Source organism: Microtus pennsylvanicus, chromosome 7, assembly GCF_037038515.1.
Source record: "Microtus pennsylvanicus isolate mMicPen1 chromosome 7, mMicPen1.hap1, whole genome shotgun sequence".
NCBI classification, from domain to species: Eukaryota; Metazoa; Chordata; class Mammalia; order Rodentia; family Cricetidae; genus Microtus; species Microtus pennsylvanicus.
This window is the reverse complement of record NC_134585.1, coordinates 50,333,097-50,440,435: the sequence shown is the minus strand read 5'-3', so window position 1 is coordinate 50,440,435 and position 107,339 is coordinate 50,333,097. Positions and strand designations below refer to the sequence as shown.

The 107,339-nt window shown below is 44.3% G+C and overlaps 1 long non-coding RNA gene across 2 annotated transcripts; it reads right to left on the bottom strand.

The window, feature by feature from the left end:
* Positions 1 to 36,294: 36,294 nt before the first annotated feature.
* On the bottom strand, positions 36,295 to 103,056 carry LOC142853738 (uncharacterized). Of its 2 annotated transcripts, XR_012911244.1 has the most exons (4): positions 102,963 to 103,056; positions 49,043 to 49,219; positions 39,389 to 39,599; positions 36,295 to 37,135 (listed from the first exon to the last, which is right to left on the bottom strand). It is a non-coding gene; the product is annotated as an uncharacterized LOC142853738 (long non-coding RNA). The 2 variants fall into 2 exon arrangements; XR_012911245.1 differs by lacking the exon at positions 49,043 to 49,219.
* Positions 103,057 to 107,339: the final 4,283 nt, after the last annotated feature.

The following is a 107,339-nucleotide window of genomic DNA, read 5'->3' as shown; positions in this document are numbered from 1 at the left end:
GGGAGGGTTTCAGCTGAGTGACTTGTTCTTTGCACTGCTTTCGCATCCCCTGGGGTCTTTACAGGACATTAATCACCTGGACTCAACTTTTAACACACCTTTCCGGTTGGGTTTGGTTTGGTTGGTTGATTGCTTGGTTCTTATCTGTTTTAAACCAGGTCTTGCTGTGTAGCTCAGGTTAGCCTTCAAGGCATAGCCACCCCGCTTCAGCCCCCCACCTGAGCACCGACCATTATGCCTCTTGTTGAAAAGCTTCAGTTCTTGCCTATTGCTAAGTAAATGCTCCTTGGTATCAGTGATAAACCAATAAAGAATAGATCAAATCTCTTGAACCTAGGTAGAATATAAAATGTCATTTCTCCGTTGTATGTTAAAAAAAAGAACTGTCTTTCATTTCAGATTGGAAAATGCTTTTATCACCGACTACTTCACATATTCAATATGGCCATGCAGATGTCTTTATTTACTCATAAGTGGTGAATATTCAACCATAAATAATGGATTTTCTGCCTAAGCTCCGAAGAAAGAGAAGATAAGTATTATTAATAAAGCATGACTATAGCAAAAACTGAAAGGTACAAATGAGGCCAAAATGGATTAGCCCAATCCTGTCTTTGCCATAAAACAACAGCCTCTGACCTCCAGCCAGATTTGAACTTTTTGTACTTCTTCCAATACCATACAGATCTCCTGTTTTCCCAGCCTCAAACTCCTCATCACTAGAATTTCCCATTTCCTTGGTATATTTCTGTTAATATACCAAGAGTTAAAGAGTTAATAAGAAGCCTGAGCTAATAAGTCAACCAGTTTATAATTAATGTAGGCCTCTGTGTGTTTCCTTGTGACTGAACAGCTGCGGGACAGAAAACTTCTGTCAACAAATGGCGCCAATGTGGCTAACTACATCCACATAATGCCTGAGAGAGATTGGGAAGTAATTCTAGACACAAAAGAACAGAGTTAAGCACGACTTCTTGATAGCAGCATTTTTTCAGGTGGGCTCTGTTTGGTAGAGGCAAGTGCATGTCATTTAAGAGAGATTTCCTGACTCAGCTTTAGCTGCATAAACCTTGCAGCTCTTTTAAGAGGCCCCACCACCAAACACTTAAGTGGTGTTGATGAATAGTCAGTAACCTGCTTCTTGGTGGTGGCAGGAACCCTGAAATTCCATAGAGTTGTGGCAATAAACATGGCTCTGGCCAGTACCTCCACCAGGAGGCTAGACTCTCAGAAAGCCTAGGAATGGGGTGGATCCAGCCATCAAAGCCACGGCTTTAATCCTAGCCATATCACTTAGCAAATTAAAGACTCATGTGGTCAGAAAAAGAGAGATATACAGTCAAGATAGATTCAGATGAAGAAAACCTCTAAATGGTTTACAATGTGTTTAAAAAATATATAGGCTTATAGAAAAAAGATAAAGTTCTTAAAATAAAAAAAAGAAAGAAAGAACATAGTTGGGTGTGGTGGCACACACCTTTAATCCCAACACTTGGGAGTCAGAGGCAGACAGATCTCTGTGAGTTCAAGGGGTGGTAGCACACACCTTCAATCCTAACACTTAAGAGGTAGAGGCAGGCAGATCTCTGAGTTCAAGAGCAACCTGGTCTATAGAGGAGTGCCAGGACAGCCAAAGATACACAAAGTAACCTAGTCTCAAAAACCAAAAACTAAAACTAAAAATAAAAGAAATAGAATTTAAAATAAAGCCACATAAAGATGGAAAATACACAGAGAGTCTAGATACTGTATGTTATTGTTTTGTCTTTGAATGGTTTGATGGCTGAGAAAGGAGCAAAAGCTGCTAAAAGATATTGATTACAAATGCTGCTGGATGGATACAATGTATATATTTTGAAGATGCCTTGACTTCAAAATTTAAGCCAAAAGATATATTACTTTGGAGATAAGGTTTTGTTTTTGTTTCCACAGGAAATGAGAGGCTGTGAATTCATTCTGGGTTAAGAAAAAAAAATCAGGTTTGATTAAGGAAGAACTCCTGAAGAATCTCCGATAGGAGTGAATGGTCCAGATGATCCAGCATTTCAGAGGGCTGTTGTTGGAGTTTCCTGAGTTCTACATCCAGAGCAGATTCAAGACTGCTGGCTGAGAGGCGATCAAGTCAGGACTTGATCATAATTCTAAATCTTCTTTAGGTCCCCATAAGATTATCAGCACCCTAACCCAGCAGGAAGTAGCCTGGAAAACTGTGAGTTGTGTTTTTACTTTTTTTATTTTTTATTTATTCATTTATTTATTTTTGGTTTTTTTGAGACAGGGTTTCTCTGTAGCTTTAGAGCCTGTCCTGGAACTAGCTCTTGTAGTTCCAGGCTGGCCTCAAACTCAAAGAGATCTGCCTGCATCTGCCTCTAAAAGTGCTGGTATTAAAGACATATGCTACCACTGCCTGGCAAGTTGTGTTTTTATTCCCACACCTCCACTCTGCTCTGGTATGAGAAATAATTTCAGTCCAGGCTGGTCTGGGACCCTGATAGAAAACTATGCTCACATCTCCCCCAACAAAAAAAAATAGATTATGGATATTTATTTTTGTTTATAGAGTGTTGATTACAAGTTGTTGTGGATAATGGTCTGGAAAAAAGTAAATAAGGGAGATTAGATTCAGAGTTCTTGTTTTGAAAACAATGGGGGGATTGTTGTGGGACAACGTATTGTTTTAATAAAATGCAGATTGGCCAGTAGCTAGGTAGTGAGTAAAGGCAAGGTGATGAGAACAGGAGAATTCTGAGAAGAGGAAAGGGTCAGTTTACAGTCCTCATAGAGGAAGCCAGACACAGAGGAAGCAAGATGGGAATGCCTTGCTGATAAAAGGTACCAAGCCACATAGCTAAAACAGACAAGAATTATGGGCTAATGTAGGATGTAAGAGTTAATACGAAGCCTGAGCTAATAGGTCAACCAGTTTATAATTAATATAGGCCTCTGTGTGTTTCTTTGGGACTTAACAACTGCAGGACCAGGCAGAACAGAAACCTTTGTCAACATATTTCTAATTAATGTATTTTTCTATGTTTCCATTTTTTCTTTTCCAACTAAAGATTCCTGCCCACTGAAGCACCAGGATTACCACCTTCTCCTTTGTTTCCCTTCAGAAGCTGTAGTAAATTCTTAATTCTAAAGAGTTTAAGTGTGTGTAGGCTGGAGAGACGGTGCCTCAGTTAAGAGCACTTGCTGTGGTGTTGCAGAGGGGAAGATGAGGAAAAGAGGGCCAGACTTTTAATGGGGGAGGGGAAGTGAGGATAAAATAATAGAGGGAGAGCAGAGAGAGGGATAAATAGGGGGAGAACAGAGAGAGGGGTAAATAGGGGGAGAGCAGAGAGAGGGGCAAATAGAGGGAGAGCAGAGAGGGGGGCAAATAGGGGGAGAGCAGAAAGAGGGGCAAATAGGGGGAGAGCAGAGAGAGGGGCAAATAGGGGGAGAGCAGAGAGAGGGGCAAATAGGGGGAGAGCAGAGAGAGGGGCAAATAGGGGGAGAGCAGAGAGAGGGGCAAATAGGGGGAGAGCAGAGAGAGGGGCAAATAGGGGGAGAACAGAGAGAGGGGCAAATAGGGGGAGAACAGAGAGAGGGGCAAAAGGGGGGAGAGCAGAGAGGGGTAAATAGGAATAAGTGTGTTTCGAAAAGCCATAGGGGGATGTTATTTCATGTTTACTTAAAATACATACATAAACTAGGCAGTGGGGGCCCAAGCCTTTAATCTCAGCACCCAGGAGGCAGAGACAGGTGGATCTCTGTTAGTTCAAGGCCAGTCTTGTCTATAAAGCTAGTCCCAGAACAGCCAGGGCTGTTACACAGAAAAACCTTGTCTCAAAAAACAAACAAACAAAAAACAACAACAAAAGAAAGAAAGAAAGAAAGAAAGAAAGAAAGAAAAGAAAAGAAAAGAAAAGAAAAGAAAAGAAAAGAAAAGAAAAAGAGAAAGTATACATAATGGGGCACTGGAGAACTGGAGACATGGCTAGGCTAAATTGTTAAGAGCACTGACTGCTCTTGTAGAAGACCCAGGTTCAATCCCCAACACCCACGTAGACGCTCACAACTGTCTGTAACTCCAGTTCCAGGGAATGTGTGCCCTCTTCTAACTTCCTCAGGAGCAGACACACATGTACTACACATGCAGGCAAAACATTCAAACACATATAATAAATCTTTAAAAAGAACACATGCATATTATATATAAATATAACTGTATGTATATACATATAATACATGTGTGTGGTTTAAAAAGAGTTGAACCATTTTGGGTGATAACACTCCCCACAAGAGCCATAGACTATCTAACAAAATATCTAGTACCAGGCATGAGAAACTTCTAAGTTGTTGGTCAGAGAGTCCAGCAGTCTTCCAAAGCCTCCTTCTGAGTGTTGGTCAGAATCCAGGCGAATTCTGCTGCGGCTCTTCGTTGCCTCCCATCCTTGAAGGTAACATGGCTGAAGGCCCCACACACTTTGCACACAGGGCTTGAAGGAATCTGAAACAGACCTTGAAGCCTTCTCTCTAAAAAGTGAGAAGAGCCACAGTTCCATCCAGGGGATCTGATGCCCTCTGCTGGCCTTGCTGTGTGTGTGTGTGTGTGTGTGTGTGTGTGTGTGTGTGTGTGTGTGTGTGTGTGTGTGTGCACAAGTCAAGGAGCGTAGCCACAACATAAGTATGGATGATAGGAGCAGCCACTGTACCTACAATAAATAATGCACACACCTATTTTCAGCTGACAATGTGGCTGCCCAAAACAAAAGGGTACAATTTCTACTGCCCATCCACTGCATGTGGCTAAAGATCTGTCCAATCGGAGTTGCTTTGTGTCCCTTCTAGGAAACTTCCCATTGACTAAGGCTGAGTTATCATTACCCTCCCTGTTCATATAGTATCTAGGAGACAGGCTAATTCTATCTTAATTCTAATTGACTTCTATCCCCTGTGACCTCTAACCCTTCCACTCAGTCAAGCCTTTTTCCTCGTTGGTTCTTATCCCTCCTGCTAGTTTTTTTTGTGATCTCTCAGCCCTTCAATAAGTCTTTCCTTCATGGGCTAAGTAAAATGAGCTTTGGGGCTATCAAGAGTCATGTCAAATGGCACTTTACCTGAAAAATGTTCTCTACGTCTGAAGAAGACATGAACCTTTTTCTAGTTTTCCCCCACATGGCTCAATGGTGGCACTTGTGACATTATCCTGTGACCAGCTTACCTCTGTGTGCCTGTCCCAGTCTTGGAGGTCCTTGAGGACAAAGCACATATCTTAATCTTCAAGTTTCCATAGCCAAAATTGGAGGTAATGACCTTGCTCAATAAATATTTGTTAAACAGATTTGGAAAATTCGGCAGCAGTGGAGTAGCTAACACTGAGGCACACCTTGCTTTTCCTTTAACTCAAACATTTTGAGTTGTGTACAAACGATAAAGCTGTACTCTAGGGTATTTCCAGTGTTCTGCTCAGTCCTGGACTCAGATTAAACAATTTCTATATAGCTTCGTTCCCTTACAAGAGCTCAGTTAGGAACCTCCTGTTCTTTGATCTCAGAAAGAATATCCACCATTCAGAGACAGATTGCAAGATCAAGTTCTTGAGTGTGATCGGGTCTCCATGGTGACCGTGACAAGTGAGGACAGGGGAGCAGAGCAGGCACTGTTCCAGGGCCTCCCTGCTTTCTTAGATGATAAGGGATGGGTAGTTTGAAAAGTAAGATGACCAGTCTAATCAGAAGGGGTGACACCGCTATTTCACTCTTAAGGTCAGTGGGGTGATTAAATGCCCACCGTTTTCTGAACGAATCCTGATCATAACAGGTGTAACACCATGCACAAGGATGCTTGCCTGGAAACATTCATCCCATGTGAACCTACCTCTAACTTTTCATGTTTTGTGGTTTTGTTGTTTGTTTGTTTGTTTTGTTTTGCTGAGATGGGGGTCTCAAAATGCAGCCCTTGCTGACCTAGAATTCAGTTTGTAAACCAGGTTGGCCTCGAACCCACAGAGCTCTGTCTGCCTCTCTAGTGCTGAGATTAAAGGTGTGCACCAACAGGCCAGGAAGATTCATTTTTATTTATGTGTGTGTTTGTGTGTGTGTGTGTTTGTTTGTCTGTCTGTATCTGTGTCCATGTGTGTCTGTGTCTTCTGCATGCTGGTACCCTCAGAGGCCATTAAAAAAAAGCATCCAATTCCCTACAGCTTGTTGCGAGATGTCCCCTGGCCCCCTGGGAACCTCCAGAAGAGCAGCAGGCATTCGAAACAGCTGAGCCACCTCTCCAACCCTCTTTGGTCTTCTTATTTCTTGGCTTCCTCATTCACCAGAAGTGTGTGATTTGGAATAAATCTCTGCACTTCCCCCTATCTATTTGACATGTTTTTTTTTGGAAATTTAATTATTTTTGTTTTGTGTTTGGCCTGCATGTATGTATGTGTCCTATGTATGTGCCTGGTACTTGTGGAGACCAGGGAAGGGTGTCAGATACCCTGGACTAGAGTTATCAATGGCTGTGCGTTCCCTTGTAGGTGCTGGAAACTGAGTCCTCTGCAAGAGCAACAAGTGCTTTTAACCAATGAGCATCTCTCCAGCCCTCTGGTATTTAAAACTTCTTTAAAAACAAAATGATAACTATAGACTAAGTGTGGTGTGTATCTGTGTGTGCTTGTGGTCTATGTGCGTATGTGCACATGTGGTGTGTGTGTGTGTGTGTGTGGTGTGTATATGGTGTATGTGGTATGTGTGTGTGTGGTGTTTGTGTGTAGTGTGTATATATGGTGTGTGTGTGTATTGTTGTTGGAGATCAACCCAAGGCTTCATACACGCCAGGCAAGCACTCTACCACTGAGTACTCCCTACCCTGTCGTTTTTATAACCTTTCTACTCCTGAAGTTCTAGAACACTAATTGGAAAACATCATATGGACACTTTGCTTTCTCCTGGTTGTGAATGGTGTAGGCTGGAGAGAGCCAAGAGTAACGAAGGAACTGACTGTACAGAGGATGTATCAGCTGTTGAGTTCCCCACCCTTTTCCCCTTCTCTGACTGCTCACCTTCCATCTGTCAATCATCAAGAAGTCCCCGAAGACTTGCTCTGACTCAGGATGGTGTTAAAAGTCAGGGCTACTGGCAGAATTTTCAGCAAGGCGGACAGGAAGCTTAATCAACATCCAACAACAGAGGTAACTCTCCTGAAAGCGGTTTCTTCCCCGTACAGTCTCTGCCATGTGAAGTCCTAAGACAACTGACTCATGGGTGGGAGGCAAACCAGAGCATGGCTGTGCTTGGGCAAGGCTAAGTGAGTTATTCCTTTAATCGGGTGGTTTGGACTGAAATAAACTGGCTGGGTTTCTTAGCTTCAGAACTCAAGACAGATGCGAGACAGCATCCGAAACTTCAAATTTCCCCTTTTCAAACCAGAGCCCTTTTCTTTCCTCCATCCTTCAGGCCTGGATGCTCACTCGAGTCTACGTGTCTCTCCCAGCTCTCCTGGACTATCGTTTCTCATCCTGGTGTCCCAGGACGTGCCCTAAGGTCACACCCTGTGGTCCAGCACTCCCACCTTCTGATACATGTCCTCCTCCTTTGAGTCTGCAGACTTCACCTGCTGATGCTGCTCCACAGGCAATCCCTGTCCCTGTCAAGGCTCCTTCTGAGGGTCTTGACTTTACAGCTCCCTTCTCCGACTTCCTAACTGCTTTTCTCCCAGCACCGTAAAACCCCTCTCTTTTCTGGTTGTCATCAGACATAGGATACCCAGGTGTTATCATCTTTGTGTACGTCAATAAATGCTTAAACGATGAAACCAAACCCAGATGCATCAGCCTGCTACGCCTTCACATTGATTTACAATTGCTACTTGATCCTTTTTTTTAAAAATCAACTTTATTTTTTTTACATATCCACATTCTTACCTCTTCAGTTTGGCTTTTCCTTCTATCATCTGCCGTCTTCACCATCTGCTGTTCTGTGCAGCAGCTCCCCAGACCCCACTGTTATCACCATTAGCACTGTTTCCTGCCCTAGGTGTCTCTGTCCTTGTTAGACTTTTGCCATCTCAGCTCCGCTTTCTGTCCTTTAGTCCTCAGATCTTCACCTCTGGCCTAAGCCTTCCCTCAAATGGCTTTTGGTCAGAATCAAACAAAATTAGAGCAATGACAAACACTGGTGAAAACAACAAAAAATGAACTCAAAATTTACCAAATTATGTAAACATAAGGAAATTCATAGACTTTCAAGTGACCTTGTTTTCATTTGTAGCATGTGTTCTTTCAAAATCTTTGGAAAAAACCTAAAACCCAAGAAATTTGACATGCTCCTCAATAACCAATAGAAGAAGTTAAAAGAGAAATTAAAACTTGCCTTGAGCAAATGGAACTGGAAGCACAACATGCCAAGGCCTGGGGATGCTCAGAGATGCTTCCCAGAAGCAAGCCTGGATCAATAAAGGCTTACATCACGAGAGAAGCAGAGGTGAAGAAGTAGATGCTTCAGTGGAAACTCAGGGGCTAATTTTGAAATCTGAAATATTCTCATCTATCTTAAATATAAGAGAATATAGTTCTTGTTTTGTTAAGCCAAAAAAGTATTATTAATTTTAATTTAAAGAAATTGGGATGGGCAGCAAAATTGTTCAATGGGTAAAAGACACTGACTTTCAAAAGTTGTCTTCTGACCAAGACACATGGTTCATGGTGCAAGAAAACCTACAACACACACACTCATAACAAATTAGTATAGTATAGTACAGTATAGTATAGTATATATAGTATGACAAAAAGTAATTCAGGAACTCAACAGTTAAGAATACTTGCTACGCCAGGCAGTAGTGGCGCATGCCTTCAGTCCTAGCACTTGGGAGCAGAGTCAGGTGGATCTCTGTGAGTCCGAGGCCAGCCTGGTCTATAGAGTGAGTACCACTAGTACCAGGACAGGCTCCAAAGCTACAGAGAAATCTTGTCTTAAAAAAAAGGATAAAAATAAAAGAACACTTGCTGTGTGACCATGAGAACCGGGGGTTCAGATCCCAGTGCCCACCTAAGAAGCCAGGGATGGTTCTGCACACATCTGTATAACTTCAGAGATGAGTGAGGGAGTAAAAGACAGGACCACCCCTAGGGCTTGCTGGCTGCCCAGGTTCAGGGAGATAACCTGCCTCAAAGAAACAATGCAGGAAGTCATAGAGGAGGACACCTAATTCCCTCTGACACATAATCATATAACCACATACATGCATGAGCACACCTTCGTACATGTGCATGCCTTCACACAGCACACTCATACACATACATACACAATTTTTTAAATAAAAGTACAGACTTAAGTCTTAGTGCTGTATATGAGTCATCTGTTGCTACCTGACCTCTGAATTTAACTTAAAAAGTTATCTCCCTTGATTTAGCAGCAGCTATTCCAGGATCAGTAATGCTGCTACCACAAAGACCACTGACACCAATAAGACTCATTATCTATACCTCTCTCTATCCTGCAAGACCTGGAGAACATCAGCGAAAACTGGAGAGGAAGATGATAAGAATTACTTTAAGAACTGAGACCTACTGGGCATGCGAACACTCAAGCTGGGGCTGTCTGCACACGACCTGCATAAGATCAAGACAATCAGGTTCCAGCATGGGGAGAGGAGGGCTCACAAGACCCCGCCCCCTAGCTGAGCATGGAATGGTAGCTGATGTCTGCTGGAGGATGGAGGATCGCTTTCCTTCAGGGGTGTGGCCCATGGTAGGTGGCCCATGCTCAGTGGAGGGACATCTATCTGTGTGTGTACAAACAACACTAACTAGGTTCAGTAGGGAAAGGGGGGCAGGGAGAAGACAACATGAAATTGGGAGGAAGACATGGTCTGGGAAGAGTTTGGGGTTCAGAATGGAGGGCAGATATATATATAGGAACTTCCTAAAGAGTAAATGCAAAATACTTTAAATATTACAAGCTTGTATTCATAACCATGAAAGTGCTATTGTTCCCCCAATGTCAGAGATGAGGAACATGGGCTTGAAAAGAAACAGAGGCTTTATAAGTTTTCTACAGTTAGGGAAATAGACATTTTTCCCACTTTGCCATTTGATGCCTGTACCAAAGAGAGTTTGAAAGCAAGAGCCAGAGACGGGCATGGATCTGAGCCCTAGGTGACAATCTTCTGACATCTGCCTTTGTCTTGGGGGCTGGAGCAGGACACAGATGGAGCAGGGGACAGATGCTCCAGCTGGAGTTGCAGCCTTGGTCCCTGGCCAAGGCTCTATATAGCATTCCCTCAGAGAAACCTCAGGGGAAATAATCAACACTTTTTACCTAGCACACCACATGTGGAATTTCTAGTCTCCAGAACTCAGCAGTTGACTTCTGAACACACACACACACACACACACACACACACACACCCCACACACACACTCATGAACTGTGGAGCATGTACCCATGCACATGAACAATAACAATTTAAAATTCTAAATGAACATATCAGATGGGGAAAGAGTGAGGCTGTAGGCAAAGCCTTTACTTTTCAAGCACAGGGACTGAGTTCCATGCCCAGCTTCACACAAAAATTGATGGGGAATCTTTGTCAACCAACTATCTTTAAGAGGTGGGACCAAGTTAGGGTGTGGCTTTCTGGGACCCGGAGAAAAACAGTGCACAGCCCAGGTGCCCTCTCTCTGTGTGGTTCCCTTGTGGCATAGCTGAGCTTGGACTTCTCATTCCTGTTTCATGAGTTTTCCCATATAATATATATATATATATATATATATATATATATATATATATATATATATATATATATGTATATATATATATATTTATCTTTTAGCTAGCCTGGTTATTTCCCAAATCGAGCTAACTTCTACAAAACATGACAAACATCACCATGTGCTTGTAATGTCAGTGTTGGAGCAAGTCCAGAGGTTTTCTGGGCAGCCCAGGGTAGCCTAATTGGCAAGCTCCAGGCCAAACCTCACTCAGGTTGTGCTCGACAAGTGCACAAACATCTACACCCTCCCCCCCCATACACACATAAAAACGCAAATGCCCCAGAAAGCAGAATAAGTAATTCTCATTTATAATTCAGTCAAGTACGTCTGAATAATATCAACCTCTGAGAGACAATTGATCCAATTCGTGGGATGCTGTGCAGGTCCTGAGAAGCAGCTAATTGACAGGAAGAAAATGAAAAAGAAAAATGCAGAGCCCCTGAGGACTTAGTCACAGTAGAAACACTGAACTAAGAGCCAATGAGAAAGTCCAGCTGGTAAAGGTGCTAGCTCCGCAAGCCTGGTGACCCGAGCTCCAACCCTGAAACCCATGAAAAGAAGGAGAAAAATGACCCCACAAAGTTAGCCTCTGGCCTATACATATGCAATCTCTCTCTCTCTCTCTCTCTCTCTCTCTCTCTCTCTCTCTCTCTCTGTCTCTCAGACACACACACACACACACACACACACACACACACACACACCCTAAAATAAAATATTTTTAAGCAAAAAACATTGAACTAGGAATATGAGCATCTAAGTCCACCTTCGTCTCCCAGCTATGGGAGAGTCTGCTGAAGTGAAACAAAACTTAATGACTTCCACGCTCCAGGGTCCCTTATAAGAACGAAGATGACTGCCATGCTGGCCACAGGAGATGGAGCCATGCAGAATTGACCCGGGTCAGTGTCTTGGTTAGGGTTTTTATTGCTGTGAAGAGACACCATGACCATGGTAGCTCTTGTAAGGAAAACATTTGATTGGGGCGGCTCATTTGCAGTCTAAGAGGTTCAGTCCATTATCATCATGGTGAGGAGCATGGCAGCGTGCAGGCAGATGTGGTCCTGGAGCCAAGAGTCCTACATCTTGACTCAGAGGCAACAGGAAATTGCCTGACTGTCACACTGAGTGAGGCTTGAGAAAAGGGCCTCAAAGACCATCTCCACAGTGACACACTTCCTCCAACAGGCCACACCTCTTATTAGTGCCACTCCCTTTGGGGCCCTTTTCATTCAAACCCCCACAGTCAGCCTGCAGAAAAGTCTAGCACAAAAAAATATATTCCCAGGCTGGAGAGATGGTCAGTCATTAGAAGCATTTGTTCTTATAGAGGACCTGGGATTGATTCCCAGCAAGCAAGCACATAGCAACTCGTAGAGGTCTATTTTCAGGGTCTAGTTTCGGTGTCTCTGATACCCTCTCCTAACTTTTGTGGGTACCAGCTCACATGGTACAGAGAAATATATGCAGGTAAAAACATACATGCACATAAAAAAAGAAAAAAATTTTCTCCTGAAGAACGAATTATAAAACTGACTAAATCAATCAGTCCCTCTATCTCAGAGGACTTGGAGGCTAGAGAGCATGAGAGGGAGTGTGCCCACAGTGGGTGCAAGCTGAACTGAGCATGTCTCTGTGTGTGTGTGTGTGTGTGGTATGTACATGTGGGGTGTGTGTGTGTGTGCATTCAGAGAAAAGTGTATCCTCGGTGCTAAGGATACACCCAGGAGCGCCCAGGATACACTTTTCTCTGAATGCACACACACACACCACATGTACATACCACACACACATACACACACACACACACAGAGAGAGAGAGAGAGAGAGAGAGAGAGAGAGAGAGAGAGAGAGAGAGAGAGACCAGAATAAGCCCCAATTGCTTTCAACTCCACAGTCTTTTTCAAATAAGTTTCTCTGAGACTGGTATTTTTCTAAAATGAGAGTTGAATTTCATAAGACAGGATCTAGGGTCTCTGTCCTTTAGGATTCCAGGAATCTAATAGTGATAGGAAGTGATTAGGATTGGCTCCAATTTCACATAATAGTAACCCCACCCCACCCCCCTGCATCAGGGATGTGAAGGTCTAAGAATTTATCTCTTCTACAAGGAAACCCCATAGATATTGTACCAAGTTACAGAACAACAAAGGAAAGGCAGATGGGCAAACACACCCACACTCACGCGCACATGCGCACACACACACACGCGTACACACATACACATGCACACACACATACTGTTCTCCCCACTCTGTGTGGGTGTAGGGTGTGCACATGGCATGTGTGTGTGTGTGTGTGTGTGTGTGTGTGTGTGTGTGTTAGGGAAGGGGTGAGGGTGGGAGGGAGAGACAGGGAAGGAAAACTTGGCTAAGAAGACAGTCTAGAGTCCTGACTGAGTCAGGACCTAATTAGGGAGCCAGAGAATTGCTGCTCTCAAACTGGTCCTAATTGTGTTAGCTGTGTGTTTGTTATGAGTCTCCAGCCTTTTCCCCAAGTGATGTTGACACATGTCTGCTCAGATAAATTAATGGTCCCATCTCCACAGATGCTGACAGTGTGGGAGAGGACACAGCTGAAGAAAAGAGGAAGCAGAGAGGAAGAAAAGGCAATAGAGGATGCTGGCAACTAAGGACTCTTTTTTTGAGACACTCTTTCTGGTAGCCCTGGCTGGCTTAGAACTCACTATATGGACCAGGTTGGCCTGAAACTCATGGAGATCTACCTTGCCTCTGCCTCTTGAGCAATGGAATTAAAGAATTACTGTATTTTTGTAAAGCAGTAGATTGGAGGGGCTGGGGAGGAGGGTGCCACCAATATGAGCTAATGAAAAAAGAACTGGGAATGCCAATCACCCTGCCTTAATCTTTGCATGCTGTATTTGTGTATCAAACGATCTCAATGCACCTATATATACCATAATATATGTACCATTCTTATGCCAATTAACTTTTAAACTTTTTAACTTTTACAGCAATATGCAGAGGCTAGAAGAGTAGATTATTGGGTTGAGTGCTTGTCTAGCATGTATAAGCACCCCGGGTTCATTCCCAGGACTATACAGAACTAGGTATGGTGGTGTATGACTGTAATGCCAGCACTGGGAAAGTAGTGTGGGAAGGCCAGAAGTTCAAGTCATCTGTAGTTGAATGGCAAGGTTGAGGCCAGCCGGGACTACATGAGACCCTGTCTCAAAACAAACAAAAAACCAAAACAAAAACAAGAAAGAAAGAAAAAGAAAAACAGCTGGAAGACAGCTCAGCTGGTAAGAGCCCTTGTTCTTGCAGAGGTTTGGTTCCCAGCATCCTCTTTGACCCACCCATGGGCACTGCACTACCATGCACAAAGACACAAACAAACGTACATAATTAAAAACAAAATCTAAAACAATCAGATAAATAACAACGCGACTAAAGATAAGGGTACTGTGGGAGAAACTGTCAGCCAGCCTACCTGAGCCTCAGCTGCCCTGCCCAAACCAGCCCTCGTGAGCATGCGCGGCAGGAACTTCCTCCCAGAGCCAACCAAAAGCCTGCCGCTGCACCCAGAGACTGATGACGCAGAGACACAGGACCCAAGATGCCAATGAAGAAAGGACAACACAGCCTAGCGGGCTACCTGAGGCAATGGGACCTTAGGAGGGGGTATAAGAGACCTGCCCATACCCTCAATAAAGAGACGTCGCACGACCTGTCTGTCAATCATTGCCTCTTCCCAGCTGTGTACAGTTTTATACATTTCCCTAACTTTGCTGGGGTGGCTGCAATGAGCGCACCCCTCATAGGCAATGTATTTATTTGAACTCTTGGTTTCTAGGTGGTGGAGCTGTTTGGAGAGCTGGTGTGGCCTTGCTGAGGGAAGCACGTCACGGATGGTGGGATATGAGAGGTCTTTTCTTAGCCTGACCCCACTTTCCGTTTGTGTCGCTGCTTCCTGCTCGGCCCATCAGGCCTGACTGTTACCTTGTCTTCCCACCATGATAGACCCTTATCCCTCTGGAACTGTAAGCCCAGACGAACCCTTTCTCCTGTAAGCTGCCTTCGTTGAGGTGTCTATCACAGCAATAGAAAAGTAAGTAACACAACAGTCAAACCAAAAATGGCTGTTGCTCTAAGGAACCTGATTGCGTTATTGGCAGGAAGAATGTGGCGGAAGACATTGAAACTGCACTAGAAAAGCCAGTTGAATGCTGGAATACGGTAGTGCTCAGAGAAATGCGCACTTTGCAGGCCTGGCCCAACAGGTTTCAGAGGAAAACAATAGTATCCACCAGGCCAAGGGCCATTTACCTGATATTTTAGTGAAAATGTCTTGAGAGCTTGCCTGGAGTTAAATTAAAAAGTAAAAGACACTTAAAGAAATGTTCACCATCCTTAGCCATCAGGGAAATGCACATCAAAACAACTCTGAGATTCCATCCTTCGCCTGTCAGAATGGCTAAGGTCAAAAACACTGATGACAGCTTATGTTGGAGAGAATGTGGAGTCAGGGGAACACTCTTCCATTGCTGGTGGGAATGCAAACTTTGTACAGCTGCTTTGGAAATCAGTATGGCGGTTTCTCAGAAGATTTGGAATCAATCTACTTCAAGACCCAGAAATATCGCTCTTAGCATATACCCAAAGGATGCACACTCATACCACAAGGACACTTGCTCAACTATGTTCATAGCAGCATTATTCATGATAGCAAGAACTGGAAACAACCTAGATGCCCCTCAACCGAAGAATGGACAAAGAAAATGTGATACATTTATACAATGGAGTATTGTTCAGTGGTTAAAAAAAAAACAAACAGTGACATCTTGAAATTTGCAGGCAAATGGGCAAACTAGAAAAAAAAAAACATCTTGGGTAAGGTAACCCACACCCAGAAAGATGAGCATGGTATGTACTCACTCATAAGTGGATATTAGACATAAAGCAAAGGAGAACCAGCCTATAGTCCATGACCTCAGAGAAGCTAGGTAGCAAGAAGAACCCTAAGAGAACCATACATGGATGCCCCTGGGAAGGAGAACTAAATAAGACCTCCTGAGTAAATTGTGACACAGAAGGGAGAGGGAGGGGAAGGGGAAAGAGAGAAGAACATGAGGGAACGGGGTGGGGTGGTTGAGTTAGGGAAGGGGCAGAGAGGGAGAGCAAGGAAAGAGATATCTTGATAGAGGGGTCTGTTAAGTTGGGAGCATAACCCCCAGCCCCCAGGCCTGAGAGCTGTATTGGTCTGGACTCCAAATCCCAGAATGCCCACTTCCACAGAGTATTTAAGTGAATGCCCAAAAGAGAAACACCTGGTCCCTTTTCCTTCCTCCAGGTGGTCTCTTTTTCGGCCTCCCAGTTCCCCCTCAGGGCCACCTGAGAGCGCAGGAATCCATTAAATCTGGATATTTTTTAATTTGGCTTGTTTTGTTTTGGCTTGATTGGGAATTTCCATCAGCAGAGAGCTCATGTTAGGAAAAATTCCTAACAGGATCCATTATGTGGTTAGGAAGAAACCTGCACTATGGAAGTTCCCAGGAAACCACAAGGAAGACCCCAGCAATAGTGTGGAGGGTATCTGAACTGGCCTTCTCCTGTAATCAGATTGAAGACCGCCCTAATTGTCATCATAGAACCTTCATCCAGTAACTGATGGAAGCAGATGCAGAGATCCACAGCTAAGCACTGGACTGAGCTCTCAAAGTCCAAAGAGAGGGAGGAGTGAGAATATGAGCGAAGGGGTCAAGATCATGATGGAGAACCCCACAGAGACAACTGATCCAAGGCAGTGGGAGCTCACTGACTCTGGACTGACAGCATAGGACTGAACTAGGCCCTCTGAATGTGGACAACAGTTGTGTAGCTTGGCAATTTGTGGGGCCACTGGCAGTGGGACCAGGATTTATCCCTAGTGCATGAACAGGCTTTTTGGAGCCCATTCCCTATGGAGTGAATACCTTGCTCAGTCTAGATACAGGAGGGTCTTGGTTCTGCCTCAACTTGATATGCCAGACTTTGTTGACTCCCCATGAGAGGTCTTACTCTCTCTGAGTAGGGGGGAGCAGGAGGATGAGAGGGAGGGGAAATTGGGATTGGTATGTAAAATGAAAAACGATTGTTTTTAAATAAAAAAACAAAAAGTAATAGATGAATTTTGGGCAGAGGAAATGTCAGGATAACATTGAGTCTAGTTTGATGCGAGTCTATAATAAAAATGAGCAAGTGAGGCAGAAAGAAATACAAAATGTACAATCTGGAGAGAAAAAGAGCCCAGCAATGCTGTAGGTGCTTGTTCTGACAGAGAGGCTGTAATTGTTAAGGAAATTAGCGCTCTTAAGCAGAGGCCTCCTGCTCTCTGTGGGGAGCAAACGGTAAGGTTCCCCAGAGAAAACCCATCCAGATAGGTTTCTGCCTGAACCGGACAGTTTCAGCTCCTAGAAGCAATCTCTTCAACACACTGATGATGTGACGCTGATGTGGCAAAGGGGGTGGAGGTTCCCCCAGCTGACAAATACCCAAATCTGGCAGTGTTGTCCACAGAAAAATAGCTTTGGGGGCATGAAGAGTGCCAGAGGGGACAATGGTGGCACACACTTTAATTCCAGCACTGGGAGGCAGAGGCAGCGGATCTCTGTGAGTTCCAGCCTAGCCTGGTCTACAGAGCTAGTTCCAGGATAGCCATGGCTACACAGAGAAACCCTATCTCAAACAAACAAACGAAAACAAAAAAGAAAAGAAAAGAAATTTTAAAGGGGGCAGTGGCGAGGGGGTGGGACGATTGGAGAGATGATTCTGCAATTAAGAGCACTGACTGTTCTTCCAGAGGACACGAGTTCAATTCCCAGTACCCACATGACAGTTCATAGCTGCCTGTGGCTCCAGTTTCAGGGGATCTGACACCTTCGCATAGACACATAGGTAAAACATGAATGCACATGAAATAAAAATAAATAAATTACTTTTTTTTTTTAAAAAAAAGAGTGCGCCAGAGAGAAGAGGCCTTACTTCTTTTCTTGCCCCTCTGTTTCAGAGGGCAGTTGGAGTCATCAACTGTTGCAGGAAGTCTGTGTGAGGTCTATCTGACGCTGTCAAAGTGAAGCCTGGGCTGCAGTGGAGAGCCTACCATGATGATGATGGAGATACCAGAGCCAGGAAGAGCTGCACACAGAGAAGAATCAGCTCACGAAAGATGTTCACTGCGGTCTCCAAATCTGGAAGGGCAGAGCCATCGAAGGCCTTCCATTTCAGACCTGGAGATCTAAGACTGATGTTTGCACTGCTGGAATCCGGTCTTGCTTTGGCCCAGTATTTCCTCTCTCTGGCCCCTCCCCAACTTTTAGTACGGGAATATATATTCTGTGCCATTATACTTCAGAAGTGTGCCGTGTTTTTTTTTTTTTTTTTTTTTTTTTTTTTTTTTTTTTTTTGCAGGCAGGCAGAATCAAGAAATTACCCTGAGTCTCAAAAGAGACTTTGGACTTTTAGTTAATGTTGAGACTGTGATGAAATATGGAGACTTTTGATGTTGAACTAATGCATTTTGCATTATGATGTGGCCCCAAGTCTGTGGGAGCCAGGTATTGGGAAGTGGTGGTTTGAGTAAAAATGACCCCCAAAAGCTCATGTGTTTGAATGCTTGATCATCCCCAGTGGTGGCCCCAGCCGGGCATGTGGTGCCGTTTTGATGGACAAACTTTGAGTTTGTAGCTCCGCCCACTTCCAGTTTGCTCTTTCTGCTTCCTGCACTGGCACTATGCCTGCCTGCTGCCATGACGCCATGCCATGGCAGGCTCTTATCCTCCTGGAATTATAAGCCCAAATAAATCTCCCATCTGCTCTTGCCTTGGTCACAATAGTTTAGCAGAACAACAGAAGAATAACTAATATACTTCCAAACCAGAACTTTTAGCCATTTTATTTTTAGCTAACTTATTTTTTATTTAGTCTTTAGTCAACATTGATAAGAAAGCACGAAGCAAGCATCTCCAAAATTGGCTAATCATAAAGGTCATCCGTGGGGTTGTAGGCAATGCTGATCCATGCCTATCCCAGAATTCCTCAACACTGAGAGCTTTTTAATGATGACCACACTTCACGGGCATTGTCATTGGGCAGAGCTGTCAAACACGCCAGTTTTCAAGTCTACTCTTAAACCCTACATTTACCAAGCTCTGATCTGGGTAAGTCACTTAATGTATTCTCAAACTGGGGCTAATAATTTTTACCATTTGGCAGGATTGCCATGAGGAAGGAATAAGAAATCATACATTTATCACAGCCCTTGGCACAGGGTAAATATCCAATCAATGCAATTGACAGTATTGGAGAGACAAAAATCTTCCCTTGGCAAGGGTGCACTGAGAGATACCATCTTCATTTTGTAGATAGCACTGTTGTTACATAGTCAACAGTTACTGAAAAAACAGACTCACCAAGCCTGACTGTGGTGTTCAAGTTCATAAAACCAAACCAGACAAAGATCCAGGACCACAGCGTATCTCTCCTTAACACAAAGCCCAGCATCTCACCACTACAGAGCTTTAAAATAAATGTGGTATCTTCCTCATCCTTTCGCTTTAATTTCTAAAATCAAGGATGTAACTCAGTTGATAGAGTGCTTGCCTCAAATGCAGGAAGCCTTTGGCTTGGTCCCAGCACCACAAAAACTGAGTGTCATGGCTCCTCATAATCCCAATACTTATAAGGTAGAAGTAGGAGAATCAGATGTTCAACATCATCCTTGGCTATATAGCGAGTTCAAGGCCAGCCTGGGTTTCAAAGAAAATATTATCATGTTGTTTTCTGAATTTCTTGTAGTATTAATGTTTGTCAAGTTTTCAATTTGTTTGCAGTCATAATAGAAAGAATGCAGATTAATAACTCTCAGTTCAGGGCTATCTCCTCCCCAGAGGACATTTGTGCATGTCTACATGTTTCTGGAAACCAGAGGGAAGAGGCCAAGGGTGCCCAGAAACATCCCACAGTACACATAGCAACTCTCCATGACATCCTCAAATTAGCTAATGTCACCAAAGCTGAGAACTCTTACTTACAGATAACAGGTCCCCGAGGAGCAGGGGCTAGACAGTCTTTATGCTGCACCCTCTATAGAGATCCTTCCTCGTACAGTCTGCAAGGCTGAATCTCTCCAGAAGCTGCTGAAGTCACCCACCACCACCAAATAACTAAAACCAACTCTGACTTATCTAAGTGTAGTGACCCTCACCTTTAACTCAGCAGTCAAGAAGTGGAGGCAGAAGAAGGACCAGAGGTTAAAGGCCATCCTCCATTCCATGGTGAACTTGACACAAGACTGGAATACATAAAGCCCTCTCTTAAAACAAAAATATATACCTCTGACATAATTTGTCTGAAGTGAAACGGTATCTATTTGTCTATCTGTCTGTCTGTCTGTCTGCCTGCCATCCATCTATCCATCCATCATGTATCTACTTACCTATCTACCTAACTCTGTACCTATCTACCTACCTACCTGTGTCTGTCTATCTATCTATCTATCTATCTATCTATCTATCTATCTATCTATCTATCTATCATCTGTCTATCTATCAATCATCTATCTATCTATCTATCTATCTATCTATCTATCTATCTATCTATCATCTATCTATCTCTTTTCCTTCCCTTTCCTTCTCTCTCCTCCTTCACCTTTTGTGGTAATGGGAATGTTGTAAAATTGGATTTTGAGTGTTTTACACAGTTTGTAAAGTTATTGAAAATGATTAAATTATTTATTGAAATTTCCTAGTTCATTTTAGGGAAATTGTCAGGTGCTGTGGCCAGTGATCACTTTGCATGAGTAAGTTAAGTGGCATGTATGTGGAACTTCAGTGTGGCTGTTTAAAAGAGGAAAAGAAAGCCTCTGACATTTTCTGGTCCTCTACCTCTCAGAATGCAGTACAGCTGTCCTCAGGGGTTTCTGAGTGCTTGGGTCACAGCAGCTGTTCAGCACATACCAGCTGCACAAACTGGACTGTAACTAGATTGGAACAGGAGCCCTCTACATAGTAGAAAAGCCAGAATACAGTGGCTTTTCTTTCCTTTGAAGACCATAAGGCCTACCGAGATATGTGTGTTCCCTTTGGACATTCTAGAGCTGCTCGGTGATGCTCTTGGTTATGATGCAGAAACTGAAACACCTTCTGTGTGCCTCACCCCAGCAGGTCCCATAGCTTCCCCATCCTGGAAAAGCAGAAGCCTCTCTTTTCCTAGTACATTTGGGGGAAACTGTCAAGAGATGTGACCATAAATTCATCCGCATGGCTTAAGGGGTTGATACTAAGTGTAATTGTCACTTCTCCACCATCAAACTGAACATTTCCAGATGGAGAACAGTGGAACAAACCAGTCCATTTGTAAACGTAGAGGTGAAGTCATGTAGAAAAAGAGTATCCCTTCTGAAAGTGGGGACCACCCCACCATTAGGACAAGAGAAAGATTGCCTTCCCTTTGCTGAAGACTGCCTTCTCCTCTTGGTATTTTTCTGTCTGCGAGGTACTTTCTTTTTTCTTTTTTTATAAAATATTTATTTATTTATGATGTATACAATATTCTATCTGTGTGCATGTCCGCAGGCCAGAAGAGGGCGCCAGACATCATCACAGATGGCTGTGAGCCACCATGTGGTTGCTGGGAATTGAACTCAGGACCTTTGGAAGAGCAGGCAATGCTCTTAACCACTGAGCTATCTCTCCAGCCCTGCGAGGTACTTTCTGTGATGAGAGGGGCTTCCCCAGGCCTTATCTGTTGGCAGTCCTTTGGCAGTAGAGAGCCAGGCAGTTGCTTTCCATGCCAAGACTACAAGCACTCTTCACATCTGGATTTTATGTGGGTTCTGGAGCTCCAAACTCAGGGTTTCATGTTCGTAAGATAGCACATTACCAACCTCAGCCCCGAAATACTTTTCTTTTTTAACGCTCTCTCCCTGTCTCTCTCTGTCTCTCTCCCTGTCTCTCGTGTGTGTGTGTGCTTCTCACTTTGTATGTGAATGCAGTAATGCTCATGTCCTGGCACAAGTACTAAGATCAGAGGACAGCCTTAGAGGCCTGCCCTGCCACCCTGTTTGAGACCAGTGTCTCTTGTTTCTCTACTTCACATGCCAATTAGCTCGCCGGGCAGCTTCTGGGCACTCTCTCTCCACCTCCTCTCTTCCCAGGAGCACCAGAAATGTAGATGGTGTATACACCCCTGTGTCCAGCCAGCTCTATGGTCGGGGACCAGCTTCAACAAGTATGCCTCTTGCCAGGGTAGGGGCATGGAGATTAGAAACATGTTAAGTAGGAGGACACAGGTAAGAAAGAATCGCTAAGACAGAGGATAATACCGAGAGGGTAACTCAACGAATACTGCATCTGCCCACATTATTTTCCATACACTTTTATACCCCGATACACCAGGGGGAAGAAGACAAAGACCGCTCTAATAGGATGCAAAGGACAATTAGAACAGTTACTTGCTTCATTACTTTAAGACATCAAGTCATTAGCACTCTGCTGCATAGGTAGTGAGCCCACACTAGACCAAGTATCCTGAGGGCAGTCACTCCCAAGGTCAAACCTCCTATTTCAAAAGAAGGAGCAGAAGTGTGCGTGGATATCCTGACCATTGGTGGTGGGGAGTGGATCTAGCTGTATGGGTCATCTTAATGTCAAAAGGACCAAGTAACCACACCCTAGGTCAGGATGTGCAGCCCTGTTGTCGACAATTTTGAGCAACCTCAAACCTCTCTGACCTTCAGACAAGGTGAAAATTGGATCATTTTGGGGCTTCCACACTCTATGAGGGCTCTGGGGATCCACACTCTATGAGGGCTCTGGGCCTCCACACTCTATGAGGGCTCTGAGGATCCACACCCTATGAGGGCTCTGGGGATCCACACTCTATGAGGGCTCTGAGGATCCACACTCTATGAGGGCTCTGGGCCTCCACACTCTATGAGGGCTCTGAGGATCCACACCCTATGAGGGCTCTGGGGATCCACACTCTATGAGGGCTCTGAGGATCCACACTCTATGAGGGCTCTGAGGATCCACACGCTATGAGGGCTCTGAGGATCCACACTCTATGAGGGCTCTGAGGATCCACACTCTATAAGCGCTCAGATTCTCATTATTGCTCAGCAAGCACTTTACCACTGACCAGTCTTCCAGGCTTTTCTTCATGCATCTTGTCATACGGCCTTTTTCTCTTAGCTTGGTAATAGCCAGATCACCTGGTTACGAAGCCTCCTAAAGACATCCTTATAGAAAAGCCTAAGAGTTTTCTACTCTCCACTGATCATATAAGGGTAATGATAAAAATAAAACACTTCAGTTACCCTAGGGGCCCGTGGGTCATGAGGGGCAGCAGGTCCCAGGCAGGGAGCCACATGGAGCGTGAGAGACAGACGTGGATAAACACGCCATGCAGAGTGAGGGTAGATATTTATTTAGTAGGTTATGAAAGGCAAGGAGAAAGGGGAGAGGGAGGGAGAAGGGGAATGAGGAGAGTAAAGCAGAAAAAGAGGAGTTTGCAAGCTGGAAGCAAAAGGAAGATCCACTTGCCTCTGCCGATGGGGGAGGAGGGAGTATGCGGGGCTTGTTTCTGAAAGGGACAGGACAGACCATCACAATAAGAAGACATGTTCTTGCTGAGACCTAATCCCATCCTATCTTCTGTAGGGAACCAAAAAACAAGACTACTATGCCATCCACTTCTTCACTGAAAAATCTGGGGGACCCTTGGGGGGGCATTTCCACATATTTTATGAGATGGGGGAATGGGTATCCCTTTTCCTCAGTTTTTACTTAGCTATGGGTTGGTAGCTAAGTATGAGTAATAAATGATGATAGGCATGCCTCATTGGTCTAGGTGTGAGGTTAATAAGTGGAAGGCCATTGCTGGTATCCTTCAGCATAGAAGCAAGACCACAACAGCCGAGCAGGATTCTCTATTGGCAAAGGAGACATTGTGTTTAACTCACCTGCTTCCTTCAGAAGAGTGTGGAAGAGTTAAAGCCATTTTCAGCTATACACAGGGAAGCTCTGGGGCACTGCAAATTCCAGAAAGTGCTGTTCAAGTGCCCTCGGAGGAAACAATCATGAGGGAAGGATAAAGGAAAGACCCTGTCTGAAAATGTCCCATTCCTGTGTGAGGTGTCCGGACACAAGAGGAACTCTGGGAGTGCTGACATCCTTGCCCACATCCTCTGCAGTCAGCCGGTTCAGCCAGAACACTTGGCTTCACTTTCTGGCAATGACTTTTTCAGTGCAGACATCCTCTACTTAATTGAGACTTTCCTAGAGCCCAGAACCTCTTTCCCTGGACAGTGTAGAGAAAGAAATGGAGAGAAGAGACAGAGGAAGGGGACTCAGAAGAAAGAAGGAAGCATCCCTGCTGCGAACTTCCTGGTAAGATAAGACTTAATTCCAGTTGTGAAGTGAGGCTGCAATCAGGACAGTAAATTGTGGGGCTGCACCTACAAGGGATAGGCAAGTTCCAAGAGAGGACAGGTGGTCAGGGACAGGGAAGTCAAGGCCCATAAAGCCTAAAAATGTGCAAATATTGACAGAGAGCTTAGTTTACTTAACTCTTTCAGTGACTCAAAAACCAGATCTCCTCTCTGTTTTACTCAGGAAATTGCTGTACAGTGGGATTGAAGACACGCACAAACTCATGCAACTGATTGTCTTCCTACCTGGTGTGTCTCTGTCTTGTACCCTCACTCAGTCCACCCTCTCTTGGACTTAAGATGAGGACTAGAGAATTGTTAGGCATTGCGTGCATGGTAGTCATAGAGTGAAGGCATCCCAGATGGCAGCTGGAGAAGAGAATGTATAGGTGGACTATTGGCTTAGCAGGGTAAGCTCTCTTGTCTTGTGACCTGGGAGCAGGCGAGAAGGGGTGCTGTAGAGAAACCCTGAGGTGAAGAGGAAGTACGTTAGTGTCTTCTTCCCTTATAGACATTCCTCTGATGACCCAGTGCCATGGGGTCGTGCCCAGGCAGCTTTGTGGCCACAACCCAACCCTGTGCTGGAAAGTTCCAGAAGCCTCTTCCTGCTTTCATGAGCAGATGGTACCATTTGGACCGTATTTCAGAACTTAGAGATTTTGCTCCCATATGTTTTATTTTATTTTTCACTTTCAGTGTATAATTCACACAAGCTGTGACAGTTTGCTTTGTTGAAACATTTTCTGTTTAAGCTCTGCCCTCCTATTGGATGTCTTTTTACCTGACCGAGCTACTGGCCAGTGCAAACAAGTAAATAATATCTTTCAAAATAGCAACTCAGACCTGGTTTTTATAAAAAGCAATTCAAACTGTAGTGTGTGTGTGTGTGTGTGTGTGTGTGTGTGTGTGTGTGTGTGTGAATTTTCAAAGTCTGTCAAATATTTATTTCCCTGGTTCTAGTGTGACTCAATAATCCAAAATGAAAGGAGACACAGCCCAGCTGGCTGCACTGCCCAGCACTGATGTGAACGTTTCACTGCTAAGACTCAGATTGGAAGGAACAGTCACACTCCTTGTGTATGGTACTTTATTGACAAAGCCACCTGTATAATCTCTTCCTCTGTGTGTGTATTGTACATCCGTGTTAAAGGTGTGCAGATGCACATACTCATGTATGTGCTGAGAGGTTTTGTCGTTTAAAAGGACAACCTCACCAAACAAATTTCAGTAAAATACAAAGACATGTTATTAAGGCCTGTACCTGCAAATTATAAAGGTGTGAGGGCAAGTGCATGCCATCAAATTTCTCTCTCACGCTGCCTTTCATAGTCTTAAAGGTACTTTTCATTATGCAAAAATATCTGGCACAGTCATTCTGCTATAAATATGTTGTTGTTTAAAACTTATGTTTTCACAAACCCCAAAAATTCTTGTGAGTTACAGGGAGCTGAATTGAAGGAGCCATCTTAAACAGGTCAGATACACGCCTCTTGATTCCCTATTTTTTTTTTCTAAGCTTAACTTTGTCCTCTGTTCTGCCAATACCTTAAACAGGTCTAAGAGACACGGGACATTTCTATGCCACAAACCCTGGACAGGAGTAAAGAGACCAGCTACCCCAGAACGTGACCAGCACCCAGATTTCTCATGTCCCCACCCCTGCAAGATGATGCCCACAAATAAGCAGGAAGCAATCTTGAGAATCCGCCATCCCAATTCCTTTAATCTGTTGTGCCTAATCTCCCGCCTTTTTTAAAAAAATATTTGTTTATTTATTATGTATACAATATTCTGTCTGTGTGTATGCCTGCAAGCCAGAAGAGGGCACCAGACCTCATTACAGATGGTTGTGAACCACCATGTGGTTGCTGGGAATTGAACTCAGGACCTCTGGAAGAGCAGTCAGTGCTCTTAACCTCTGAGCCATCTCTCCAGCCCCCCCGCCTTTTTATTATAAAAAAAAGAGATGGGAATGTAATGATCTGTCCTGTCCCTTTAAGAAACAAGCCCTATCCACCCCCCTTTCTGCAGAGGCAAGTGGATGGGTCTTCCTTCCTCTTTCAGCCTGCTCTCTCTCTCCCTGCCCCGCCCCCCTTCGGAAGAGGTGGCTGCTACCATAGCTCCTCTCCTCTCCTCCTCTTGCTCCCCCCTCTCTCTTTCTCCCCCCTCTCTCTCTTTCTCCCCCTTCCCTTTCCTCCTATAACCCACTGAATAAACTATGCCCAAACTATCTGCATGCTTGCCACCATCTCCCACCCACTGCAGCTCCTCATGGAAGTAGCTGCCCCTCGTGGCCCACTGCCCACTGCACTGTTTTATCTAAACCATTACACCAGTCATACTCCTTGTGTGTGGTACATTCCTGACCACCTGTATAATCTCTTCCTCTCTGTGTGTGTTGTACATACATATTAACTGTGTGCAGATGCACATACACATGCGTGTATGCATGTAAAGGCCAGAAAGTCAACATGGAGTGGTTTTTTCTCCTTATTTTTTGTTGTGCATGGGTATGTATACATGCAAGCGGGGTGTATGTAAGTACTGTATTAGCATGTGGGACAGATGCCCATGCCTGCATGCAAACACCAGGGGGAGAGTTCCATGCACCAATCCTCTCCATCTTATTTCCTTGAGACAGGGTCTCTTATTGAACATGAAACTAGGCTAGAGGCCAGGTCAATCTGCCCCATGATCATCATGCCCAAAGTGAGGTCACGGTCATAGGTATGGCTATGCCCAGATTTTTATGCAGATGTTGGAATGTGGGTGCAGGTTCTCCTGCTTGCACAACACCTGCTCTTATCACCAGGACTATCTCTCTAGCCCCCTGTCTACATGGGGAGCAGAGGGTTTACTTCAACAGCCTACAACCCTTGGGTCACACTCCATCACTGGGGGAAGTCAGGGCATGAACCTGGAGGCAGGAATGGAAGCAGAGGCCACTGAGGAGTGCGGCTTACTGGCTGGCACCCCACAGCATGCTCAGCCTGCTTTCTTACAGCTCCCAGGACCACCTGCCCGACCGTGGTGCCACTCGCCATGTGCTGGGCCATCCCACATCAACCCATATCAATCCCACAGGAAATGCATCCCAGACTAGCCCACTGGGCAGTCTGGTGGGGGCATTTTCACAATTGGGGTTTCCTCTTCTCACATGACTCTCTAGCTTGTGTTAACTAAAACTAGCCAACATGCTCACCACTTTGCATGCGTGTGTATGTATGTGTGTGTGTGTGTGTGTGTGTGTGTGTGTGTGTGTGTGTGTGACAAAGTCTCTCACTGAACCTGGAACCCACAGGTTCAGCTAAGTTGGCTGGCCAATGAGCTCCAGCCATCTGCCTGTCTCTGCCTCCCCAGCTCTGAGATTACAGACGGGTGTTGCTGAGCCCAACGTTTTGCAAGGGTGCTGGGCCTTTGAACTCAAATCCTCATGCTTGCATGGGAAGTGCTTTACCCACTGAGCCATCTCCGCAGGCTCTCGACTCCCTGCTGCATTGAAGTGTGCCTACAGATGTCACCTTTGCCTCCCATTCCCACTTGCATCTCTTCTCCCTCCATGGACCCACGATTATGAGTCTAATGCATGCCACCCCACCTACCACAGCTTGATTCATAAATTTGTGTCACAACGAACTACATAAAGCATTATTTCACATTCTACATAAATTTTAAGATGCTATTGTTTCATTTTACTTTTTATGATCCATTTTGCATCTACGAACTGTCCTTGCTGGTATGTGTAGATCAGTTCTTTCTTTGTGATTCCTACACATACTTCATAGCAGACACACAGCACACTATATCAGCATTCATTCCTGTGGGTGTTTGAGATCATGCTAATAGCTTGTTTTTCTTTGAGTTACCTTCCTCTAGTTTGTTCATGAAAGATGTTCTAAGATAGTGACTCCAGGATGTGATTGCCTTAGATATGCACTAAACCTACTTAGTTCCACTTAAAACCACCAAGTTGTTCCTTAAAGCTCATATTATTACCAACAGTTGACGAAGCTTTCTGTTTTTCCAATTTTTTCACCAGGATTTGATGAACTGTGCTGGTTCGGTGGAGAAAACCGCCAACAGTTGGCATGTGGGCATGTTCGTGCAGCCTTTTCTTGATTGTCAGTTGATGCAAGAGGACCCATGTAGTGCTGTCCCTGAGCAGGTTGACCTGGGAAGTATAAGTAGCAGAATGTGAGCCTGGGGGCAAGCCCGTCACCAGCGTTCCTTCACGGTCTTGACTTCAGTTCTGACCTCCAGGTTCCTGCCCTTGGCGGTGGAGTGTGACCTGTAAATTAAATGAACCTTTTCATCCCAAAGTTGTTCTTGGTTCATGTCTTATGAACAACATACAACATAGGACAATCACGTATGACTTTTTCCTAAAGGAAGGAGTAGAGCGTGATCTTATTTTAATTTCATTTTATTCATTTTTTTAAAAGTGTGCTTCCATGTATTCTGCGTATGTTTGTTTGTATGTGTATGCACATTTGTGTGGACATGAGTGTCCCACAGCTTGTACGTGAAGGACAGAGGACAATATTCAGGAGCTAATTCTCTCCTTCCCCCATCTGAATTCTGGAGATTGAACTCAGGTCTTCAGGCTTGACAACAAGCATTTCTAACCACAGAGCCATCTCACGGGCTCTTAATTTTTTTAAAAATTGCTTAATGATGTTAAGCCTCTCTTCATGAATTTACTTACTTATTTTGTTTTGTATGTCTGTGTGTTATTGTATGTGAACACTTGTTTTCAAATACGTGGCCACACATGTGTGGTTGCATTGCATGCATGTGTTCACATCCATGTAGAGACCTGAGGTTGACAGGAGGAGTCTCTTTCTGCCGCTCTTCTTCTTATTTCCTGATTCAGACTCTATTGCTTGAACACAGAGCTTCCCAATATGGCTGATCTCACAAGCCAGTTTGTTCTGGAGATCCCCTGCCTTTAACGCTAGAATTAGAGGCAGGCTGCCATATCCATCTGGCATGTCCCTGGGTCCTAGGGATCCAAACTCCAATCCTCCTGGTCACTCAGCAAGCTCTTTTTTCCCCCTCTTCTTATTTATTTATTTATTAAAGATGTCTGCCTCCTCCCCACCACCGCCTCCCATTTTCCTCCCTCTCCCCTAATCAACTCCCCCTCCCTCATCAGCCTGAAGAGCAGTCAGGGTTCCCTGCCTAGGGAACTCAGCAAGCTCTTGAACTGCTGAGCCTTCTCCTCAGCATTTAAATGCATTTGAAAGGCTTTAATAGCATCAAGTATCTATTCATGAATTTGTTTCTTTGAAGAGTTTTGCCTTCTGTGAATTGCCTGTTTATACCTATTGCCCATTTTACCATTGTTTTGTGTGTGTGTGTGTGTGTGTTTACCAGAATTGGGATGCATTCTAGATTGGGATCCCAACATCTTATTGTTAACAAAGGCAACTTACTATAATTCACGTATTTGTAAACATCTCACTTTAATCTGCTGCCTCGTGTGCACTGGTTGGTTCTTGTCTCCTTGCTGACCAAATGCTTTTCTGCACAAGCACGAAGATTTCCTCCTTTATGGTTTGCAACTTTGTCTATAAAACTCACGACTATTTCCGCTTCCAGACTGGCAGCATCAGGAACTTGAGAGCTCACTCCAAGGAAACCGTGATGATTCGTAAAAACTGTGTAACAATCATTATTTAGAGTCTGTGAAAATTGTTCTCGGGACAGACAATGAGCAAAGAAATGTTTGTTCAAGAAGCTTCCTAAGTCTCAGAGAGAGCACCAGGGCTTCCACCACTGCTCTCTTTCTGCATCTCAGTGATGGAGCGGAGGCTATGACGGCGGTGGTGTGTGACTGAGAAAGCAAGCTTCCTTCCCTCTCAGTCTCCAGCCAAACAACAGGCTGGCCCTCCAACCAGGGAAGCCCAGCTAAGTTTATGTCCCTCCATCTCCAAGCTCTGAGGCTGAATTCTTAGCGGATGTAGCTGAAAAGTATAAGACATCTTCATTCATTCATCTGCCACTGTTAGGGGCCAAGATTTGTCCCTGATGTGACAAGCCTCAAATAATTATTATTATTAAATGACTGTCAGCCCAGATTCCATGCCAGGAGAAGCAAGCAGAGAAGATTGGAGGTTATCATCCTGGTCCAGCTTGTTAAGGGCGTGTTGTCCCACTGCGCCCTCAGATACACTACACAGACAGACAGGCGTCTGGAGTCTGGAGTCCGGAGCTCTCTTCCCAAAGGAATTGGTTTGATGGGAAAGAGAGTTTTGGGGAAGTTCAAGTCTAAGGTCGCTTTGAAAAACAATGAGGCTTTGGTGGAAAGCCTAGAGGAAGAGGCTAGGTGCTGCCTGGCAGCGGCGAAGTTAAACCGGTTGCCATCTGGTTTACCAAAAGCACCTAGGAAGAAGGCAGTTATGGAGAGCCCTTCAGAGAACAGATCAAGCCCCAAAGACTTGCCTCTAAAACCACCTTCTGGAAGGCCTGGATTTAGTTGTTGTTGTTGCTAATTCTTCTTGTCTTTTACACCGTGCATCTCGATTCTGTTCATTTCCCTGTCCCTTTGTATCTGCTCTCTGCCCTCGCAATCTCCCTGCCCCCAAAATAAAATTGAAGAGAAAAGAAAAGGGGAAATAAGAAGAGAAGAAAAAAAGAAATATCTCGTCATGGAAGCTGCAGTGTGACCCAGTGAGTCACCCAGTAAACCCCTTCAGTTCATACATCTTTACTTGCAAGTGTTCATTGCAGAATCATTGGTCTGGTTTGAGGCCTCTGGCTGCTACTACACTTTCAATGCTGGACCCTCACTGGGGCTCCTCTTGGATATGCTGTTGTTGTCCCATGTTGTGGAGGTCCTGCAGCTTTGGGTCTGCAGAACCAGCCTCTTCCCGTGTTCCAACAGATCATAAACAAAATGGATGGTGGTGTGGGCCAACTCATAGCCCTGCCTGATTCTGGGCTTGAGTAATTGTAGGGATGGTCAGCCCAAGAACCACTGCCACTACCACCAGGGTGAGCTCTCCAGTGTTGCCCCTATTAGTTTACTCTATGCATCAAGAAGCAAGGGGCAGGACCAATTCTCCCACTTTCATGCCCTCAGGGTCAGCCCACCCACACCTACAGCTGGTGTAGGTTCTACTGAGCTGCCCAAGTGCAGGGGCAACTCTCCCCAGTGCTGCAGCTGCTGAGGAGCAGGGACAATGCTCTTACAACCAGCTATCCCAACTGCCACAGGCGGTGAACGGGGAGTGGGATTGCATTGCCATTTGCCCATACCACCATACAGGAGGTGAGGGGCCGAGCCAGATCTCTCATTCTCGTGTTCTCAGGACTGGCTCACTTGTTCCCCCACTTCAACAGGGTTAGTTAGCGCTACTGAGTTACCCAGACGAAGTGCAGTGTCTGCTCTCCCGAGTGCTGCCACTGGAAGTGGGGAGGTCAGCTGGTGGGGGCATCTATTCCTCACCCTCACCACCACATGGCAGATGGGGTGGGCAGTTATCTGGCTTTCACACCCCAGGGCCAGCTTACCCCTGCCCCCCACAACAGGGTCAGCTCTACTCTGCTGCCTGCGCAAGATGCATGGCTTGTTCTCCCGAGTGTGGCAGTTGGTGAGGGCCAGGGACTTTTTTCATGACCTCAGGGCCAGAAGAGCCTGGATTTAATTGGATCAGACCACAGAGCAGGACTCTGAACCAATGGAAGCACCAGCCAAGTAGTGGAGAATTAGACCCTGGCACCAGCAGAGCAGACGGCTTCATAGAGATGGGAAAAATGAACAATCATAATAAAATCTCCATCACTCCAGTATGGCAATTCCATTTACAGTATTTTTTTAATTTTTAAATATTTATTTAGTTTTTATTTTATGTGTATGGTGCATGCACATTTGTGTATCAAATTTATGCAATGCCAATGTAGGCAAAAGGGTATTGGATCCCCTGGAACTGAAGTTTCAGATGGTTGTTACCTGCGTGTGCAGAGACCCATACCCGGGTCCTCTACAAGAGCAACAAGTATCTGAAAACACGGAGCCATCTCTCCAGCCCATACACTAGTGCTTATAAAATCATTAGGAAAAGATTTAACCAAGCAAGTACACTAAAATTACCACACATTGCAGGAGGAAATTAGAGAAGAGCTACATAAACATGTATGGTTTGGATGACTTAATACTTTTCAATGTCAACCTTATTTACAGATTCAATGAAGGTTTTTATCAGTATTTCAACTATGTATTTTGTAGAGATAGATTAACTGATTCTGAGATTTATGTGGAAAGACAAGAGACCCTGAGTATAAAGTAATCTGGGAAAACTGGCCCTGTTAAGGAAGTGAGGCTGGGGCTTGGAGAGGTGGCTCAGCAGTTCTTCCAGAGGACCCAAACTCAGGTCCCAGCACCCGTGTCGGACAGCTCACAACCACCTGTAAGATCAGCTCAAGGAGCAGAGCACACTCTTCTGGCCTCCAAGGGAACCTGCATACATGGAGCAACCACAAACACATTCACAGAAAGAGGAAAATAAAACTTTTAAAAAGAAAGGAAGGCAGTGTGTGGTGGCACATGCCTATGATTCTAGCACTGGAGGTGGGGAAAGAGCACAGACTTCCACGATCGTCCTTTGCTACCTGCAAGTTTGAGGCCAGCCTAGGTCATGTGAGACTTTGTCTCAAAAAGAAAAAAAAAGTGAACCCATTCACTGGGAACAACTTTTTCAAATCATTTTCCTGCTAAGACTATATTACTTGAAATGGGAAAAAAAAATACAATAAAAGCAAGCAATCCAATTTAAGAATAGGGAAAAGATTTGAATACATATTTTCCAAAAGAAGATAAGCAAATGTCCAACAGAAGTTATATAATCCATCTTAAATTACCCAGTAGCTCCATTTTAAAAGGTGAAATAAAATTAATTTTAATTAATTTATTAATGAACTTACATGTTTGTGGAAACCAGAGGTTCACATCTGGATGTCTTCCTCAATTGTTTCTTCACCTTCTGAAATTGGCTTTAACATTTTATTGAACGTGATGTGCTCACGTTAATAGTTCAACATATAATTTGCATGGCAAAACTGTTGGTTGTCTATTTTCTTAGCACTAAATTTTCAAAATCTAGTGTGTGTTTAACTTACTATGCACAAAGCAAAACTTCAAGTTCTCAACAGTCAAATGTGTTGCTCTTCCAGAGCAAGTGAGATGTCTCAGTGAGCAAAGGCACCTTCCAAGCAGCCCGAGAGCCTGAGTTTGATCCCCAGGATCCACATGGTGGAAGGACAAAGCTGACTCCCAAAAGTTATCATCTGACCTCCACATGTGTGCCCACACATGTGCACACCCATCCATGTGCACACCCACACATGTGCACACCCATCCATGTGCACACCCACACACGTGCACGCCCACACAATGTACACCCACACACGTGCACGCCCACACACGTGCACGCCCACACATGTGCACACCCATCCATGTGCACACCCACACACGTGCACGCCCACACAATGTACACCCACACACGTGCACGCCCACACACGTGCACGCCCACACATGTGCACACCCATCCATGTGCACACCCACACACGTGCACGCCCACACACGTGCACGCCCACACACGTGCACGCCCACACACGTGCACGCCCACACACGTGCACACCCACCCATGTGCACACCCACACACGTGCACGCCCACACACGTGCACACCCACACACGTGCACACCCACACACGTGCATGCCCACACACATGCACACCCACACACGTGCATGCCCACACACGTGCATGCCCACACACGTGCACGCCCACACACGTGCATGCCCACACATGTACACACACACGTGCATGCCCACACACGTGCATGCCCACACACGTGCATGCCCACACACGTGCATGCCCACACACGTGCATGCCCACACACGTGCACACCCACACACGTGCACACCCATCCATGTGCACACCCACACACGTGCATGCCCACACACATGCATGCCCACACACATGCACGCCCACACACGTGCACGCCCACACACGTGCACACCCATCCATGTGCACACCCATCCATGTGCACACCCACACACGTGCATGCCCACACACATGCATGCCCACACACATGCACGCCCACACACGTGCATGCCCACACACGTGCACACCCATCCATGTGCACACCCACACACGTGCATGCCCACACACATGCATGCCCACACACATGCACGCCCACACACGTGCATGCCCATACACGTGCACACCCATCCATGTGCACACCCACACACGTGCACACCCATCCATGTGCACACCCACACACGTGCATGTCCACACACGTGCACACCCATCCATGTGCACACCCACACACGTGCACGCCCACACACATGCATGCCCACAAACGTGCATGCCCACACACGTGCATGCCCACACACATGCACACCCACACACGTGCATGCCCACACACGTGCATGCCCACACACGTGCATGCCCACGCACGTGCATGCCCACACACGTGCATGCCCACACACGTGCACGCCCACACACGTGCACGCCCACACACGTGCACACCCATCCATGTGCACACCCACACACGTGCATGCCCACACACATGCATGCCCACACACGTGCATGCCCACACACGTGCATGCCCACACACGTGCACGCCCACACACGTGCATGCAAACACACGTGCACACCCATCCATGTGCACACCCACACACGTGCATGCCCACACACATGCATGCCCACAAACGTGCACGCCCACACACGTGCATGCCCACACACATGCACACCCACACACGTGCATGCCCACACACGTGCATGCCCACACACGTGCACGCCCACACACGTGCATGCAAACACACGTGCACACCCATCCATGTGCACACCCACACACGTGCATGCCCACACACATGCATGCCCACACACGTGCATGCCCACACACGTGCATGCCACACACGTGCATGCCCACACACATGCATGCCCACACACGTGCACGCCCACACACGTGCACACCCATCCATGTGCACACCCACACACGTGCACACCCACACACGTGCATGCCCACACACGTGCATGCCCACACACATGCACACCCACACACGTGCACGCCCACACACGTGCACACCCATCCATGTGCACACCCACACACATGCACACCCACACTCGTGCATGCCCACACACGTGCATGCCCACACACATGCACACCCACACATGTGCACGCCCACACACGTGCACGCCCACCCATGTGCACACCCACCCAGTGCACACCCACACACGTGCACGCCCACCCATGTGCACACCCACCCAGTGCACACCCACACACGTGCACACCCACCCAGTGCACACCTACACACGTGCACACCCACCCAGTGCACACCCACCCAATGCACGCCCATCCAGTGCACACCCATATATGTGCATACCCACACCTGTGCACACCCACAAAAACCACACAATGCACACACACACAATACACACCCACCCACATGCACACCTACCCACGTGCACACCCACCCAATGCACGCCCACCCAGTGCACACCTACCCACGTGCACACCCACCCAATGCACGCCCACCCAGTGCACACCCATATATGTGTATACCCACACATGTGCACACCCACACACACCACACAATGCACATGCACACAATACACACCCACCCACATGCACACTCGCACACGTACACACCCACCAGAGAACTCAATACCCATATATGGTTAAAAACACCTATACCTACAGTACTTTCTTCCGGGGTGTTGTTTTGATTTGACAGCCTGCTCCCATTTACCAACAAGACCCCTAAAGACAAAGACGGGATAGAGTATCACTGATGTGTTCCAAACATCTGGCATTCTAGAATTTCGGTCTGTCAGCTTATTGACCATGGTTTGATTAGAAGGTAAACTTGTTGGCCTTATTTTCTACTTTGCAATGTTGGTCTTGTGATTTCTGCTTGCCCAGGGTACTCGGAAAAATGTCTTGAGTATCCTTCTCAAGAGGGCGTGTCACTGGGAGCATCTGGAGCATTGGTCATTGCTATTCTCAATCATTTTCATTTCTTTTCAAAAGCTTTTGTGGGGCCAGAGAGATGGCTCATTTAAGGGCACATACTGTCAATGTTTAAAAATATATTTTTATTTTTTTTCTGATCAGAGAGTACAATAATGAGAAAAGCCTGGCTTGTCTCATTCACCAGTTTCCGTGGTTTGAGTTTCCATCATCATTATTGCAGATGTCAAGCTCCCAGCAGGATGCCTGCTCCTGGAGTGGAGAAGGGACTTGCCCAGCTGAGCGTAGCTCTGGCACGAGTGCCCCAGCACATGACTATGTGGCGGAAGACTTGCCAGAGCAGATGGTATCTGATAGGTAGTCTAGGTAACTCTGATGTTTCAACACCACTATCTTAATTAATCATGATGATAGGTGGTTGGAGTAGGTATTATCAGCATTTTACAGCTGTGGAAAATAAGGCTGAGGGCAGATAGCGTAGCTGAAGTTACTTGGCATTCTACCTTGGCAAAATTCATGGCCAGCTCTCTCTCCTTCGCTTTTTAATTCTCTCTTTCTGTATTGGGTTGTCCACACAGGGTCTTAAGAAGAGGCTTATATTTTATTTGGAGTGGGACTCCGTGCTATCTCCCCCTCAACAAGCTGCCCTGAAGAAGCAACCACACAAGGTGTGGCTCCTCACCCAAGGTTCCTACCCCTTCATTTCCTGCTCCTGGGCACTGTGTGCCTTCTTCTGATTTCAGAGACCAGAAGTCTGCTGGGTACCGTGATGGGAAACTATCCGTGGGACATCAAGTGTTTCCAGCTGCTGTGTTTCTGAGGCGCCTTCTTGCCTACTGGGTTCGTGGCGCATAAGATATGAGAAAAGACAATAAAACACTGTGCCAGGATTGGGGGAGCATCCGCTCAGCAGAATTTACATGCCGCTCTCATTTCCTTTCCTGTAGCGTCTGCTGCAGCCAAGGGCGAGTCCCATCCAGAGGATGCTTCCGGAGAAAAGGAAAGAAAGCAGAGTCAGTGGGTAAGGAAGGATAAGGACAGTTTTTCTGAAGCAGAGTTCAGTCTTCAAAACCCACAATTAGCCTGCTTTCTTTTAGCTTGTAAAGTCATATTTAGCTGCTCCCTGCCACCTGCACACACAGTACCAGTCATTACGCTTCCCTCCTTCCTCTGCAGAGTCGGAAACAGTCGCTCCTGCCAATTATCCCGCAGTACAACGAGACGTGATTTATACACGCGTCTCTCCTCTTCCCAGAATTTTTCTATCACCATCCCAGTTTTAATCCTGGAAACGGGGCTAAAGTAAGTAATTAGACCCTCGGCTACCATGCAGCGGAGCACAGACGTGAACCTGACTTGGCCTCGCGTCCATGCACAAGTGTCTCTGCCACACTCTCCTGGAAGAGGTTGGAGAGTCTCACTCCCTCGGCAGCCTCTCTTGGGCCCTTTCTCGGTCTTCCAGTTCCACGGTTCCTTATTTGCCTAGTCAGCTGATGCAATCTCAGTGCGCACATGGGACAAGTGGCACCTGGCGTGTGGGAAGACATAATTAAGAGACTTTCCACCCCCTGTTCTCTGTACTTAGACAAACAGCAGCTAATGAAGCGTGCTGACGTCTGTTGCCATCCTGCAGGAAGGAACACTGTGCACACACCCATTTCACAGACCAGCTGGGCGAGCAGAGGATTAAGGAGCAGAACTCCTCAAAACAAATAGGAAGGAAAATCCAACACCCTGCTCCCCTGAGCTGTAAGCGCCTGCTCATCTAGATCACCCTGAGATGTTAGCATTCTACTCCTTTATGGGAAAGGAGCCACTGCAGTATTTTCTAGAAGGCCAAATTATCTGAAATTACTGCATGTCTCCAGACATGTTCTCTTACAAAGCAAATAATGCATACCCTTTAAAAAGTTTCCCTTATTTAGTGTGTGTGTACATGAGCACACACACCTGTGTGTTCGAGTGGAGATCAAGATGACAACTTGTGGGAGCCGGCTCTTCCCTTCCACCATGTGGGTTCCAAGGATTGAGCTCAGGTCATCAGACTTGGCAGCAAACACCTTAAACTGCTGTGCCATCTTACCCACCCTATAATAATGAATTCTTCACCCCGAAGGGAAGACTTTGCTATTGTATATTTTTCAAAGAAATATAGTAGCGCTGAAAAACTTTTAAAAGGCAGGTGAAAATCTCCCAGGGATCTTCAGGACCAGATGCACAGTGGCATTTGGAAAATGGAATAAATAATAATAATAATAATACAGCTAATGGTGTCAAGTCAGCATGAGCTGTCCTCTGGCTTCTATGTCAAGGGAAGCCCCCCCCTTTCTTGGTTGAGAAAGTCAAAGAGACATGTTTCCTTTTGTCATTTGGAGTTCAGCTTCCTTAATAATATGGGGTACGGGTATGAGTGATGACCGGGTGGTTAAAAACACTGGCTGCTCTTCCAGAGGAGTTCTGTTCAGTTCGCAGCACAAAACCATCTCTACCTCCACTTCCAGGAGATCTGATGCCCTCTACTGGCCTCCTCAGGCACCTGCATGCAAGCTGTGCATAGACATGTGCAGGCAAAACACCCATACATATTCTAATAATGCACACATGAAGCAATGCATGTGTCATGTGTTGATTGGTTCCACATGTTTTTATTGAGCCTCTGTGGGATAACCACATGTACCCACATGCCCTGTGCTAAGCCGAGGACTCAGCAGACGTGCAGGGGGACAATCCTTCCCTTTGCGAACACTTGGGTCCAAGTGCAAAGGAAGATGTTATCCAAGTACAGGAGTGATGAGTTTGCTACAAATAACCGTACCCAAGGTGTCTGGGGGAGAGGTGGGTGTCACCACTTTAGAGATAGAAAAACAAGACACCAGAAAAATCTAGACTCACAAATCTGGAAAAGGTGGCTGCCCTTGACTTGATTTAGGATTCAGATTCCTGCATGCAGAGCTGTGTCCAAACATGGGACTTTCTGTTCAGTTTGCACTGACGGGCTAGAGGTAAACAAGACCAAGAAGGTAAACAGTAAGATGAAAACTAGGCCAGCTCACAGTGGCAGAGCACAGCCAATACCAGGAGGCGGAGGGCACAGTGCTTGCCCCTTAGATGCTGCGGATCAAAACCGTGTTTCTGTCTCTCTCACTTCCTATCTGATGAGGTAAACAAGTGGCTCCCATCCATCACCCTCCAGGCACCCTAAATGACACAGGTAAACACAGTGGGGTGAGGGGTACTACCTCCGCCTGGGCTTGCTTCCTCCGGTTTCAATTCCATCTTCGTAGTGTGCTGCTGAGGCTGGCTCATCACAGCCTGGTTGAGGGAGCTTTAGATCAGGGGACCCCGAGAAACCAGTGAAGAAAGAGTCTCAGACCGTACACTGCCTCTGGCCTGGGTGTCTGTTCTGTTTTCGTGCTCTTTCCTCACGTGCTAAAGAGCACCAGAATCATTCTAGAAGTGACAAATTTAAGAAAGACCAGAACACACATGAGAATTTTCATCTGACTCCATTCCTAGAGTCCTCTCTTGCCATATCTTAAAAGTATCTTTTGACAAAACAACAACAAACAACAAAATCAACCGCCCCCTCAAAAAAAAAAAAAAAAAACCAGCTTCTGAGCCTCAGGTTGCTTACTGAGCACTTTCTAAGTCTTGGAGGTCTCCAGCTCCTGGGGCCTGAAGAGATGGCTCAGCGGTTACGAGCATCTACTGCTCTTCCAGGGAAACTGGGATTCACTTCCAGCACCCATATGTCACCCATAACTGTCTGTAACTCCAGTTCCAAAGCACTAAGTGACCTCTCTCTGGCCTCCCTAGTCCCTGCATGCATGTGGTACACATACAGAGAAGCAGATATACACATGAACATATGAACAAAATAAATAAATAAAAATTTAAGAGACAAACACGATCGTGTTCAACTGGTAGTTTATACAGTAATAACCAGCACTGGCATTATGACACAAGGAGGTAGGCTTCTTTAGTTTGCTCTGCTGCTGTTGTTGCTGTTTCTATCTTCCAGGGTCTCCAGCTAAGGCTGACAAACTGGGCTGGCCAAATGCAGAGTGAGAGAAAAGACAACAGTTTCTGAGCAGGGTTCACACAAAGAGTCACATCCGTGTCAAGGGGCTGGTTATGACATGGACTTACCTAGCAGAAGAACAACAAACCATCAGGGGACAAGAAAAAGGATGCTGTGCTCAGCGACCCAGCGTCTAATGGAACTAACGGTCCAATTAGTGTGCCTGACATCCCAAGGACCAGAAGGAAAGCAGTGAGGACAGAGAGGGGTGATGGGACATAGAGGCCAGGTTCTGCTGGGGGTGGGGTGTTGAATTATTACTAGCATGCCTATTATTTGTGTGCGTTGGGGAGAGGGGTCCATATGTGCCATTGTGTACATGTGAAGTCAGAGGACAACTTGCACAAGTCAGGTCTCTCCTTCAACCATGTGGGTTCTGGGGATTGAACTCAGGTCATCAGGCCAGGCAGATGCTTTGCCTGCTAAGCCAACTTGCTGGCCCTGTGGTGAGCGTTAGGTGGAAACTCATCCATAAGGCTATCACACACCCAAAGCTTCAGAGTTCCAGTTTTCATTCCCTCCCAGATCTCTCTTTGCTTTGTGCATATATGTACATACACACACAGACAGACAGACAAACAGATTAAGCTTGAGAAGAGAAGTCATGGGAGGACTACCTATCATAAATGAGTCAATTACAAGAGTATTGTCAGAGATTGGATTAAAAAAACATTTTATTTTTGTTTTTATTCATGTATATGTGTTTCTGTGTGTGTTGGCCTCATGTGTACTGGTGCTTCAGAGGACCAGAAGAGGGCACTGGATCTCCTGGACCTGTAGTTACAGAAAGTTATGCTGTGAGCCCCCTGATGTGAGTGCTAGGAACCAACCTAAGCCATTTCTATAGCCCTAATAAAATATGTGTTTTAAGTTGGCACAACTGAATTTCTTCAACATGAGCCTCTTAAAAGTACTTGTCTTAGCAAATAAAATATCGTTTAAAAGTGTTTAAATGTTTATCTATATTTTTGAAATATAATGGACAATATTCTGCTGTTTAAACAAAGCGCAGACTATGCTTTAAGTCATCTCTATAAAAATGAAAAGCCCAATGTATCTCTACTTCAAAAGTGGATATATAAGGCTGGAAAGACAGCTTTGTGGTTAAGAGTACTGGCTGCTCTTCCAGAAAACCTGGGTCAGATTCCCATCACTTAAACAGTGGCTCACAACCATCTGCAACTTCAGTCTCTGGGGGATCCTACACCCTCTCTGGTTTCTTTGGGCACTGTATGCAAATGGTACATATTTACATGCAGACAAAATATTTATATACAAAATACATATATCTAAAGAATAAGTGGATATATAAAGACTAAGAACATCTTACGTTAGCTTGTGTGTGGGTTTTTCTGATATCTGTTTCCACCTTTGTATATACCATGCTGCTAAAGAAGACTTTTCTATTTTTTTCAAATTGGACAAAATGTTGGCTTTTCATGTTTTTATATTTTAAATATTTAATGTGTTTTGATGTAAGTCACTTTGTGATTTATGTTACCCAGTATATTTGTGCGTTCTGTGCTGGTGTGTATTAGATATCTGGCCATCTAAAATAATAAAAATGAATTATATAATAACCAGAGGTATTTTTTTCTCTTTAAAAAATTACATTTATTTACTGCCACGTGTTCATGACGGTGTTCACGTGTAGGTCAGAGGACAACTTTCAGGAGCTGGTTCTCTCCTTCCACCTTGTGCATTCCAGTGACCAAACTCAGGTCACTAGGCAGCAAGCACCCTTCCTCACTGAGCCGTCTTGCTGACCCAGAGGTATATGCGTAAACACATCATCCATTTCCTGTTTTCTCCATCAAAGTTCCTTATGAGTAACTGCTCAGGCTGGTGTTCTCAGGCATGGTGGCCCAGAGAATGTATTGGTCACAGAAGGATAGCTCTGATGAGGTTAGTTTGCTCTCTGACGAGTCAAGCATAGGAACTTTGTGTTGGAGGGCCCTCTGTTCATGAGGTTTTCAATGGATTTGGTCATTCATCATCTCTAGTGTTCATTGTATATCTACACTAACCCCTCTGTAATGTAGGCTCCATGAGGACTGGACATAGTTCAGGAAGCAGAAATGTGCAACAAATATTTGCTGAATTAAAGAAAGATGGAGTAAAAGGAGGAAGGAAGGAAGAAAGGAAAGGAGTTTTGTTAATGGGTGAGTAAGATTTTGTAGTTAAACAATGAATACAGCAGGGTCAAGAAATTGAACATAATATATAGTTGGTAAAACACTAAAGGAGTAAATCATTAAACTTTAATAAGAAGTTTTATATAGGTAGTACTGGGGAAATGTTTGATAAGACCATAAGGATTCTGTTAGCTTTGGTATCTCAGACAAACACTCAGATCTGTCTTCAGATTGATCAGGAAAATGGTTTTCATTTAAAATGTGAAATCTCTGGGGAAGAGGAGGAAATAGATGAGTGAGAGACTGGACCAGCAGCCTTGTAGTGTAGTGAACTGCCTTGTTAACAGCCCTGAGGCCTGAGATGGAGTCCCGCCAGCCGGCACCACTCCCATCCACACCCCTGTTCCCTGCCACAGGAGGTAGGGCAGCTGAGTCAAGAATAGTAGAGAATACTTACCTTTAAAAGGAGATAGCAAAAAGGTACTGAGAAAGAAAGGAGGAATAAAGAAAGAAAAGGTAAGCACTGGAGAGATGGCTCAGGATTTAGGAGCACTGACTGCTCTTGCAAAGGAGCAGGTTGGATTCCTAGCACCTGGCCACAGTTCACAACCATCTGTAACTCCAGTTCCTGGGGGATATGATGCCCTCTTCTGGTCCTTGCAGGCACTGCATGCACATGGGGCTCAGATGTGAATACAGGCAAAACTTCCAAACACATTAAAAAAAATAAAGAAAGAAAAATTGAGAGAAATGAAAAACCGGTCAGGGTGACCTAATTGTTTTCCACCTGACTCACGCTGTTTAGGCTAGGCTAAAACATTTCATACCTGACAAGGGCCAGGAACCGTTAACAACAGGGAGAGCACTGTTTCAAGGATAGCTAAAAACTGACCAGTTAAAAATATGACCATAGTATGCTTCATCTACATACCCCAAAGACAGACAGGATCAGGCCAACTGAGAACATACCATGTCCATACTTCATTTGCACAATGATATCATGTTTATTGAATTTCATGTCCTTTGGTAACCCTTTGCTGTCCTCAATTAGGTCAGGGTATGCAAATTAGGTGAGAACTGGTGGTCCTGCAAGATTGTCTATGAAACGGCCTGTAATCTCTGGAAGGTAGCTCCTCCCGTTGTGTGTGCTGGACAAGTTCCTTGCCTAGGCCCGTACTGCTCTTAGGAGTAAACCTTGCTTTCTGCATCCAAGTCCTGGATCCCTGGTGGTCTCTTTGGGGGGCAAGAGTCTGGGCAACATTTGGCGCATTGGCTGGGAACCCTAGAGACCCTCAGGGACCTTCAAGGTCTTGGTGGTTTATTGAATCTGATCGGTAAGAGAGCTCTTGTCTGTCTTTTCTCTTTCATGTTCGTGTGTGTCAGTTTTGTTTTCTTTGTGTTTTTCTTAAAGTGACGGGCTCTCACTGTGGCAGACACACAGGGCAGTGATTCTGGAGGAATCGGGAGACGTCTCGACCCCTAGACCAGGTGGAGGGGTCCGAGAGGAACCCCCCCCCCCCAAAGATTCTACCCAAGGTCTGGCTGTTCACTTTCAGAAACTTCCATACGGAACTGGGAAGAGAGAATAGGGAGGCACTTGTGGAATTTATACCTTTGACTTGGAGTGTCTTTGGGTATCTCCCACCGCAGAGGGCAGATAGTCATCCCCTGGAATTCCGGGAAGCTCTTGTCCCTTTGTTTATTGTGTTTGAGACTGGATTGACAACAGGACTGAAAAAAATGGGACAGAGCTTAAGTGTCTGTGTGTGGGGGGGGATACACAACAGGAACAACAGCACCTCGGATGCCGATGACTAGGCAGCAGCCCATCTCGGGTCTGCACCCCTAGCTCTGAGCCAGGTCTGACATATTAGGTTAATTCTGGTTTTAAAAAGTCTTATTTGTCTTGTTAAAGAGTCATGTTTATTTCTTGAGAAAATTGTATATGCTTGTTTTGTTGAAATGTTAGCCTATGGTAACTGTAAATTTTACTTGTAATTTTTCTCTGAGCTCTGGTCACTAGATTTGGGTTAGCAGGAATTTGGATGTCTTTTTGATGTAGATAATGTTAAAACTGTTTTATGCCATTCTTTATTGAAACGCTGCACCCCAATGCTTTTATACACAAGAATGTACCTTCCTCTGTCAGTTAAACCTTGTAACTCCAGAGTCACAGAGAAAAAAGACTAAATGGATCACAGGGAACAGCTGAGACTAGAGTCCCAAAGAAAGGGCAAGGATGGACCTTAAGTGTTTAGAAGGACCAGTGCCAGGTTTAGTCACCAGAAGTGTCAGCTACAATAAAATAAAATAGGTTATGGAACATGTGTGCTTATAAAATGTTTTATATTGTTAGTGTTTGGATTTAAGAAAGCTAAAAACCAATGGTTTAAAAAATGTCTCTCATTACTTAAGGTCTAATCAGGCTAAAAAATGTATGTCTAGCCTCGTTGTCTTTGCTAACTTTGTTAAACTTAAGCTATTTGGATAAACTGAGTCATATACACTAAAGGAACTAGTGGTTCTTCCATTAATATATGGCAATATAATACAAATTTGTTCTGTTTTTTTTAACCTCAGAATGGTTAATTTGGTTTCTTTATTAGCTTCAATCCAAAATCATTAATTTAAAGGTTAAATATGATTTAAAAATATGATATAAAGTCCTGGTCTTATTAAAGATGCAAATTTATTGTAGACTCTTAGAAATACAAGTTAATAATCAGCCAAATTTAAAACAAGTAACTAAAAACAAAGTTTGTCTAATCAGATATATTTAGGCAGCCCTCATACTTCAGAGATCTACAAAATATGGTATTTATGACAATTAAAAAGTTTATATCAGACAGATTCTCAAATCCTAGCAGTGACCCAAGGTCTCCAAAGAAGATTAGGGGACACCACGATGTCTCCACCTGGATAGTGATGACGCTGACCACTGGGCAAGATGTCCCAACGCATCACCTGCTGCCAGGATTCAGCTCAAATTATGGTCAAACAATAGGACACTGGAGAATTGATTGCATCACTTTTGCCTAGAAAAATAAGGTCAGTCTTTTCCATGTCCCTCTTCCACAGGAACCTCTCACCTTATGGGCCTGGTAAAGCCTGTTGTTCTGATACTTCTGCCCCCAGTGCTATGGAGATCAGGGTGTGACTGTTCATGGGCTGGTCCCTGTCATTTTTAATAGTTCCGAAAGCTGTTTAGTCTGTACTTAAATATAATTTATTTATGCTTCTGAGATCTCTGAGAGTGTTGATGGTTAGGCTAGCCATAGCTTTGTTAACTTGACAGCATCAAAATATTTATGATATAAATATAGGTTACAAGGGTATAAATAATTAAAATACAAAAATGTTTCAGATTTCTTTACCCTTCTGTGTTATAGTTCTGATAAGCTGATAGAGCAATGACTGCTTACTGTTTGAGGCGCAAGCTCAAGATTTTCTAATTATAAGTTTACACACTTTTAACCCAAATCTGTGTTGTTGTTTTTCCTAGGACTCAAAGGTGAGTCTATTTTTGCTGTTTTATAGGTATCTCTTATGTGATTTTTCTATAATACAGATTTTTATATGGGCCTGAAATTTTCAAATGTATTATCTTCCTTTAAATATATAAATTTTAACTTCTGTTCCCAGTTTGAATTTGTCTCAACAGGTTTCCCCTTGGTTGGCAGACACATCCAAGCATTAGTTGCTGACTACAATCTACTCCAAATGACTGTGGACCCTGGACTTGCTGAAAATTGATGTGGACCAGTCTAGCCGATGTTTATAAATGCTCCCTTGCTCTTCAACAGAGTCCACGAACCAGATGCCCCTGATCAATACCCCATTGCCTGAATTTTCTCTTTGTTTTTAACAAGAATTTCACCTTTGTTAGCTCTTGACAACGATGTCCCAAAGTCATCTGGAAGCAGTTAAAAGAATACGTCATCTCGTAATCCCTGGTTGAGATGCGAAATCAAAAGAAAACTTCCTTACATAGAAAGACTCTGTGCAGTTTTAGGAGAGAAATTCTGTTTTCACACTAACCATTCAGGAATTATAAGAGACAATTTGGCCAAAGTTAGGGAAAGACTGACCAAGCAGAAAGAAGAATTAGACTCTTCTCAAGGAAGGTTTGAATCCTGGTTTAATCATTTCCCCCGTTAATAGTCATGGCAATTACTGGACCTTTGCTTATATTACTTTTATTGCTAACTTTTGGCCCTCGTCTTTTAAATAAGCTTCTGCAATTTATAAAACACAGACTGGGGGGGGCTACACTCACATCAGTGTCACAGACCCTGACCAATTCAGAAACCCAGGACTGGATTCTAATTAGTTACATAGGAAAGGGGGGAATGAAAGAAATGAAAAACGGGTCAGAGTGACCTAATTGTTTTCTACCTGACTCACGCTGTTTAGGCTAGGCTAAAACATTTCATACCTGACAAGGGCCAGGAGCTGATAACAACTAGGAGGGCATTGCCTCAAAAAATAGCCAAGAACTGACCAATTAAAAATATGACCATAGTATGCTTCATCTACACACCCCAAGGACAGATAGGAATGGGCCAACTGAGAACACACTTCTATCCATACTTCATTTACATAATGATGTAATGCTTATTGAATTTCGTGCCCTTTTGTAATTATTTGCTGTCCTCAATTAGGTCAGGGTATGCAAATCGGGTGAGAACTGGTGGTCCTGCAAGATTGTCTGTAAAACGTCCTGTAATCTCTGAAAGGCAGCTCCTCCCACCCTTACTGCGTTGAGTGTGCTGGATGAGTTCCTTGCCTAGGCTTGTACTGTGTTTTGAAACAAACCTTGCTTTTGCACCCAAGTCCTAGATCCCTGGTGGTCTCTTGCTCAGGGCCAAGAGTCTGGGCACAACAAAACAAAGAAATCCTTTTTGAAAATCAGTTTCATAGACTCTGAGGGCAGAAAGGATTTTGAAGGAGGAAACAAATGGCCAGCACATGAAATTCAACCTCTTCAGGAATCTAGAAGTCATAGGTGGCATTGTCAGGGATAGGAAAAGAATGGTGACCATCAGATTCGCTGAGTTTCCAGGAGAGAGGGTGAGCTAGCAGTAGGCTGGAAACATCGCTGAAGAAGAACAAAATTAAGGCAGCTTTTCTAGATCCAGAGATTTGGGGAAAAGAATGAAGATGATCATAAGATTTGAGAAATAAGGTTCCAAACGCCATGCTCAAAGGACAAAGGCTCTACCACGGGTGAAATGAGCTATAAAAGGAACGTGTGGATGACGTCACGGCAGAAGTAGCGATCCCGTTGTAATGTGCTTTTCACTCAACAAATTATGAGTCAAAGTCAACTTCACTGTATTGTATGTTGCCAATTAATAGACACTGCCAGAGAACATTTATCACACACATTAAGTTTGTTTATCTTCCTACTGTCAAGGTTAACTGAATGCTTTGAAATCATCTTTTATTGCTACATTCCTCCCCAAAGTTCTCCCCTTTGCCATTTTGGTCATAGTTAGTGACTTAGGCTGTTTTTCCAAGAAGGAGATCCTGAAAGAAGTCTTGGGATGTGAATAATTCATGTAAAAGGTAATTCTAGGAAGGTCTGGGGATGTCGGGGTTCCATGTTGGGGTGACATCTGTCAGGGTCCAGCCTTGACGGGTTTGTACGTTCCCGGGTAGGGGTGTGTGGATTAGGCATTTTAGGCAGACGAAACAGAGATACAAAAGAAATAGACAGAGATACAGAATAGAGTTGGGAGGGCAACCCAGTGAATATTCAATTCGCCTGCATTTATTTTCCATATGCCTTCTATACCCCAATCCAAAAGGGAGTAAGAAGGCAAGACTTTTAACAAACAAAGAAGTTACCTCTTCAATACCCAAGACATCAAGTAACTATATCCTGAGTTAAGCAATCTGTTGTTTTGGCAGGACGTGCAGCAACCACACCTCAGGCCAAGCATCCTGTAGGCAGCCGCTTTTTGGGTAACCTCTTGTCATAACCTTGAAGGAGCTCACTCAAGATGAACTCTCACAGACGCATACCCCGTCAGTGTGGAGTAGGAAATCACTTAGCTGAAATTCCATCAGGTGACTCTGTGACAAGCTGGCAGCTGAAGCTAATAGAACTACATGCACAGGAGGCTGTGTGCCGTCATTACCCCACCAAAGACAAGCTCTTAACAAAGAAAGAAGTTTACGGTTATTTGTACCCAAGACTGAAGCAAGCTGGGCAGGGGTGGTGCACACCTTTAATCCCAGCACCCAAGAGGCAGAGGCAGGAGGATCTCTGAATTCAAGGCCAGCCTGGTCTACAGAGTGAGTTCCAGGAAGGCCAAAGAAAGAAACCCTGTCTCAAAAAAAAACCTACGACAACAACAAATGTAAATCTTACATCAATAGAACAAGTAGAGTTAAAAGACAAAAGCAAAAATAAAATGGAATGCTAGACAAATGCTGTACCACTGGCTGAGGGCCGAGGGTAGTTCTGCTAATAGATTGTTTGCTTAGTGTGCTCGAGACCTTGTATTACATAAACAGGGTGTGGCTGTGCAGGCTGTGATCCCAGCACTTAAGGGGTAGAAGCAGGAAGATCAGAGAAGCACAGGGCCCTTACAACCTTCCTCTCCACTGGCTAGTTTTCATGGTGTTAGAAAGTGCTACCCACGCCACTGGGGGAAAAAAGATGGACTTACCAGGCTGGAGAGATGGCTCAGAGGTTAAGAGCACTGGCTGCTCTTCCAGAGGTCATGAGTTCAATTCCCAGCAACCACATGGTGGCCCACAACCATCTATAGTGAGATCTGGTGTCCTCTTCTGGTGTGCAGGGACACATGCAGGCAGAATATTGTATGCATAATAAATAAATAAATCTAAAAAAAAGGAAAAAGAATGGATTGATCGATCCATCTGAGGACCCCTGCATGCTATAGGAAACGCTGGTTGATATGATAGTGATGTAGCAATTATTGGGTAACCAACCAATTTCTAATTGAATTTGACTTTGAGGGCTGCTCCAGCATCTGGTGCTATAAATCTGGTCAAGGACCAGGCTGGGAAAGCTATGCTCTAGGGCACTGATTCTCAACCTCCCTAGGCAGAGGCAGGCAGATCTCTGTGAGTTCGAGGCCAGCCTGGTCTACAAGAGCTAGTTCCAGGACAGGCTCCAAAGCTACAGAGAAACCCTGTCTCTAAATAAAAAAATAAGTAAAGATCATCATGTGGTGGCCCTCAACCATAAAATTATTTTGGTTGCTCCTTCATATGTGTAATTTGCTACTGTTATGACCGTATGTCCGATGGTCTTAGTGGACTCCTGTGACAAGGCCATTTGACATCCTTCAGTGGGCTGAGCCCACACATTGAGAACCACCGCTGCTACTCCTACTGTTTGTGTTTTATGTACACAGGTAAGTGTATAGAGAAGGCTTTGCAGTGGGGCAGCAGGCAAGGCAGAGATGCATAACTGGCCAAAGTACTGAGACTATGTGACTGTTGGAGTACTCACCCTTAAATGGGACATCTATATCAATTCTACTGCAAGGCTCAGGGTACATCTTAGAAGAGGGGACAAAAGGAAAGAGCCAGCAGATGGGAGGAGTGTGCTGTGAGGTGTGGGCATGGCGTGGGTGTCTCACTCCTGAGTTCACATTTGCTACAGCGGGTTGCAGCGAACATAGCGTGGCTGTCTCACTCATGAGTTCACAGTCGCTACAGTGGGTTGCGTGAGATCAAGCCAGCCCACATCCAGTCTGAATGGGAGAGGGGCTCATGAGACTCCATTTCTACTTGAGAAGTTGTTGGCATTTGATGGTAGTTAGTGGAAGGAAGATAATTTTTCTTGAGGGGTGTGGTGAGTGATGGACCAGCCTGACTCCATCTTAAGGGTGGAAACTATTTTGTTATAAGATCAGAACGAGTGTATTTCTGTTTCCTGCAAAACCATGCTTTAGCCTGCTTCTGGAATTTGATATGTTCCCCACCCTACCCCTCCTATGGAGTCTGACTCATACCTTGAATTTACCTTGATAAGATAGTATGTTCTGCCAAATAATTCTGAAATGTTCAGCCAAGTTCCAATGTAACCAAAATTCCTCTGGAAATCCCCCAACCCTTGAAAACCTCCTATTCTTGTAGTTTTTTAGGCTATATAAGCCCCATTTTTTTCTGTGTTCAATGCTGTATTTCCAAACCCCAATGTAGGGAGATAGCCCTGCATGACAGAAAATAAAGCTTGCTTAATGTAACCAAAGAATTTGGGTAATGGTCTTTGTTCTTGTTTAGTAGAGTTAGCAGCCACAAGCAGACAGCCCGTACTTCAGCCCATGCTCCTACATCCGTGCACATGCAGACAGCTCTAACTGAACTTGGTGGGTTACTAAAACAAAAAGAAGAGGAGGAAGAAGAGGGAGAGGAAATGATGGTAGAAAGGTATGTGTTAGCGGCTTGGTGAAATGGAAAGAGGGATTTGTGTTAGATGTAATCAAACCGTATTGTAAACGCATAAATTTTTTGAAAAATGAATTAAAAATACTTTTGTGGCACATGTCTTTAATCTCAGGACTTGGGAGGCAGAGGCAAGTGGATCTTTGTGAGTTCAAGGTCAGCCTGGTCTACAGAGTGAGTTCCAGGACAGCCATAGCTACATAGTAAAAAATAAAAAAATAACAAATAAATGTCTAAAAACTAAAAAACAATAAATAAAAAGGATAAGGCTATCCTCAGCTATACAGGGAAATGTGAAGTCAGCCTCTTTCCAATAAATAAATAAAAGAAAAAAAGAGGGGGAGGGGAGGGAGGAAGGAAGGAAAACATAGTATGCCAAAATTTGTGGGATACAGTTAAAATGGCTTTTTGGGGAAACTTTCTATCATTAAAAATTTGTATTTGGAATGGATAAAAGAGGAGAGAAAGAAAAGAGTCTGAAAAAGTAGTTCAGTCAGTAAAATATGTGCCTGGCAAGTCCAAGGCCCCAAGCTCCTATGTAATCCCCAGAACCTATGCAAACCTACTGAGTATGGCGGGGCATGCTCATAATCCCAGCACTGCAGAGGTAGACAAGCTCCCAGGGACTGCTGGCCACCAGCTTGATCAACTGATGAGACATGGGCTAATGAGAGACCCTATCCCCAAAGAGGGGCAGTGTTTGCAAGGATAAAAACCTCAGGCGTATGCACGCGTACACAAACACACTAAAAAAAAAATAGATTTAAAAAAAAGTAAATACGGGCAGGAGAGACGGCTCTGCAGTCAACAGTACTTGCTGCTTTTGCTGAGGTCCTGGGTTCAGTGTCGAGCATGCATGTCAGGTGGCTCACCTGTCAGTCGAGCTCCCTGTGACCTGTTGACCTCTTCTGGCCTCCGCACACAGTTTATGGACACACACACATACACAAAAACAAAAATGAAATGAATCTTTGTTTTGAGACAGTGTTTCTTTGTGTAACAGCCCTAGCTGTCCAAGAACTTGATTTGGAGGTCAGGCTGACCTCAAACTTCCTGCCTCTGCCCTCCCCCCCAAGTGCTGAGATTAAAGGTGTGTGCCACCATGCCTGACCAAAATAAATATTTTTAAATATATATATATATATATATATATATACATATATATATATTCTGGCTAAGAGACTACAAATAGCCCCTCAAAAAAAAAAAAGAAGTAAGAAGGAAGAACACAAAGGAGATAAGATTCAAGATTCAAATCAGTGAAACAGAGTAAAAGACAAATGAGTAACTCAAAAAAGTGGCTATTTAAGAAGTACAATAAAATTGACAAACTTCAACCTTGACTAACGGGAAATAAAAGAAAACATATGGATTGTCAATGTCAAGAAGTTTACAGATAGCCAGGCAGTGGTGGCAGATGACTTAATTCCCAGCCCTCGTGAGGCAGAGGTAGGTGGGTCTGTGAGTTTGAGGTCAGCCTCTTCTAGAGAGAGATTCAGAATAGCCAGGACTACACAGAGAAACCCTGTCTCCAAACAACAAAAAGGTTACAGACAAAAACGGTAGTGGAAGCCCATGCCTGATCAGGAGTTCAAGGCCAACCTGGACTCTGTAAGACACTGTCACCCAAAACACGGAACCAGAAGGGAAGAAATCTCAGCAGATTAAGGGCACTTGGCACCAAGCCTAATGGCCTGCATTTCGTCCTCAGGACACACTTCCATAACTTCAAAAACAGAAAGAAAAGATTACGGTGAATCTGGGGGTGCCACTTAATTGGAGTGACTGCCTTTCATTCATGAAGCCCTGGGTTTAATACCAAGTACCCATAAAACAGGCATAGTGTTACATGCCTGTAATTCCAGCACTCCAGAGGTAAGAGCAAAAGGATCAGAAGTTCAAGGTCCAACTAGCAGATCTTCCTTCGGCTTCTCTCTTTTCCATCTTTCTCCTGAAGAGGTAGCTTCTCTTCTTCCCCCACCCTGTTTCTTTTTCTCTCTCTATCTCTCTTTCTGACTTTCTCTCTGCTCTTTCTCCTTCACCCCTTCCCTCCTTTCCCTTTCCCCCAAATAACCCACTAAATAAATACCCACTTTCTTTGCATAGCATGCCTGTTCATCTCTGTCTCTCACCTGTTGCAGCTCCTTGTGGGACTAGTCTCTCACCCACCACCTCCCACCCACCTGGGACCCACAGAGGTCTTGGGTGGTGGGATTGGCTGCCCATCATGGCCCGCAGTGGTCTTCCACTGCCCTAAATCACTGGCAGTGGCCGGCTGAGCCCCCCCTGGGAGGGGGGATAACTGCGCTGGAGCCGCAGTATTTTACCATTACAGGAGTCTCTTGTGTGCACAGATCTATGGATGGCTCAAGCTGACAATGCCTGTCCAACATCCTTGCTCTGATTGGAGAATTTGCTCCCCAGGGCCTATCCACTCTATTTGGTGAATTCCCTCTGCTAAAGAGAACTGTATCATGCCAGGTCATGCCATGGTTTTAAGCCGTTTATGCCAGTGAGTGATTGGTGAAGAGAACGAAGGTCTATTCCCTTGCCCCAACTTGGGACAACTCCTAAGGAACACGTGGGGCCTTTACTGAATCTGTATTACAGATCAATTTATGCCTCTGTTTAATATTTCTTCTTTCTTTTCCCTTTCACAGGTGTTGACCCCCAAGCACTCTCTGATGAATTCCTTGCATACTAATATCTTCCTCAGAGCTTTGCAATACAGCCTGAGACATAAACATAAACATCTTTGCACAGACATTTATTGGTGGGACCAGCATGGAGAAGGAGGAGCACAAAGTCCCATGTGTAATCTAGAAACTATCTGCAATTGATACCTGCTGGGGAAGGGAAATCAGTGCTTTCCAGGGGAGTGTCCTCGGTTATCTCAACCCCTCTCCAGACAGGGAAGGCCTCAGGCCCAGGAGTAGTTGGCCAACACCAAACAGACTTCATGCTTTGTTTCTGTGTGCTTTTTATGTGTTTGGTTTTTTGTTTTAATGATTTTCTTTCTTTGTATTTTCTTATCTATTTTCTTTTAAGTTCTTCAATTTGATCTTTGTTATTTGTTTTTCCAGCTCTTTTTTTTTTTTGCTTTTGTTTTTGAAAGAGAGAGGAAGAGCATGAAGTTGGGAGGGTACAGAGATAGGGGAGATCTGGGAGGAGTTGGGGGAAGGGAAAGAATATGATCAAAACATAACGTATAAAAATTTAGGCAATGTTTCTTCAAAAAGAAAGAAAAATGAGAGATGGAGAGATGGCTCAGCAGTTAGCTGTGACTGCTATGGCAGCACCAAGGTCTGCGTTTATATCTGAGCATAGACATAAAGACCCGATGTGGTCTCATACAAGCCTGTAACTCCAGCACTGAGGCGGATGGAGATAGGAGAATTACTGGGGCTTGCTGGCTGCCACCCTCGAAAGTGTGTGTGTGTGTTTGTGTGTTTGTGTGTGTGTGTGTGAACTCCTGCCTCAAAGGAACAAGGCAGAGTGAGAGAAAGACACCTGACACCCTTCTCTGGCCTCCATACACCTACCGACCCACCCACACAGGCATGTATCACACACACACAATTTAAAAAAAAGAAAAAGTGAGTGCCACGGGACATCTTGGAAGAAGGCACCAGAAAGAATCTAGAGGCAGAAGATGGTAGGTGTGCTGTGAAACACTGTCTTCCAGATGTGGTATGGCCATTGAACTCACGAACCTATAGCATCTAACCAAGACCAAGCCATTCAACATGGCACCATGATTGGGGGATGGGCTCATGTATCCCCACCCTCCCTAAAGGGCTACCAGCAGTAACTGGTTGCCCGGGTTGTCATGGTTTGTTTGAGCTGGGAGTATTGGCACAAATAAATTTTAGTTGGTCAAATACACAAGAAAGACATGTAAGGGGTGGTGGGGCTTGTTGGAAAAAAGAGGAGGCTCAGCGGGAGTGGGAGGGGTAATAGAGGCTGAAATGACCAAAGGGCAATGTATACATATAAACAATTGTCAAAGGATAATAGATTAAACACACATTTAAAAAATAAAGAAACAAAAGACAAAATTGAGCTGGGAGCAAATCAGGAAAAGAGCACAGGGCTGTGATGGCGCATAGCTTTAATCCCAGCACTTGGGAGGCAGAGGCAGGTGGATCTCTGTGAGTTCAAGGCCAGCCTGGTCTAGAAGAGCTATTTCCAGGGCAGGCTTCAAAGCTACAGAGAAATCCTGTCTTGAAAACCAACCAAACAAAACAAAAACAACAAAACAGGCAAAGATAGAAGACCTCTGGCAGAGGGAGGAGGCACACCACCGTTGACATAATTTTAGGTTGCTGAGGTAAGGCCAGGAAAACCTCTCCTTCTAAGCAACATTGCTTACATTGAAGGTCCCTTGACATAAGGGAAACAGTCACGGTTTAGTTTCTGCTCTTGGAGAAACAGTAATCTTTTGCTATGAATGTAGTTTGTTTGAGCTGGGAATCTTGGCACAAATCAAATAAAAACAGAGCCTGTGTACACAAGTAGCTAACTTGACTGAGTATCACAAATCTATACTAAATCTAGGCTCAGGAATAGAAAATAATGGCTCTTTTCATCATTCATTCTTACGAAATTCGTAACCTAAATTATCTTACCTGGTTACTCTCCTTACATTACAAAGAGAAACACTGAACCCGGTCTCACTGGCTTCAGTTTTCAGGATCTTGTCTGTCCATCATTTAGCATTGTAGAACAGGGTTTTGTGTTATGTTGTTTGTTTTTCGCTTCTGCTTTTGTTTATTGACCCAACACTAAATATGAACCAGGCCTTGATTTTTTTTTTTAAAAAAAAAGTCTTTATGGGCTGAAGAGATGGCTCAGAGGTTAAGAGCACTGACTGCTCTTCCAGAGGTCCTGAGTTCAATTTCCAGCAACCACATGGTGGCTCACAACCATCTATAATGAGATCTGGTGCCCTCTTCTGGCCTGCAAGCATACATGAAAGGAATGTTGTATACATAATGAATAAATAAATCTTTATTAAAAAATCTCTCATTCAAAGACTTTATTTGACACCTTTGATGCTACACAGCATGTTACACACACTGTACTCATAACTTCCCAACAAGACAACACAAAGACCACACATTAATCTATTAAATGTAAGACATACCATCGTGGTCTTCAAACATTATTGTACTTTAACTACTAGAGTTCCACAAAGCATACATGAAATAAACTCTTGACCAGATTTTGGGTTGTTTGGTTTTTTTAAGATTTTTTTTTATGTGTGTGAGTATTTTGACTGCCTGTATGTCTGTGCACCATGTGTGTGCAGTGCCCTGGCAGGTCAGGAAAGGGCACGGGATCCTCTGCAACTAGAGTTACAGAAGATTGTACCATCATGTGGGTGGTGGGAACTGAACCAGGTCCTCTGGAAGTACAGCCAGCACTCTTAACCACTGAGTTGTCTCCCCAGCCCCTGCAGACTAGTTTGGGCAGGCAGCTAACACCTTAAGCAGACATGACTGTCCTAAGTTGCCTGTTGGGTAGGAATTTTACACACATCGCCTCTGCTTTCAGTAACTGCAGAACTGAAGAATACTGTCCCTCCCCAAGCTTCATGATGACAACCATCAATAAGGAGGTGAAACTTGTGACCCACAGGAGTCAGCCCATGAACTTCCTGTGTTTGTGGACTTCAGAGATCCCTTGGGTGTCAGGTGTCTTCTGATAGCTTTATGGGATAGGTCACTGAGTATAACATCAAAGCATGCATTTATGGATTCTACCAACACAGTAAGGATTCAGTAGTAGCATCCACCTCCCTGCTTACTAACAGGCTGCAGGCTTCAGCAAACTCCAGATGGTTAATACCATTGTCCCCAGGTTTGCCATAAGATGGGCCCTGAGGGAATGGGCATTTGAGGCCATCACAGCAAACATGAATCCTGATGATGACATACTCTTACTTGGCCTTGCATGCAGTCAGGTGGGGCCTGGAGCCCCGTGGCACCCCTATTGCTGGTAGCACTCTGACGCTGCCAATTCTGCATCTTTCATAGTTCCAATCTATACTCATGTTCACCCATCTCCTGTCACCTGATGGCTGCTGCCAGGCAGGGAGGAGGCAGAGCTTGGTCTGTCTGCTCAGCAGATTTATTGAGACACAGTGCCTTTCTCCCACGCCTCCCTCCCAGCCTTTGCTTGGTTTTGTTTACACGACAGATATTAAAAGGCCATAGTGTAGTCTTCCAATAGAACAGCAGGAAATATAATGGCTTTTCTTCCTTTCTGGTGACTCCCATGGTAGAATGCCAACTTGAAAGGCTTCTCTTGCCTTAGATTCTTAGATGTTGCCAATAGTTTATTGGTCTTGGTCTGGGAAGACAGGTCAGTAAAAATAGCACTGGTCCCATAAGTGTGAGAACTCCTATCTGGATCCCCCAAGCCCCTGTAAATGCCAAACAAGCATGCCTGCCACCTGTAATTCCAGCCTGAGAAAGTAATGGAGACAGAGGATCCCCAGGACAGGCTGGCTAGATTATCCATATCTCCAAGTTCTGGGTGCAACTAAGAGACCATGCCTCAGTGAATAAGGTGGGAAGTTACTGAGGAAGACTCTTTATGTCTCCCTCAGAAACCTACACTCACACACACACATGTGAGCATATGCACCTATACAAATCCAAACATATATACACACGTGTACAACACACACATGTGAGCATATGTACCTACACAAATCCAAACACTTATACACACATGTACAACACACACGTGAGCACATGCACCTACACAAGTCTAAACATTTATACATACGTATAAAGCACACACACACGTGAGCACACGCACCTATACAAATCCAAACATATATACACACACGTAAAACACACACGTGTGTACCTACACAGATCCAAACATTTATACACACATGTAAAACACGCACACACATGCACTTACACAAATACAAACATTTATACACACGCATAAAACACATACACACATGAGCACATGAACTACACAAATCCAAACGTTTATACACACACACATAAATCACATGCATGTAAGCACATGCAGCAACACAAATTCAAACATTTATATTCAGATATACAACACACACATGGCATATGTAGCTCCACAAATTCAAACATTTATACACACATATATAACACACACACATGTGAGCACATGCAACTACACAAATTCAAACATTTATATACACATGTACGACACACACATGTGAGCACATGCACATGGAGCTATACAAATTTGAACATGTATATACGTATGTATAACACACAATGCACACACACGCTTTCATTTGTCCTCAACCAATCATGATAGTGTATGTCTGTAATCCCATAAACCAAGAGGTGGAGGAAGGAAGATCAAGAGCTCAGGGTTCTCCTTGGCTGTATAGCGTGTTCAAGTCCAGGTCAGGTTACATGAGACCCTGCCTCCAAAAGAAAGGCTCATCGGTGCTATCTTGAAGATTAGTTGGAATGTGGAATCTGAAGAGAGAGCCAAGCCATGCGCTTTCCATACCTTATCCCATTTAACCCTGCCCGTCTACTGGTAGCCCTGTAATCATTCCCTTGCTTGTCTGAGAAGATCCTCCCCTAGCAACTTGCTCTACCTAGCAACAGATGCATTTATTACTGTAGAGAACTTGCCCCCCAAAGTAAAATTCAAGCTAACAAGATATAAGACCATTCAAGTAAAATTTGGCAAGACGTCTCATAAAATAAAAGTAAAATATCAAAATTTTCTCACACTTGCTGCCAAGTAATCATTGACACAAATTCTTTGAATCTTACATTTGCATACATAGACAAGCACTGCCCAATATTTTTGCAGATAGCACAAGTGAATTCTCTCTACCGCCATGCACCTGTCTATGGTGCTTAGTTGCAGAGAGCCTGGCCCCATTAGCAGTTTCCTCTCAAATGCTGGCAGTTCCGTGTCTCTTCCCTGACATTTCACAGGCCACACCTTACTGCTGCTTCTACCCCTCAGTTTGTCCTCTTCCACCTCTTCACAACAGCCTGGAAAATGGGTCTGAGATTACAAGAATGGTACTCCACCTTGAAGAGTACCGTAGGATTAGGGTGGGGCCTTGAGGCTCCTTTGTAATTCAGTGATAGGAGGGAAAAAAAAGCAAAAGGATGAAATGCTAACAGCAAGCAAATGCATGCCAAGGGGTCATCTCTGGAGGGTAGGCTCTTTTAGAACTAAGCAATAGAATTGGTCATCGCTAGGATGAACTGGGAAGCTGGCTCTGCAGTTAAGAGCACAATCTGCTCTTGCAAAGGACTTTAGCTCCAGCCTACATCAGACGGCTCCCAGAGCCTGCAGCTCCAGCTCCCGGGGATCCAGTGCTCTCTTCTGGCCTCCCAAGGCATCTACACTCAGTTATGAACATACCTCCACACAGGCACACACAGATACATATAAATTCTTTAATTAAAAATTAATTTAAGAAAACAATCCTTGGGGCTGGAGAGATGGCTCAGTGGTTAAGAGCACTGCCTGCTCTTCCAAAGGTCCTGAGTTCAATTCCCAGCAACCACATGGTGGCTCACAACCATCTGTAAAGAGGTCTGGTGCCCTCTTCTGGCCTTCAGGCATACACACAGAATATTGTATACATAATAAATAAATAATTATTAAAAAAAAAAGAAAACAATCCTTGATTTGAATCTTGGGGTTTGGAGGTTTTAACAAAGAGTAGGAGAGGGCAGTTGTGGTGGCGCACACCTTTAGATCCCGGCACTCAGGAAGCAGAGGCAGTTGGATCTTTGCAAGTTCAAGGCCAGTCTGGTCTACAGAGCGAGTTCCAGGGTCCCCAGGGCTACACAGTGATACCCTGTCTCAGAAAAGCAACAACAACGATAAAGGAGTAGGACTTAGTCATTTATCATTATTTAACACTTATTCAGTTTTTCTTTGATTGTAGAAAAATCAATCAAAAATCTGAGCCAGTTTAGAAAACACAAGAATGGGAAAAGGAGAAGCAAGGCTGAAGGAAGCCATGTGGCTGCTGTCATTCTTCCTTTCACCCAGGCTGCAGACACGCTATCAAAGCTGGGTGTCTCCGTGGCCACATAATATTATGTCATGAACACTTTCCACGTCTGAAGGAGTATTGAAAACACAATTGTAAGTCAGATGTGGTGACACATACCTATAATTTCCACCCTTGGGAAGCTGAAACAGGGGATCACTGTGGGTTCAAAGCCAACCTATGCTATACAACAAATTGTAGGAAAGCCTTAGCTACGAGGAAGACTCTGTCTCCAAAATTATTTAATCCAGTTTAAAGACTGGAGATGACTCGGTAGAAGAGCCTAGCATGTGTGAGTTCTATTCCTTCTCTCTCTCTCTCTCTCTCTCTCTCTCTCTCTCTCACACACACACACACACACACACACACACACACACACACACACCACACACACATCACATACACACACAGTGAGGGGCACAGTTTTTGTGGCTACCTAGCTCTTAGATCACATGGCAATAACTGGACCAAAAAGAAACTCTTCATCTCCAAGGAGCCTGGGGGTTTCCAGCCTCAGGCTGCTCAAATAGACATCTCCAAAGAGTCTAACACAAACATTTTTCAGGCTTTTTTCTGAGTTCTCACAGATTGTGTGCAAGAATATAAAGTGTTTGAAAGCCAGTTGGAAACTATTTCATACAACTAAATATGCTCATTTGCTGATCTAGCAATTCCAGTTTTAGGCATATGTGCTTAAAGAAAAATTTTTGCATGTGCACACAAGAAGAAGAAATTCAAAGATGCTCATTCCAGCTCTGCTTAAAATAGCAATAAAGTAACCGTGAGTGCCGCCAGCAGGGGGTGCTTAATACATATGACAGCGTTCACATGATGAGATACTGGAGTCACTAAAAGAAATGAAAGTAACTATTTGGGTGATTGCTTTTGAGACAGGGCTCCTCTTGTAGCCCTGGCTAGCTTAGAACTTTCTATGTAGACTAGGCTGGCCTTGAGCTATCGTGATCCTCCTGCCTCTGCTCTCCACGTGCTGGCATAGCAAGTATGTGCCACCAAACTTGGTGAACCTGTTTATTCACATGCCCAAGGCAAAGAATACAAACGACACGAATCAATAAATGCCATCAGAGCTACTCCTCAGGTGAGAATGGATGAAATGCAGGCTAAAGCTTGCTCAAAACACTTTTGTGACGGCCATTGTCTCTGAGGAAGGAGATCATAGGAGGAAGAGATTGTCCATGTGCCATGTGCTGCATTGTGTTTTAAAGGAGAGGCAAACACATCATATCAAGTAAGGAAGTAAATAAACGAGTGAGAGATCAGCAAATAAAGCAAATTCTTGTGCACTGAGATCATATGCAGCAGCTACGTGAATCCTTCCCCACTATGGTCAGTACTTTTAACCTGTTTATTTCCTCATAAAAAGGATAAAAATAATTAACACACATTTTCTCAAATTCATACCACTATTTCTGCATGTTTAAGAACATTTGTTTTTAAAAATAAATGATTGAGGGGCTGGAGGGATGGCTCAGCAATTAAGAGCATGGACTGCTCCTCCAGAGGACCTGGGGTTCAATTCCCTGAACCTGCATGGCAGATAACAACTGTCTGTACTCCAAGATCTAACACTCTCACACAAGCAAACGTGCAGGCAAACACCAATGCACATAAAAATAAATTAAATTTTAAAAATAAGTAATTTATTTATTTATGAGACAGGTTCTCACTGCCAAGCTCTGGTTGACCTGGAACTCATTATATAGATCAGATTGGCCTCAAATTCACAGAAATTCACATAACTCTGTCTCCCAAGTGCTAGGATTAAATGTGTACACTTACCATACCCAACTAAAAATATTTATTTTTAATTATGTTATGACTGTATGCATACATGTTCATATGTATGGGTATGTGTACATGAGTGCACTGCCCTCAGAGGCCAGAAGAGGGCATCAGATCCCCTGGAGTTGAAGTTAAGGGGGTGCTTGTAAGCTGTCCTACGTAAAGTGCTGAACATAGGCCCTGTCTTCTAGAAGATCAACAAGCATTCCTATCTATTTCTTGAGGGTCTGCTAGGAACATCCTAAAGGGCAAATCTACCAATAAAAATGGGGGAAAATCTCTTTAAAAAATGCGATAGTTTGGATGCTCACCTTACTAGACCTGGATGGAGGTGGGTGGTCCTTGGACTTCCCACTGGGCAGGGAACCCTGATTGCTCTATGGGCTGACAAGGGAGGGGAACTTGATTGGGGGAGGGGGAGGGAAATGGGAGGAGGTGGCGGGGAAGAGACAGAAATCTTTAATAAATAAATAAAAGGAAAAATGCGATAGTAAACAGATCAGGAAAGGATTTTCCGTTTCTAGCATACTAGTTAGAAGAAGGCAAGCACACTCTGCTCATCCTCAGGTAGGGAGTACTGTGGCAATTCGGTCAGGCTTCACAGCAGGCAGAGATAACAGACACGGGTGAGGCAAGAATGGAACTCAGCCCTGCTTGTTCTCTGAGATTGCTAATAAATTTTTAAAATTGCATGAGTTTGGGAGCTGCAGGAATGACTCATTGATTAAGAGCTGCTCTTGCAGAGGACCAGGGTTTAGTACCCAGCACCCACATGGCAGCTCACGGGCATCTGTAACTGTAGTTCTAGGGGATCCGATGTCTTTTTCTGTTCGCCCAGGACACTAACCATGCCAGCACTACACATGCGTACCTACATGCTGGCAGACACACTTGATATGTGAATCTAAAAATAAATAAATCATAGAAATTTTATGAATGTCCTATTGTTAAGCCTGCATACCTAATTTTTAATGGTTTCAAATCACAGTATAGATGAGTACCTCTCTTTTCTTTAAAAATCTTGTGCGGTGCATGTGTGTGTGTGCACGTATGTACACCCACTTGCAGTGGCCACAGAAGGACTCTTCTTGTCTTCCTCTATCACAGCCTACCTTATTTTTGTGACAAGGTCTTGTCTAGCAGAGCTCCTGGGATCGGCCTGTGTCCATCTATCCCCCAGTGTCAGGGTTACAGGCAAACAAGGTGACACACACTCAGCTTCCATGTGAGAATGGGGATTTGCAATCAGATGAGCTCAGTTCTTTGCTTCCACAATGATTATTCTTACCCATGGTGCCACCGTGCCAACCCCTCTACTACTGTCTCCTTTTTTAAAATCAAGTCCTACATCATTCCAAGATGAGATGCCAGGAAGGTGTGGTGACTCAGAGAGCGCAGTGGACTGTCTGTCTCCTGGAAACTGCTGAGGAGACAGCAGAGAGTGAACGCAGGGAAAATGACTGGCGTGGTGGAGTCCCGGAAGGTTTTCGGCGCATCAGTGTTAGCCTCGTGGTGTTGGGAAAACACAGTCAGTATGAATAAATCATAAGGAAGAGAGACTTGAAAACTACAGAGGGAGATAGGAAAGTGGAAGAAACTTCTGGTACTGAAATGTTAATGACTGTGAAACTGAGGACAGAAACAACAGACTGAATGATCTCAAGATGCCTTAGCAGCAGCCCAAGCCTTGTGTGCTATTTCTAGATGTTTGCTACAGATTTTTATATAGATCTATTTGCTTGGAATTCAGATTAAAACATGTTTTCCAAGGTAGATTTAAAAAAAGAAATCATTCTCTCTCTCTCTCTCTCTCTCTCTCTCTCTCTCTCTCTCTCTCTCTCTCTCTCTCTCTCCCCACCCCCCCTCCAAATGTTCAAGTCAGGGCCCTGCTATGTCGTCCTTGGATGGCTCAGAATCTGGTATTGAACTTGTCACTCTGCTTCCCACGTGCTGGGACCCCAAGCATGAAGCACTCACTGTGTTAGCTAGTGTTATGTCAATTTGGCACAAGCTGAAGTCATCTGGGAAAAGGGACTCTCACCTGGGAAAATGCCTTCATAAGATTAGCCATTGGCAAACCTGTAGGGTGTTTTCTTGGTTAGTGATTGATGTGGGTGGGCTCAGCCTCCAGTGGGTGACCACGCCCTGGGCAAGCAGTCCTGGGATCTATAAGAAAGCAGGCTGAGCAAGCCAGGAGCAGCATCCCTCCCTCCAGGACTTCTGCTGCACTTCTTACGTCCAGGCTGCTGCCTCTAGGCACCTACCCAGATGTTCCACTCATAGACTATAAAATAGAAGCAGAAATAAACCCTTTCTTCCTCAAATCTCTTTCAGTCAAGGTGTTTTATCAGCCACAGAAACACTGAGAGAGCCACCGTGCCCATCTTTTTAAAAATCTCTTGAAAAAACTTGTATAATATAAAACAGCATTAACCATTTGTGGATTTTTTTTTAATTTATTTTTAACTTCAGCATCAGGGACCAAGGAAACCACTAACCTTTTGGGTGTAGTTGTATTTCTGGGGTTGCACATCCATCTGTGGGCTTAGTAACATTAATACAGCTATGGGCAAAAAAAAAAAAATTACCTCAAGTGAAACTTAGAAGTTTAGGTGGTGTAATCAAATGAACTGACTGCCCTTGAGAACATTAGTAACCAAACCAAACAAACAAAAACAAAACAGCATGGTCTTAACATGCAGGCTTGGAGTGTGTGTGTGTGTGTGTGTGTGTATGTATGTGTTTGTGGGGGGGGCGCGTGTGTTCCTGCAGGCACTAGGGTTCAACCTGGGGTACAATCTCCCCAGCACGCGTGTTTGGAGGCCAGGGAATATCTGCCATCCCTACTCTCTCACTCTCTGCCTTCCCTTGAGACAGGAACTAAGATGATGGCTAAAAACCTCAGAAATCCTCCTGCCTCTACTCTTCCAACACTGAGGTTACAGGCACCCAGGGTCCTGGACATGCCTGGCTTTTTACATGCTTAGGATTTGAACTCAGGTCCTCATGCTGGCATAGAAACTACCCTTATCACTGAGCCATCTCCATCTTCACTTGTTTCTATTTTTCATTCACTTTTTTGCAGTAATTTTATATATGTGTATATATATATATATATATATATATAGAGAGAGAGAGAGAGAGAAGAGAGAGAGAGAGAGAGAGAGAGAGAGAGAGAGAGAGAGAAGAGAGAGAGAGAGAGAGATGAGATTCGTGTCTTCCAGACTGACCTTGAACTCACTACATAGTCAAGAAAAACCTTGAATTTCTGGTCTTCCTACCTCCCTTATTGAGTGCTAGGATTAAAGACTTGTAGTTATAGACTATGCCCCATTTAGATAGTGCTAAATATCAACCCCAGACCTGTGCGTGGTGGGCAAGCACTCTAGCAATTGCACTGCATGTCTAGCCCTGTGTTTATATTTACACAAAAGCATATATATGTAGGGATAAGTCCTGCCCCTTGGGGGGTGTGTTCGCCTCAGGCTAATGTTTGCCTATAAATTTGGCGAGCATGCTCCCAGCCGTCCCTTCTGCTTTCCTGGTCTCCGAGGGAACGGTGGTTCTGTAAGTCTATTTCGCCATTAAAGCTGTATATATATTTTTACAATCTGTCTGCATTCGTTTATGCCATTACATATATATTTAGATGTAGGGAAATGGTTCAGTCGGTAAAGAACTTAACTGTGCTAGCGTGTTGGCCCGAAATCAGGTGCCCAGCCCCCACAAAACTGGAGCATATACAGCACCAGCACTGGAGAGGTAGAGAAAGGAAGATCCCTGGGGCTTGGTGTCCCCAAGATAAAGCCACACCCAATGGAGATGTTTTATAATCCCAGCTTCTATATGGGGAGTCGAAGGATGGGGGTGGTAGAGCTAGGCAAATAACCCTTGTAAAAACAAGAGCTAGTTTGTCTCACCAAGGTGGAAGGAGAAAAATCAACTCTTGAAAGTTGTTCTCTGGCTACACACACACACACACACACACACGTACGCATGAGTGTTTGTGCTACTGCCACAACACACATTAACGCATACATACACGTGGACACGTGAGCAAACATGCACTTATGTACTACACCCAGACATATTCCTTCACAAAGGTGAAGAATTATCTGAAAGCAATGGTGTCACTGCTTGGCTTTGTTTTTTTTTGTTAGATGTTTTCCTTTAAAACAAAAGAAAACAAAAAGCCTTAAACTAGACAAATGGCTCAGCAGTTAGGCACACTGGGTGCTCTTCCAGAGGACCTGGTTTCCATCCAGTGCCCACATGGCAACTAACAACTATCTGTAACTCTACAATTATACTTCTGAGGGATCCGATACCCTCTTCTGGCCTCTGTGGATATTGTACATACATGTTACACACACCTCAGCACTCAGTAAGCAGAGGCAGGCAGATCTCTGTGAGTTTGAGGCTAGCCTGATCTACATAACAAGTTTCTGCCAGTTCACTGCCCAGAGCTAAAGAGTGAGACACAGAAAGATCCTGTTTCAAATGTGCAAATCATTTTGTAAATTTTTTAAAGACAAAAAATAAAATAAAATGAGGTCTCACTACATAGCCCAGGCTAGCCTCTAACCATGACTCTCCTACTTCAGCCTCCTGTAAGCTGTGATTATATTCATAAACCACTATGCCTAGTTTGCATCACATATGCAATATTTAAAAGGTATGTGGAAATATAAATAAATAAAAGGTACATGGATACTTCCACGTAAAGATGGTGGACGAGAAGCTTCTCATTTGACTTGATGGAGAAGTGTGGAAAAGAAGAAGCCACACCAATGCCTGCTAGCTTTGCTCATAGAAGCTTCTTTTTGCAATGGCTGCCAGACTCAACACTGGTCCAAGTACCAAGACTGTATGACTGTTGAATGAGCGGCTATAAACTGGAAGTCCACATCATCCCTCCAAGACTCAGGATGTACTGTGGAATGCTGACTCCTGGGTACCACACGGCCACTGTGCTCTTGAACGCACATCATCTGCATTATCTGAACAGGGTGTTTACAAGGTTGGACTTGCAACACCCTGTCACAGAACAAGGAGGGACTCACCGGGCCCAGCTGATTGGGGCAGGGAGAGACATTTTCTTCAGTGGCAAAACCAATGTAGAAAGGTGCCCAAACTCCTGTAAACAATCCCCACCCAAGCTCCTATAGACAGCTCTAATGCCACACAATAGATAATTTTGAAAAAGAAGAAGAAGAACAACAACAACAAGAAAAACAAGAACAAGAGCAAGAAGAACAAGAACAAGAAGTACAAGAACAAGAAGAAGGGAAAAAAGGCATGAAAATAGGCAGGAGGTTCATCAGGAAAAAAAGTGGGATTACCAGGAGTGAGGATGGGTAGGGATAAGAGGGGGAATACATGTGTATGAAAATGCCATGATGAAACCCATTACCATGCATAATCAACATACGCTAATAAAAAAAAACCTTTAAGGAATAAATAGTCTACTCTAAAGAGAGGGAGCTTCAGAAACTGGACAGCTGACAGTGAAGAGTGAAGAAAAGAATGACCAGGAGGAGGAGGTGGGGGCCAAACAAGCTGTGTACCTCTCTGGCAACCCATTCCCCAGTGCAGGAGGGGAAGCAGAAGGTGGCCAAGCGGCTCTGCGAAAGAGACTGTGCCTAAAGCTCACAGTGGTTCCATGGGAGAATGGGGTCCCCGTAGAGAGGATCCCATGTTGTCACTCTATATGATTCAGAACGCAGTGGCTAGGCACCATCGTGAGAGGAACACTATTGTTTAAAGTTGAGAGAAAATACCCTATAATCCAGAACTTGAACGGTAGAGGCAGGTAAATCTTTGGGAGTTTCTGGCCAGCCTGGGCTATATAGTGAGACCTGCAGGGAACCAAGGAGTTGGCCTGGCCAAGCTGCCTTGAGAGGCAGGCATCATAGGTTTTTCAGGTTAGAGTCCATGGCTCCTGGGGCACATGCCTTCCAGCTCCTGAGAGATCCATACACTCCCCCAGTGAACAGTGAATTGTTCTGGCTGCTTTGTGTTTCTCTGCATGTTCCCTTAGAAGTCAAGGAAACACAGAAGCTTGACAGGACAATTGGTCTGAGACATTAATCTTGTATACCCTGCAGATTTCCATTGTATCCTGGCAGCTACAACTGTATTGATCCTGGAAATTACCATTCTAGTCTGTTTCTGATAAAGGTATAAAGGTCTGATTGCTCTCAATAAAATTGTCACAGCCTTGGTTGTGCTATGGCCCCTCCAACCTGGCCTGATTTAATTCCTCGTAGCCACATCAGGTGACCTTGGCCTGGTAAGTAAGTTTAGGTGCTTACAACACCCTATATCAATCAATCATCAATAAATCAAATTATGAAGAAAATATAATAAAAGTAAACTTTTTCTTTTGAGACAGGGTTTCCCTGGCTGTTCTAGAACTGGCACTATAGATCAGGCTGACCTCAAACTCAGAGATCTGCCTGCCTCTGCCAAGTGCTGGGAGTAAAGGTGTGTGCCACCCCTGCCCCAGCAATAGTAAACATTTATAAAAAGGGGTGGGGTGGGTGGAGAGATGGCTCTTACAAAGGGCCTGAGTTCTATTCCCAGCAGCCCCCTCCTCAAGTGGTTCACAACCCTCTGTAACTCTAGCTCCAAGGGATTTATTGCCTCTGGCCTCCACAAGCAACTGTATTAAAGTTCACGCACAAAAATAAATAAATAAACACACATACATAATTAAAATTAAAGTTGAAAGTGGGGAGTGGCTGAAGTGATGGCTCAGCAGTTAAGCGAGACTGCTTGCTGCTCTTCCAGAGGACTGGAGTTCAGTTCCCAGTGCTCACATCAGCTCACAATTGCCTGAAACTACAGCTCCAGGGACCCAATGCCCTCTTCCTGGCTCAATGGGCACCTTCACTGACTTCTCTTATCTATCTATCTGTCTGTCTGTCTGTCTGTCTATCTATCTTTCTCTCCTTCCCTCTCTCCCTCCCTCTCTCACACACACAGAGACAAATAAATAATATCTTATGCAGAAGAAGGCAAATAGGTCCATATCTATCGCCATGCACGAAACTCAAGTCCAAGAGGACAAAAGACCTCAACATAAATCCATTTACACTGAACCTGATAAAAGAGACAGTAGGAAGTAGCCTTGAACACATTGACACAGGAGACCACTTCCTAAATGTAGCACCAGTAGCAACACAATAAATGGAACCTCCTAAAAAAGAAAAGGGGAGGTGATGTGTGATTTCCCTCTGTATGCGTGAATACCAATGGCTAATAAAGAAACTGTCTTGGGCCTGCACAGAGCAGAACTTAGCTAGGCAGGGAAAACTAAACTGAATGCTGGGGGAAAGAAGGCAGGGTCAAGGATAAGCCATGCAGTCCTGCCGGAGATAGATGCTGGACGTTTACTTGGTAAGCCACAGCCTTGTGGTGATACACAGATTAATGGAGATGGGTTAAATTAATATGTAAGAGCTAGCCAAAAAGAAACTAGAGTTAATAGGCCATGCAGTAATTTAATTAATACAGTCTCTGTGTGGTTATTTTGGGTCTGAGCTGCTGGAAGGCCGGGAAACAAGCAGTCTCCTGCAACAGCCTAGGCCTACACTTACCTATAATTGTCACAACACACAGTGGGATGGGCCTTGTTACGTCAATTGCCAATTATGAAATGCCCCACAGACATGCCCACAGGCCAGTCTGATTGAGACAGTTCTTCAGTTGCGGGTCTCAAGTTACTCTAGGTTTGTGTCAAGTATGACAACTATACTCAACAAAAGATCAGTAGTTAATATTACAGTGAGTCATACCAGGGTCATGAAGGCCCCAGGCTTACAGGTGTTGTGATTGTTGTTGTTGCTCCGCCAGTGACATGTGTTATCCCCAGGCCCAGTCTAGGATAGTGGGCACCCACTGCATTTCCTGTATCAGGGACAGCCAGGATCCAGAAAGGTCCCAATGCTGAATTCCAAAGAGGAACAACAAGGCGAGGACAAATGAGACCCTCATCCTGAGTGGTATCCAGGTGAAAAGCAAAATCCTTATTAGATGGAAATTGCCTCTTTTACGTCTCTGCAAGGATCAATGTTGTCACTGAGTTGTTCCCTAGTTCCCAGCAGGAATGTGAGGTCAGCACTTCTCCCATGTGAGTTTTCAGTATGGGTGAGTCATACCTGCTGTTTTCTTCTCCATGTCTATAACCAACGTCCTCTCAGCTCTATTATGCTGGGGGAGTTTGTTCTACCTCTCTGCTATGAGTTTGGGTGGGCCCTTTTTCTACTGGTTGGAATACAAGCAGGGCAGACCCTGGTAATCCTTAGAGTTTGGGGTGGTTTGAATGGAAATGCCCCCATTCTAGGCTCACAGGGAGTGGCACTGCTGGGAGGTATCACCTTTTGGAGGAAGTGTGTCATTGAAGATTGGCTTTGGGGGTTCATAAACCTAAGCCGGGCCCAGTGTTACTCTCTGTTCCTGCTGCCTGCTGATCCAGATATAGAACTCTCAGCTCCTTCTCCAGCACCACATCTGCCTGCGTGCCACCATGCTTCTCTCTGTCATGATAATGAACTAAACCTCTGCACCTGTAAGCCAGCACCAATTAAATGTTTTCCTTTAAAACATTTCCATGGCCATGCATCTATTCACAGCAATAAAACCCTAACAAAGACAGAGTTTAACACAGCTGGAATAGAATCAGGCCCCACTGGGTCAGTGGAGGAGTTCTTTGATACCTTCAACTCTTTGTTGTCATTCTGTGGCATACCAAACCTTCCAATATTCAGAAAATGCCGTTAAGAGCTAGCTGTCAATCACTAAGACCCTGGTCAGCATTGTTCTTTTTTTTGCAGGGCACTCTGAGAGTCTGTAGGTGCTGTTCTTATCTAGACTAAGCCCTAGGGGTCTCTAGATGAGCATAGGCCTGGCTCAAGTGTCATGTTTCAGAATCCTAATTGTAAAAATCCATAATTGGCTGCTTCCTTAAGTGCAGCAAGAATGATGGCTTGCCCTTCCCCAAGAAATGTTCACTATGCAAGAGCAATACAGACCAAGATTTATTGCTGTAGAGAAGGGGGATTTTAGAGGACCCTGCATCGCCTGTTAGTTACAGGACATGGAGTAAATCCTGTGCACAGAAGCCAAGAGGGAAGGAGCAGATCAAAGCCAACACGAAGGGAAACACATGCCCATGCTTGCCCCCCACCCCCATCATACTTCCTAGGGTACTTTGAGGATAATCACTGGTGACACCCGGGCTTTCCTTGGGACACAATTTGAAATACCTGACCTTATTTCTGAGCTGGGCGGAGGCCAGCATTGCATTTCTGCTTGGCTGGAGTCAAATCCTTTCCTAGCTATTTCTCTCGCATGAGTTGGCAAGGTGTGCTTTGAATTCTCTGTCCCACTTCTGCAGAATTAGCCCAGATTCATCTGGACTTGCCTCCCTTTGGGGATGGAAGCGTCAGGGGAAGCAGTATGCACCCCTTAGGTCCCGGTCTTTCCCTGCTGCTTGCTTGCATGCTTGCCGTGTGCTCAGCTCCTTTGCAGGTTTGTTCCCTCCATCTGGTGGACGAGCCTAGCTTGGGGTGTGTCTCAATTCCACACGTGTTTTTTGAGTAATCACTGAGGGTGAGTTCCCTGTAAATGCTCAGATTGGTGCTGAGACTAAAGGGTGTGTGTAGCAGGGATGGGAGGAAGGAATGCTGCCTGTGCAGGAGACCTGACTTCAGGTTCTGGGTCAGTATAGATCAGCAGGCAGGTCTGAGAAGGTGACCTCAGGGGCCTGTAAGGCTCAACCCCAGCTCCTCCCCACTGTAAAATGGAGCAGTTAAAGACTCCTCCCATCAGACTAGGAAGGTAAAAGGTGTTCACCGTGCAAGCAAGAGGCCTCTTATCCATCCCCAGGACCCAGGTACAAAAGAAAAATAAGCAGGTCATGGTTGCAGGCATTGTAACCCCCATGACTGAGGAGCAGAAACAGGCAGATTCCTGGAGTCTACTTGCCAGTCAGCCTACAGCCTAGCCTACAGGGTGAGCTCCAGGCCAGAAAAAAAAAGTCAAGGTATGGAGGAGGATGAGATGGTTCCTACCATGCCAGCTAAAGACCCGGGGCCAATCCCTAAAAGCCATGTAGAGGTAAAAGAAGAGAAGCAGTTCCCAGAGCTGCCCTCTGGGTTCCACATGCACCCCTCACACCATGCCCGATGCATAGACACAGTCTCACATAACAATGATGGAGTCCGAACAACAAAAATGGCCAGCGCCTGGGAACAGCACCTGAGGCTGCATCTTCCTGCTCTGAGATTCCCAAATGCTGGAGTTACAGATATGAAACTATGTATGTATTAAGCCGGGCAATGGTGGGTGGTGCTTTTAATCCCAGCACTTGGGAGGCAGAGGCAGATGGATCTCTGAGTTTGAGGCCAGCCTGGTCTGTAGAGTGAATTCCAGAGCAGCCAAGATCACAGAGAAGCCCTGTCTTGAAACAACAACAACAGAAACAAAATGTACGTTTAATATTGTGTGGGTCTGTGTGGGGTGTGTGTGTGTACTTGTGGGGTGTGTGTAAAAAGCACGTGTGTGGGGCTCAGAAGATAACTCTGTGGAGTCGGGTCTCTCCTTTTCCCTTTCCATCAGTTCCGGAGATCGCAGAGCAAATCCCACTACTCGCTGTGCTAACTTGAATGTCAGAATTCTAGCCTTCTTGTTGCCCAGGTTGGTCTTGAACTCCTGATCCTCCTGCCTCCACCTCCCAAGACCTGGGATTACAGCCATGCACCACCCCTGGCTCTGACTCAATCTCAATAATACCACTGCAAGAAACCACTGACAAAAGAAGTTTCTGGCCAGTGGAATATTTGAGTTGGAGGACTGTACAATCACATTCCTTCTATATCGCTTGATGATTTTAATTACTGACCATTTCAAGACATTTGTGCAGCCATGTTTTTTTTCGTTTCCTAAAACATTATGACAGTCAGGTGGTGGTGGTGCATGCCTTTAATCCCAGCACTCGGGAGGCAGAAGCAGGCAGAGATCTGTGATTTGGAGGCCTACAGAGTGAGTTGTAGGGCAGCCAGGGCTACATAGTAAAACCCTGTTCGGGAAAAAAAAATAAAATATGATAGCAAGATTTTGCAGAGAAAATTTTCTTTCCTAGAGAACAGATTTTTTTTTTCTTCCTGAGCGGAGGGTGAATCAGCTGTGATCTCGGTGTTGTGAATTGAATGTTCCTTTGTTTGTTTTTTTTTTAAAGAAAGAAATGAATTGAAGGTGAGTTAAGTGTGGGTATGTAAAGTAAAAATGCTTTTTGCACAACTGTCAAGTCATTTGGGAGGCTCTCCTGGGTAAGGGAAGGAGGCTGGGTTGAGTCTCTGGATTTCCAGCCTCTCAATACTGTAGATGTGCCACCTACTCTGTTCAAAATCTCTGCAAAGACCAGGCTTTGTTCACCTGACTTCCAAAGCCTCTCACAAAGCCTGGCACACTGTGGGGCCTCGCCGCTTACTTCTCGTGACTGAACCTGCCATTTCCCCTCTCTGTGCCTAGTCCCATTCTTTCTGATTATAGCAAGAACCAAACGTTGACATTACTGTCTCAAAATCACATTCGTAAAGCATGGCCATCTCAGTCATCTCTGTGGCTGCAGGGCACACGCTTCTGCTCTGCCCCTCTGTGTTGATGGTTTCACTGAGGCGGACCAGTTCATTGACCCTCTTGGCATTATTTCCATCTACGTTCTGAGTGGGTCCGCCCTCCTTGTAGCTTTGGCACTGAATTCTAAATACAAGTATTTATCATTCATCTAGCTTTTGGCACATTAGCTCCCCCATGTCTCGGTTTCCCCTCTTAACAGTAGGGCTAATGATAGGTAATGCCTGCTTTACTGCATTGTCTTGAGAGCTGGATGCTAAGTGGGGTGCGCCGGAGGTGTTATCAACACCCAGCCAGCAGTGATGGCAAGACAACAGAGCCCCATTGAAGTTAGAACCTCTCCCCACAAAGGCCATGTAAAATGATGAATCTGTGCTTATGTTAGGAACCACTTACAACATTGTCTTAGGCTAATACATAATATTCAGAATCATAATAATCAGCTAAAGCTGTGGGTTCAGGCCAGGAAGATGGCCCTGCGGGTAAGGGCACTTATTGCCCAGCCTGATGACCTGAGTTCAATCCCTGGACCCCACGTGGTATGCAGAGAGAAAAGACTCCTGAAGTTGTCCTCTAGTTCCCCGTGTGGCTAAGGCACATATGTTACACCCACATCCACACACACCCACACAAATGAATAACTAAATATAGTATGTTTTATTAAGTTCAAAGAGTTCAAGTCCGGCGTGGTAGAACAGACATTTAAAACCAGTACTCAAGAAGCAGAGGCTGTCAGATCTCTGAGTTTTAGGCCAGCCTGGTCTACATAGCAAGTCCCAGGCTAGCCTCGGCTGTATAGTGGAACCCTATCCTCTTTGCCCAAGAAGAGCTCAAAACCTTGAGAAATTTTAAATCAGGATGTGTGAGTCTGTACTGAGGGCCCAGTTATTGGTTGCTAATCCATGGGTCTATTTTTACGAAGATGCCAGATTTTGAGGACTCTCTGTGCCCTCAGAACTGAAGGGCCAGCAGAAAGTTGCCTTTTTAAAGTATACAGTTTGTGTCAGGGGCATGCCTAAGAAAATAGATACATTTTTGCGATAATTTTGGATGTTCCTACATCCCCAGATTTTCTTATCTGATTTAAGCTCTTTGGTAAGTCAAAATATTTGTTTTAAGGCTGAGAACAAGCTTGCGGGGTTTTGTCAGGTGGGATCTTTAACAGATGAGATTCTTCAGATTATGTGAAATGAGACAAATTGAAAAATAACAGCACAGTCCCTAGGGCTTTGAACGTATCAAATGGGCTGTTGCTTGTGTGTGGGATGCTGCTGAATTTGGTACTAACCCTTTCTGCTGTAACAAAGCACCTGCCAAAGACCACTCAGGGAAGGGTTTGTTTAATTCCATTGTGTGTGTGTGTGTGTGTGTGTGTGTGTGTGTGTGTGTGTGTGTGTATGAGAGAGAGAGAGAGAGACAGACAGACAGACACAGACACAGACACAGACAGAGAGACAGACACACAAAGATAGAGACAGATCCATGTAACTGTTGGGATGGAAGTTCCACCCTAAGCCCCCTCCCCTGGAGCTGCCTCAGTCCAGACTTGGCCCCTGAGAAAACAGCCAAACTCTCCCTGTTTTCTCCTGGTCACTCTTACAGAAATTGAACTTTGGCGTTTATCACCTCCTTTTGGAAACTGACCCACAATTCCTCAGCCTGAGGTACTCTTCTGTTCCCATAGCTCCATGGACCTGCCCTCCCCAGCATTCACTTGGCTTTGCCATCCCTTCTCTGTCTTCTCCATTCACTGCAGGGATCTGACTCTACTTCAGCATCTCATCATGAATCTCTAGTACATGTTCTGAAAAGGAAAAGAAAGAGCATCCAGTCATGGTGGGCTGGCACACGCCTTAGATTCCAGCACTCCAGCGCTGTGGAATAATCCTTTTGAACACTGTGAAGATTTGTCTCTCGAATTGGTTTAATAAAGGGCTAAAAGACAAATGGCTAGGCAGGTAGAGGCTGGGCATGACTTGTGGACAAAAAGAGAGAACAGGGGAGAAGGAAGGTAGAGTCACCAGCCAGATGCTGAGGAAGCAGGAGATGAACATACCGTGCTGAAACTAGGTACTGATAAGTGGCAGGAGCAGATAAGAAATATAGCTTAATACAAGTTGTAAGAGCTAGTTAGTAATAAGCCTAAGCTATCAGCTGAGATTTTATAATTAATAATAAGTCTCTGTGTGGTTGTTTTAGAGCTGGCTGGAGGGAAGGAAAACCAGCCTATACTCAGGCAGAGGCAGTCAGACTTCTGTGACTTCAAGGCCAGTCTGGTCTACATGGCAAGTTCCAGGCCAGCAGAGAACTACATAGTGAGGCCTTGCCTCAAGAGAAAAAAGGGGAGAGAGAAAGAGAGAGAGAGAGAGAGAGAGAGAGAGAGAGAGAGAGAGAAGGAGAGAAGACAGGAGGGAGGGAGAGTGGGGTGAGAGATCAAGAGGCTGGAGAGATGGTTCAGCATTTGAGTGCTTGCTGCTCTTCCAGAGGACTCAAGATAGTTCCCAGCCCCCCAGAACCTACATCAAGCAGCTCTCAACTGCCTGTAATTCTAGCTCCAGAGTATCTGACACCATCTTTGTCTTCCATGGGCACCCACACACAAGGAAGACTTTCATATGGACACAGTCTCATACACATGCATAAAAATAAATCTTAAAAAAATAAAAAATAAATCTTAGCCAGTGTGGTAACACACACCTTTAGCTGGGCATGGTAGCACACACCTTTAATCTTGGCGCTCAGAGAAGAAGGAGCAGGCAGATCTCTGTTGCATTCAAGACTAGTTTGGTCTATAAGAGTTTCAGGACAGCCAGGGCTACACAATGAAACCCTGTCTCAAAATATTAAAAAAAAAAAAATCCTAAAGAAAGAAAGAAAAGCAAGCTGAACATCAGCATTCCCTTCTTTCTGTTTCCTGCCTGCAGATGTAACATGGACAGCTGCCTCTGCTCCCACCACACAGATAAAAGCATTTCTGGCACCATGCCTTCCCTTCTTGGTGAACTGTATTCCTAGACTGTGGGACACAATAATCCCTTCTTTTTTGTTTGCTTGTTTGTTGAGACTGGGTTTCTCTGTGTAGCCTTGGTTGTCCTGGAACTAGTTCTGTAGATACCAGGCTGACCTCCAGCTCAAGGATCCACCTGCCTCTGCCTCCTGAGTGCTGGGGTTAAAAGATGGGTGCCATCATTGCCCAGCTAAAGGTGTGTGTTACCACACCGGCTAAGATTTATTTATTTTTTATTAACACTTGGGTCTCCATATGTAGCCTTGGCTGGACCTACTATGTAGATCAGGCTGTCCTCAAACTCAGAGATGCCCCTGCTTCTGCCTCCCCAGCAGAGGGATTAAAGGTGTGCACCAATATGTAAGGTCATCTTTTGTGGTTTTAGTCTTCATTTTTACCATTTCTTATGGTCTCCATTTCGTGTAAGAGTTCAAATGTCTCTTCTAGAATTACACTCCTATCTGAAGAACTCCCTTTAATATTTCTATAACACAGGGCAGCAATCCAGTCTCCCAGCCTCTGTCTGCCCGGGAAGACCTTATTTTCCCAGGATTTTCAGTTTCTGGCTATGCCATTCTCTTCAAGTGTCCTTAGTTTCTGATGAAATGGCAGTGGAAAACTTGCCACTGCCCTTTGTGTGGTGAGTTTCATCTTCGCACTCTCTTCAAGAGTCTCTCAAGGGGGGCTGCTGAGACGGCTCAATGGTTAAGAGCACTGACTGCTCTTCCAGTTAACCTGGGATCTGGCACCCTCTCACCAATACCCATAAAGTAAAAATAAATAAATTATTTCGTAAAAGAAAAAAGGTTCTCTCACTGCTGTGTGTGGTGGTCTTGACCTGTAATCTCAGCACTCAGAGACAGGGGGACTCACAGCAAGGTCAAAGCTAGCCTGGTCCTCACAGTGACTACCCGGCTTATACAATGAGACCCTGCCTCAAGAGGAAGAAGAAGCGCGGGAGGAGATCTCAGTATCCCTGGAGTTCAGTATCTTAACTGGACGTTAGTGAGATGTGAGTCTGACATAGGTAATTTTTTATTTTTCTTTGTGTTCCAATATGAGGAGTCTTCCATCCCTGCCTCAAAAGTATGCTTTCTCATCCAATCAGATTATTTGTATTCATTTTTTTCCAGTTCACCTCAACCAGGAGTTTTCCTTTAGAATGTAGAAGCAAATACATGCATATCAAATAATGTCATTAAAATTAAATCACTTTAATTTTCTTTAAATGTTGGTGGTTGAGTGATGATGAATGTCCTTCTGTGCACTGTCAATATGTGTTGCTTTTATTGGTTGATGAATAAAGTTGCTTTGGCCTATGGCAGGGCAGAATATAGGCAGGAAGGGCAACCTGAATACAGGGAGAAAGAATGCAGAATGAAGAAAGATGTTAACAGTCTCCAGAGAAGCATGATATGAGATGACAACACAGTCACATGGCAAGACATAGATTAATGGAAATGGATTAAGATATAAAAGCTAGATACTACCAATAATAAGCTTGAGCCATCAGTCACACAATTATAATGAATATTGAGCCTCTGAGTGTTTATTTTAAAAGCAGTTATGGACCAGGTGGGACAAGAAACCTCCAGTTACAGCTGAGGGAAAGCAGTTGCGCTTGGGAGGCTAGAAACCCCATTTAGCCCGTATCAGAATTCTGAAAAGATGCTCTTGATGGCCCAGGGCCATGTCTATAACTCCACATTCAGTAGAGGCCATGGGATGGCAAGTTCCAGGCCAGTCATGGCTACATGTGAGACCCTGTCTCAGAAATAATGTCTAACACTGGCTTTACTGTGCCCAGTTTCTCCTAAAGTTATATCCTTCACTAGTTTTAGTGAGAGCATTTACAAATGATGAATAAGGAGAAACAAAATTGCCTTGTGGTGAACCAGACAATCAACAGTAGAAAAGAGGAGTGTGTGTGAGTGTGTGTGTGTGTGTGTGTATGTGTGTATGTGTGGCCAGCATCTGCCTCTGTGTTGATCATTAGTGGCTTTTTAAAAGGTAATTTCAACCTATGATGTTTTCTATTTTATCATTTTAAGTTTTAATAATAAAGCATTAAAATATTACTACCTTTTCGAAGTCTTTGAGTATTTCATACGTTGTATTTATCGCCTTCTTCATTTCCTTCCAGATCCACACAATTCCATACTCACCCAACTCTGAGTGTTCGTTTATTTATTTAAATGTTTGTTTTTATGCGTGGGGTATTTTGACTTCATGCATGTCTGTGCCCAGTGTGTGCCTGGTGCCTATGAAGGCTAAAGAGGCTGTCGGATCGCTGGGACTGGGCTGGGAATTGCAGCCAGATCCTCTGCAACAGTAGCCACTGCTCTTAATAGCTTAACTAGCTCACTAGCCTCTTCATTTTTTTTTTTTGAGGGGCGGGGAGTGGGAGTTCAAGACAGGGTTTCTCTGTGTAACAACCCTAGCTGTCCTGTTCATTCATTTTTTTCAGTTTCATTTATCCAGTGAGTGCTGGCTATATATGCTTAGATGTGTGCTCATTCAGTGCGCCTGTTAGAACTACCAGAGGTCACATGTTTAAAGAAAACTAACTCTACCTGCACTTATAAACACTTCAGTTAGGGGTGGGACTTCCATGCCGTGTGCATTGTAAATACACCTTGCAGTTTCCTTATTGACCACTAGATGGCAACGCTGGTTCAAGAGGCGTCTGTTCCTTGACTGACAAGAAGAGCGCTGGCAGGAATGAAATCCACGATTGCTGCTTGACAAGGCACTACACTTTCAAGTCAAGCACTCTTGCCCACTGTGGCTACAAATTCAGACACGTGTAAATGTCTAAGTATTTTAAAAGGATACAAGCCAGGTCAGTAAACGGAAAGGCAAAAGCCTCTCAGTGTATGGCGGTCCAAGCCTGAAATCCCAGTACAGGGGAGACAGAGTTCAGGGACAGCCTGGACACAGCAATCTCCGGTGTAGCCGTGGCTGCATAGCGATGCTCGACATATGAGGGGCGAGGGGAGGGGGAAGGGAAGAAAGGGAGAGGAGAGGTGGGCATTAGACAGGGAGACTCTTCCCTGATAGGTTAACATTAACTTTTGTTCGTGTGTATGTGTGTGTGTGTGTGTATGTGTTTAGTGCTGGCTGTCCTGGAACTCGCTCTGTAGACCAGTCTGGCCTGGAAATCACAGAGGTCTATCTTCCTCTGCCTCCCACATTCTGGGACTAAAGGTGTACACCCCCATCACCACACGACTTAACTTTCGTGAGAGGAGTTCTCTGGTATCTGTATATCAGTAGTAGGAAGGTTTGGGCTGGAGAAACAGCTCAACAGTTCAACAGTTGAACCGCTACTGTTGCTCCTGTAGAGGACCCATGCTCCTTTCCAGCACCCACACAGCAGCTCACGGATCTGTTACTAGAGTTCCAGGAGATCCAGGACTCTCCTCTGGCCTCTGAGGGCACCGTGGATACACCGTATGTGAGTAAACATTCATACACATAAATTGAAAATAAACAAAGCTTTAAACAAATTAGTACGCTTCAGCGGCTGAAGCGACTCAGTGGGCAAGGATGATTGCTCGCTTAGTCCTACACCCTAAACTACTTCCATCCCCTGGCCCACACGGTGGAAAGAGAGGACCAAGCCTTGGAAGCTGTTCTTTGATCACCACAGACACACCATCGGATATGTGCGCATGTGTATTGCGCAATAAATAAGTAACATGTAATTTAAAAATTAATTAGTTTGAACCACAAAGTGACAAACGGTAACACTTAATTGCGATTTTGCTTCAATACTTAGCCACCATCTTTTTTTTTAAGTATTGTGTTATATGAGAAATGATCTTTCTGTGTAACCCAGGCTGGCCCTGAACTCACTGTGTAAAGGGGTTAAATCAGCTCCCTTTAGAGGGCGGGGTTTGCCTCAGGCGAATCCATGCCAATAAAGGGTGCGAGGCGGCTCGGCCCTTTTGTTCCTCGCTACCTGTGCTACGCTGGAACTTTGGTTCAATAAGTTTAACAATAAACTGGTAAATATTCTTTGATATCTGCATTGCCTTTATTTTGTGCCGGTACAACTGTGTAGTATAGCTCAGGCTGGCTTCACTCCCAGTGATCTTCCTAACTTGACCTCAGTAGTATTGGCAAGCATGAGCCAGCATGTCCACTTAACCATCACATTTTTCAAATGTTTCCATAAGGCAGGTTTGCTTTCACCTTAACGTGCCATGTCTACCGTCGCAACCTCCTACTTTTTCAGGTGAAGAAAAGGTCTTCCTCTCTAAGCCAGAGTAACAGTGTGTAGACCAAAGTGTGGCAAGGACAGAAGACACGTGTGTCATCTCCCATCACTGAGTCAGAAACCCCAGCCTCCATTTTCTTTTTATTTTCTTAGAGGTATTATTAATTTTTAAAATTCTGAATATGGGGGGACAGCCTGTGCACGAGAGTGCAGGTGTATGTGGGAATCAGGGCAATGGACCCCCTGGAGCTGGAGTTATAGACGGTTGTAGGCTGCCCAACATGGGTGCTGGGAACTGAACTCTGGTCCTCTGCAAGAACAGAATGTGCTCTCAACCACTGACCCATCTCTCCGGCCTCAACACTAGCTTCCGGTTTTTAGCGGTGTTCCCAGAAGGGCTTCTGTCCTCTTTAACACTCCTTACGTTAGAAGAGTTTATAACTCCGTGACAGCCTTGAAACCTTTGTAAGATTGGCATTTAGTTAGTTTTGGGGGTACTGTTAATTACAAGGAAGTAAACAAGAGACGGGAGAAGGACGAAAACATCAAAGAGAAAGTCGAAAGTCTCAGATGACGGCAGTTTCACTCTGACAGCTGTTACTGGCCCACGCTAGCATGTAAATGAAAGCTTTGAGAGAAGGTCACGTGTAGCCCAGGCTAAATATGAACTCACTACCTAGTGGAGGATAGCCCTGAATGTCTGTCCCTCCGACTTCTCCCTCTTGAGTGCTGGTATTACGGATGTGAGTTTCCATGCCTGGGTGCTTGCTTCTTCTTTCTATAGTGGGGACGGAGATCAGGACAAGACCTGGCAGCTAAGGTGCCTCAAGGGCAGGCAGTCTCACAGAGGGCTGATGAGGTGCCTAAAACAAGGCATTGTGTTCTCAGCACTGAGCCTCAAACCCAGAGTTGCACACTTGCTTGGCCAGAGCTGTACAGCTGAGCCAGACTCTTAGCCCCTTCGGTTACTTTGTTGTTTGTTTAGTTTTTGAAACAGGGTCTCAACCATCCTTGTGAGGCCTGTAACTTATTACGTAGAAAGAATGACCTTGAACTCCTGAGTTTTCTGTCCCTACCTCCCCGAATACTGGAATGATAAGTGTGTAATGACTCAAAAACCCTTTCCAATTTAATGCAATCTGCATTAAACCTTGCATCTGCACTGCTGTTGCTGTTGCTGTGGTTGAGTGTAAATCTACCCAGGCAGACACAAAAACAAAGTCTCAGGTTGCCCCGTGTCCAGCTGCAGCAATAGACTCTCTCCTTAGGAAAACACTCTACCAACGGCCTATCTCCCCAGCCCAACTGTTTTGACCTCAAATCATTCCTAGCTATTATTATTAGATATTTTGGGGGGAAAGGGGTGCACATGTGCCAAGACATGTATATGGAGGCCAGAGGTCAATTTACAGAAGTTTTCTCTCTCCTTCCCCCATGTGGGTCCCAGGGATCGAATTCAGATCCTCTGGCTTGACGGGAAGCATACGTCCCTGCCACACCATATCAACACCTCATTTCTGGGGTTTTTTGTTTCAATTTATTTATATATTTATTGGGGATAGAGGTCAAGTAAGGCACAATGAAGGTCAGAAGTCAACTTGCTAGGGAACAGGCTGTCTTTATCCCAGAAGCCATCCTATCCCCATTCCTAGGATTTATCTGTTTAGACAAGGTCTCTCCCACGTAACCTTGGCTGGCCTGGAATTCACTGTGTAGACTAGGTTGGCCTCAAACTCTTTGAGATACTCCTGCTTCTGCTGAGATTAAAGGCGTGTACCAGCACAGCCAACTCATTCCTAGGCTTTAAAGGAAATTTTTAAGATTCCACTTAATTTTTTAAAAACTTTAAGAAAAGGAGTGTTAGATATGAGCTTAGTTTTTCTAGTGCTAGAGAAGGAAACAGTCAGACATGGCAGGCACACACCTGTAATCTCAGCACAGAAGGTGGAGGCAGAAGGATCAGTTGTTCAAGGTAAGCAATGCAGTGAATTTTTAGCTAGCCTGTCATATGCGAAACCTTGCCTCAGAAGATAAATAAATAAAAAGAGGAATTCCCCCAATTTTCATGTCCTTGGCTTTGAAGGTTATTTGGTTGTTGCTTCCCGTCAAGAAATTCTTTGAGTCTCAATAAACTGGAAAAATCCTATTTACTATAGGTAAACATTAACCAGCATATCAAACCTCGGTCATTAGCAAATAAGAGCACATGGACTCTCCCTCCCTGTTCCCAGGATGACACAGGGAGAAAGCCAATATAAAAACAGGTGAATTTCTTCTGGTCTTCTAAAACAGGGTAACTTCCTCTTTCCTAGTTTTTCTCAAGAAATAAACCAAATGATATGATTAGACATTCAATTATTTTTTAGTATAATAGACTTCCTTAGAGAGCCTGCCTAGTCCAGGGCTGGAGAGATGGCTTAGTGGTTAAGACAACTTGCTGCTCTTTCTGAGGACCCAAATTTGATTCCTAGCACCTATGTAGGGCAGCTCACAACCACCTGTGACTCCAGCTTCAGGGCATCTGATACCTTCTTCTGGTATCTTCAGGTACCACTTATGCCTCTCTCTCTCTCTCTCTCTCTCTCTCTCTCTCTCTCTCTCTCTCTCTCTCTCTCTCTCTCTCTCTCACACACACACACACACACACACCACAAATAAATAAATAATAAATCTTAAAGATCATCTCCTGAAGATTTCAGACAGACAAATGAAAGGCAGGAAGACAAAAAGATGACAAGCTAACATGTGTTTGGAGGTTGTTTGTTTGTTAGATATATTGTATATCTAAATGCTTAGCCATGTTGCCAAGATTCTCTATTATGTGAGCTCAATTAGTGGACCTCAGTATCTTCTGCTTGATCTGGGCAAATATTTTGTCAGCATAAGAAAACAAACATCAGGTCTTTTGTCCCTCTCTTACCTCCCTCCTTTGGATTCTGTTCTCTGTCCTATCAAAGAGCAAGCAGGTGGGGTCAAGATTCCTCCCTCTCCACTCTCCACCAACCCAATTATGGATTGTAATCAATCCATCATAGCATTCAGTTAAAGTATGCCCAGAAAGCAGCCGTGGGTGGCTGGTCCGTGGACCTTTGGAACTCTGAATCACCTCCTTGGAATGGAAAAGATTGTAAATATGTTCACACCCACCTGATCCATCTTCCCCTGGAAAGTGTTTTGAATTGAGTGGGCATTTCACCACCGCACTGGCCTTGCCTTCCTGAAACAGCTTTTTCTGGGACAGAATCAGGGTAATCAGGTTCAACCACCAAGAACCTTTAAAAAAAAAAAGGCTTGGGACTCTCTGATCTACCCATAAAAGATGTAGCTACAAGAGAGAGAGATTCCTTTAGTGAGGGACTGACATGTTGGTAGCTGGCACTGAGAGCAACCACTTCGTTATTGCTGTTGGAAAGCCACCCTGAACTTTTCACAGTGAATCAGCCCTTGTCATGTTATCCTCCATTGTTTCATCTGAAGACTTGCTGTTCTTTAACTCACTGTGTGCTCATTTAAAATGTATTAAAATGTTAATATGACTGAGTAGTATAATAATTACATATATATCCAAACCAATGCATTTACATTTTTCTCATTATTCTAGAATTGCTTCCTGAATTGAATTCATTGTCCATTTAAATATATACACATATGTATACATGCATATGCACATGTATATTGGGGCATACTTATTTATACTTTTAGTTTATCCTGTCATAGTCCAAAGAGATCGTTGAAGAAGAAAACAAAGCAGTCATGGGAAGGGGGGAGGACAAGAGAGGAAAGCAAGAAGGTGAATGTGATCAACATATATTAATACATGCACAAAAATGTCAAAAATGAAAACCACTGTGTAAAATAATACGTATTAGTGAAAAATTGCAATCAGCAAGATGACTGTGGGAAAAAGAGATTTCCACCATGATGACCAGAGTTCAATCTCTAGAATTCACATAAAAAAACATAAATTAGGGGCTGATTAAGAGTATATATTGTCTCACTCAGAATATTTTCTAATTCCATCAATATGCCTACAAATTTCATGTCACTGTTTTTAACAGCTGTGTAGTACTCCATTGTGTAAATACACCACATTTTCCTTCTCCACTCTTAGGCTGAGGGGCATCTAGGTTGTTTCCAGGTTCTGGCTACTACAAATAAAGTTTCTATGAACATAGTTACAAGTTGAGCAAGTGCCCTTAGGATATGATTGAGGCATACCCAATCATATACCAAAAGGGTATATGCTGAAGATTAGAATAGCTGGGTCTTAAGGTAGATTGATTCTTAACTCTCTGAGAAACTACCATACTGATTTCCAAAGCAGCTGTACAAGTTTGCATTCCCACCAACAATGGAGAAGTGTTCCCCTTATTCTACATCCTCTCCAGCATAAGCTGTCATCAGTGTTTTTGATCTTAGCCATTCTGACAAGTGTAGGATGGTATCTCAGAGTCATTTTGATTTGCATTTCCCTGATGGCTAAGGATATTGAACATTTCTTTAAGCGTTCCTTAGACATTTGAGATTCTTCTATTGAGAATTCTCTATTTAGATCTGTATCTCATTTTTAAATTGGACTATATGGGTTTTTGGAATCTAGTTTCTTGAGTTCTTTGTATATTTTAGAGATCAGTTCTCTGTCTGATATGGGGTGGGTGAAGATTTTTTCCCATTCTGTAGCTGCCATTTTGACCTATTAACAGTACCCTTTGCCTTACAGAAACTTTTCAGTTTTATGAGGTCCCACTTATTGTCAATCTTAGTGTCTGCACTATCGGTGCTTTATCTGGGAAGTTGTTTCCTATGCCAGTGTGGTCAAGGGCTTTCCTACTTTCTTTTCTATCAGGTTCAGTGTGTCTGGATTTATATTGAGGTTTTTGATTCATTTGGACTTGAGTTTTGTGCAGGGTGATAGATATGGGTCTATTTGTTTTCTTTTATGTGTCCACATCCAGTTAGATCAGCATAGTCTATTGAAGATGCTTTCATTTGTCCATTGTATAATAATTTTTCTTTATCAAAAGTCAGATGTCCATAGGTGTGTGTATTTACATATGGGTCTTAGGTTTGATTCCATTTATCCACCTGTCTGTTTCTATACTAATACCATGTGGTTTTTATTACTGTAGCTCTGTAGCAGAGCTTGAGACCAGGGAGAATGATACCTCTAGAATTTCTTTTATTGTACAGAATTGTTTTAGCTATCTTGGGTTTTTGTTTTTCCATAAGAAGTTGAATATTGTTCTTTCGAGTTCTGTAAACAATTGTGTTGGGATTTTAATGGGTATTGCATTGAATCTGTAGATTGTTTTTTGTAAGATGACCATCTTTACTATGTTAATCCTACGAATCCATGAGCATGGGAAATCTTTCTATCTTCTGATATCTTGGATTGTAGGAGTCAGAGGGGTCAAGAACATCATTAAAAAAAAACATAGAATCAACTAACATGGGCTCATAGGAACTCACAGAGACTGAACTGACAACCAGAGAGCCTAACAGAACTGAACTAGGCCCTCTGCACATTTGTGACAGTTTTGTATCTTGGTCTTCTTGTAGAACTCCTAATATTGGGAGTAGAGACTCTTTCTGATGCTTTTGTTGGCTTTTTGGACCCCATTCTTTATATGGGGTTGCCTTTCTCAGCCTTAATACAAGAGAGGTACTTAGTTTTACTGCAATTTGACATGCCATGCTTTGTTGATACGCATGGGAGGCCTTCCCCTTTCTGAACAGAAATGGAGGAGGAGTGGATGGCAGAGGGGGAAACTGGGATGGGGTGGGGAGTAGGGACTTGGAGGAGTGGAAGGAAGAAAAACTTCAGTCAGGATGTAAAAAAATATATATAAATAAATGAACCACCCCCACACACGCATGTGTGTGTATTGCCCTCTTGGAGAACCTGAGTCTGATTCCTGCCCCCACATTAGACATCTCACAGTGGCCTGTATCTCCAGCTCCAGTGGCTCTGCTCTGGCCTTTGAAGAAACCTGCACTCAAACACATATATGCACACAAGGACCCAGACGGATACATATAACAATTTAAAATAATAAAAATAGGAACTAGCTAGATGACCAAGTGGTTAAGAACACTGGCTGATCCTCCAGAGGACCCAGGTTTGATTTCCAGTACCCACATAGAACCCATAGCTGTCTATAACTGAAGTTCTAAAGGATCCAATAGTCTCTTCTGGCTTTCTCAGGCACCAGGCATAAAAGTGGTACACAAAGCCGGGTGATGGTGGCACACACCTTTAATCCTAGCACTCAGGAGACAGAGGCAGGTGGATCTCTGGGAGTTCGAGACCAGCCTGGTCTACAAGAGCTAGTTCCAGGACAGGCTCCAAAACCACAGAGAAACCCTGTTTCGAAAAACTAAAAAAAAAAAAATGTGGTACACAGACATACATGCAGATAATACACTCATGTTCATAAAATAAAGGAAAAAATTAAAATAGCAGTAAAATTAAGTATTTTTAAAGGATGGATGTGGTGGTGCGCATTTGTGATTCTAAGGCAAGGTGGAAGGTAGAACAGGTGATCCCCCAGAAGCCCATGAGCCAACTAACCTTGAACATGAACCATGACAAAATCAAGAGAGACCCCCCAACTCAACAAGGTGAAAAAGGTTGACTTTCCAAAGTTGTCCTCGGACCTCCACACTTGCCCCGTAGTACAAGCTCACAGGCACTTACACACACATAGGCATCATAAGCCACATGTGTGTGCACACTCACTCACTCACTCATGGAACCCCTTTCCAGGGTCTAGCCCGATGGTTGGAACTAGAAAAGACCATATTGAGTGAGGTGGACCAGATCCCCAAAGACAAACGTCAGCCTCCTGTCTGAAGCTCCTAGCTTCAAATCTTTAGATGTAAGTATATCACCTACAGGAACTGCAGAAACCAGGAAGGTAAAAATTGACCTTTGCAGAGTATGGAAAGTAGGTATAGAGAAGAGTGTGGCTGGTTACAAGTGATCTGATAGAGGAAATGGGAAAAACTGGGAGAGGGCTGTAATTAGCAATGGGGAGGGAGATAAATACGGAAGAAGAAGGAAGGTACAGCAATAGTAAGGATATCTTAAGAAAAAGATAAGGAACCATACAATTAACTATCTACCTAACAATACTTATAAGACACATAAGTCACTGTACAAATCTATACATATAGTTTAAATAAAATTTTCTTGTCTTGGCTACATTCTCCCAGAAAACCAAAGACCATCTACCAAAAGTCCCAACACCGGGCATGAGAGGCCCTTTTTAGAGTTATTGGTCAGCGTTGTCCAAGAGACTCCCCAAACATTCTATGTTATTGCTGCTGTCCTTTGATGCCCCTAGAGGTAGAAGGTAAATCCATATTGCTGAAGATACTATGTACTTCAGACAGAGTTTACAGGCCCTTGTGCCAGAGCTGAACTGAAGCCTCCTGTCTGGGGTCTAACTTTCATGGCTCCGGAAGGCACCACACAAGCTTCCAGAGGAGAGGAGTAACCAGCAGTCCTACCCAGCTAGGGCGCCTATGAACGGCAACAACCAGCATGGCACAATGACCAGAAGGGTGCAGCGGTGGCATGTGCGTCTTGGTTGTAACCAACAGCTCTCTAATTGGACTTTAGAACCACCCAATAAGAGGGAAGTCTTGCCTGCTACTGGAAACTTAGCCAAGAACCCAGAGCTGATGAAGTCATGGATCTTGGAGGAGAGCCAACAACCAGCACTTTAGTAAAGAGAATATTCCCTAACTACATTCTAAATATTTGCTCTTCTACGTGTAGAAAAGTGAGATCCTCATCCCACATCAAGGAAAATTCTCTTTGCAACAGATGATGAGCCAAGTCCCAACTGCTGTGTTTACATCACAACTCCTGTACCTAAGGCTCAGGGATAACTGTGGAAGAGGAGGTGGAAAAAGAGAAGAGCCAGAGAACCAGGGAGTTTGCTGTGATACTGTGTCTCCCAGGAACGTTGGAAGCCACACCCATAAGGTCTCACCAACGTGACTGCCTAAGCATGGGCTTAACAAGAACAACACTATGGATTGGGTGGGAAAAAGCTCATTAAGCCTCAACTTTTCACAGAGAAATGCCGAGAGCTTCCCCAGGGAAACACATCAACTGGATAGCCAGTGCCACATGGTCATCCCTGAAAAACGTGTACATACAAGTAACATACATACTACAGACCAAGCAGTTGGTATTTAGGTACTTAGGTATAATATAGATAGATAGATACATATATATATATATTATACATATATGCATATAACAACAATTAATGAAAAAAGGAGCCATGAGATTTGAAAGAGGGTAAGCAGGGATATATGTGAAGGTTTGCGAGGAAGAAAGAGAAGGAGGAAATGATGTAATTATATTGTACTCTCAAAAAATAAAAGAAATTATGTATATTAGAAAACACAAAAGAAGGAGGAGGAGGAAGAACTCAGGCATAATGGCATCTGTAACCTCCAGTCACTAAAATTGCTGAGGTCCTTGGAGTCAGACCTGTGCTCTGCTAGGCCTAACAAGGTAGGTTTTCTGGCAATGTCATCTGAAAGACTGTCGACTATGAAATCTGTTGCAGGAAGATGAGTTCATCCTCTGGCTGCAAGCCAGCTTCAGCCTCTTCCTTCACCCAGCATGGGATCCCCAGGGAAACTCCAGTTTCTTAAGGACCACTGTCTCAACAGTCCCATAGCCAAGGGGAGGGGTACAAGGGTCCGCTTTAGTATCTGTTCCCTGCTGTCAGGACACTTACATTGGGGAGGCTGAAGCCAGAATCGGAAGTTTAAGGCCACCCGAGACCCATAACTGGAGTCCACCTCAAAAGCACAAACGATGAAATTACACAGTTAGTAGAACCACTGGCCTTGGAGCCCAAATTCAGGCTTGCTTCAAATCAAGAAACTCTTGTTATCCAAAATAAAATAAAGTACCTCCACTCAGAGGACGGTCACTGCTTTATACCCTTAATATCTGGGCTGGTCAGCTTTATTGATCAACTTGACACAACCTAGAACTACCTGGGAAGAGAGTCTCCATGAGGGATTATTCATCTCAGGACAGCCCATGGGCATGACTGCGATTACTCTCCATGCTTGTGACCATCTATGTGACATGACCCATGTCCCAGAAACGATAGACCTGGGAGGGAAAGACAAGCCGAATAAACCCTTTCTCACCTGCGCTGCTTCGTGTCAGGATACCTGTCACAGCAACAGGATGGAACTAGGGCGGTCTCTTTCCCCTAAATGATCCTCTCCTGAGTCAGGTGGCTAGCTACTCTAGCTCCTCGGAAATCAACAGCCTTAGAGATCATTAGCACAATCAGCTGAGGCCCTAATGTTGCCAGACCTGTTTCGCTGCCTCCTGTCAACACGCTCGGTCTGAGGATGGCAAAAGTTTTACAGTCATCCCGGCTTTGAGCTGAATGTAGTCTGCGAAAGGTTAGCTCTCAACCAGACTGAAAGGAAGTAACCGGAGGGAGCAGGACTTTGTTGAGGCCGATTAAGGGAAAACCATTTCTTCCTGGTAACACAAGGCTAATTTAATAATCATTTTTTTCTTTTTTTTATTTTCTCTTTTCTGTTCTTATTTTTTCTTTCTTTTCTTCTTTCTTCTTTTTTTCAGGCTCTCACTGTATGGCCTTGTCTGTCCTGAAACTCCCTGTGTCTACCAGATTGATCTGAAACTCACACACATACCCACCTGCCTCTGCATCTGGGATGATGGGAGACGAGCTGTGTGCCTATGTGCCCAGCTTTTCTTTTCTTTTTTTTTTAAAAAAAATTCTTGTTTTTGAAATTGCTTGTATGTGTGCATGTGTGCATGCGTGTGTGTGTGTGTGTTTGTGCATGAGTGCAGGTACCCAGAACAGGTGGCCAGATCCCCTGGAGCTAGAATTAGAGGCAGATTTGAGCTGTTCAGTTGTGTGCATAGAGTGCTCAACTCAGACACACAACAGGACCCATACTCACTCTTAACCACTGAGCCCTCTCTCCAGCCCCAGCTCTTTAATGTTCTTGATTTTTCGGTCAAAAGCGTGAAATCTGAGCTTTATTCTCAGGCCCTGGTTGGAGACATGGCTATGAACTGCGGGAACATTTTGTGATTACTATCAAGCAGAGGGATTTTTGGGAAAGAGCAAAGACATAGTGTTGATCCTTCTTTTGAGGGATTCATCCCAAGGGCCTGCCAATCACCTGGACAGGAAAATGCTCCCCAGGGAAGGCTCCGTGGGATCCAGACACTCCAGAAAACAGCAGAAAGCCGCCTAAACATACGGCTCGGCAGAGCAGTCTCTTTAGCCATTGTTCATTTTCTCTCTTGAGAATGTGTCTTCCCCAGTGTTCCCTGAGGCCACCACCCTCTTTCACCCTTATGATTGTGTCACATTACTCTGTAATAAATCTTAGGTGTCCACTACACTAAGCTTTGTGTGTCTTATCTGAATTCCTTCCCCTGAGATCACAAGACCCAGGCAGCCCAGGGGAATCAAGAGCCAGACCCTTCTAATGTAAACCGAGTCCTACTATGTCTCTGCATTTGATAGCCAGGTCTGAGTCATTGTGCACATCCAGTAGTTTTCCATGTGTGTCTTCATAATGGAAGCCTAATGAGCATCCTTCTCAATATTGTTACTCAGCTACCATACAGCGGCCCCTGAGGCAAGTTTACCTGACGTAAGGCCATCATGTTCTATAAAGGTCCTCATTGTTGGACACCCTTCCCACCAGGTGTAAACTGGCCTTAAGCTGGCTTTGCCAGTGACTATTTCTCAAAACTGTGAGCATCCAAAGACAACACTAGGAAAAGATCCTCTGCCTTACCTGTGAGCCTGTCAGACCCATTCTGAGGAGTCTCCAGGCCTTTGGCTGTTCTTTATAATGTTGAAAATGTACCCGCTGTCTTTCTAGTCTGAAGCTACCCTGGAGAGGGCTGGCGAGGTGACTCAGCTCTTGCAAGCTTAGTTCCCAACAGCCCAGAACCATGAAGCACCTGTAATTCCAGATCTAGGAGATACAATGCTCTCTTCTGACTTCTATGGGTACCTGCATACATGTTCACATACACGCACACACGCACACACACACACACACACACACAGAAACAAAAATGTAAATACACACACACACACACATAAGCCCTAACTCCCTATCTTTTTCTTGTCCCTTTGTATTTCTTCGCCCCCTATGAATGCTTTCTGTATTTAACTTTTCTAGCATATGTTACTGTCACTATTTAGTCATCAGTCCTAAAATATACAGTCGTCCCTGACATCCTTCACCATAGCCAACAGGCTCCCAGGGTTAGCTCCCCCCACCCCTTTAAAGTCGGGGTCTTGTCCTGCATATTAGTAGCATACACCTTTAATCTCTGTAATCGGAAGTCATAGGCAGGCAGATTCCCAAGTCTGAGGCCAGCCTGGTCTACCTAGCAAGTTCCTGGACAGCCAGAGCTACATAGTGAAATCCTGTCTCAAAAAAACCTAACTAAATAAATAAATAAACAAAAACAGGGTCTTATTTCACCCAGACTCACCTCCAATTTGCTATGTAACTCAGCATCCACAAACTCCTTTTTAAATTTTATATTACGTTTGTTTATTTAGTAGGGGAGGATGTACATCGCTGTGACGTGCATGTGGAGGTCAGAGAACAACATCATGAGCTGGTTCTCTCCTTCAACTGTGTGGTACCTGGGAGAAGAGCGCCAGTCATCAGGCTTGGTGGCAAGTACATCATTGGCTGAGCCACCTTGCTGGCCCTGTCCTTGCAATACTGAATGTCCCATCTCAGCTTTCCACATGCTAGTGTTACACATGTGCAATGTTTATGCAGTTCTGCATCAAACCTAAGGCTTCAGGCGTGCTAGGTGAGCATTCTACCAACTGTGTTACAACCCTAGGCCCACCTTTCCTTTTCAATGTCTCCTTTATCTTCTTTTTCACTTCCTTTTCAATCACTCAAAGCAAAATCTTCATTTTATCTATTGAAATAAATTCCCATTTTCCTGCCTCAATTTCTCTCTTTTATTCTATCACTTTTGGATCACTCCATAAACTCAAAAACACAGACTAAAAGTCCTCATCTACTGTTGGAACCAGGCTGTGTCCTGTCCTGACTTATTCCATATTGTATAAATCTGCCTTTTTGAGCCTGTGCCTTGCTCTGAGAAACTTTTTTTTACTATTTAAAAATTTCATGCATTCATATGATGTGTTTTGACAAATGCATCCCCTATTCTCATCTCTCTAATTTCTCCTTGATCTTCTCCCTTACTTTTTACTCCCAACATGATGTGTTTCCCTCCCCTCCAGACCCCAAGTCTACTAGTGCTGCCTGATGTTATACGGGTATGGATCCGTCTTCTGGAATATGGACTGTCTATCAGTGTCCACGTTCCTAAAGAAACCCAACTCTCACTCGCCACAGGAGCCATCAATGGTGAATGAATCCTTGGGCATGGATGGGTCTTCATGAGCTCCTTCCCCACACATACTGGGATTTTGTCTGCCTTGATCTTATACAGGTCTTGTGCGTATGACCCAAGTTGCTCTGAGTTCATGTGTGCAAGATCATTGTCATCTCTGGCAAATATGGCTTTTCTGCATCTGTAAGAGACTCCATTTTATAAGCAGTATTTTTGTACTCCATTTTGAGGTGAATGACTCTGCATCCTGGCGGACATGTGAATGGCCCCATTTGACTAACACCCACACAACACAGACTTATAATGAGTCATTCCTGGAAGAAGAAAGGGTGCCACCCAATATATTTATCAGGGTGAATTGTACCTGGGAGTACATGAGTGTATTAAAATTGTATCAGAAAACCAGACTCCAGAATTCCAGACACACCAGACTGAGGGAAAGGCTCTTACTTAGGTCCCATAAAGAGGTGAATACCTAATACTGTGATGAGTAGGGCCCCCACCAACCTGTCATTTGACAACTCAGTCTGTGTGTCAAGGGAATTACCAAGCTCAGCTCGGTCATCTTTGTTGGCACAACCTATTCAAATTGCTGTCTGTCGCTCTTCTGCTTCACCCATTGGACCTATTATCTAACCATCCATCATCTATCCAGTCAGTCACCTGGACCTGGTTTTGGCTTCATAGTCCCACCCCTCACCTCTGCAGCTGGATCAACGATGCAGCTCCACTGAAACCCATAACCAGGCAGCCTCTCTAGCTGATCTCCAGCCAAGGACTCTCTTTCCATCTTGATCAGTTTGCCTGCTTCTCCAGCCTCTGAAAGCACTCAAACTCTGCTGCAGCCTCTTAATAACCATTCTGTGACCTACACCACACACACACACACACACACACACACACACACAGAGAGAGAGAGAGAGAGAGAGAGAGAGAGATTGACACACAGAGAGAATTAAATAATTAAATTAACTGGGTGGTATGTAATGTGTTAAGAGTTGATATTAGTTATATTAGTTATTAAGACTGGAACAAAAGGGACTGGGGATATAGATCAGCTGGTAGAGTGCTTGCCTACTGGGCATGAAACCTTGGGTTCAATCAATAACACCATATTGAGCATAGTGGCATACACATGTAATCCAAGCCCTTGGAAGGTAGAGACAAAAAGATCTAGAGTTCAAGATCACCCTGAAGCTATATAAAGAGTTAGAAGCTAACCTAGGTTATATCATGCTCTATTTCAAATAAATAAAATGGTCAAAATGAAAGGACCCATGTTTGGCTCTGTCAGGGCTATCAAGAGAAGTGAGACTACCTGGAAAAATCACTAACAGAAGCTTATATTGTGAATTTATTTTATCCAATAAATTCTGACATTGTAGAAAGACACAAATAATTTTGGCACAGTGAGTTCACAATATCCATCCAGGAATAGATCTACCCCAAAACAAATTTTCATTTTTAAGATACACACATATGTTAGAGAATAAATAAGAAAATGGTTAATATGTCTATCTCAGTCATAAATTAAGTACCTGACCTGTCTGAGGCCCTGTATGATGATTAGTTTCAGTTGTCAACTTGATCCAACCTAGAGCCATCTGGAAAGAGAACCTCGAGTGTCTTGATCAAGTTAACATGTGCACACATTTGGGGGACATAGTCTTGACTACATTATTTGATGTGGGAAGACCCAGACGACTGTTGGAACTGTTGGCAGCATTCCCTCGACTGGCTATATGAGAATGGAGAAAAGTGAGCTGGTTAGTAATCATGTACACATTGGTTTCTCTCTGCCCTCGACTATGGGTGTGAACATTGGCTTCTCTCTGCCCTCGACTATGGGTGTGAACATTGGCTTCTCTCTGCCCTCGACTATAGATGCGAACATTGGCTTCTCTCTGCCCTCGACTATGGGTGTGAACATTGGTTTCTCTCTGCCCTCGACTATAGGTGTGAACATTGGCTTCTCTCTGCCCTCGACTATGGGTGTGAACATTGGTTTCTCTCTGCCCTCGACTATGAATGTGATATGACTGTTTTTAGAGCCTGTCACCTTGACGTCTCTGTGTTGAAATAGGAGCGGCGGCGGGCTGTGTCCCCGGCACCCGGCCGCCCCCACTGCTAGCTTTACTCGAAATAATTACACGGAAACTGTATTCTTTTAAACACTGCTTGGCCCATTTCTATCTAGCCTCTTCTAGGCTAGCTCTCGCACCTGGACTAGCCCATTTCTAATAATCTGCTGTAGCCCACGAGCTGGCTTACCAGAAATGATCTTAACCTGCATCTGCCTGGAGTGGGAGAACCATGGCGACTCTCTGACTCAGCTTCTTTCTCCCAGCCTTCCGTTCTGTTTACTCCACCCACCTAAGGGTGGGCCTATCAAATGGGCCTAGCAGTTTCTTTATTGCTTAACCAATGAAATCAACAGATTGATATACGACACTCCCACATCATCTCTGCTTTTGATGGACTTCAACCTGAACCAATGGACTGAAACAAGCCTTTCTTCCCTAGGCTACTTTGCTTTTTCTGGTGTACTGTATCACAGCAACAGGCATGAAACTAAGACATCCTGGGTCTCACTTCCAAGAACACCAAATAAATAAGCAAATGGCTATATTTTAAGTTCACCTACACATGAAACATATTAACATTTAAACATCTGAAACATAAACCATTCGTTGGCTAGACATTCTGTGACCTGTACCAAGGACTCTGAGGCTGTTCTTCTTAAAAGCAGATTCGTTCGAGTTGGCAGTTGTCTACTGGGTGACTAAAGACAGGTGCTAGCTGGCATTATAAGGAGGCACCTTCCAATGGATAACTCGGTGTAGAACAGAAACCAGGCATGTCTGTGTTCAGTTCACATGTGTTATCTTCACTAGCTTAAACTCTGGGTCAGTTCCTGCTCAACTGTGCACTCAGAGATGTGAATCATTTGAGGAGCCTTCATCAAAGTTTATTGACACAGACAGGTACTGTGACGCACAGCTACTCTATCGTCTGTAGCAATCTGAGGAACTCCCTTGATCTTTTAAAGCTCTTGATTCAGTAAAATCACAGTCTTGATTTCAACACTGTAAGCAGTTTCAAGACTTGTCTTGAAGTATGAAGCTTCATAGAAGTTTATTAAAGATATTTTAATATTGTGGTTTATGTTGGGGAGTTAACCCCGTTAAAGTTCTCAGGGTTCAGAAGGACCACTATAGCAGGCAAAAACTGGCTGAAGATATCTGAGGGTAAATAAATTCATTCCCAGAAGTCTTTTTATCATGTTCCATTTATTCTTTCCATGCTCTCTAATGCTCTCTTGATGTTCCCTTCTCGATGTTCCTCGTCGTGTTCCTCCTTCAATGTCCCTCACTGTTCTCCTCATCCCACAGGGTTTGCAGTTCATACACCCACACAGACAAGGTTAACGATTCTCTGGTAAATAGCAATGATACCAAGCAAGCATTTCTTAAGGCTAACAGATGGATAAAGTAGGCACCAGTTGTCCACTACTGCCTCAGAGGGGGCGTGGCTGTGAAGCTCCCTTGTAGATAACTGGAGGATTAGGATGGGGCTTTAAGTCAGTACAGAATTCTAAGAACAAGGAAATAAAAGGTTTGTGTGTTGACTACATTTATGTGATTAGTTAGTGCTTGTATCAGAGACTTGCTAGCTGAAACAGAGGGAATGGACTGTCTTAGCCCTAGAGATAACATCTAAGGTGGCTAGATCAAAGGGGAAACTGTGGCAGTGTAAAATCCAGAGTCTGGCATTTCCAGCTTCCCAAGATGCGGCTTTGTTCCCGCTGACACCTGAGTGAAAAGCATTTCCTCTCTCCGGGATCTTTTCCAGAACTCAAGGCACCCAGCATATGTTCTATATAACAAGATTATATGGTCAAATGAAAAGTCACCCGGCATAACAATACATGCAAGAGTTATGGCCAATAGTTAATACACGGCTGAGGTATTTTAAGATGAATCCCGGAAAGAGAGGACCACCATGGCTTCATAAGAAAGACAGGTTGGCAAAACTTTGCAAATTGGGGGTAGCCTAGTGATTTCGCCAACTGTACTCTCACTGTGTAATGCTTGCGATCACCAGCATCTTAACAAAGGGCTAGCAAAATGGCTTAGTGGGTCAAAGTGTTTGTCACCAAGATTAGCCATTGAGTTAGATCTCCAGGACCGACATGGTAGAAGGAATGAACTGACTCCCATAAGTGGTCCTCTGACCACCAAACACTACATCTACACAATACACTAATGAACAAATGCAACAAAACACATGAAAAGTCAGGAAACAGGTGCAGCAGCATCCAGATTTTAGTGTCTTCTTGCTGTTTACAGATTTGATACACTTGTTGTTATTTTGAGACAAAAATCTTACTCTGTTGCCCTGACTGTCTCGGAACTTAGTGTGTATCCCAGGTGGGCCTCAAACTTAACAACTGCCTCCGCATCCTGAGTTCAGGGAGTACAGACACCAATCGCCATGCTGGCTTGTCTTCTTGATGTAGCAACTCACTTCCAAGAATCCTACCACACCTACCCCCAAAGTGTGTGGACACTGCCATAGTTTTTGTTTTAAAGGCAGGGTCTCACTCTGCAGATCCACCTGCCTCTGTCTCGCAAGTGCTGGGGTTAAAGGTGGCCACTACCATGCCCACATACATTATGTAACTTCAACTCCCTCTCAGTCCTGTGGTTTTTTTCATATTAGTTTGCGTGATGCTCAATTGGAATCAGTCAAGGTTTAGGTTCAGATACCAGTGAGGGCACTCCTCAAGTCTTTACCACTAACTGCAGCTATAGAATTCCTACAGAACTCCTGGAGCACCTATTTAAAAAGTGGGTAATGGAAAGGTGGTAAGTAAAGGGGTAAGCCCGGAATCAGAAGTACCGCTGGCCCACGAAGTCTCAGTCTTATTGTGATGTGGGAGTGTCATATATCAATCTGTTGATTTCATTGGCTAAGCAATAAAGAAACTGCTAGGCCCATTGGATAGGCCCACCCTTAGGTGGGTGGAGTAAACAGAACAGAATGCCGGAAGGAAGAGGAAGTGAGGTCAGACTCCACAGCCCTGCTCTCAGGAGCAGACGCCTCAGCGGAGACGCCATGCCCAGCTCCCAGGCAGACGCACGTGATGAAGCTCCGACCCAGGATGGACTTAGGCAAGAATCTTCCCGGTAAGACCGGTGCTACACAGATGATAAGAAATGGGCTAGTCCAGGTGGGAGAGTTAGCCTAGAAGATGCTAGGTAGAAATGAGCCAAAGCAGTGTTTAAAAGAATACAGTGTCCGTGTAATTATTTCGGGGCATAAGCTAGCCGAGCAGGCGGCTGGGGTGTTGGGGACGCAGCCCCGCCGCCCCGCCGCCCCTTATTACTACAAATGGCGCCCACATGATGGACTAAACCTACTTAAAAAAACCTGAGAAGGCTTAAAAATAAGGGAGAGAGAGTTTAACACAGATTTTTGCTGTTTGTTGGTGGCGTGCTGTAGAGAGATTTCCTGATTCGGCAACAGCAGCAGAAAAAACGCTGTGTCATTTCAAAGCGTGGCTTCCTGGGGCTGTGCCACCAGTGCAAACTCTTGCTTTATGTTTGTGTTCCCGCTTGGGATTGGAAGGAGAGTGCTCTGAGACCTTGACAATGACTCAGAGCTCCCCGCCTCCTGGGCAGAAGGCAGAATCAGGCTTAGGCAGGCGGAAGAGCATGGCAGATTCCTGCCGCCATACAGGGACATGTTTTCAGACTGCGCAGTGCTCTGCGTGTCAGATTTGGATGTTACTTGGATGAAAAGAATTTCTGTGCTGCACGCTCAGTCTCAGAATTAAACTGCTGAGTGCCGCTCCTACCTGGTAGCCCCAGAGCTAGCACAAAATGGTACGTCCTCCATTTTGAAATTTTCCTGACTCAGCAGCAGGAACAAACCTGTGTTGTTTTAAAATGCCGGCTTTCTGGGCTGTCCTGCCAGGGCAAACTCTGACTGTTTGAGGCAGGAGGGCCGGCTACAGAGAGGACTTGAGTGTTGTCTGTTGTAGCTTGCTGGCTGGCAAGGACCTTGAAAAGCCATAGAGGTGTGGCTATAAACATGGCTGCAGCCTGTATATCTGCCATGAAGCTGGAAAGCTAAGGAATGGGCTACATCTAGCCCGCAAAGCCACGGCTTTAGTCCTACTGAGATTGCTTGGTAAATTAAAGACTCATGTGGTCAGAAAAAGAGAGATATACAGTAAAGAGAGATTCAAAGACAGAGAAAATTTCTGAATGGTTTAAAGTGTGTTAAAAATATATGCAGACTAAAAGTTAAAATTCTTAAAGTAAACCTCTGTGACTTCAAGGTGTGATAGCACACGCCTTTAATCCCAGTGCCTAGAAGGCAGAGACGAACAGATCTCTGAGTTCAAGGTGTAGTAGCAAACACCTTTAATCCCAATGCCTGGGAGGCAGAGACAGGCGGATCTCTGAGAGTTCAAAGACAGCCTGGTCTACAGGGTTATTCCAGGTCAAAGATATGCGCTCAAAAAGCAAAAAGTTAACTTAGGAATGTCACAGCTTAGATTCTTAAGCACCTAGTGATTTAAAGGCACAAATCAAAAGTGCTCCTGGATAGTAAAAAATTGCAGATTCACAATAGGACAGATTCAGACCACTAAATGAATCACACTGTTGGATGAATGTTCGTTGGCTTGGGAGAGAGAAGAAAAAGAATATAGAGAATAAAGTTAATGGTTTAGAAAGAAAAAAGTAAAAGTAAAGTCTTTAAAGAGACAGAGTACAGATAGTTATAGATAAAAATAAAAATAAGCCGCGTAAAGATGAAAAATTCACAGAGAGTCTGGATTCTTTGTATTATTGTGTTTTCTTTAAAATTTTTGACTGTGAAGGAGCTAAGTACAGAGAGACATTTCATTATATGGGCTGCCAAGTGGAACCAGAACGGATATCATGAGGATATGATTTCAGAATTTGGATCTAAGGATATGATACTTTGGAAAAGAGATTCTTCTTTTGTTTTCACAGAGGATGAGACTCTATGGATTTCTTCAATTCTGATTTGGTATGATGGACCACGTCCTCCTGAAGGGTTGCTGTGAACATCTTCAGAAAATTGCTTTGCTCAACTGCCAACTGAGATGACCCTGGCACACAGGTTATACCATGAAAGACCTAATTAACGACGCCCCCATTCAGCAGGAAGCAGTTTGGAGAGAAAAAACTGCGCCCATGTTCCCAAATATGGTTTATAAATGTTCTTTTACATTTAAAGGGGGATATGATATAGACATGAATAATTTGCATTAGTATAGATTTTGCTTTATTGATAGAGATTTACGGTCAATTTTGTTATATGTATAAATGTTTCTGATGTAACTTTTACTTGGTAACTGTTTTGTTATATGTAATTTTGCTATGTTAAAGTTAAAGCCTTCCTTTTTTTGTTTAAACAGAAAAAGGGGAAGTGATGTGGGAGTGTCATATATCAATCTGTTGATTTCATTGGCTAAGCAATAAAGAAACTGCTAGGCCCATTGGATAGGCCCACCCTTAGGTGGGTGGAGTAAACAGAACAGAATGCCGGAAGGAAGAGGAAGTGAGGTCAGACTCCACAGCCCTGCTCTCGGGAGCAGACGCCTCAGCAGAGACGCCATGCCCAGCTCCCAGGCAGACGCACGTGATGAAGCTCCGACCCAGGATGGACTTAGGCTAGAATCTTCCCGGTAAGACCGGTGCTACACAGATGATAAGAAATGGGCTAGTCCAGGTGGGAGAGTTAGCCTAGGAGATGCTAGGTAGAAATGAGCCAAAGCAGTGTTTAAAAGAATACAGTGTCCGTGTAATTATTTCGGGGCATAAGCTAGCCGGGCAGGCAGCTTGGGGTTTTGGGGACACAGCCCCGCCGCCGCGCTCCTTATTACTACATTATTGGTTTAAGATGTCCTTTCTCCGGTTATCAGAAGACTTAGCCCTGAAGGAGGACACGCCTATAGAGGTTTGTAGTTCAGCAGTACAAACAGAGCCCTGCCCTAGTCAGCTGTTCTGTTGCTGTAACGAAGGTCATAACCAAAAGCAACTTGGGGGAAGAAAGGATTTACTTGGCTTGTATCTACCAATCACAGTCTATCACTGAGTGAAATCAGGGCGAGAACTCATGCAGAGCAAGAACCTGGATGCGGATGCAGGAACTGAAGCAGAGGCCAAACAAGAATGCTGTTTACAGATTTGCTCCTTTTGGTTAGCTCTGTTGGCTTTCTTGTACACCCTGGGATCGCCTGCCCACAGATGGTACCACCCACAATGGGCTAAACCCTTCCACACCAATCAAGAAATGTCCCACAAACTTCAATGTGATGAAGGCATTTTCTCAATTGAGGGTCCTTCTTCCCATTTAGCTCTAACTTCTGTCAAGTTGATAAAACACCAAATGTTTTAGGCCAATAAAAAGATGGGAATTGGGTCATAGCCATGGCTCAATGGATAAAGGTGCTTGCTGCCAAGCCTGACCATCTGAGTTCTCTCCCAGGAACTCACACGGTGGGAAGAGAAAACTGATTCCTCCCACAAAGAGGCAAATTCATGCTCACATATATGCAGATATGCACACATAAACAAACAAACGAATAATACATAAAAGCAAAAGTTTTGTTTTTTTAAAGATGAGAGGGGCTGAAGGCATAGCTCAGTGGTTAAGGCATGCATTACTCTTGCAGAATTCAGTTCCCAGAACCCAGATTGGGCAGAGCTGCGCATAACAGCAGCTCCAGGGGAAACTGATGCACTCTTCTGGACTCCTCAAGTACTACACTCACGAACACATAAGTATATACAAATATTATAAAATATATAATAAATACTATGTATACATAATTTAATAAAAATAGAAAAGTTCAAGAAATCAGGAGGTACCAAAAGGTCTAGGGGAAAGAAGGGCTTTAAAAAGTGATTCTATAAGGTAATTAGTGAAATCCAGATGAGGTGGTATGTGCCCATGATCTCAGTAATAAAGAGGCTGGCACAGAAGGAGCATGAATTCAAGGCAAGCTTGGACTGTATATCGACAGCCTGTACAAAAATGGTATTTATAGCTATGTGATGGTGGCAGACCCCTTTAATACCAGCACTTGGGAGGCAGAGGCAGGTGGATCTCTGTGATGTCAGCCTGGTCTACAGGGTGAGTTATACAGAGAACACCTGTCTCAAAAATCAAAAAATAAATAAATAAATAAATGCTTGGTTTACTTTAATGCTTACGTATGTGTGGACCTTGCCCTATCAAAAGCTGTTGGTAGCAGTTCTATTTATAATAGCCATAAACTGCAAACAATCCAGCTGCTCTTTAGTAGATGAGGTGAGCACACAGGCTGTGCATGCTCCCAGAATATGACGTGAGACGACTCTGAGAACTTGCCAGCGGCACTAGCTGCCCCAGGATCAGGCTGGCCACTGCGTGATACACACAGGACAGGCCCAACAACATCACAGAGCCTTGGAGAACTGACGTGCTATTGGAGGAGAGCACTGAATCCGCGTTGAAAATCACTAACTGGATCCGCCTTAGTTTGCTGTCTATTGCCGTGGTAAAGACCAGGATGGAAAGCAACTTGGGCAGAGAAGGGTTCCTTGGCTTACAAATCCCAGGACACAGCTCGTTGAGTGAGGCCAAGGCAGGAACCAAAACAAGCCATGGAGGAATGCTGTTTGCTGTGACACCACCTTCCCCAGCTTGCTTGTTTTGTCTTCTAATACTGCTCAGGGGTGCCTGCCCAGGGGTGTCACCACCCACAGTGGGTTTGTTTGGTTTTCAACATCAGTCATTAATCAATAAAATACCCAAAATACTGGGCATGGTGGCACATACCTTTAACCCTAGCACTTAGGAAGCAGAAGCAAAGGGATTTCTGTGAGTTCAAGTCCAGACCAGTCTACAAATCAAATTACCAGCCAGCCAGGGTCACATAGTCAAGATCCTGTAGCAATGAAAACAAAAGCAAATAAAAAAATGTCCTACAGACTTACCTACGGGCTAATCTGATGGTGGCATTTTCTCAACGGAGGTTTCCTCCCCTTAGACGAGTATAGCTTATGTCACATTCGCATAACCTAATCAGCACGGGACCTAACCAGACTGGTTGCCTGCTAAGACAAAAATAGCAATATTTGATGAGGGTGCTGACACATGCCTTTAATTATAGCACTTGGCATTGAGAGGCATAGGCAGACAAGTTTCTGCCTGAGGTCAGCATGGTCTATATTACAAATTCTAGCCAGGCCATCCAGTGATACAGTCTAGGGATTTAAAAAATGATTTTATGTTTATGTGTGTCTATGTGTAAATGCCACATGTGTGTAGGATGTCCTTGGAAGCCAGGAAAAGTCATCAGATTCCCTAAAGTTGGACTTGCAGGCAGTTGTGAGCCATCCAACCTGGGTTCTGAGAACTGAACCTCTGTAAGCAAGCACTCTGTGGTATTTGCAAGAAATTGGCCCCCAAAGGGAGTGGACGCTATTAGGCAGTATGACTTTGTTAGAGTAGGTGTGGCCTTGTGGAAGGAAGTGTGTCACTGTGTGTGCACACGGCAGGCTTTGAGGTCTCCTTTGCTCAGTCTACACTCAGTATGCCAAATAGTTTGCTTCCTGTTGCCTGCAGATCAAGATGTAGAACTTTCAGCTCCTTCTTCAGCACCATGTCTGCCTGCACGCAGCCGTGTCCCACCATGATGATAATGAACTAAACCTCTGAATTGTAAGCTAGACCCAACTAAATGTTTCCTTTATTAGAGTAGGCGTGGTCATGGAATCTCTTCATAGCAACAGAAAGCCTGACGAGTAGGCGTGGTCATGGAATCTCTTCATAGCAACAGAAAGCCTGACTAAGACACACCCTTAACCTCTGAGTCCTCTCCACACTCCCCACTCTAGGATTGTTTTGTGTGTGTATTTGTGAGACAGGGTCTTATGAATCTTAGGTTGGCCTGGAACTTGATATGTAGCCCAAACTAAATCTGAACTTCTGATTCTCCTGCCTATACTTTCCTAGTGCTAGGATTTTTACCATGCCAGCTTACTCACACAGGATTTAAATGAGAGCCAGCATCCTATTGCACAATCTTGGGAATATGTAGAATACAGCCCAGAATTACTCAGTGTCAAAGAATCATAAAATTTCGACTTGAATTGGAAAAGACAAGCAACAGCTACCAAGATGATATAGATGTTAGAATTATCTGATAATGTGTGTGTGTTCCTCATTTGTGGTTTTTTAGAATGTGTGTGTGTGTGAGAAAGAGAGAGAGAGACAGAGAGAGAGAGAGAGAGAGAGAGAGAGAGAGAGAGAGAGAAGCAAAAATGACAGTGTCTAGAGAAACAAAGAGAAAATGGAAGTAGAGAGGAAGAGAAAAGGGTGGGAAAAGGATATGAGGGACTAGACTCAAAATATACGCTTGTATATTTGTTACTTCCTGTTGCTATCATATGTGACTTATGGGAGAAGAAAGAGTTTATTTTGGTTTAAGTTACCAGAGGGAGAGTCCCTAATGGTCGGGGAAGCAGGTGGCCAGAGCTGGGAGTACAAGAGAGGCTGTGACTCCTCAAGCCTGGCCCCTGGAAAGCAAGGTTCTACCTCCCAAAGGATCGAGGCCCCTCCCAAAGGATGGAGGCCCCTCCTAAATGGCTTCACAAATGGAGACCAAATGCTGAACTATGTGAGCCCAGAAGGACATTTCTCACAAAACCACCATATTCCAATAAAAGATTTAAATAAAATAAATTTTAAAAGAATCAACTCATAAAGACTTTAATGTAACCATTGTAAAATGCTCCCAACAAGCAATGGCAAACATGCTTTCTCAGTCAAATAGAAACGGAGGAGGAGGCAGGGAATGCAGCTGAGCTGGGAAGCCTGAAGCCCTGAGGGAGATCACCTGCGTCACGAGTGTGGGAGGGCACACCTACAATGACAGGACTTGTGAGGGGGAGGGGAGGGTCCCAAACTCAAGGCTATCCTCAGCTACTTAGCCATTTAAGGGACACTTGGGGATGTGAAACCTTACCTCCAAAACGGTAAGGAGAGGGAGAGGAAGGAGAAAGAAAACTAGGTGGACTCTGCAAAGAAAGAGAGAAGGAAGAAACAAATGGAAGCCTTAGAAATGAAAATAAAATAACTGAGCCAAACTCATCAGCTGCCAAGAGATATCAGCAATAATAAAATGCCGAATCAATGGGTGTGAAAATAGGTAGAGAAAATTATACAGTTTGAATAACAGAGATAATTGTTGAACACAGAGAACAGACTTATTAAGAAAAAGTGAGAAAGAACTCCCAAGAGCATTCCCAAGGAATACCAGGTAAAATTATTTTAAAAAAATGAATTGATCCTCAAGAACCTGTGAGATAAAAGCAAAGATTAACCTCTGCTTCACTAGAGGTTCAGGAGGAGAAGGTACAGAGCAAGTTTGTAAAAGTATGTTTTTAAAAAATGGTTGTCATTTACCTCCCAAAAGATGGAGACATGGCAAATTAGCATACAAAGAGGTATTCAATCTATTTAGCCATTTGTGTAATTGACCATGACTGGATACCAGTCTTTAACGCCTTGGGGATGCGGTATGTACAAAGCCTTGGCCCGATTCTCCAGCGCTGCCTTAGCCAGGCATGGTGGTGTGTGCTGATTCCAGCGCTCGGGAGATAAATTCAGGAAGATCAGAGGCTGAGATATTGGCACCATCTCCAAAATATAAAACAAAATGCCTTTAAAATAAAATACCTTTCAAATTACTGATAATACCAATTGCTAATATTGATGGGGGATGAACCTGTGATCCCAGTACTCAGATGTCTTAGGCAGGACAATCAATATGGATTTGAAGACAGCTTTGGCTACATAGTGAGTTCCAAGCTAGCTGGAACCACAGTGTTAGCTTCTGTCTCAAAATACACACTCATGTGCACATGTATGAGTGCATGCAAACACAAAAGAGAGGGAGAGAGAGGGAGAGAGAGAGGCAGGAATGCAGGGAGGGAGGCAAGAAAGGAGAAGAAATGAAGGGAAGGAAAGAGAAGGGAAGGGAGTTATATAGTATAATTGAGCTGCTCAAATATCACTTGTGCGGTGATTAACAAGAAGAGAGAAGGAATCAGCTATGAGAGACGTGCATAGTGGTACCCATAGGCACCTGTCAGGATATTTTTGTGCAAATCTGCCAGTGCTGCAGAACACTAGACTGCTCATAAGAGGCCATTATCTTCATCGGAGCAACTGTGACTACTTACAAAAAACCTTCATGCTCAAGACTGTTGACACCCCTTCACAGATTCCAGCGGAGAATCCCCTGAGATTCCAGCTGCTCCCCCACCTTGTGCCTCCCTGCTACGTGTATATAATTCTGCCCAGCTGTCCATGGTCTCAGAAGGTGATTAAGAGTGTGGAAAGTTAGCCGACTCCACCTGTGCAGTGCGGAGAAGCGCTATCCACGGCAGGCTGAGACTTCCTAGTGATGCAGCTACCTGTGCTTCTGTGAGTAATCACTCATCCATGCTCTCTAAGTAATACAAAATGCTCATTGGTTCACAAAGTTGGACTTTGTTGGAATTGTACTTTGATCTCTCATTGGTATTCTATCTGGGGCGAGTAGATATTGGTTTGTATCTGCCTAGGAAAAGATCACCAAAGAATGGGTAATGTGAATGGGTCGTGGTAGTGCATCTTTAATCTCAGCACTTGGGAGGCAGAGAGGTGGATCTCCGTGAGTTTGAGGCCAGCCTGATCTACAAACCAAGTTCCAGGCTGTTACACAAAGAAAGCCTGTCTCAAAAAAGAAAGAAAGAAAGAAAGAAAGAAAGAAAGAAAGAAAGAAAGAAAGAAAGAAAGAAAGAAAGAGAAAGAAAAAGGGAAAGGAAGGGAAGGGAAGAAAAGAAAAGGAAAGGAAAGAGAATGGAAGGAAAGAGGATAATGTGAAGATCTGGTTATTTGGAAGTCTGCTAGAGACCCTCTAGAGGTATCATTTGGTAGTTTTACTTCGCTATCCTTGTGAAAATACACTCTACCAGGTTATTGAGATGGCTCAGCAGATTTATTTGTCGGGATTCTCTAGAGGAACAGAACTTAGAGAATGACGGTTGTAGAATGTTATTTTAAGATGTGTTCGTTTGTTTATGCTGTGGAACATATGTTTAATGGTGCAAAGGTGTTTGTATTTCTTTATGTTGTGTTTGTTTGCCTCTGGGAAGCTGTGTTACTTTCCTGTCTAAAACACCTGATTGGTCTAATGAAGAGCTGAATGGCCAAAAACAAGGCAGGAGAAAGGACAGGTGGGGATGCCAGGCAGAGAGAATAGATAGAAGGGGAAATCTGGGAGGGAAGATCAAAGAGCAAGAGGAGGTAAGGAGGAGACCAGA